The following is a 144,179-nucleotide window of genomic DNA, read 5'->3' on the forward strand; positions in this document are numbered from 1 at the left end:
GGTTGAGCGAGCTTTCTGGACTGATCCATCATTAGGACACAATCCCTTATCACCTAGGATATGTGGAGCTGCAGGTAATAAATAAGCTCTTTGATACTAGGGCAAAGCAGGACCACTGTGATGCCAACAGCTGTTCAAACAAAGACTGGAGATTTCTGCCTTCCACTCACTTGTACTCACTCACTCACTCACATGGGGAGGCACAGTAAGGAGGTGGCTTCTCAGTCACGACTCTGAGTCCATGCTGTCAGTAGCAGCACCGACAACAGCACCATCTGCCCTCTGAACCTTCAAGCAGCATGCATGCCTGCAAGGACCACAGACTCTGGAGGGTGTAGATGGGGAAGGGAGACCAGGCCTTTGGTACATCTGGGTGGTTTGGCCTGTATATGCTTCTGCAGAAGCTTATTCTTACAAAACAGGCTGCAGACACCATGACCAGCCACAGGGGATCAGTTAAGCCTTCACAGTTCCACAGGCCTGTGTCCAGGTAGCTGAGGGCCTGTGTGAGTGCCAGCTGACAAGTCAAACCGAAACCTGGAGAGGGCATGAGGATGAAGAAAAGATAGACATATAGAAGATGGGATTGGGAGGGCCAACAGTCCAATGACTGAGAGCACCAGTTTATTTTCTCACTGTCCTTTTATCACACACACAGCAAGAAGCTTAATTATGCTGGCTCTGCAAAAGGTTTCTCAAAACATAATCCAGGTGCATAAGCAAAGTACAGTTTCTCAAAACATAAGCAAGATAGAGTTGGGGCAAAAGATCCTGTAGTTAGACAATTATAATTTTACCAGGGAGTCTGCAAAGTGTTTATCTTACTTTCAGTTCCCTTTGATCTATACCTTCAATTCTTTTGATCCAATTAGGAGAGAATGTGAGGAGCTTTGCAGAAAGGCTGCTCTGCAGGCCTTTTGCTCATAAGCCCAGGGGCCTTGCCTTACAAGGGACTTGCAGCTCCCGACAGGCCTATACATAGTAAAGGGTGCACTCTGTTGGGTGAGCTATGTCCTTACCTCCTACACATATTTTTCTTTAATTTTTAAACCTTTATTTATTTATTGGATAGAGACAGCCAGAAATCCGGGGAGGGGGGAGGGAGAGAGGGAGAGGGAGACCTGCAGCCCTGCTTCACCATTCACAAAACTTTTTCCTTACAGGTGGGGACCAGGGGCACAAACCTGGGTCCTTGTGCATTGTAACTCCTGAGTAGTGACCCACTGGATATGCTACAATCCATTTGTCCATTTAGTTCTTGACATATATTTGGGTGGTTTTCAATCTGGGGTTATTATAGTAAAGCTGATATGAACATCCACGTAAAGTCTTTGAACATGAGTTCTCTGTGTTCACTGTGTGTATCTGATGCTAGGACATCTGGTGTGATTTTGGAGAGATGGTGCCTTTTTTTTTTTTTTTTTTGGACTCAAGTGTTATCACTGGGGCTCCATGCCTACACTACAAATCCATGGCTTCTGTAGCCATCTGTTCAAATTTGTTGTTGTTGTTTGATAGGACAGAGAGAAATCAAGAGGGGAGGAGAAGATAGAGAGGGAAAGAGACAGAGAGACACTTGCAGACCTGCTTCACTGCTTGTGAAGTGAGATCATCCAGTATTCATTCTTCTCTTTTTGGCTCATCTCACTTAACATGATTCTACCAAGTCTCACCCGAGATGAGGCAAAGGGGTCGACTTCACCATTTTTTTTAACAACTGAGTAGTATTCCACTGTCTATATGTACCACAACTTTCTTTGACACTCGTCTGTCTTTGGGGGTCTGGGTTACTTCCAAGTTTGAATTACTACAAATTGTCCTACTAAGAACAGAGGTGTACCTGTTGCAGGTTTGAGACTCAGAGCCATCCGAATGGAGTCCACAAGGAGGAACTTTAACATTAATGGGCCACAGAAAGAGCTCTTACTCTTAAAGTATTCTGGCTCCCAAACAAAGGGCAGTCCGGTTCATCTAGGGGCTGCAGGCTGAGAGCAGAAAGTTCATCACAGAAGCAGAAGTTGCAGGGTTAAGGGGGTTGGACTTGGGCCCATTGCTCAGGGTCTGGTTGCCACAGTTACTGTTGTCTTTTCCTGCAGAGCTGTGTCTGGGGAGAGGTTCAGGACTTAGAAGTTTTATGACCTGTCAGGACAGGATATACCTCGGTGGGTTGGGGGATGTGTGTGTGTTGGGGGGTGGTGGGTGGCTTTTCTTAAGGTTTTCTGTTATCTAGGGCTTCTCTCCTTCCTACATTTTGGTTAGTGAACTCTTTCTTTGCCTAGACATTCTCTGTTTTTCTTTTCTACATCATACCATTCTCTTCCTTCTTAACTCCCTCCCTCCTTTCCATTCTTTCTTTTCCTGTGTCTTTCATACAGTCCTCTCTGACTGTAAAGCTCCATGAATAACACAGGGCAAAAGGATAGATAACATAATGGTTATGCAAAGAGACTCTCATGCCTGAGGCTTCAAAGTCCCAGGTTCAATTCCCCCACACCACCATAAACCAGAACTGAGCAGTGCTCTGGTTAAAATAATAATAATAATAATAATAACAACAACAACAATATAGGGAAAACCCCAGAGGTGGTGCAGCGGAAAAGGGACTTAAGCATGAGGTCCCAAGTTCAGTCCTCAGCAGTCAGGATGTCAAAGTGATGCTCTGGTTCATGTCCTCTCTGTCTCTTTCACATCAGGAAATGAATATGTCTTTTAAAAATAAATAAAACTAGTATTGAGTTTATTGAACATATCTTTTTTATTACTATTTATTTACTGTTGTGCCCAGGAGTTCGAGTCCCGATCTCATGCAAAGAAGACCAGAATCACATGTAATAGCAAGAACCTTTATTGTCAAGCTTAAGCTTGGGCTGCCGACACCCTTCCAAGAAAAGGGAGAGTCTGTGACCCCGATCACTTCTCGTCCCACCTTTTTATAGTTATCACAGGGTGGGCACAGGTGGAAATATCCACATGAAACAAGGAACAATTGGCCTCGAGCCAACAGTTGCTCTCAATATTTGGCCCCCCCTCCAACCCCATATTCTCCCCTTGTCTTTTTGTAACTTTTAGGGCCCAATCTTGGGCCAATCTCTGTTTCTGACTACTGTACTGTCCCTCTATCAATGGGGTATGAGGAGTAGTAGTAGCAGGAACGAAGATTAGAGTCACCAGGAGAGAAAGAATCACAGAGTCACGAGCAGACCAACCGGAGCTTGAGTGGATGTTTGGGAACAGACTTGAGTTGCCATCTGGTCTTGAACTCTTCTGTCTCTGCTGCACAGACATGGGAGTGGTGGATCCACAAGCTGATACCATCCACCTTCAGGGCCGTGGGGGTGGCTAAGATGACAGTATATGGTCCTTTCCACCGGGGCTTGAGTGTCTCTTTTTGGTGGCATCTTACCAGGACTATTTTGGTGGCATCTTATCAGGCTGGAAGGGATGAGGGTTTGGAGGGGGTGCAGCTTCATATATTGCTCTCAGTCTTGGCCACACACACTTTTGGACTTGAGCTATTATCTGTAAGGATGTAATCAGGTTCTGATCATTAATATTAGTGAGTAAGTCTGATCTCAAGGTTGGGATTATGGGAGGGGGACGACCAAACATGATCTCAAACGGGGTCAGCTTTGCAGTATAGGGGGTATTTCTTATTTTATAAAGGGCAAAGGGAAGGAGAGTTACCCAGTCTATGCCAGTCTCCATAGTTAATTTTGTTAAGGTCTCTTTTAGAGTTCTATTCATCCTTTCTAGCTGTCCTGAGTTTTGGGGCCTATAGGTGCAATGTAATTTCCATTTTGCCCCAAAGACTCCCATTAAGTTCTGGTTTATCTGGGAAGCGAGGGCTGGACAATCATCTGAACTTAATTGAAGGGGCATACCAAACCTGGGAAAAATCTCTTCAAGTTTCTTCACCACTGTCTGGGCCGTCTCCCTCTTAGTCAGGAATGCCTCAGTCCATCCTGAAAATGTGTCTACAAACACTAACATATATTTATACCCATATTTTCCAGGTTTTACCTCAGTGAAGTCTATCTCCCAGTAGGTACCTGGTCTGGTTTCTTTCTCATGCACCCCAGGAGTTCTAGACTGGTTGCTAGTGTTTACAAGTTTGCAGGCTTTGCATTCTACAACTATTTCCTTAATCATTTGGTTCTTGTTGTAAATTCTCAGGTTGGCTTTTTGTAAAAGTTCAGTCATTTTTCTTCGTCCCAGGTGGGTAGTTCTGTGTATATGCTGTAGTAGGTGTTTGGCACAGGTGCCGCCATGCGAGCTGCTTGACACGGTACCAGCTTTGCAGGAAGTTCAGCATGGCTGGACTCTCCAGGCCAAACTGAAACCATCTCGCCTTTTGCCATGACTAAGCTCTGTGTGGTCTTAATAATATTTACCTATGGCCAGGCTCAGAGCCTGACCAAATGACAAAAATAATGACAAAACCTGCACTGCACTCTGTAAGACTGAACATAATGGAACAAGCAATATCAGTAATGCAGAATTTTTCAGGAGGCCCCAATAGGCAAAAATGTTTCCTCCTTTATCTACACCACTTCTTTTAGTATTCCCACTAAAATATAGAAAAAGATTGGTGGTTCCCACAGTGGAGGGGCCACCTTATATAAATAATTAATGGAAAGTTATGGTACCTGCCTTGATACAATGGGCCTTTTAATTTACCATCCACCACTATGCTCCTACCTCCTTATGCAGGAATAGTACACAAGAACCTAGGTCACATAGTGAGCATACACAGAGGATGGATTCTAGCTAGAGAGTTTAACTTGGAACAAAATAAAACAAAACTCCTTGATCAAACAATGGAACAGATCTTGTGAAAAATGGGCTACTCAATTTGTTTAAGGCCCCTAGAAACATAACAAGCTTGAACTTTCTATAAACCATTGTCTTCTGATGCATACGGCCAAGAGAATGGCATAAAAGGTAGAATTTAATCTTAATCAATAGGACATTTGCCTAGCACACAGGTACAGGAAAAACAAAAGACATAGAAACGGTGATGTGATCATTAGGGCAGAAAGTGCCCCTGGAATGTAAATGTTTCACAAGGCAGGAGGTGTTCCCTACCTGTGCTGTTCTTACTTGGTGATTTTTGTTTCAATAATCAAAGCCTTGGTGATTTTTGTTTTAATAATCAATACCTTGGTGATTTTTGTTTGAATGATCTAAGCCTTATGAGACTATAAAAATAAAGTTCTGCTTAAGTAAGATAGAGATGTCTGCTTGAGCTTGATTCAGCATCAACTCACTCGTCTCTCATCTTTCATCCTTCACTGATGCCCCTCCTCCTTCAGGCTGACCCTAATAACCTGCTGGGGCTGGCCCCCGGCAGGTGTTTAACCACAGCTTGGGGCAAGATGAGTTTACCATCAGCTGTTACCCACCAATTACCGCACTTGTCAGCGAAAGGTAACTTTTTTATCTGGAGCTCTTCATCTGATGTATATTCTGGCTCATTAGGCAGGATGGGTTCTCCAGGGTTTGGCAGACAAAGGGCTAATTATTCAGTTCTTTCCAATGCAACTTCTCTGGCTGTGGCATCTGCTAGGCAGTTGCCCGTCACAGGATTTTCTCCCTTTTGTGTCCAGGGCAGTGTACTATAGCCACCTTATCTGGCATCCAGATAGCCTCTAATAAGTCCAGTATTGTTGGTTTTTGATAGCTTTACCTTCAGCTGTGAGTAGTCCCCTTTCTCGATATATAGCCCCGTGGATGTGTGTTGTAGAGCCAGATGTTGTAGTGTGCGGGCCGCAGAGAAGAGAGAGAGAGGGTCCAGAGCGAAGAGGAAACACAAATCTTTATTCGCACTGGCACCTCAGAGTTGGGTGTTAGAGAAGCAGGTTGGGCCACGTGGAGGTAGAGAAAATGGCTGCCTCACGCAGTAACCTTTCCTGTGTCTGAACACCAGAGTGGAGCGCCAGCAAGAGAGTGAGGTGCGGAAAAACGAAGGGTTTTTATAGGAGTAGCTTTCACGAGAATGGGCAGGGGGAGGAGTAACCTTAGCACTCCAGGATAGGATGATAACTCTCGTGAGAATGGGAGGGGGGAGGAGTAATCAGAGGACTCCAGATATCGTGGGGATATAGACAATGTCCTGAGGGCACAACATGGCTGAACAGGCACTCCGAGAATGTCCCAACTCTCGGGGAACTAGCAGTAGCCTGAGGGGACAACATGGCAGATGTGACTGCATTGGCACAATTTCCCAGCATCTCCCCCTTTCCTTTTATCTAATGCCCAGGGCAACAGTGTGTAAAGTCTATGAACTACTCAGGGTCAGTCTATGAAAAACCAGCAACGTGAAGGGAAGGAAGCTGCTGTAAAATTGTCTAAAGTGTCCAAAGGGTATACCAGCAAGTCCGATAGAAGTCTCAGTCCAAAGTAGGCGACTAGGGGGAGAAATGGCAGGGGATGAAATGCTGCATGAGGAAGGTCAGCCTCTGGAATTCTGCTTTTCTGTAGATTGTGAGCTGGAACCGCCAAAACGTGACAGGTCAAAGCAAAGGCAGGAAAGGCAGACAGGCAGTAAAAAGGTTCTGTCCTTGGAGTCTGAGAATCAGATTCTTCAGATCGCGTCAGGTGACATCTAGGGTTTCGGGGGGTGTGCCACTGTAGTCGTGCCATCTAGTGGGTGATGTCAGGGGGTGCAGGGGTCCAGATGTTTTTTTTTTCTGGAATTCCTGTGGAAGAAACATAAACAATCTGCTTCTCGTGGTTAGCAGGGCATCTGATTTGAATGCTTTATAGAAAAAGAGGTTTGGTGCCTTGACCAACTGAGTATTGGGGGATGTATCTTTCCTATTCATTTATTATTATATTTTATATTATTTGTCATGGTAGTCAGCCGTTTATCTGGAAGGTCCTGGGTGATTCATGGGGAAAAAGACCTTATCTTTTAACAAAGACTCTAAGGTGTAGGGAAGCGGGAACTATCTTATCCCTTTTTTTTTTTTTTTTGGTATCTTGCCTTTTGTTGCCCTAGTTCTTGTTGTAATTATATTGTTGTTATTGCTGATATTGTGGTTGTTGGATAGAACAGAGAGAAATGGAGAGAGGACTTGGAAATTGCTTTCCGGCTCCGAGAGTTCCAGAGTGTATCTCCTGCGAAGTTAGTGCGGCACAAGTTCCTGATCCCTCTCCCATGCAGCAGCTTAGATTGGCTCCAGTTGAGTTCTCTCCAACCCAGAGAGCACTAGCTCGGGAAGAAATACCCTCAGGCTATCCCGGCAGTGTGGGAATAATTTTAATAATGCAGTGATGTGACAAGGAGGGGGCGGAGCAGGCGAGAATCCTATCACTGAACCACCAATGCCCTGGAGGGAGTGCTTTCTGTAAATGTAAAAGTGATTTATGTAAATAGACCAAAGCTTTGAATGGGATCAATAAATCCCTATATAGGCATATGGTTAAGCAGAAGCCAGGGGGAGGTGGCATACTACCCAACAGTAAAGTGCAAATTTATTTATTTATTTTTAAAGATTTTATTTATTCATGAAGACAGAAAGAGAAAGAACCAGACATCACTCTGGTACATGTGCTGTCAGGGATTGTACTCAGGACCTCATGCTTGAGAATCCAACACTTAATCCACTGCACCACCTCCCAGACCACTAAAGTGGAATTTAAATAGTATCTATCTCATAGTATTTCTTTCATGGTTAAATGTATTAAGCCAAGTAATACTTAGCAAATATCTCGTATATTTTGAGTTTTCAATAGATGCTGGCTGTACATGCCATCATCACATCACCACCACCACCATCACACTTTACACAAACAAAACCTTATGAATTAAATTCCATCTAACAGATGTTACTTTTGGATAAACACCCTATTGAAAAAAATATAAAAAAAAAGAAATGGAGAGAGGAGGGAAAGACAGAGGGAGAGAAAGATACCTGTAGACCTGCTTCACCACCTGTGAAGTGATTTCCCTGCAGGCGAGGAGCCGGGGGCTCACACTGGGATCCTCAAGCCAGTTCTTGCACTTAGTGCCACCTGCGCTAAACCCACTGCACCACCGCCCGATTCCCAGGAACTATCTTTTAACATAAACTCTATTGCCATGCCAATAGCAACCTTGAGGGCACATGTGGCTCCCCACATGTCCCCCTGTCTTATATCATGTTTTGATGTTTGGCGAACTTTGTTTTGTGGCAGGGTGGACTGTGCCTGTCTTAGGATGGGGATCAGCTTTCCGTCTTACCCGTCATTGGAACACCTGGTCATTTTTGCCCAGTAGTACCAGATGCCCTGTCTTAGGTTGATTGGATAGCACTAGTTTCCTCTTACCTGTCATTGGCTAGCCAGCCCTCTACATGGTGGACGTTCTGATGGAGGGGGGCAAATCCTTCACAGCAACTCAATATTCTGCCATGTCCAGCCTATGATAGTGAGTTTGTATAGGTTGCAACTTTATGGCATCAATCTGTTGCCGCAAAAGGCCATGAGCTTGTTTAAGAATTATAGGACTGTGGTCCAGGAGGTGGTACAGTGACTAAAGCCTTGGACTCTTAAGCATGAGGTCCTGAGTTCGATCCCTGGCAGCACATGTACCAGAGTGAGTCTGGTTCTTTCTCTCTTTCTCATTAATAAATAAATTTAAAATGTTGAAAAAAAAGAATTATAGGACCTATTGTGAGCAGAAGAAGTAAAACAAGCTAGGGTCCCACAACTAAGGGTATACATATAAGGAAGGGGGAATGTATCCATACATATGAAGAGGTAGGATCATGTCTCAAGTCTAAGGGAAGCAGTCAGTGGATGTGATGTCCAGGGGGACAGCCATTTGTCTTTGGGGGGGTAGTAAAGGATGTCCGTGGCATGGGTGATGTTATAAAGGGAAACATCTTTAAATTGTTGGCTGACAAAGGCAGGCCTATGGTGGCAAGACAAGATACACCAGTTAAGTTTACAAGAATATGTGAATGTTGCTAATTCACATAGGTTGGATATGGAGGAACTTCTTACAGTTTAATACCTTACCATATGAACAGATGATTCCTCATATGAAGGCTTGATAGCTGTAATCACTTACTTGTGAAAAACAATAAAACTTGTAACAAGTTAGAGGTTTACTATAATTGACTTTGGACTATAAGCAGACTCAGGTTACTTAGAGAGTTAATGCATGTTAGTAACAATGGTTTTAACATTTAGAGTACTTCTGAGCAGATGGGTCATACAAAAATTTTTGGTCATTCAGCACACTCACTCACAAAACACAACCGGCCATTCATAACGTAAGACATTCAGGGAAGGGGTAGGAGAGAGGGCTCTGTGAGCCAACTTTTGTAGGTTCTGCCATGTCATATTATGGATCCTGGGATGTATCCTGCATCTAGTCCTCTTGTGTTTCTTGTTCTTCAGGGATAACAGTGCCATCATGAGGGTATTGTCGGACATGGCAGGCAGGAACCCAGACAGGTTTAGAGTAATTATGAGGGAAAATACATTAAAAACCTCTTCCCAAGGTCAATAGAGGGTCAGGCCCTTTCCAAATTTTATCAAGTGGGTCTTTCCATTTGACCTTAATAGATGGGAGAGTAGATGGTGTTTGCCAGTGAAGAATAATAGGAGGTAAGTCCGAGTTATTGTAAATATTAAAGAGATTTAACGTAGTTAAGGCTTTTGCTAGCTTGATATTGGGGGGATACATTCCTCCTTTATCTTTATTCAATTGAGCCTTAAGAGTTTGATGGGCCCTCTCGACAATGCCTTGTCCCTGTGGATTATAGGGAATGCCTGTGGTATGAGAATGTTCCAGAGGGAACAAAAATCTTTAAATTGTTTGCTGGTAAACCCTGGTCCACGGTCGGTTTTCACTTGAAGAGGTAAGCCCATCACAGCAAAACAGGAGAACATGTGGCTTATAAGCTTTTTAGAGCTTTCTCCTGTCTGAGCTGTTGCCCACATAAATTTAGAAAAGGTATCAATTGAGACAAACACATATTTTTGTTTGCCAAAGTTTGGTATGTGGGTGACATCAATTTGCCAAATAGCATTAGATTTTAAGCCTCGGGGATTAACACCAAGAGTCTGAATATCAGGTGTTTTTATGAGACTTGCACAGGAAGAGCATGTAGCTAGGATATGTTTTAATTGTGGTAACGGAACATCAGGAAATCGAGCTCAAAGGCCTTTAAGATTAACATGGGTTAGAGAATGGAAATCAGCAGGATCAGAGACAGAGACTAGGAGAGCTCCTGTGGAGGCAAGGTGGTCAGCTGCAGCATTCCCTTCGGACAGGGAACCAGGAAGAGGGCTGTGGGAACGAAGGTGCTGAATATATAGTGGTTGGGTTCGAGAAGAGAGCATAGAGGCGATTTGAATCAAGAGAGGGGAAAGTGGGTTGTCATCAATTTTCACATAAGAACGAGCAAGCCATGGAAGTAAGTTAACAGTATACACACTGTCAGAAAAAAGGTTGAAGGATTCTGGTACAGCTTTTAATGCAAGGAAAACAGCATAAAGTTCTTTGTACTGAGGGGAATTCTCAGGAAGCTCAGTAAAGAGAGGTTTAGGAGATTGTTTGTCTGGGTAATATATAAGGGCAGCAGCTCCCTTTTTTCCACCATCAGTGAAGACTGTAGGAGCAGAGGGAATGGGATCTCGAGAGAAAAGTTTAGGTGCTAGTAGAGGCAGAAGAGGTAAAGAAGCTATCAATTTATTGGAAGGAAAAATGATTATCTATTTGTCCTGGAAACCCCAGGAAGCTTATGGCAAAGTGGGAATGATGGCGTATAAGCCACTCTGTATCTGTGAGAGAAAAGGGCAGAATGATTAAATCTGGTTCTTTCCCTAAGACCTGCACAGACCTATTTCTCCCTTGGCGAACCATGAATGCTAACGCGTCTATCTCAGTGAGGAGTCTTGGAGTTCCTCCTACTGGCGTGTGAAGCCACTCAAGAACCCCATGGTCTTGCCACAATGCCCCTACTACTGTGGGGTTGGAGTTGAAGGTTAGAAGGTTTACCGGAGAGGAGGGAGAGAATCGAACAAGGTGCATGTCCTGGAGGGCCTCGTTAACCCTTTCCAGTGCCAAGGAGGCCTCGGGAGTTAACTTACATTTTGAGGAGGGCTGTTTGTTTCCTTTTAACAGGTGAAACAGTGGTTGGAGGCAGCTTGTAGGCAGATAGAGATACTGCCTAAGCCAATTTAAATTTCCTAGAAAACTTTGTAAAGAAGCAAGAGTAAGGTTAGAAGGGAAGGTAACATTAGGTTTTAAGGGACGAATTTGCGTTAGAGAAATCTCTGAACCTAGGAAGGATATTGGAGGGATTAGCTGTATCTTCTCAGGGGCTACATTAAGGCCGCTTTTCTTTAATGCAGGAATGAGAAAATCACGTAAGGCATAGAGATCTGTATCTGATTTTCCCCATATTAAAATATCATCTGTATAATGAAAAACATTAAGGCCCTTATGAATATATGGGACAAGGGCAGATTTAACAGCCTCCTGACAAATAGTAGGACTATTGGCCATACCCTGGGGCCGAACCACCCATTCGAATCTATCAGCAGGGCTGGCGTTATTAATAGACGGAACAGAGAAGGCAAAACGTTTACAATCTTGCGGATGCAAGGGGATAGAGAAAAAACAATCTTGTATATCAATAGCTATGATTGGAATTCCCATGGGAATTGCAGAAGCAAGAGGCAAACCCCTTTGGGGGGAGCCCCAGACCTGCATGGTTTTATTTACTGCACAGAGATCTTGAAGGAGGCGCCATTTTCCCGAGCGCTTTTTAATCACAAAGACAGGAGTATTCCATGGGCTTCGAGAATGGCGAATGTGTCCTAAGGACAACTGATCTCGGACGAGCTCTTTTAAAATTTCTAGTTTACCCCTAGGTAAAGGCCACTGTTCCACCCAGACAGGCTCATTAGAAAGCCAGCTTAGGGGAGTCGGGCTGTAGCGCAGCGGGTTAAGCGCAGGTGGCGCAAAGCACAAGGACCGGCATAATGATCCCGGTTCGAACCCCGGCTCCCCACCTGCAGGGGAGTCGCTTCACAGGTGGTGAAGCAGGTCTGCAGGTGTCTATCTTTCTCTCCTCCTCTCTGTCTTCCCCTCCTCTCTCCATTTCTCTCTGTCCTATCCAACAACGACAACAACAATAATAACTACAACAATAAAACAACAAGGGCAACAAAAGGGAATAAATAAATAAATATTAAAAAAAAAAGAAAGCCAGCTTAAGCGGGGTATTTGGCTATGAACAGTGGCATTTAGTATTGGGGCTGCTGATTAGACCTGGTATCGCGGGAATGAGTTTTATGCTCTGCAGAGGTATCTGTGGATATCCTAACATCAAGACATTCCTGAAGATCCCTTCCCAATAGGTTGGTGCTAATATTAGCTACCAAAGGGCGGAAGTGTCCGGTAGAACCGTCCGGGTCTTCCCACATGAGTGAGTCTCATGTGCGAAATGATTGGGTCACCCCTCCTACATCATGTATACTGGGTCCAGGGATGAGTTCCCAATCTTGGGGAACCTCTTCTTGCCTTAAAATCGTCTTTGCTGCCCCCATGTCAATCAAAAATTTAAAAGGAATATTGCCAATCTTTACTGTCATAGAAGGGTTACCTTGTTCTAGAACAGGAGTGGTCCACAAAATCTCAGGCCCCGAATTTGTACCATTCAGGGGCGAACCATCTTTATGAAATTGGGACCAACAATCTCTCTTCCAATGAAACCCCTTACGACATCTTGGACAAATAGTACGTGGCCTCTGGCTCCCTGACTGAAAGCGGGGTTGCTCTGACTGGAGGCGTGGTCGCTCTAACTGGAGGCGGGGTTTCCCTGACTCGAGGCGTGGTTGCAGCTTATCAGGACATTGGTTACGCCAATGTCCTTGGCGACCGCACTGAAAGCAGGCCCCATTGTGATTACGTGGGGTAACTGCATAAACCTGTGTCATAGCGGATGCCCATAATTGCCTGATGTAAGTTCCTGTGTCGCTAAAATCCAATTATCTGGGTGTAGGTGTTTAAGATTAAGGCATGCCTGACGGAATTGTGGTATCATGCCTTCCCAGACAATAGAGCGCAGGAGTAGTGAGCGGATGTCAGGATTATAAACCTTTCTCTCTAAGCTTGTCTTCACTCTTGAGATGAAGCTCGCTAATGATTCATCAGTGCCTTGGTGAATAGAGTTAATGGGAACTGACGAATCTACATTGGGTGGGGTCACCCTTTCCCATGCTTGTGTTGCACAGATGCGTACCTGTTCAAAATAACCGGTTGGAAACCTGGCTTCTGCCTGCTGAGCTCCAGATTCATAACCTCCTTCTCCAAACAAGGCATCAGAATCCCATTCTACCTGTTTGTTACTATTTTCCTGCGACTGTCTAGAGCACTCATTGCGGAAGTATGCCTTCCACTGTAGGTAGAGGGGGTCTGGGAGTGCAGCACAAGCCAGATCTTTCCGATCTTGGGGCGTGTTAAGATGGTGGTAAAAACTCCTTAAAACGGACTTGGTTCATGGAGCGTGCATTCCGTCATCCCTGACTGCTTTTCTGAGTGTTTCGAATTCTTTAGTGGAGTATGGCTGCCACGGCTGAGGGTTTTGTTTAGACGGGGCCACGTTTACCGGGAAGGTGTGGATTTGGTTCGATGACACTGGGGAGAGATCTACGGAAGTGGAAGGTGCTGTGGAAACTACTGTAGTGACCGCAGGGGAAACTGAACATGTATCTACGGGGATGGAGCTCTTGGGGTGGACTGCAAATGGTTTAAGGTCCTTAAATGCTAAAACTCTCGTATCTCAGCCACAAGGTCTCTTAATGATGACGTATCAGCAGGGGGTGGGGTCAGAGAAGCAGAAGCCTCAGGGGAAGCCAAAACCAGGGCGGTAGGAGGAGGGGCTAGAGAACCGGAAGCCTCAGGGGAAGCAGGGGGCGGGGCCAGAGAAGCAGAAGGAACTGAACACGTGTCTGCCACAGAAGGGACCGAACACATGTCTGCAGAAGGAGTGAACACGTGTCTGTGGGGACAGCTGGGGGAGGGGTCAAAGGAGCAGCCGAACACGTGTCTTCGGGGGCAGTGGGGGGAGGGGTCGTGGAAGTGGAAGCTGCCGCAGGAAAAACCGAACACATGTCTCCGGAGGCAGTGGTTTTGGGGCTGACTGCAGATTGCTTAGGGTGTTTAAGTCTTAAGCAAATATCCTTTAACTCCTGTATCTCAGCCTCAAGGTCACTTAACCTTTTGGCAGGAGGCCTTGTACATATCCTGAAAATAGTAAATATAGCCATGAGAACCCACGGTGTAGCAAAAATTAAAGCGTCTCTGAGATCGAAAGCCTGTCCCAGGAGAGAAGGATAGAATGTCTGGGACACCTCCTCATAAAATGGAAAAAATCCCATGGTGGAGGGAAACGCAGGGCCACAGAGGCGGGCGGATGCCACTTACCTGTGTCTGGGCGGCTTTTCTGGACCTCAGGCTGGGCGTGAGTGCGGGACACGTTGAGCGCCAGATGTTGTAGAGCCAGATGTTGTAGTGTGCGGGCTGCAGAGAAGAGAGAGAGAGGGTCCGGAGCGAAGAGGAAACACAAATCTTTATTCGCACTGGCACCTCAGAGTTGGGTGTTAGAGAAGCAGGTTGAGCCACGTGGAGGTAGAGAAAATGGCTGCCTCATGCAGTAACCTTTCCTGCGTCTGAACACCAGAGTGGAGCGCCAGCAAGAGAGTGAGGTGTGGAAAAATGAAGGGTTTTTATAGGAGTAGCTTTCACGAGAATGGGAAGGGGGAGGAGTAACCATAGCACTCCAGGATAGGATGATAACTCTCGTGAGAATGGGAGGGGGGAGGAGTAACCAGAGCACTCCAGATATCGTGGGGATATAGACAATGTCCTGAGGGCACAACATGGCTGAACAGGCACTCCGAGAATGTCCCAACTCTCGCGGGAACTAGCAGTAGCCTGAGGGGACAACATGGCAGATGTGACTGCATTGGCACAATTTCCCAGCAGATGTGGGCTGTGCCAAAGGCATAGTGGCTATTGGTGTAGATGTTAAGTCTTTTCCCTTTTTCTAGGTTAAGGGCTTTTGTGAGGGCAATTAATTCAGCTTTTTGAGCTAAAGTCCCTGCAGGCAGGGCAGCTGCCCACACAGTCTCTTGTTCAATAGTTACCGTGGCCCCAGCATACCTTACCCCATCCCTGATGAAGCTGCTCCCATCCGTATACCAGTTCACTTCAGTTCCTTTTAAAGGCTGGTCTTTCAGTTCTTCCTGGAGGCTGGATGTACAGCTCAGAATCTCAGAGCAGTCATGTAAGGGAGCGTCTAATTTGGGGTCAGGGATCAAGGTAGCTGGGTTCAAGGATGATCTGGATGAGAACTGAATGACAGGTGGATTTAGTAACAAGCTTTGATAATGAGTTAACTGGGCATTGCTGATCCACCTGTCAGGAGGTTGTCGGAGAATTCCATCTACAGCATGAGGAGTAGTCATGGTCAATTTCTGACCGAGAGTCAACTTCTGAGCATCCTTTGTCAACATAGCCATAGCAGCTATGATGCGGAGGCACGGTGGCCATCCGGCTGCCACTGAGTCTAGTTATTTTGAGAAATAAGCTACCGGCCACATTCAGGGACCTACTGTTTGTGTTAGGACCCCTTTTGCTATCCCTTGCTTTTCATCTATGAAAAGGTGAAAGGGTTTAGTCACATCAGGCAGTCCCAAGGCCGGAGCTGACAACAGGGCATGCTTTAGTTGTTTAAAGGTGCTCTCATGAGCCTCAGTCCATTTAAAAGGCTGCCCTTCTCGGGTCGCCTCATAAAGGGGTTTTGCTATTTCAGCAAAACTGGGGATCCACAGCCGGCAAAATCTCACTGACCCCACGAATTCTCTTACCGCCCATCGGGTTGTGGGAGTAGGTACCTTAAGTATAGTCTCTTTTCTTGGTTCAGACAACCATCTTTGCCCATTGCTGAGGACATATCCCAGGTAGGTCACTTTCTCCTGGCACAGCTGAGCCTTCTTTTCAGAGGCTCGGTATCCTAGATCTCCCAACACTTGAAGGAGATCTTCAGTACTGTTACGACACTCTTCTATTGTTCTGGCTGCCACCAGGAGACCGTCAACATACTGTAAAAGGGAGATCGTGGGATGTGCCTGTTGGTACTTACTCAGGTCCTGGCACAGCACCTCAAAGATGGTGGGAGAGTTTTTGAATCCCTGTGGTAGCCGGGTCCAAGTCAGCTGTTTGCTGAATCCTGCTTCACGGTCTTGCCACTCAAAGGCAAATACTGGATGGGCCTTTGGTGCTAAGGGGAGGCTAAAGAAGGCATCTTTTAGGTCTAGGACTGAGTACCATACTCGGTCAGGATCTAAGGAACTAAAAAGTGTGTGGGGGTTGAGTACTGTAGGATGTATGTTTACAACCCTCTTATTTACTTCTCATAGGTCTTGGATGGGTCTGTAGTCCCCTGTGCCTGTTTTTTTATCGGTAAAAGTGGGGTGTTCCAGGGTTATTGGCATGATACCAGAATACCCAACTCCTATAATCTCCTGATATGGGGGGCAATGCTCTTACGGGATCCTAGAGGGAGAGGATATTGTCAAACCTGGATCAGCTCTACTCCAGGTTTGAGTTCTATCCAGATGGGGGTCTGGTGTTCTGCCAGACCCATTCCTCCTGTTTCGGCCCATGCAAGTGGAAATTTACTCATCCAGACTATCATCTGGGGAGGAGGCTCTGAAGGGATGGGTTTCTGGTAAAGTCAGTATTCATCGGCCAAATTTAAAGTGAGGATAGGAACTGGCATGGAGTCGGTGGTCATAACTACTGGTCCTTGGGGTTGGAAAATAATAGTTGCTCCCATCTTGGAAAGCAGGTCTCTGCCAAGAAGGGAGTAAGGACATTCAGGAGTAAGCATAAAAGAATGAGATATTTGTCCCTTCCCCAAGTCCACAGTCCTCTGAGTAGTCCAGGAATATTGTTTCATGCCAGTTGCTCCTTGTACCCAGGTCTTTTGTCTGAATAGTTTTCCCATGGACTGGGTTAATGCTGAGTGTTGAGCCCCTGTATCTATTAGGAAGCTAACAGGTTTCCCCTCTATTTTTAAAGTTACCCTGGGTTCGGGGAGGGGACCTAAACCCTGTCATCCCTAGTCACCCAGTTCTAGGATTTTTGTCTCAGTGTCTTTTTGTCTCCCCTTTCTTCTTGGACACTCTCTGGCCCAGTGACCCATTTCCCTGCAATATGCACACTGATCTTCAAGGAGCTTCCTCTTTTTCTCCCCGTATAGACCTCTGCTTTTTTCAAACCTTTGGGGAAGATGGGCCTTTCGGCCTCTCCACCATGGGCATTCTGTGGTAGCTGCCAACAATACCTTAGTGAAGTTGCAAGTCTGTTGCTCATTAGCTGTTATTATTGTCCGTAATTGGCATTCTTCAGGTGTTTCTTGGTTGTTAAAGACTTTCTCTGCTAGTGCCAATAATTCCTGTAAACACTTATCTGCTAATTTATCTATTTTCTGAAGTTTTTTCTGGATATCAGGGGCAGCTTGATTTATAAAAGCCATAATTATTGCTGACTTATTTTCTGGAGCTTCTGGATCTAGGGGAGTGAACATTTGATATGCCTCCATAATTCTTTCTAAAAAAGCAGCTGGGGTTTCTGTCTTTTCTTGTTGCACACTACCAACCCTTGCTAGATTAGTGGGTTGGCATGCCGCCACCCGAAGACCACCTATCAGAGTCTGGTGATAGACCTGTAACTTCTCCTTACCTTCAGGTGAGTTAAAATCCCAGGTGGGTCTTATCACAGGGAAACCGGCATCTATCAAGGCTGAGTTTAAGGTAGGGTTCCCATCTGCCCCAGGCACAAGTTTTTGGGCTTCCAAGAGGATCCTTTCTCTTTCATCTGTGATAAAAATGATGTGTAGAAGCTGCTGGCAGTCATCCCAGGTCGGCTGATGGGTAAAAACAACAGAATCTAATAAATCAATGAGTGCTGCTGGTTTTTCTGAAAACCTAGGGTTCTGCATTTTCCAATTATAAAGATCACTAGTGGAAAATGGTCAATATTGCATTAATTGTTGACCATTCTCATTCGGGGGTCCTAGGGCCCGAAGGAGCAGGGCCACCGAATCAGGGATTCTCTGGGCTGTGCGGGCTCTTGTACAAGGAGGGCTTCATTCCTGGTCTACTGCTGGGGGTTTCTGTGGGACTGGGGGAAGTTGAAGTTGGTAGGGAGGAGGGTACTCTAGGAGGTCTTCCTCAAGACCACCTTGGAGAATAGGGTAGGAGGGAGAAGTGAGAGGGGGTGCGGAAGGGACAGTAGGCTGACGACAAGAATCCTTTAAAGCAAGAACTGTGGGTCTCGAACCTTGTGGAGGAAGAAAGGGTTTTAGCCAAGAGGGGGGGTTCTCTACCAGATCCTGCCAAGTAAGGATATGAGAAATCTGGTCCGGGTGTCCTGGGTGTCCGAAGATGATGTCTCTGGTAGCATAGATAGTAGGCAGGTTCCATGTTCCTTCTGGGGGCCAACCAGTAGAGAAGGTTGGCCACTTATCTTGACAATAACTGATCATCCAGTCCTGTTTTACTTCTAGACTTAAATTGTGAGCTCTCTTTGAATTCTTTGAAATGATTCAGGACCATAGTCAAAGGAGTCGAAGTAGCCTGACTCCTGACTTTAGACTTAAGAAAGACAAAACTGATAATGAATACAAAGACAACACACACAAGGAAAATACAGAGACAACAACATATTTAAAGAAAACTCTAGAGGCCCAGCCGCCAAGACTCTGAACCAACAGATGGGGGAGGACAGCTCACGCTGCTTCCCTACAGATGGGAGGACAGCTCACGCTGCTTCCCTACAGATTGGAGGATAGCCTCTCACTGTCCCTTCCCTACAGATGGGAGAACGGCCTCTTACGCAGCTTCCCTACAGATGGGAGGACAGCCTTTTGCTGCTTCGTGGGAGTAACCCACTCTCCCCTTCCAAATTTGCAAGGGGGATCCAATCCTCTACAGCAGGGCCTGAGACGTCTCTCAGGACCCTGGGCCCAGAGCTGCCCAGAGCGTCCACCTTCAACTCCAAGGGTCTCTCACTACAGACTGGTCCTGAAGGCTCAGTGAAGCTGGCATTCTTCTAGTGAGATGGGGATCCCTGATGAGGCCCCATATGTTGTGCCCAGAAGTTCGAGTCCCAATCTCATGCAAAGAAGACCAGAATCACATGCAATAGAAAGAGCCTTTATTACCAAGCTTAAGCTTGGGCCGCCGACACCCTTCCAAGCAAAGGGAGAGTCTGCAACCCCGATCACTTCTTGTCCCACCTTTTTATAGTTACCACAGGGTGGACACAGGTGGAAATATCCACATGAAACAAGGAACAATTGGCCTCGAGCCAACAGCTGCTCTCAATATTTGCTCCCCCCCAACCCCACATTTACCTCCAGGGTTATCTCAGGGCTCCGTACTGGCACTATGAATCCTGCTCCTGGAGGCTTTTTTTTTTTTTTTTTTTGTATAGGACTGGGAGAAATTGAGAGAGGAGAGGGAGGGAGAGAGGAAAAGAGACAGAGAGACACCTGCATCCCTGCTTTCCAACATGTGAAGCTTCCCCTTTGCAGGTGGGGATCCAGGAGCTTGAACCAGGATCCTTGCGCAGGTCCTTGTCCTTAGTACTATGTGCGCTTACCCCAGTGCAGCACCGCCTGGCCCCCTTGGGTATGTCTTTTCTTAGAGAGGTTGTCACTGCAGCCAGGGGAGAAGGCACCCGTGAAAAGCAAATGTTGGGGGTGAAGTGCAGGCTGCAGGTGAGTGTGGGGTTGCGGCCAGCAGGTCTCAGCCATGTCCTGCTTACACTGTCCCCAGGGAGAGACTGGGCTCCCGTCACCTCACTGTGTGTGTCAGAGTGACCTCCTGCTTCTCATATTATCTCACACCAAGGCTTTGATTATTATTAAAACAGAGATCACCAAGTAAGAAAAGCATAGGTAGGGAACACCTCCTGCTTTGTGGAACATTCACATTCCAGGGGCACTTTTCTCCCTAGAGATCACATCACAGTTTCTATGTCTTCTGTTATTCCTGTATCTGTGTGCTAGGCAGATGTCCTATTGATTAAGATTAATATTCTACCTATATGTTCTTGCCCCCATGCATCAGAAGCCGTGGTTCATAGAAAGTTCAAGCTTGTTACATTTCTAGGGGCCTTAAACAAATTGAGCAGCCCAATTTTTATAAAATCTGTTTCATTGTTTGATCAAGGAGTTTTGTTTTGTTCCTTACTGAGAAGGCACCAAGGTGGTGCTGACCTGGCCAGCCTCTCCATAAAGTTAAGCTCTCTAATTGGAATCTATCTTTCTTATATGCTCACTATGTGACCTAGGTTCTCGTCTACTATTCCTGCATAAGGAAGTGGAAGCATAGTGGTGGGTGGTAGATTAAAAAGCCCATTGTATCTAGGCAGGTGCTGACTTTCCATTTATTAATTATGCTATGTAAGGGGGCCCCTTCACTGTGGGAACCACCAATCTTTCTCTGTATTTTAGGGGGAATACTAAAGGAAGTGGTGTAGATAAAGGGGAAAACAATTCTTCCTCTTGGAATTTAGGAGGAAGAATCTTCCTCCTAAAAAAATCTGCACTACTTACATTGCTCATTCCATTATGATCAATCTGACAGAATGCAGTACAGGTTTTGTTATTATTTTTGTTATTGGTCAGTCTCTGAGCCTGGCCACAGGTACAGATTATCAAGACCACACAGAGCTTAATCCCAAACCCTATACATGGCAGAAGGCAGGGTGGTTTCAGTTTGGCCTGGAGAGTCCAGCCGTGCTAAACTCCCTAGGAAGCTGGTAATGTGTCAAGCAGCTCACATGGCGGCACCTGTGCCAAAAAAGAAGGAGGAAGAGGAGGAGGAAATAACCAAAATGCCCTTTGACAAATAACTGGGTAGAAAAAGTTATAAAGATGATGAAGAAGGAGGAGGAGGAGGAAACAACCAAAATCCCTTTGACAGATGATTGGATAGAAAAGTTTTAAAGATGAAGAAGGAAGAGGAGGAGAAGAAGAAAAAGGATAATGCATCTGTTCTTCTGCAACTATGGAGACCTTCCACAACAAAGGGAGAGATTAAACTTAGATGATATCAGTCATGGAGAATAGTGTACTCTGTGGGGTGATTGTAAAAGCATGGTAAGAGCATAGGGGAACTCCCATCATAAAGATGGAGGTCTGAAAATACACCCCACCTGTCAGCCTCTCCCTCTAGCATGGAGGGAAAAGCTTTCCTGACTCAGTTTTCTCTTGTCAGTCTCCCAAGCATACCCCTTAACACTTAACTCATCCCTGTCGTATGCTTTACATTGGCTTGTTCTAGCCCTCCCCCTCCAAGAGAATTGGATGAGTCCTGTTAATTTCGCGGGCCTGCTTGGCCCCGCCCCAAGGGACCCTGGGAGAGGGTTCCGGAGTCCGAGAGTTCCTGAGTTCCCCAGTGACAGAGTTCCTGAGTTCCGGAGTTCGAGAGTGCGAGAGTGCGAGAGTTTCTGAGTTCCAGAGTAAGGGAGAGGGTTCCTGAGTTCCAGAGTAAGAGAGAGTGCTTGCGCCGCTGCAAAGAGACAGCAGAGTTCTGTTTGGTGATTAGTTTGTCTTAGTTTGTGAATCGTTGTTCCTGAATAAAGAAATACAGCTGCCCTGCCCAGCCGTTGTCTCCGCGTCTCTGTTACCCGCCGTGAAGCAAGCCCGGCCAGAGCCTCTGAAAATTTTAACAACAAATGGCGCCCAACGTGGGGCTGACCTGCGCATCTCTCAGATAAGTAAAGACAATTTGGCTACCTATGCACGATGGCCTTCTCTTCTGCTTGTGAAGAGATCTCCAAAGGCCTCTGCTCTTTCTTCACGAGACTGTTTTGCTGTTTCTGGAACATTTATCTCTGGACCACTCTGTGGTTTCCACTCGCTCGGGCGAACTCAGAACAGCCAGCGGGAAGAGCCAGCGGGCGGGAGGCAAGGCGCGGAGCTGCTGTTTCCACCTGGTCAAACAGCCAGCCAGCCGGCTGCGCCCAGACAACCCCGCGCACCGCGCCAGCAACCCCGCAGCCCCGCAGCCCGCAGGAGGCCTACGCCACCATGCAAGAGCCCGATGCCAGCACGCTAGAGCCCGATGCCAACATGCTGGAGCCCGATGCCAACATGCTGGAGCCTGAGGCCAACATGCTGGAGCCCGATGCCAACATGCTGGAGCCTGAGGCCAGCCCACAGGAGCCGGCTCTCCACCGCGTGGTGCAGGGCACTGGACGCGTGATCCCTCCACGCTGCTCGGCCACTGCGAACAGGGCAGCAGACATGGCAGGGCCATGGGGCAGGGCCGCGGCGTTCTATCATGGCCGCCACCCCTGGGCACCTAGGCTCACGCCTTCTACAAAGATGGCCTGCCTGCCCTCTTTCTATGAATTCTGGAACCATCCCGGGCCTCCTGGACCCCCGGGCTCCCTGCCAAAACTGGGCACACGAGATCTCCAGCCGCCGGTCCGGTCTGAAGACAGACAAGCTGGAGTACGCAGAGATTTGTGCAGAGATCGCAACCTGCAATTCCTAGAAGTGGAGCTGCGCGGGAAGCCACCTCCGGATGGTGAACCCCCCCCAACAACTAAGACAATATAGATTTAAATTCGTGTTTAAAATGACATGTCTTCGTAACAAAGGTTTCTCTCCTCGTGTATTAATGACTATGTTTATGTGTATGTTTAAAGTTTGGTAAACAGTAGCTTTAAGGCTAAATTCTTACTAGTCAAAGATAAATGAAAAAGGTTTTCAACGTAATTCTCATAAAGATAAAAATTAACTTACATTTAAAGTCTGAGGTAAAAATTAGTTAACAATCAATATATTTCAACTAAGTTGGTCTAAACAAAAGGTTAAATAGACTTGTTGATATGTAAAACACTACCTTCTCTATTAGAAATGGTAGATCGCACAATGGCTATGCTAATTATTCTCATGCCTGAGGTTTCCTCTCCGGCCCACACCTAGGGTGTGTCTCCATCTTGAATGGGTGTAACAAAAGGTTAAAAGACGTTGTTGATATGTAAAAGTCTCAAATTCCTTCTCTATTAGAAATGTTAGATCGTGCAGTAGATATGCTAATAACAAGTTTTGTTTCATAGTAAGTAAGTTGCAGCCAGCTGCCTTTGGGACCCTAGGCCGTTCCCCGCCCCCATGCAAATGCCCATCGAGGCAAGTAGCCCCCCAGAGGCAAGAAATGTTTTTTTTTTCAGATATGGCCCCCTCAGGCCTTCCCTTGGCAACATGCTGGTTTTGGTTATATATGTTTCTGTTCACCCCACACCCTTGATACTATAGTCATTTAGTTAAAAAGAAAAGGGGGAATTGTCGTATGCTTTACATTGGCTTGTTCTAGCCCTCCCCCTCCAAGAGAATTGGATGAGTCCTGTTAATTTCGCGGGCCTGCTTGGCCCCGCCCCAAGGGACCCTGGGAGAGGGTTCCGGAGTCCGAGAGTTCCTGAGTTCCCCAGTGACAGAGTTCCTGAGTTCCGGAGTTCGAGAGTGCGAGAGTGCGAGAGTTTCTGAGTTCCAGAGTAAGGGAGAGGGTTCCTGAGTTCCAGAGTAAGAGAGAGTGCTTGCGCCGCTGCAAAGAGACAGCAGAGTTCTGTTTGGTGATTAGTTTGTCTTAGTTTGTGAATCGTTGTTCCTGAATAAAGAAATACAGCTGCCCTGCCCAGCCGTTGTCTCCGCGTCTCTGTTACCCGCCGTGAAGCAAGCCCGGCCAGAGCCTCTGAAAATTTTAACAACAATCCCCTTGTTACAAACCAAATGGTTGCCTTGTTAAAGTTCACTGTAAGTTGACCATCTTTGATCACATACAAACTATACTCCATCATCCTACCCTGTTAGTAGAATAATAGTAAGGCCCACTCTCCATTTACTCATTCCTTGATCACATATACTCCATATATCAATATTCTGCCTTGACTAATTTTCTCTATCTGCCTCTCCGTTGCTGGTATAATTAACATGTTTTTCTAAATACCTTCAGTTAATTGACTCTCTTACCCAATAGCCACTAATCATTCCTGAACTCTCCTCTACCGCTATCAATTCTCTTCATTCCTTAGACCCTTCACCATGAGGGTTCTGACCTTTAAAAACCCATCATTATTGTCACTTGTGAAAAAATCCTTTGTTCCCTTCTGCTATTTAAGCCCTGCCTTCTGTACAATAGATGGATTGTTTGCAACTAAATTCTCCTGGTCTTTTCCTGTTTTAGCCACTGGAGTTAACATGAGAGGCCAGTACCAAGGCTTAACTCTGTTGTGAGACCACCCAAGCGAGTGCCAGCAGTCCTCAGTACTCCCAAGTGCACCATCCCTGACAGGAAGGGGCCAGCGGCCTTCCCTGACAGTGCTGGGATGTGGGGAGCCAGGTGGGGCTGTGTGGTTACTTTGATGGAGGAGGTAACATGCAGAGCCAGCACCTCACCCAGTACGGCCTCCACCTTGGACAACCAGACCATGGAGGGTGTAGCTGGTGGGGCAGGTGTGTGTGTGCAGCATAGGCTCTTCTCGTGCAGTTGATTATAAAGGCAGAAACCACAATTGCAGCAAGCAAGCTGGTTACAGAAGCTAATAAAGGCAATTATTTTTGGAACCACCTTTGGGGAACCACCAGGCATTTTGCGGAATTCAGAGAAACCTACACCCTCCACACCCTCTTTCTTAAGGGTACTTCAGGAATACGCTGCTTTAGTTGAGTGAGAATTTTCCTGGGACTTGTAGGGTCACTGGGGATGCCAAGATGGCGTTACCAAAGTCAAGTTGTCACAGTTATTATAGTATAGTAGAACAGCAACTTGATATACTCAACCTTTTTCTGTTCATTCTTCTTCTTCTAGCGTTTGCCCTTCTTCCGTAGCCAGTCAACAGGTCAGGTTGAAACCTGTCAGGAGCTGCTTGTTGCTGGCTTTGAAAGTGACTGGGATCCATGTGGATTCAGTCAGCTAGGAAGGATCGTCAGTTTCCCCAATAAATGGGTACTCACGGGATGCACCACGAGAAGGTCGATCCAATGCATCCCATTTCTGTTCATGATACAGACAGATGTTCTAGCGTTGAATTTTATCTACAGATGCAGCTGTTGTAACTTTATAGATGTAGAGTACTAGCCTTGATCATATGTTAAAAAAAAAAAACCTAGGGGGCACGGGTAGATAGCATGGTTAAGCAAAGAGAGTCTCAAGACTGAGGCTCCAAAGCCCCAGGTGCAACCCCTGCACCACTGTATTGCCAGTAAGTCAGAGCTGAGCAGTGCTCTGCTATTAAGTAAAAAAAAAAAAAAAAAAAAAAGCAAGCCTAGGGGACAAGCAGTGGTGCATCTGGCTAAGTGCTTACATTACAGACATTACAGTGCACAAGGATCCAGCCCCAAACCTCTGATACCCCCCCCCACCTGCAGGGGGAAAGCTTCTGGAGTGGTGAAGCAGGGCTGCAGGTGTCTCTCTGTCTCTTTCCCTCTATCTCCCACACCCCTCTCAATTTCTAACTGTCTCGATCCAATAAATAAAGATAATAGAAACTTATTTAAAAAAAAAAAAAAAAAAGAAAGAAGTCTCAGGGCTGGTGAACAATGCCCTTTTGCCTGTGTTTGTGCTCTGCTGAGTTACTGAGCAAGCCACAGGTCTTGTGATCAGGAGGCTTTTGTTCTCTTTGAAGAAAATGGCAGGCCCTTGATGTTCTGCTTGGTTAGGTATACATCACAACACCGCACAGGAGAGCCAGGGAGAGCAGAATGTGCTGGGAAATGTATGGTGACGGTAAAAGCAGGACATGAAACATGAAGGCAGGGCATGCAGGAAGATGGATGGCAGCTTCAGGGTGCACAGATGCCTTCTTTGAAGCTAACTCTTGGCATAAGTGATGCTCTTTTCTCCTTCTTTCCTTTCCCACCCTCCCTCTCTCTCCCTTCTCTCTTTCTTTACTTCTTTCGTTCTCCTTCCTACCTTTCTTTTTTTCTTTTGCCTTTTGGGTTATCACTAGGGCTCAGTGCCTGCACTATGAATCTGTTGCTCCTGGAGGCTATTTTTTAATTTTATTGGACAGGAGGGAGAGAAATTGAGAGGGGATGGGGAGCTAGAGAGGGAGAGAGAGGGTGAGATAGTGAGGGAGAAAGCGAACTGTCATCATAGCATAATGGTTATATAAAGAGACTTTCATGCCTGAGGCTCCAAAATCCTAGGTTCAGTCTCCTGTATTACCATAAGCCAGAGCTGAAAGTAGTGCCCTGGTTTAAAAAAAAAAAAGTGTATGTATATGTATTGTTAAAAAGTAAAATTAGAGAAAATGGGCCCCTGGAGGGCCCCCCCCCCCAAGCCATTAAGCCGTTTGTTTGACAAGAATCAGTTGAAGAAACATTTCCTGCTGACCAGGCAGAAGGGGAGATAACCAAAAGGTCACAACCCCTACCCCACTTCCTCCTGCTGTTGTTTGGGACATGCCGCTTGTCACTTAGAACCCTTGTCATGAGCCCTATTTAAGCCCAGTAGAAATTGTAATCAGGCTTGAGCACCCAATACAGCTGTGGGTTCTTGGCCCTAGCCCTATCCTGGGCTAGTAAATAAAGCTCTTTGTCTTTACATCACCCTGGTCTCTTGGTGAATTTCTTGGATTACCGAACCTAACATTTGGGGACTCGTCCGAGATCCTTGGAATTCATCAATAAGACTAGGGTACTGAGCTTTTAATATTAGGAACTCTGGAGGACTAGGGTACCCATGGGGCATTGGATGCCCAGGGCGCTGGGACACTGGTATAGGCCTAAGTTTTGGGGGTCGGCAAAAGCCTAGGGGGACGCCCTGCATATGGCAGCCGACAGGAAGGTGAAGAAGACGTTCTCACCTTCCCACTGGCACCCTCAGTGCATTGTAGCTAATAGTCTGACGAGGAATCCAGATAAGCTAAACGGAGGGCCAAAAGGAGCCCGTGAAATCAGTGCAACCCTGGTTGTGGAATCCTGGGAGAGGTAATGTCTACACATTTTTGGCGAGCCAGCCAGGAGAATTTGTTTGTCTACGCGCGCTTGTCTGTTCATTAGCCCGTCTGTGTTTCTGTGTTTTTTGTGTCCCTGTGTCTTTTTGGTCAATATTAGAAAATTATCTCAGAGCGACGGGACCAGATTTGGTTCCAGCCTGAATTTACCAGCTGAATTTTGCCTTGTCTTTGTCTCTCTATTAAGCCTGAGTAGCCAAAGCATGTCCTCAGGCTGGCCCAGGCAGGACCCTGAGGGTGCCACCCCACCCACACAGGAGTCCGGTAGGCTGGTTGCAGATGGGGTCGGGAGCCAGGTCAGGCCACAGCTCTAGCGCAGGGGTAACACTCCATCTGGCCTCGGTGCAGCTGTCACCTGGGACGGGCCTGTGGGTGTGGACGGGTGCTAGTGCTAGCGTGCGTGTGGCTTTACCCACTCCAGTGAAGGTGTGTAGAAGGGGGGTGGCTGCCCAGTTGAACCAGGCCCCAGCAGCCTTCTGGCCATCTGTCTGTCAGTCTATCCAGTTCTCTCCCCACCCGCTGTTTGGGTCGCAGCCACAGGGGCACAACCGGCCGGCTCGCGAGCTCCCCAACATTTAAAGCTTTCTGACCACTCATAGCAGCTGAGTTTCCCTGTTGTCTGTTATCCTAATCATTGTTGTCCTAGATATTCTCGTTGCTCTCCTCTTCCATTAGGGTTTGGTTTCTGATACTCCCCAGCTGGGAGAACAGGCTCCTGTAATTTTAGCTTTTCTCTTTGGAGTACCTAATTCCTGGCCTTTTGCTGTTTTGGTGGACCTGGCCTGATCCTCAGCACTGATGGACAAGTTATGTTTTGTGGGTGAGTGTTTCAAATGACTGAATTCTTTGGTGTGTGACCCATTTTGGAGGGATCTTGTTCAGGGTAACTCTTAAGATGGGCACAGCAAGAGTTTTTGTAAAGATGAGCTGACTGGAGATGTTCGGAAACAGTCCTTGGGCCTCCTGGGCTTCTCGTGGAGAGAAGCAGAAGGAATTTGTTTCTTCCTCCTTGTTTTTTCTAGGGCTAGTTAAAGTTGTCCTAGGAGCTGTAGGTCAAAAGAAAAATCTTGGTGTATAAATGTGAGATGTTTCATCTTGAAAACTGTGTGAGTGCAGATCTGAATTTGTGTTCGACCAGATATGTTGCTAAGATGTGTCTGTGCTGGTTAAAAGCTGTTATTCTCCCCTAAGCAATCAGCCCCAGGTATCTAAATGATAAAAAGGCGACTATGATATGTCTTGATAATAAAAGTTTTCTCCTCTTGTGTGTTATAGACTTGTTGTTGCGGCGGTCTGGTGTCGGGCTGCACCGCGGAGAAGAGAGCGGACGTCCAGAGCAAAGGGGTACACAAATCTTTATTATAGGATAGGGGGGAGGTTTGGTTCAGACCACGTGGAGCCAGCCAGCAATGGCCGACCACGGGGGGAGAGCAGGGAGCAAGACCTCAGAGAGGGAGAGCCAAGAGCCCAGAGAGAGAGAGGGGAGGGGTGAGAGGGCTTTTTATTGGGCGACAACCAGGGGTGACGTGTAGGGCCAGGATTGGTTGAAAGGGGGCACTCTAGGATTTAGCGGGGCATAGAAAAACCTGGGGGTGGAGCCTGCATCAGAATAAGTCCTCAGCAACATCTCCTCCTATCCCTTTATATCTAAATGGACACAGTAAAGAAAAATGGAGCAGGCTTAAATGTTTTAGAGGAATGCCATGCTCAGGTGGGAAGATGTAGGACTTTTTGTGGAGGAGGGAAGGCTTAAATGGCTGCAACCTTGTGAGATTTATGCGTCCTCCTGTGCTCAACCCCTCTTTAGAGAGAGAGACTTACCTGGAGAGACTCATCTCATAGGTTTAAGTGCAGCCTGCTCAACCATCTCTTCACAATATCTCTACATCTTTTCTATCTTTCTATCTAGTAATTGCATAAGATGTACAAAGTCTATAAAAGACTATCATGGGGCAGAAACCTTTTGGGCATAAGCCTAAATGATTATAACAAAATAGGAAGGGACAAGTAGGGGAGAAGTAAAAGCCAGTGTGGTGTGAAGGGAAGGATTGGTGTGTAAAGGAACATTCCCTGTTTGGGTGGGGAAAGGGGCAAGGGTACATAATGAGGGGGAGGCGGGAGGCATGACCCACCAAACAGAGGGGCTATTTGGCATTGTATAGTCCTCAAGGCAACAGTCTGTAAAGTCTATGAATTACTCAGGATCAGTCTATGAAAAACCAGCAGCGTGAAGGGAAATAAGCTGCTTCAAAATTGTGTAAAATGTATATAGGGTATGTCAGAAAGTCCGATACAAGTCTCAGTCCGAAGTAGATGGCTAGGGGAAGAATTGGCAGGGGATGCAACGCTGCATGAGGGAGGTCAGCCGCTGGAATGTTGCTCTTTTGTAGATAGCTAGCTGGAACTGCCAACACGTAACAAGCAGGTCAGAAGCAGGAACGGTAACCAGGCATGAAGAAAGTTCTGTCCTTGGAGTTTGTGTATCAGGTTCTTCAGATCGCGTTGAGTGACATCTAGGGCTTCGGGGGGTGTGCCACAGTAGTCGTGCCATCTAGTGAGTGACATCAGGGTGTGCAGGGGTTCAGATGTTTTTTTCCGGGATTCCTGTGAAAGAAACACAAACAATCTGCTTCTCGTGGTTAATTTGAACTTGTAACAAGTTATAGGTTTATTATAGTTGAAACCTCGATGATTATAATTGGTTTAGAATCTCTTTATGATTTTATTTAAAGGTCATCTAATGTGACCTCCTGTAGCAGCCTCTACCGCAGGATCTTGAGATCAATTTTAGCTAAAATATGTATTTTAAACAGACTCAAATTGCTTAGAGAGTTAACGCATATTCGTGACAATGATTTTAACGTTTACAGTGCCAGATTGATGCCAGATCTGTTGTGGATTAATTTCCACAAGATAGTTTACAGGGCACCTTTGGGGGCCCTTCAAAGGTGTCCTGTATATAAAATTTATATAGTTTGGTTTTGGGAATGAATAGTCATGTTGAACATTTAGACTTTTACCTAAATAGTAAGTTACCTTAACAATTAATTTTTACCTTGTCTGGTAAAAGTGTAGCTGTAGGGTTACACTTCTGACCGTTAAGTTAGTGTTACCAAACTTGAGACATACCCATAAACATTTAGTTATAACAAACTGGAGGAAAAAGAACTTTTGTTATAAAAACACATTATTTAAAAACAAATTTAAATCTGTCATTAGTCACACAGTTTAAGACTAAACACTTACATATATACCAAAACTATATATAAAATTCAAAAGAGGGAGAAAGAAAAAAATTTTTGGAATGTTTCTGGACGTCTCCAGAAACTTTGGCTGCGTCCAGCATATTTATATAAAGCCAATTACCTTTTAGAGTACTCCAAGCAGATGGGTCATGCAAAAAAAAAATTTTTTTTGTCATTTAACACACTCACTCACAAAAACAACTGGCCAGTTATAACATAAGAAATACAGGGAAAGGGTAGGAGAGAGGTCTCTGTGAGCCAGATTTTGCAGGTTCTGCCATGTTGTATTACGGGTCCTGGGATGTATCCTGCATCTGGTCCTCTTGTAGTATTTCTTGTTCTTCAGGAATAACAGCGCCATCCTGCGGGTATTGTCGGACATGGCGGGCAGGAACCCAGACAGGTTTAGAGAAATTTTGAGGGAAAATGCATGCGAAACCCCTTCCCATGGTCAATAATGGGTCAGGCCCTTTCCAAACTTTATCGAGTGGGTCTCTCCATTTGACCTTAATAGATGGGAGGGTAGATGGTGTTTGCCAGTGAAGAATAATAGGGGGTAAGGCCGAGTTATTGTAAATATTAAAGAGATTTAACGTAGTTAAGGCTTTTGCTAGCTGGATATTGGGGGGATATGTTCCTCCTTTATCTTTATTTAGTTGAGCCTTCAGAGTTTGATGGGCCCTCTCGACAATGCCTTGTCCCTGTGGATTGTAGGGAATGCCCATGGTATGAGTAATATTCCAGAGGGAACAAAAATCTTTAAATTGTTTGCTTGTAAACATAGGTGCATTGTCTGTTTTCAAAAATAATGGGACCCCCATAACGGCAAAACAAGAGAGCATATGGCTTACAAGCTTTTTCGCACTTTCTCCTGTCTGAGCTGTAGCCCACATAAATTTAGAAAAGGTATCAATTGAGACAAACACATATTTTTGTTTGTCAAAGTTTGGTATGTGGGTGACATCAATTTGCCAAATAGCATTAGCTTTTAAACCTCGGGGGTTAACCCCAAGGGTCTGGATAGCAGGTGTCTTTATGAGACTTGCACAAGAAGAGCATGTAGCAAGGATATGTTTTAACTGTGGTACAGGAACATCAGGGAATCGAGCTTGAAGGCCTTTAAGATTAACATGGGTTAGAGAGTGAAAATTAGCAGGATCAGAGACAGAGACTGGGAAAGTTCCTGTGGAGGCAAGGCGGTCAACTGAGGCATTCCCTTCAGACAGGGAACCAGGAAGAGGGCTGTGGGAACGAAGGTGTTGAATATACAGTGGTTGGGTTCGAGAACAGAGCATAGAGGCGATTTGAATCAAGAGAGGGGAAAGTGGGTTGTCATTAATTTTCACATAAGAACGAGCAAGCCATGGAAGTAAGTTAACAGTATACACACTGTCAGAAAAAAGGTTGAAGGATTCTGGTACAGCTTTTAGTGCAAGAAAAACAGCATAAAGTTCTTTGTACTGAGGGGAATTCTCAGGAAGCTCAGTAAAGAGAGGTTTAGGAGATTGTTTGTCTGGGTAATATATAAGGGCAGCAGCTCCCCTTTTTCCGCCATCAGTAAAGATTGTAGGAGCAAAGGGAATGGGATCCCGAGAGAAAAGTTTAGGTGCTAGTAGAGGCAGAAGAGGTAAAGAAGCTATCAATTTATTAGAAGGAAAATGGTTATCTATTTGTCCTGGAAACCCCACGAAGCTTATGGCAAAGCGGGAATGATGGCGCATAAGCCACTCTGTATCTGTGAGAGAAAAGGGCAGAATGATTAAATCCGGTTCTTTCCCTAAGACCTGCACAGACCTATTTCTCCCTTGGCGAACCATGAATGCTAACGCATCTATCATGGTCACCACCCCTGTGCACCTCGGCCCGCGACTTTTACAATGCTGGCCTGCCCGCCCTCTTGCTATGAATTCTGGAATGATCCCAGACCTCCTGGACCCCTGGGCTCCCTGCCGAAACTGGGCACACGAGATCTCCAGCCACCGGTCTGGTCTGAAGGCAGACAAGCTAGAGTACGCAGAGATTTGTGCAGAGATCACAACCTGCAATTCCTAGAAGTGGAGCTGCGCGGGAAGCCACCTCCGGATGGTGAACCCCCCCCAACAACTAAGACAGTACATATCTAAATTCGTGTTTGAAATGACATGTCTTCGTAACAAAGGTTTCTCCCCTAGTGTATTAATGACCATGTTTATGTATATGTTTAAAGTTTGGTAAACAGTAACTTTAAGGCTAAATTCTTACTAGACAAAGTTAAATGAAAAAGGTTTTCAACGTAATTCTCATAAAGATAAAATTAACTTACATTTAAAGTCTGAGGTAAAAATTAGTTAACAATCAATATATTTTAACTAAGTCGGTCTAAACAAAAGGTTAAATAGACTTGTTGATATGTAAAACTCTTAATTACCTTCTCTATTAGAAATGGTAGATTGCACAATGGCTATGCTAATTATTCTCATGCCTGAGGTTTCCTTTCCTGAGTACAACATGACTCCATCTTGAATGGGTGTAACAAAATGTTAAAAGACGTTGTTGATATGTAAAAGTCTCAAATTCCTTCTCTATTAGAAATATGCTAATAACAAGTTTTGTTTCATAGTAAGTAAATTGCAGCCAGTTGCCTTTGGGACTCTAGGCCGTTCCCCGCCCCCATGCAAATGCCTGTCGAGGCAAGTAGCCCCCCAGAGGCAAGAAATTTTTTTTAAGCTGATAAAGTTTAGCCCACAGAGGCAGAAATGGCCCCCTCAGGCCTTCCCTTGGCAACACACTGGTTCTTGTTACTTGCTTACATGTTTCTCCATGTTTGTGCCAGTTTCTTTTTTAAAAATGCCTGTATGATATATGTTTCTGTTCACCCCACACCCTTGATACTGTAGTCATTTAGTTAAAAAAAAAGGGGGGGATTGTTGTATTCTTTACATTGGGTTGTTCTAGATCTCCCCCGCCAAGAGAATTGGATCAGTCCAGTTAGTTTTCGTGGGCCCGCTTGGCCCCACCCCTAGGAACGCTGCCAGAGTTCCAGGGTTCCTGAGTGCCAGAGTTCCAGAGTTGGAGAGTTTCGGAGTTGGAGAGTGTGCTTGCGCCGCCGCAAAGAGACAGCAGAGTTCTGTTTGGTGATTAGTTTGTCTTAGTTTATGAATCGTTGTTCCTGAATAAAGAAATACAGCTTCCCTGCCCAGTCGTTGTCTCTGTGTCTCTGTTACCCGCCCGTGAAGCTAGCCCGGCCCGCTGGAGCCTCCGAATTTGAACAACAGATCTTCTCCCATTCTGTGAGGGGTCTCTTGGTTTGGGTAGTGGTTTCTTTTGCTGTGAAGAAGCTTTTTAATTTGATGTACTCCCACAGGTTTATACTTGCCTTAGTCTTCTTCGTAATTGGATTTGTTTCATTGAAAATGTCTTTAAAATTTATGCAGAAAAAAGTTCTGCCAATATTTTCCTCTAAGTATTTGATAGTTTGTGGTCTAACATCCAAGTCCTTGATCCACTTGGAATTTACTTTTGTATTCGGTGAAATACAGTGATTCAGTTTCATTCTTCTGCATGTTTCAACCCATTGTTTCCAACACCATTTGTTGAAGAGACTCTGCTTTCCCCATGTAATAGTCTGGGCCCCTTTGTCAAAGATTAGATGTCCATACATGTGGGACCTCATTTCTGGGCTCTCAATTCTACTCCACTGGTCAGTGTGTCTATTCATGTTCCAGTACCAAGCAGTTTTGATGACAATGGCCCTATAATACAGTTTGAGATCTGGGAGTGTGATGCCTCCAGTTCTGTTTTTTTTTTTCTCAAGATTGTTTTGTCAATTCTAGATCTTTTCTGGTTCCAGATAAACATTTGTAGCATTTTTTCTATTCTCCTAAAAAATGTGCTTGGGATCTTGATGGGGATAGCATTAAATTTGTAGATGGCTCTGGGTAATATATTCATTTTGATGATGTTAATTCTTCCAACCCATGAACATGGAATATCTTTCCACTTCTTTGTGTCTTTTTCAATTTCTTTGAGTAGTTACTCATAATTTTCAGTATACAAGTCTTTCACTTCTTTAGTTAGGTTTACTCCTAGATATTTTATTGTTTTTGTTGCTATAGTAAAAGGAATTCATTCCTGGATTTCAATTTCTTCTAACTTAGTGGTTGCATAGAGGAATGTCATTGACTTTTGAATGTTAATTTTGTAGCCTGACACCTTACTGTATTGCCTGATGATTTCCAAAAGCTTCTTGCTGGATTCCTTAGGTTTTTCCATGTATACTATCATGTCATCTGCAAATAAGGAGAGTTTGACTTCTTCTCTTCTAATCTGTATGCCTTTAATTCCTTGCTCCTGCCTGATTGCTATGGCAAGAATTTCCAACACTATGTTGAATAGTAATGGTGATAGTGGGAAGCCTGGTCTAACCTGATCTGAGGGGAAATGCTTCCAGTTTTTCACCATTGATTATGATGTTGGCTGTAGGTTTGCTATATATAGACTCCACTACTTTCAGGAATTTTCCATCTATTCCCCTTTTTTGTAGTGTTTTGATCATAAAGGGATGTTGTATTTTGTCAAAGGCTTTCTCTGCATCTATTGATATGACCATGTGGTTTTTGGTCTTGCTTTTGTTGATGTGGTGGATCACATTGATTGATTTACTGTTCTTAAAATTCCGGCTGCTCTAGCTGGCCAGGCTAGCTTCAAGGGCGGGTAACAGAGATGCGGAGACATACGGCTGGGCAGGGAAGCTGTATTTCTTTATTCAGGAACAATGATTCATAAACTAAACCAAACTAATCACCAAACAGAACTCTGCTGTTTCTTTGCGGCGGCGCAAGCACTCTCTCTAACTCTGTAACTCTCCAACTCTGGAACTAGGAACCCTTCCTCGGGGTTCCTTGGGGCGGGGCCAAGCGGGCCCGCGAAATTAGCAGGACTGATCCAATTCTCTTGGCAGGGGAGAACTAGAACCCAATGTAAAGCATACAACAATTCCCCCTTTTCTTTAAACTAAATGGCTACAGTATCAAGGGTGTGGGGTGAACAGAAACCTATATCGTACAGGCATTTTTATAAAAAGAAACTGGCACAAACATGGAGAAACATACAAGCAAGTAACAAGAACCAGTGTGCTGCTAAGGGAAAGCCTGAGGGGGCCATATCAGCCTCTGTGGGCTAAACTTTTTCAGCTTAAAAAAAAACATTTCTTGTCTCTGGGGGGCTACTTGCCTCGACGGGCATTTGCATGGGGGGGGGAATGGCCTAGAGTCCCAAAGGCAGCTGGCTGCAATTTACTTACTATGAAACAAAACTTGTTATTAGCATATTTCTAATAGAGAAGGAATTTGAGACTTTTACATAGCAACAACGTCTTTTTAACCTTTTGTTACACCCATTCAAGATGGAGTCAGGAAAGGAAACCTCAGGCATGAGAATAATTAGCATAGCCATTGTGCGATCTACCATTTCTAATAGAGAAGGTAATGGAGAGTTTTACACATCAACAAGTCTATTTAACCTTTTGTTTAGACCTACTTAGTTAAAATATATTGATTGTTAACTAATTTTTACCTCAGACTTTAAATGTAAGTTAATTTTATCTTTATGAGAATTACGTTGAAAACCTTTTTCATTTAACTTTGTCTAGTAAGAATTTAGCCTTAAAGTTACTGTTTACCAAACTTTAAACATACACATAAACATGGTCATTAGTACACAAGGAGAGAAACCTTTGTTACGAAGACATGTCATCTTAAACACGAATTTAAATCTGTACTGTCTTAGTTGTTGGAGGGGTTTCACCATCTGGAGGTGGCTTCCCGCGCAGCTTCACTTCTAGGAATTGCAGGTTGTGATCTCTGCACAAATCTCTGCATACTCCAGCTTGTCTGCCTTCTGACCGGACCGGCAGCTGGAGATCTCGTGTGCCCAGTTTCGGCAGGGAGCCTGGGGGTCTGGGAGGTCCGGGATCGTTCCAGAATTCATAGCAAGAGGGCAGGCGGGCCAGTTTTGTAGAAGGCGTGGGCCTAGGTGCCCAGGGGTGGTGGCCATGATAGGCCGCCGCGGCCCTGCCCCATGGCCCTGCCATGTCTGCTGCCCTGCTCGCAGTGGCCGAGCAGCGTGGAGGGATCATGCGTCCGGTGCCCTGCGCCACGCAGTGGAGAGCCGGCTCATGTGGGCTGGCCTGTGTGCTGGCATCGGGCTCCTGCGTGGTGGCATCGGGCTACAGCGTGTTGGCATCAGGCTCCAGCGCGCTGGTATCGGGCTCCTGTGTGTTGGCGTCAGCCTCCTGCGTGCTGGCGTCGGGCTCTTGGGGCTCTTGTGTGCTGGCATCGGCCTCCTGCGGGCTGCGGGGCTGTGGGGCTGCGGGCGCGGTGCGCGGGGTTGTCTGGGCGCAGCTGGCTGGCTGGCTGTTTAACCAAGTGGAAACAGCAGCTCTGCACCTCGCCTCCCTCCCACTGGTTATTCCCGCTGGCTGTTCTGAGTTCGCCCAAGTGAGTGGAAACCACAGAGTGGTCCAGAGATAAATGTTCCAGAAACAGCGAAACAGTCTCGTGAAGAAAGAGCAGAGGCCTTTGGAGATCTCTTCACAAGCAGAAGAGAAGGCCATAGTGCATAGGTAGCCAAAATGTCTTTACTTATCTGAGAGATGCGCAGGACAGGTCCACGTGGGCGCCATTTGTTGTTAAAATTTTGGAGGCTCTAGCTGGCCTGGCTGGCTTCATGGGCGGGTAACAGAGACGCGGAGACATACGGCTGGGCAGGGAAGCTGTATTTCTTTATTCAGGAACAACGATTCATAAACTAAACCAAACTAATCACCAAACAGAACTCTGCTGTCTCTTTGCGGCGGCGCAAGCACTCTCTCTAACTCTGTAACTCTCCAACTCTGGAACTCAGGAACCCTCTCTCGGGGTTCCTTGGGGCGGGGCCAAGCAGGCCCGCGAAATTAGCAGGACTGATCCAATTCTCTTGGTGGGGGAGAAATGGAACCCAATGTAAAGCATACAACAATTTACGTATATTAAACCAACCTTGCATGCCTGGGATAAACCCCATTGGTCATGATGAACAATCTTTTTGATATACTGCTGTATCCAGTTGGCTAGAATTTTGTTCAATATTTTCGCATCTATGTTCATCAGAGATATTGGTCTGTAGTTTTCTTTTTTGGTTGTGTCCCTGTCTGCTTTTGGTATCAGGGTGATGTTGGCTTCATAGAAGCTGGCAGGGAGTATTCCAGTGTCTTCAATCTTCTGGAAGACTTTTAAAAGTAGAGGTATTAGTTCTTCTTTGAAGGTTTTTAAGAATTCATTTGTAAAACCATCTGGTCCAGGACTTTTATTTTTGGGGAGATTTTTGATAACTGTTTCAATTTCATTAGCTGTGATGGGCCTGTTTATGTTATCCACTTCCTCTTTACTTAGTTTTGGAAGTTTGTAGGTATCTAGGAAATTGTCCATTTCTTCCAGGTTCTCTAGCTTGGTGGCATATAGTTGTTCATAGAAACCTCGCAAGATATGTTGAATTTCTGTGGTGTCTGTTGTGATATCTCCTCTTTCATTTACTATCCGATTTATTTGGGTCTTCTCCCTTTTTTGTTTTGTGAGTCTGGCTAAAGGTTTGTAGATTTTGTTTACTCTTTCGAAGAACCAACATTTACTTTCGTTGATCTTTTGTGTTGTTTTCCTATTCTCAATGTTATTTATTTCTGCCCTAACTTTAGTGATTTCTGTCCTTCTGGTTGCTTTAGGGTTCCTTTGTTGTTCTTCTTCTAGGTCTTTAAGATGTGCAATCAGACTGTTTATTTGTGCTTTTTCTTGTTTCCTAATGTGTGCTTGTATAGCTATGAACTTCCCTCTTAGGACTGCTTTAGCTGTGTCCCAAATATTTTGATAGCTTGTGTCTTCATTTTCATTGAACTCTCAAAACATTTTGATTTCTTCCCTGATTTCCTCTTTGACCCAGAAGTTGTTAAGAAGTGTACTGTTGAGCTTCCACATTTTGAGACTGTTACTAATCTTTTGTTGATTGTTAAGTGTTAGTTTAATTCCACTGTGGTCTGAGAAGATGCTTGGGATGATTTCAATGCTCTTGAATTGGCTGATGCTGTCTTTGTGGCCTAATATTTGGTCTGTCCTTGAGAATGACCCATGTGGATTTGAGTCAAATGTGTATTCCAGTTTCTTGGAATGAATGACTCTGAAAATGTCCAATAGTTCTAGTTTATCTATCTCTTCATTTAGCTCCCTTATGTCTTTATTGATTTTCTGCCTGGATGATCTGTCAAGTTGAGATAGTGGGGTGTTGAAGTCCCCTACTATGATTGTGTTACTGTTAATATATTGCTGTAGCTCTTTCAGTAGAAGTTTGATGTATTTAGATGGCTTCTCATTGGGTGCATAGATGTTAATAATTTTTAAGTCCTCTTGATTGACTGATCCTCTGAGCATTAAGTAGTGTCCATTCCTATCATTTTTAATATTATCTATTTTAAAGTCTATCATGTCAGATATGAGAATAGCTGTTCCTGACCTTTTTTGTGGGCCATTGGCTTGTATGAATGATAGTTTTCCATCCTTTCACTTTAAGTCTGTGTTTGTCTTGTTGTGTTAGGTGGGTTTACTGTAGATAGCATATTGTTGGGTTGTGTTTTCTGATCCATCTTCCTACTCTGTGTCTTTTAATAGGTGAATTCAGGCCATTGACATTTATAGATATCAAAGATTGAAGATATTTTAACGCCATTCTTGTAGAGTTTTAGAGTGTTTTGATATATGTCCTATTTGTGGTGGTCTGGTTGTTTATAGGAGACCTTTCAGAACTTCTTTCAGGGCAGGCTTGGTGATTGCTGATTCCTTCAACTGTTGCTTGTCTGAGAAGGTTTTGATGCCTCCATCTAGTCTGAATGACAGTCTAGCAGGATATAGTATTCTTGGCTGAAAGCCTTTCTCATTCAGCACTCGATAGATAACTTGCCATTCTCTTCTGGCCTCTAGTGTTTGTATGGAGAAGTCTGCTGCTAATTTTATGGGTTTTCCTTTATAGGTGACTCTTTGTTTTTCTCTTGCAGCCTTGAGGATCCTTTCTTTATCCTTATTCCTTTCCATTCTAAATATGATATGTCTTGGTGTCTTTAGGTCTGGGTTAATTCTGTTTGGGACCCTCTGGGCTTCTTGAATTTTTATGTCTGTGATGTTGTCTAGACTAGAGAAGTTTTCAGCTACTATGGCCTGGAAAATGCTTTCTTCCTCTCCTTCTCTTTATTCCCCTGGTATGCCAATAATGCCTATATTGTTTCTTTTGAAGTCATCCCATAGGACTCTGTTGTTGTCTTCAGCATCTCTTAATCTCTTTTTGAGATCTCTTACTTCTTTTTTAGTTGTCTCTAATTCATCCTCAATCTTGCTAATTCTGTCTTCAACCTCATTGATTCTATTCTCTCTGCCCTCTACTGCTTTCTGGAGTTCATCTATTTTGTTGCCCTGCTCTGATACTGTTTTAGCTTGTTCAGCTAGTTGCATTCTTAGTTCAGCGATTTCAGCTTTCAGCTCTCTAATAACCATGAGATAATTAGTATTTTCTTCCATATTCTCATTTGTTGTTCATGCATTTCTGATTACAATTTTTTCAAATTCTTTACTCACTCCTGTTATTATTTCCTTAATTAATGTTTGGATGTTGAACTCGTTGTTTTGTGCTTCACTCTCTGGAGGACTTTTAGCTGGACTGTTGTCCTGGTTCGGTTCTCCAATATTTTTTCTTGTTGTTTTAACCATTTTATATATTATGTTATGAGTTCCCTTTATCAGTACTTTTCAAATTATTGATCACTATTGCCTGGATTGATTTGTGTCTAAGTAAGTTAATTAAAGGGTTCACAGTGATGGAAGTTAACAGTTATTTCAATCCCTGAGTTGGAGCTCAGTGGTTTAAAAGCCTCTTTCTTTCTTTTTTTTTTTTTCTTCCCTGTTGGCTATGGGAGCCTGAGGGCTTTTAAACTGTCAATAGGCTTCTTAGCTTAATCACTGACTCCTGACCAAGAGATAAAGCAGGTTGTGGCAGAGATAATCCAGTGGTTATGCAAAGAGACTTTCACAGCCCCTCAGCTATGCCACCAAGGTATAGGTCTTCTTCTGAGTTTCCTGGTTAGATCTCTGTCCCCTGGTGTCCCTCCCTGTTGCTGTTCCAGATTCTGAGGGTAGTAGCAATGGAGACTCAGAGTTGCACTTGGTGAGTCTCTGGGGAGTCCTCTCCTCCCTTAAGCTGTCCCCTTGTTGGTGGAGCAGACTGGAGGTGGTGTCTCAACTGATAAACTGCTGAACTGTTAGCAGTCACTTAATCTCTCATTAGGCCCCTCTCTCCTCTCTGTCACCAGCCAACCGTGTTTGTACTCACGGGTGATTTACTGGGTTTCTTGGTCATTCTAGTCCTGTCTTGTTTCGGTCCCGGGTGGTCTCCTTTGGTATTCCTAGTTGATCCAGGAGAGGAGAGGAGAGGACAGGAGAGGAGAGGAGAGGAGAGGAGGGAAAGCGATCTGCTGCTCGTAGCTCTGCCTCCGGAAGTCCAGTCCCACAGAGCCTCTTTAAATTAGGTGTCACACACCGAAGGTATGTCTTCTGTGTGGAAAATGGCAGAAAGGCTATTGATATGTAAAAGTTTTCAAATACCTTCTCAACTAAAGAGGCGAAACTGGCCTGAGTGAGTAAAAGATAACACAATGGTTATGTTTTGCCTGATGATGTTGCTCTGATAAATGAGGTTTAATATAAATGAGATGTGTAAAAATTATTTAATAAAACTTATCAAATATATATGGAGCTGTCTAGCTGTAGAGCTATATAGCTAACCTTTTATTACATTTTATTCAAAAAGTATGCCCCTGGTTTCCCTGAGGGAAAAAAAACTCTAGATATTGAAATATGAGAGAGACTAGGTAAAAAGTTAAGCGAGTTTTACGTCTGATATAGTCAAAAATGTTCTAGTTGAAACTTTTTACTTTGTAACTTGTTTAGAGATTTTTTATCTTATTCATGAGTTAGTTAATGTTGCTTTCACAGTGACTTGCTCCTTCTGATAAAGTTGTTACTGAGATATCTCCCCTATTTAGAAAGACTACAAAAATTATCAAATAATTGGCTTTTGAGAGTATAGATTCTACTTGTCAAACTTTAATTAGTTCTTTTAGAGAGTAAAAAAATTATCTGGTTTATTTCAGGACATGACACTGTCAGAGATTTACTCTTGATAAATTAAGTTGATACATGGTGTTTCTGGTCTGATAGAAGATTTGTTTTGGCAAATCCTGATTTAACAAAATTATTATTTTGAATATTTAAGCTATGAGGTTTATTTTAGCCTTTTAAGTTGCCATATTAGAGTTCTAAGGGGCAAAATCTATTAAGAGTTTTATATCTACACTTACTCATGATAACTTTGAGATGAGTAAAGATCTTAGAAAACTAAGTTATAATAGTGTACTTAAACTGTCTAAGCAGTTTAAAATAATGCTAAAAATGGTAATCATTTTATCATGTCAACATATTGGGTATTGACTTATTGACTTTATATACTATACTGGTATATCTGTTTGTTAAAAGGGCCTTCTAAAATTATATAGAGATGTATAGGCCAATTCTGGTCATTAGATTGTCAATTTTGGTAAACTCCTAATTTGGTTTTGTGTATGTCTTACTGGTTACAAATGTACGACTACAGCATTGATACCCCTTCAATCATACCGCCAGGTTCTCTTAGGGGGTCTCCAAGGGGCAGTAAAATGGCCCACAGATCTCTCTAAGGTAAATAGAATGGCACTAAATTTGGCCTTTTGTTGCTCAAATCTGCCCCAGATAGTAGAAGAAAGTTACAGAAGACAGAAAGATTTAAAGGAAAGCTGAGAGATTGCTCAGAGGGTTTTTAAGAAGTTGGTAAATGTTTTGACATTAGACTTTGAAAAAAAAAAGAAAGAGAAAGTTGGGGCAGTGCCCAGAGGGAAAAGAAAAGTCAGAAAGATGGGGCTAAGGGTAGAGAAAGATCAGTGATGTTACTGCAAAGAGAAAGGACACTGGGAGAAAGGCTGTTTTATCAAAAAGCCATTTAGACTGCTTGTGGATGAACTTAAAGGCATAAGCCAGGAAATGTTGACCCAAAAAATTTGGGCCATGGCACAGACCCGTTGCCTATTTGTCAAATATGGGACCCAGTGGCTGCTGGATGGACAAAAATGCCTGAGGACAATAGCACCTGTGGCACAGCTGGTAAGGAAAGCAGACAAGCTATCACTGGGGCAAGTCCAATGCCCATCTAACCTGCCACCAAGCTCTGTTCCTAGACCAGCCATGAGTGAAATTCAGTGCTGCCACCAGCCTGAACCCTACCACCCTGATGTTGGAGATGGATCCTGAGGCCCCCCCTAAAAAAAGCTGCAAAGAGGTATGCCTTTGCTACATGGCGTGTGCATGGAGCATGTGGGGAGGGAAGATTCCTGACTCCCACCAGGAAGATGATCTAGCACAAGGAACCTACTGGAGGCTGCATGGACCCTGCAAGAAGCAGCCGTGATCCATTGTCCCGGACATCAGAAAAGAGACCGGAGGGAGGGCAGATGAAGCCACTTGTGCAACTACACAGCAAGCAGGGCCAACTTTGGCAGTGAAAGACCCTTGCTACAGTAAAGAGAAAGATAAGATGGGTGAGAGATTAAGACTAAGAAAAGAAAAGGTAGAAAGACATTGAAAAGTAGATTTTATAGAGGTGAAACCAGAGACTTTTGGGTATAAGTACTTGCTGATATTTATAGACACATTTTCAGGTTGGGTAGAGGTTTACCCAATAAAGTCTGAGGGGGCATAGATGGTGAGCAGTTAAAATTTTAGATTAAATAGTGCCCAGGGGGAGAGTTCCCTCTCACCATTGGTTCTGGTAAGCAGACATTCACTGCTTTTGTGTCTGTTAGTGGCCCGAGAAATGGGAACAAATTGGAAATTTCATTGTGCTAATGAGCCCTATATCTCTGGGCAGGTAGAGAGGTAAATTAGACCCTAAAGGAGACTTGAACTAAATTAACCCTTGAAACTGACGGGGGATGGGTACCACTGCTGCCCCTGGCCCTTCTGAGAGTGTGCTGCTTCCCATTTGTAAACAAACTGTCTTCCTTTGAAATTGCTTTTGGCAGACTGCTCTTGCTCTTGTCACTTATCCCACCAAAGTTAACAAGTTCTTACAAAATCCCCATCCTATATATTGCAGGACAATTGAAATGCTGTGCAACAAGCCTGGGGGAGGACCAGTCACAAGCTCTCAACAGATGCCACCAGTGGTTCCCCTTAAGGAGTAAAAATGGTTTTCTTACAAAATCAGAGGGGGCTTGGCCTGTTATCCCTGAGACAAAAAAAATAAGGTTGCTTCTACATGTGACTACAGGGGCAAAGCTGGTTCGAGCTATGGTTTAACTGGTATTACCCTTTGGGCCTTGTGTTCTAAATAAGTTCATAGTTATTGTTAAAAATCAACTGGATATGATACAGCTGTTGGTTTTAAGACAAAACCAGCTCTGTCATTATCAGCTGTTAAGCCAAAAGACAAGAGATATTTAGCTAAGATTAGCTAAAGGAGGCACAGAGAAAGGGGGGATGTTAAAATGTAAAAATTAGAGAAAATGGGCCCCTGGAGCCCCCCCCCCCCCCAGTAAGCCGTTTGTTTGACAAGAATCAGTTGAAGAAACATTTCCTGCTGACCAGGCAGAAGGGGAGATAACCAAAAGGTCACAACCCCTACCCCACTTCCTCCTGCTGTTGTTTGGGACATGCTGCTTGTCACATAGAACCCTTGTCCTGAGCCCTATTTAAGCCCAGTAGAAATTGTAATCAGGGTTGAGCACCCAATACAGCTGTGGGTTCTCGGCCCTAGCCCTATCCCGGGCTAGTTAATAAAGCTCTTTGTCTTTACATCACCCTGGTCTCTTGGTGAATTTCTTGGATTACCGAACCTAACAGTATATGTATGTGTATGTGTATGTGTATGTGTATGTGTATGTGTATGTGTATGTGTATATGTGAGAGAGAGAGAAGATAGACACCTGCAGACGTGCAGACCTACAGACCTGCAGACCTGCTTCACTGCTTAGGAAGCAACATCCCTGCTGGTGGGGAGTCAGGGGCTCGAACTGGGATCTTTGTGTGGGTCCTTGTGCTTTGTACTATGTACACTTAATCTGATGTGCTCTCACCTGGGCACCCCTCCCTCACTTCTCCCCCTCCCTCCCTCCCTTCCTTCCTTCTCCAGAGGCAGAGAATGAAAGAGACTACATCTGTTCCCTGAGGAGAGGCTGGTCTTTAGTCTGGGTGGCATGCATGGCAAAGCAGCAGCCCAGATGAGTTATTTTGCCAGCTGTTTTCTCTGATCTTGGGGGAGGTGACTCTTAGACCATACCTGCCTCTGGATTCCAGGAAGAGTTTTGAGAAAACTAGCCCCAAGTCCCCTGGTGTACATATCACACTGAAGATGCTTAACTCTGTAGGGTGCAGCCAAGTGAATCAGTGGGAAATTATGCCTCGGTGGTTAACCGTTAACTGTTGAGAGAGGTGTGCGTTCCAATTGAAACAGATCTGGAAAAACCAGTGTGATCATTTTATGGCTGGAGGCCTGGAGATTTAAAAAGTTAGAGAGAGGGCTGGGGAGACAGAACAATGGTTTTGCGAAAGACTCTCCTGCCTGAGGCACTAAGGTCACAGCAGGGCTCTGGTCTCTCTGTATCTTTCTTCCTTGTCTCTCTCATTGAAATAAAATAAATAAAATATTTTTTTAAAAAAGTATAATAGAGCTTGGCTGCTATCAAAGCCAAGCTGCTGGCCTCAGAAGCTGGGCCCTTCACTGCACTGGGGACATGAGGTGAGGGAGAGAGAGACATAGTAATAGCTACTACTGTTTATTGGGCACAGAGTACATTCTGTCCTTGAGCAACTACTACCAGAACCCAGTGGTGGTGCATTTGGTTGAGCTCACACATTACTTTGTGCAAGGACCCTGGTTCAAATCCCCCATCTGTACCTGGAGGAGGGAAGCTTCACAATTGGTGAAACAGTACCACATGTGCCTCTTTTTCTCTCTCCTCCATTTCCGCCTTCCCCCTCAATTTCCATCTGCAGTGCTAGCTTCGCGGGTGGGAGAAAGATGACCAGGGACTCATGGCTGAGTGGGACACAGTTCAATCTTTATTGATGAGAAACGCAGTGCAATCTAACTATTCTCTAATCACAATCCTGTCTTATAGATCTCCTGAGGCGGAAGTGTCAGGTCAGAAGAGGATGTACGTAGGATAGGGGGTGGGGAGAAGGAAAAATCTCTAGAACCAGTGGGGATTAAACAGTGGAAAACATGATGTGACTAGGAGAGGGGGCAGAGTGGATAAAGAGCGTGAATCAGTGGGGATTAAACCAGATCGGGTCTCAAAACAATGATTATGTAAATAGACCACAGCATCAAGCAATGCAACAGAAGGAGTCTTAGAAGCAGAATTAAGAAGCAGACCAACACCCTCAGTCCTAGCAGATAGAAAAATAAAATTAATTAAATAAATCTTTAAAAACTACTGCTGCCCTCACTTGAGAGGAAAGCATGGAGGCTGGGAGAGGTGCGTCAACATCAAAGACTCCCAAGGGTCCTGAGGACTATGCAGGCTCATCAAGTTGTGTGACTCATCCAGTCTGCCTGCAGTGCCTCCTCCTCCTCATCGTCTTGTTTTGCCACCAGAGCTTTGCACCCAGCAGACTCTCTTTTCCAGATAGAGGAAGAGAGAGACACCCTACAACACATCTCCACTGCTCCTGAAGCTCCCCCTCTGTAAGGCACTCCCATGTAGTGGTGCTGGGGCTCCAGCATGAGTCCTCCAGCATCAGTGTGAGCTCCACCAGGTGGCCTGTCTTCTTGCTCCTCCTCCTCTTCCTTCTTATGGAGGGTCTCTGCCCCTGACTATTAGTGAGTCCTCTTGGCCCAAACAGCAGCTACAAGTCCACAGCAGTCCCTTCTCCTCTGCCACAATCTTTCCTGATCCATAGTGCCCCGAACTTGCAGCATTTTGGCTACAGAATCCTGTGAGGTTCCTGCCCCTCCTGCCTTCCCTTCCCCAAGATGGACTGTTGCTCAGCAACCTGAGATGCTTCAGAGGCTCCACATTTTCTGGGGAGTCTGTGCAGGGTGCTGGAATGTTTCCACCTTAGTTTGTGCAAAGCCGCACAGCTAGGCAGGAGGATGAGGAGGACTCAGACCCTACTCAGGTAACTAACTACACACTACAGTGGTCAGGATGTTATGCCTGAATTTTAGGTCCCGTTCCTGAAGAGAGGAGGCCAGAGTCACATGCAAGAACAAGAACCTTTACTGAAACAAGCTTAAGCCTGGGCTACAAGCACTTTCCCAATAGTGGCTTGTGAGCCCCAAAGAGACACAGACAGATTCCTTTTATACACAACAGGAGGGGGAACTTGAGGGGTCACTTAAAGTTCAGACCTGTTTGTCAGGGAATTTTGACCACAATCCCTGACCACAGTCCGGCAGTTTTTGTCAGTTAAGCAAATTTTGGGTTTCGGGGCTATCATGACCTCCGTCTACACAACTGCCAATAAGTAAAACGTTGAGACTGGTTTTTCAAGGGTAAAATGCAGATGCACTACAGCTGTTGGATTATGAGGTTTTTCTTGGAAACCCAGAATTAAGGTCAGGATGGCTGCCTTAGACAATATGGAGTAGTAGTGGCCCTCACAAGGGAGGTGGCACAGTGGATAAAGCATTGGACTCTCAAGCATGAGGTCCTGAGTTCAATCCCCAGCAGCACATGTACCAGAGTGATGTCTGGTTCTTTCTCCTATCTTTCTCATGAATAAATAAATTCTTTTTTCAAAAAAAAAAGCTCTATTTTATTTTTGCCAAGATCAGAGGCTTTTTAACATTTATTTATTTATTCCCTTTTGTTGCCCTTGTTGTTTTATTGTTGTAGTTGTTGATGTCATCATTGTTGGATAGGACAGAAAGAAATGGAGAGAGGAGGGGAAGACAGAGAGGGGGAGAGAAAGATAGACACCTGACACCTACAGACCTGCTTCACTGCTTGTGAAGCGACTCCCCTGCAGGTGGGGAGCCAGGGTTTGAAATGAGATCCTTGTGCTGGTCCTTGCACTTAGTGCTACCTGCGCTTAGCGCCACCTACGCTTAACCCGCTGTGCTACTGCCTAACTCTCAATAAATAAATTCTTTAAAAATATATATATACACACTGCACTGGCCAGCCGAAGTCAGTGATTGGTTGGGGGCCGGGGGACAGCTCCGTGAGTCAAGCTCATGCCTTTGGGCGTGTGAGGTCCTGAGTTCCGTCCCTGTCAACACCATAAGGGAACAGCATTGACTGCACCACAGGAACTCCACAGATAGTGGAGCTGTGCTTTGGCTCCTCTCTCTCCCTCTCCTTCACCTTCTCCCTCTTCCTCTCTTTCACTCTTAAGAGAGTAGTATGAAAAGTGGGCCAGCAGGTGGCTCAGCAGTACTGTCCAAGCTTAAAGCAAAGATTTGCACATCAGTTTTCTTCCTTTTCCAGTGAAAAGCTAAGGTCATCAGGTGTTTCCCTTTAGAAAGGGATGGAGTCTTCTTCTCTACTCCACCCCTGCACACATACACCCCCAACTTACAAGGAAGTTTCTCTGTAAGTTCTTTCCACAAAAGATGAGCTCTAGCCTGCCTTCAGAACTCCTCCTTTTACCAAAGATAGATTTGGAGTGGAGATTTACTCCCTAACACAGGTTTGAGCCCCTAGCCCTCACCTGCAAGGGGTAAACCTCACAAGGAGTGGAGCAGGGATACAGGTCTCCCACTTTCACTCTCCCTGTCCATCTCTGTCTCCGTTTCCATCTACACCCCAACACACACACAACTTCTGTCTATATCTGTTGCAGAAATTATCCCCCAACATGAGACCAGAGCCAGATGAGGTGAAAAGAGAGGTGTTTAGCAAACAGACTCTCATGCCTGAGGCTCCAACATCCCAGGTTCAATCCTCTGCACCACCATAAACCAGAGCTTATGGTAAAAAAAAAAATTAAATTAAATAGAGAGAGAGAGAGAGAGAGAGGAGTTTAATATACTGGTGAGTGAGAGATCTGGATAGTCTAGGAAGTTCTTTTCTCCAATCAAAGGAACAGCACAGGCTTATATAGGATTTTACATTTCGGTTACAAGGAGAATGCAGACGTTGGTACACTGCAGGCACGTGATCCTTGGCCCTGATGCTAGTTAGATACAGGGGTCTTATCTCTTCCAGCTAGGCAGCTGGATTCCTCCCTAGCTATCCTGCTTAGGAATGCAGAGGGAGGAGATACAGCAGCTGCGGTCATTGATTACTCTAAGGCACATCAGACACAAGGGAAGCATAAGCTTATATTCATCTATTTTCTGCTTCAAATCCAATAAATAAATGGACACTGGGAACAGTGTCCCAGTGATGACCCTGGAGGAAACAGACTCATTGATGAGGATGCAGTTGGTGTGAGGTCAAAAGAGACCAGCTGGGCAGGGGCAGGGGGGCTCGGGTTTATGGGGGGAGCCCAGAGCTTGGTGAAGGAACTTTTCATTCCCCAGCCTCCTGGCCTGTTGTATCTGTCTTCTGCTAACCTGGGCAGCTCTCAGGCTGGAGACCTACTCTTTACTGTTCTTTAAAGATAGTTTGTTTGGGGGGGTCGGGTGGTAGTGCAGCAGATTAAGTGCAAAGCACAAGGATCGGCTAAGGATCCTGGTTCGATCCCCTGGCTCCCCACCTGCAGGGGAGTCTCTTCACAAGCGGTGAAGCAGGTCTGCAAGTGTCTATCTTTCTCTTCTCTGTCTTCCCCTCCTCTCTCCATTTCTCTCTGTCCTATCTAACAACAATGACATCAAAACAACAACAATAATAACTACAACAACAATGTAAAACAACAAGGGCAACAAAAGGGAAAATAAATAAATATAAAATAAAAAAGAGTTAACTAACCAAACTGTAAGAAAGAGAGAAGTCCCAGATAATGGGAGGCCTTGAAAAAAGTTCCCTCCCTTCCCCAGTAGTATATCTCAAGCTGAGGCTAAACTTCCCACAGACACAGCTCTGCAGGAAAGATAACAGTAACTCAGGCAACCAGACCCTGAGTAATGGGTCCAAGTCCCTCCCTTTAACCTCGCAGCCTCTGCTTCTTGAAGGATGCTTTCTGCTCTCAGCCTGGCAGACCCTACATAAGCTTGTGCCATCCCTTTGTTCAGGGTGCAGAATTCTTTCAAGCACGAGCTCTTTCTGTGGCACGTTAATGCTAATAAAGTTCTTCCTTATAGACTCCATCAGCTGGTTCTCAGTCTTGAACCCACAACAAGTGCATGCAGGGCAGTTAGAGTGATATGTGAATCTCACATGGCCAGGGAGAGGAGGGTTTGTTCTCTTCCTGCAGGAACCTGGGGGAGGTGCTGGACATCTGAAATCCTTTGAGATCTGGAAAAGACAGTGACTTTAAACATGGGCATTGAAGGTCTATCCATACTCCCAGCCTGTCTCTCTCTTTCCCTAGTGGGGCAGGGCTCTGGGGAAGCAGGGCTCCAGGACACATTGGTGTCTGTCCAGGGAAGTCCGGTTGGCATCATGGTAGCATCTGGAACCTGGTGGCTGAAAAAAAAGTTAAGATATAGAGCAGAACCAATTGTTGACTAATCAGGAACCTAAAGGCTGGAATATTGCAGATGAGGATTTGAGGTCTCTGTTTTGGAAAAAGCTGGTAGGTCTATTTTAGGTATATTCCAAGGGGCCCATGACTTTACTTGTTTTTGCCTGAGCCTGAAATATAACATGAAGGTGACCTAAGTTATTGTCTGGGGAGATGGTGTAGACTAGAAAGGACTAGAAAGCTGGATCAGGGAAGAGAGCAACTCCCAAATATGGGGAAGGGATATAAATATTGTTAACTATAAATCCCAGCTGTTTGATCTGGGGCCCATATTCAGCACAGGAGCCTCTGTAACCTCTGCATCCCTGTAGGTCTGAGCTCACATTCTGTGGTCATGGCTAGGAACATTCCAGGCTGCACTAATTTCAGGACCCATCTTCTTCAGGTGGTATGGAGAGTATGTTGTCCAACCTCCCTTCAGGGAATGGAACATTTCCTACCCTTATTTATCCACATTGAGGACAAGGTACTATAGGGGCCCACAAAGGGATCCATTATGTTGTTCCTGATGGAGATGGCCAGTGATGCTGGGGGCCAGCCCCAGCAGGTTTCAGGGGTCCCTGAAAGAGGAGGGGTGTCAGCACGGATAAAGAAGAATGAGAGATATGTCAACTGCTTCAGGAGCAGGAGAGAGACATCTGTGCCATACTCAGGCAGAACTTTATTTTATAGTATCATAAGGCTTAGATCATTAATACAAAACTCACCAAGGTATGGATTATTAAAACAAAAATCACCAAGGCTTTGGTCACAAATACAAAAATCACCAAGGCTTTGATTATTAAAACAGAAATCACCAAGTAAGAACAGCACAGGTAGGGAACACCTCCTGCTTTGTGGAACATTCACATTCTAGGGGCACTTTTCTCCCTAGAGATCACATCAGTTTCTATGTCTTTTGTTGCTCCTGTATCTGTGTGCTAGGCGGATGTCCTAATGATTAAGATTACTATTCTACCTCTATCTTTATGCCATCCTCTTGCCCCTAGAAAGTTCAAGCTTGTTCATAGAAAGTTCAAGCTTGTTGTTTCTAGGGGCCTTAAACAAATTCAACAGCCCATTTTTCATAAAATCTGTTCCATTGGAAGTCAGGTGGTAGCGCAGCAAATTAAGTGTGGTGGCACAAAGCACAAGGACCAGCATAAGGATCCTGGTTCGATCCCCTGGTTCCCCACCTGCAGGGGAGTTGCTTCACAAGTGGTGAAGCAGGTCTGCAGGTGTCTATCTTTCTCTCCCCCTCTCTGTCTTTCCTTCCTCTCTCCACTTCTCTCTGTCCTATCCAACAATGATGACATCAATGACAACAACAATAATTACAACAACAATAAAACAAGGGCAACAAAAGGGAATAAATATATAAATAAATAAATATTTTAAAAAAAACTATTAAAAAATCTGTTCCATTGTTTGATCAAGGAGTTTTGTTTTGTTCCTTACTGAGAAGGCACCAAGGTGGTGCTGACCTGGCCAGCCTCTCCATAAAGTTAAGCTCTCTAGCTGGAATCCATCTTTCTTGTTTGCTCACTATGTGACCTAGGTTCTCGAGTACTATTCCTGTATAAGCATAGTGGTGGGTGGTAGATTAAAAGGCCCATTGTATCTAGGCAGGTGCCATAACTTTCCATTTATTAATTATGCTATGTAAGGTGGCCCCTTCACTGTGGGAACCACCAATCTTTCTCTGTATTTTAGGGGGAATACTAAAGGAAGTGGTGTAGATAAAGGGGAAAACAATTCTTCCTCTTGGAGTCTCCTAAAAAATTCTGCATTACTGACATCACTTGTTCCATTATGATCAATCTGACAGAATGCAGTGCAGGTTTTGTTATTATTTTTGTTATTGGTCAGGCTCTGAGCCTGGCCATAAGTAAGGATTTTTAAGATCACATAGAGCTTAATCCCAAACCCTATACATAACAAAAGGCAAGAAGGTTTTAGTTTGGCCTGTAGAGTCCAGCCTTGCTAAACTTCCTGAGAAGCTGGTGCCATGTCAAGCAGCTCTCATGGCAGCACCTGTGCCACAGTGACAGTGGTGAGAGGGATCTGTTAGAGGTCTAGACCCATCATGTCTGTGTGGGAGTCCCAGGGCTCCCTGACTAAGACCCCAGGTGATAGGGTGGCCTGGTACTGACTTAAGAGTCATTGTTAAAGTATGCTAGTCGCTTGCCCTTATTCAGCTTTTGGCAAATGCTAGAAGAAGAAGATCCAGCTTTTGTAGTCCTTACTTCGTTTGACAAAGTTAGCTTTGGAGTGATTGAGGAACATGTAATAGGAGGTAGGTGAGGAGGGTTTTGTTTTTGTTTTTGTTTTGTTTTTTTAATTAATTGCGATGGACAGCTACAGTGGAAGAGCAGCAGGAAGGATCAGGGAACTCCGAAGGTAACTACCTGGTGGGTCAGGAATCAGCGCAGGGGAGAACAGAGTACACCATACTCTGTTGGAGGGTGAATCTGAACTCCATTTTTATTCAGCCAGTCAGAGTTTATATATCTTTCAGTCTTACATGAACAATATCTGGAACAGAAAGTAAAGCTCATTTCTTGATTAGATGGCCTCGCGGTTTTACACAGAAATGTCATACTTCATGGGGTGATGTAGTTCTGAGTAATAGGCTTAGCAGATAGTATTTTGTGTAGAGTTTTAACATATTTCATAAGAGGAGGTGAGTAAGTATTACTAAGAATTTTTCCTAAAACTTTATGTATTTGATGACCCATAAATCCACCTCATTTCCTGTTCATCTGTATCTAATCTGGGAACAGGGACTGTTCATCCCTGATTACACAGCATCATTACCATGTACATAATGAAAACAATAATCAGAGTTTCCAATTTAGATCTGCTCAGGATGCCAAGACCCACTCCCAGATTTCTTCTTCCTTGAAGAGAGTTTTCCGGGGTGCTGACCCTGTCAGACCCATTGTTCTAGAGTTGAGTGGGGCGTGGCAATTAATGTTTTACGTTCGACAGTAAATACAATAGTTTGCACATGCATAACATTTCTCAGTTTTCCAAGCCTAAGTATGTATTTCCTCTGTGCCTGCTGGGTCTTACAGCCACCTTCATAAGCAGGACAGCTAGGGAGGAATCCAGCCTAGATGGAAGAGATAAGGACACCCCCACCCCTGTATCCATAAATTGATGCTACAACATTTTTTTTGGTTTTGTTTGTTTTTTATCTTAGCACCGATCAGCTCTGGCTTATGGTGGCATATGGCATTGAAGGTGGGTCCTTGGAGCTTCAGGCATGAGTCTCTTTGCATAACCATTATGCTATCTACCCCCTGTACCTCTACCTCAATACAACAGCGTTTATTGGAAATTTTCTTTTCTCTTTTTTTTCTTCTTTTTTTTTTTTTCGCCTCCAGGGTTATCACTGGAGCTCGATACCTGCACTACAAATCCACTGATCCTGGAGGCCATTTTTGCCATTTTGTTGTCCTTGTTGTTGTTGTTATTGTTGCCATTGCTCTTGTTGTATAGGACAAAGAGAAATCAAGAGAGGAGGAGAAGACAGAGGGGAGGAGAAAGAGACACCTGCAGACCTGCTCCACTGATTGTGAAGTGACCCACCTTGCAGGTGGTGAGCTGGGGCTTGAACTGGGATCCTTACACTGGTCCCTGTGCTTAACACCATGTGCGCTTAACCCACTGCACTACTGACTGGCCCATATTGGAAAATTTCATCAGTATCTGTGCTTTGGGTCACTTGCTGTTTTTTTTTTTTTTTAATCTGCCATTGTATGTAACTTTTTTTTTAATTTCTATATTGGGGAATTAATGTTTTATAAATCGACAGTAAATACAATAGTTTGTACATGCATAACATTTCCCAGTTTTCCATATAACAATACAAACCCCACTAGGTCCTCTGTCCTCATTTTTGGACCTGTATTCTTCCCCCCACCCCTACCCCAGAGTCTTTTACATTCATGCAATATGCCACTTTCATTTCAGGTTCTACTTGGGTTTTCTTTTTTCTTTTTCTTTTTTAATTTCTTTATTGGGGAATTAATGTTTTACATTCAACAGTAAATATAATAGTTTGTACATGCATAACATTTCTCAGTTTTCCATATAACAATACAATCCCCATTAGGTCCTCTGTCATCCTTCTTGGATCTGTATTCTCCCCATCCACCCACCCTATAGTCTTTTACTCTGGTGCAATATGCCAATTCCATTTCAGGTTCTACTTCTGTTTTTTTTTCTGATCTTGTTTTTCAACTTCTGCCTGAGAGTGAGATCATTCCAGATTCATCCTTCTGTTTCTGACTAATTTCACTTAACGTGAATTTTTCAAGGTCCATCCAAGATCGGCTGAAAGCAATGAAGTCACTGTTTTTAATAGCTGAGTAGTATTCCATTGTGTATATATACCACAACTTGCTCAGCCACTCATCTGTTGTTGGACATCTGGGTTGCTTCCAGGTTTAGGCTATTACAAATTGTGCTGCTAAGAACATATGTGTACACAGATCTTTTTGGGTGGGTGTGTTGGGTTCCTTAGGATATATCCCCAGGAGAGGAATTGCAGGATCATAGGATAGGTGCATTTCTAGACTTCTGAGAATTTTACAGACTTTTCTCCACAGAGGTTGGACCAATTTACATTCCCACCAGTAGTGCAGGGGTGTCCCTTAGACCCCACAACTTCTCCAGCATTTGCTGCTGTCACCTTTTCTGATGTATGACATTCTCACAGGAGTGAAGTGATATATCATTGTTGTCTTTATTTGCATTTCTCTGACAATCAGAGACTTGGAGTATTTTTTCATGTGTTTCTCACCCTTTTGGATCTCTTCTGTGGTGAATATTCTGTCCATGTCCTCTCCCCATTTTTGGATGGGGTTATTTGTTTTCTTGTGGTTGAATTTGGAAAGCTCTTTATATATGTTGGTTATTGAACTCTTGTCTGATGTATGGCATGTAAAGATCTTCTCCCATTCTGTGAGGGATCTCTTGGATTGGGTAGTGGTTTCTTTTGTTGTGCAGAAGATTTTTAATTTGATGTAGTCCCATAGGTTTATGCTTGTCTTAGTCTTCTTTGTAATTGGATTTGTTTCACTGAAGATGTCTTTAAAATTTATGTGGAAAAGAGTTCTGCCAATATTTTCCTCTAACTACTTGATAGTTTCTGGTCTAACATCCAAGTCCTTGATCCACTTGGAATTTACAGTTGTATTTGGTGAAATACAGTGGTTCAGTTTCATTCTTCTGCATGTTTCAACCCATTGTTTCCAACACCATTTGTTGAAGAGACTCTGATTTCCCCATTTAATAGTCTGGGCACCTTTGTGAAAGCTTAGATGTCCATAGGTGTGGGGGCTTACTTCTAGGTTCTCAATTCTATTCCACTAGTCAGTGTGTCTATTCATGTTTCAGTACCAAGCAGTTTTGATGAAACAGCCCTATAATATAATTTGAGATCTGGGAATATGATACCTCCGGTTCTGTTCTTTCCTCTCAAGATTGTTTTGGCAATTCTAGGTCTTTTCTGGTTCCAGATAAACATTTGTAGCATTTGTTCTATTCTCCTAAGAAATGTGGTTGTGATCTTAATGGGGATAGCATTAAATTTGTAGATGGCTCTGTGTAGTATATTCATTTTGATGATGTTAATTCTTCCAAACCATGAACATGGAATATCTTTCCACTTTTTTAAAAATTTTATTTAAGAAAGAAGACATTAACAAAGCCATAGGATAAGAGGGGTACAGCTCCACACAATTCACACAACCCAATCTCCATATCCTATCCCCTCCCCTGATAGCTTTCCCATTCTCTATCTCTCTGGGAATATGGTCCAAGGGTCTTTGTGGGTTGCAGAAGGTGGAAGGTCTGGCTTCTGTAATTGCTTCCCTGCTGAACATGGGCGTTGACTGGTCAATCCATGCTCCCAGCCTGCCTCTCTCTTTCCCTAGTAGGTTGGGGCTCTGGGGAAGAGGAGCTCGAGGACACATTGGTGGGGTTGTCAGTCCAGGGAAGTCTGGTCAGCATCATGCTGGCTTACAGAACCTGGTGGCTGAAAAGAGAGTTAACATACAAAGCCAAACAAGTTGTTGAACAATCATGGACCTAAAGGCTGGAATAGTGAAAATGAAGTGTTGGGGGTACTCCCTGCAGACTCTTGTGTACTTCTGCTTTCAAGTATATATTTTTCCCTGGTTTATGGGCATGTATGAACATATGCTCTATCTCAGGGGACCTGGACTATATCTAGGTTTGGGGACTTTATTGGGGAGTGGACCACCTGGAATGGAATTAGAGAATACTATAAAAGGAAAGGTCTCACCTGAGTGATGAACCTGAAGGGTTGTCATTCAACACCTGAAGTCTCTGGACACAGTCTGAAGTAAAGCATGTTGGGGTGGCACTCATTGCGTTGATTAGGTTGTGATCCGCAGATGAAATATTATTTGATTTGAATTGAGAGAAGCATGCAGGAAAGTGGGCCCCACCCTAAGGTTCCAGGACTGGGGGAAATATAGGCTCTATCGTGGAAATGTGAAGTTTCTGCTGTCTTAGGGTTCAATAAGACAATGGTTAGTTATTGTTATCATCTTATTATTTGGTAATTGGTTTAACTTTGAAAAGTCCCTTTGTTAGGGTTTGCTGTATAATACCCAGCATCTTGTATATAGTTGTGCTACCGGTTGCTTCCGTTCTCCTTGGTCTAGGCTTTTGAGAGAGTCAACATATCAAAGACTCAGCCTATGTATTAAAAAGACTCAGTCTGTGTTTTAAAAAGTTTGAGACATATGATCAATTTTTCCCCTCTCATATTAATTAAATAGTGGTTTAATAGGAGTGTACATAAACACCATTCCCATCACCAAAAGACTGTGTCCCATCCCACCACCACCACCACCACCCCCCACTTCCCTGAGAAGCCTAATGTCTACCCTCCCCCTCACCACAGGGTTTTTACTTTGGTGCCCTACACTCAATTTAATCAGATCCTGCTTTTAGTTTCCCTTTCTGTTCTTCTTTCTCAACTTCTGTTGATGAGTGGGATCATTCCATACTCATCTTTATCTTTCTGACTTAGCTCACTTAACATAATTCCTTCTAAATCTGTCCAAGATGGGTCAGATAAGGTGGGTTCATTGTTCTTTATAGCTGCATAGATATCTTTCCACTTCTTTGTGTCTTTTTCAATTTCCTTGAGTAGTGACTCACAATTTTCAGTATGCAAGTCTTTCACTTCTTTGGTTAGGTTTATTCCTAGATATTTTATTGTGTTTGTTGCTACAGTGAAAAGTATTGATTTCTGGATTTCAGTTTCTTCTAACATAGTGTTTGCATAGAGGAATGCCACTGACTTTAAAATGTTAATTTTGTAGACTGACACCTTACTGTATTTCCTGATGATTTCCAAAAGCTTCTTACTGGATTCCTTAGGTTTTTCTATGTATACTATCATATCATATGAAAATAGGGAGAGTTTGACTTCTCTTCCAATCTGTATCCCTTTAATTCCTTGCTCCTGCCTGATTGCTATGGCAAGAATTTCCAACACTATTTTGAATAGTAATGGTGATAGTGGGCAGCCCTGTCTAGTACCTGATCTGAGCAGAAATGCTTCCAGTTTTTCACCATTGAGTATGATGTTGGCTGTAGGTTTGCTATATATAGACTCCACTACTTTCAGGAATTTTCCATCTATTCCCATTTTTTGTAGTGTTTTGATCATAAAGGGATGTTGTATTTTGTCAAAGGCTTTCGCTGCATCTATTGATATGACCATATCGTTTTTGGTCTTGCTTTTGTTGATGTGGTAGATCACATTGATTGATTTATGTATATTAAACCAACCTTGCATCCCTGGGAAAACCCCTCTTGGTCATGATGAACAATCTTCTTAATATGCTGCTGTATCCAGTTGGTTAGAATTTTGTTTAATATTTTCGCATCTATGTTCATCAGAGATATTGGTCTGTAGTTTTCTTTTTTGGTTGTGTCCCTGTCTGCTTTTGGTATCAGAGTGATGTTGGCTTCATAGAAGCTGGCAGGGAGTATTCCAGTGTCTTCAATCATCTGGAATACTTTTAAAAGTAGAGGTATTAGTTCTTCTTTGAAGGTTTTGTAGAATTCATTTGTAAAACCATCTGGTCCAAGACTTTTATTCTTGGGGAGATTTTTGATAACTGTCTCAATTTCATTAGCTGTGATGGGTCTGTTCATGTAATCTAGTTCCTCTTTACTTAATTTTGGAAGTTTGTAAACTCATCCATTTCTTCCAGGTTCTCTAGCTTGGTAGCATATAGTGTTAAAATACGTATTGAAATGGTTATTCAAACCCAGGATTTCTTTCTTTTTTAAATTTTTTTAGATTCATGAGAGAGAGAGAGAGAGAGAGAGAGAGAGAGAGAGATCCAGAGAAACACTACTGACACATGCAAAAAAAAATACGTATTGCATGATATACTGAATTTCAGTGGTGTCTGTTGTGATATCTTCTCTTTAATTTATGATCCAATTTATGTGGGTTTTCTCCCTTTTTTGTTTTGTAAGTCTGGCTAAAGGCTTGTTGATTTTGTTTACTCTTTTGAAGAAACAACATATACTTTCGTTGATCTTTTGTATGGTTTTCTTATTTTCAATGCTGTTTATTTGTGCCCTAACTTTAGTGATTTCGTTCTTCTTCTTCTTCTAGGTCTTTAACATGTGCAATCAGGTTGTTTATTTGTGCTTTTTCTTATTTCCTAATGTGTGCTTGTATGGCTATGAACTTCCCTCTCAGTACTGCCTTAGCTGTGTCCCAAATATTTTGATAGCTTGTGTCTTCATTTTCATTGAACTCTCGAAACATTTTGATTTCTTCCTTGATTTCCTCTTTGACCCAGAGGTTATTAAGAAGTGTACTGTTGAGCTTCCACATTTTGGGACTATTACTAATCTTTTGTTGATTGTTAAGTGTTAGTTTAATTCCACTGTGGTCTGAGAAGATGCTTGGGATGATTTCAATGTTCTTGAATTTGCTGATGCTGTCTTTGTGGCCTAACATATGATCTATCCTTGAGAATGACCCATGTGGATTTGAGTCAAATGTATATTCCATTTTCTTGGGATGAATGACTCTGAAAATGTCCAATAGTTCTAGTTTATCTATCTCCTCATTTAGCTTGCTCATGTCTTTATTGACTTTCTGCCTGGATGATCTGTCAGGTTGAGAGAGTGTGGTGTTGAAGTCCCCTAGTATTACTGTGTTGCTGTTAATATATTTCTGTAGTTCTTTCAGTAGATGTTTGATGTATTTAGATGGCTTCTTGTTGGGTGCATAGATGTTAATAATTGTTAAGTCCTCTTGATTGACTGATCCACTGGGCATTAAGTAGTATCCATCCCTATCTTTATTAATTTTATTTATTTTAAAGTCTATTGTGTCAGATATGAGAATAGCTGTTCTAATGACTTGTATGATCATTTTCCATCCTTTCACTTTGAGTGTCTGTTTGTTTTGTTGAGTTAGGTGGGTTTCCTGTAGAGAGAATATTGTTGGGTTGTGTTCTTATCGATCTTCCTACTCTGTGCCTTTTAATAGGTGAATTCAGGCCATTGACATTTATTGATATCAAAGATTGAAGATAACGTCAGCTTGTAGAGTTTTAGAGTGTTCTGATAGATGGCCTATTTTTGGTGGTCTGACTGTTTATAGGAGAACTTTCAGAACTTCTTTCAGGGCAGGCTTGGTTATAGTTTATTCTTTCAACTGTTGCTTGTCTGAGAAACTTTTTATGCCTCCATCTAATCTGAATGACAGTCTAGAAGGATACAGTAATCTGGGTTGAAAGCCTTTCTCTTTGAGCACTCGATAGATAACTTGCCATTCTCTTCTGGCCTGTAGTTTTTGTGTGGAAAAGTGTACTGCTAATCTTATGGGTTTTCCTCTGTAGGTGAGTCTTTGTTTTTCTCTTGCAGCCTTCAGGATCCTTATTCCTTTCCATTCTAAATGTGATGTGTCTTGGTGTCTTTAAGTCTGGGTTAATTCTGTTTGGGACCCTCTGAGATTCTTGAATCTTTATGTCTTTGATGTTGTCTAGACTAGAGAAGTTTTTGGCTATTATGGCCTGAAGACTACTTTCTTCCTCTCCCTCTCTTTCTTCCTCTGGTAAGCCGCTAATGCGTATATTGTTTCTTTTGAAGTCATCCCATTGGTCTCTGTTGTTGTTTTCAGAATCTCTTAAATCTCTTTTTGAGACCTCTTACTTCTTTTTTAGTTGTCTCTAATTTGTCCTCAATCTTGGTAATTCTGTCTTCAGCCTCATTGATTCTATTCTCTCTGCCCTCTACTGTTTTCTGGAGTTCATCTATTTTGTTTCCCTGTTCTGATACTGTTTTAGCTTGTTCAGCTAGTTGTGTTCTTAGCTCAGCTATTTCAGCTTTCATCTGTCTAATAACCTTGGGATAATTAGTGTTTTCTTCCAGAGTCTCATTTGTTGTGCATTTCTGATGACAATTCTTTCAAACTCTTTACTCACTCCTGTGATTATTTCCTTAACTAGTGTTTGGATGTTGACCTCATCATTTTGTGCTTAAATCTTTGGGGAGCTATTAGCTGGATTCTTTTCCTGGTTCGTTTCTCCAATATTTCTTCTTGTTGGTTTAACCATTCTATATAGTATTTTAGGAGGTCCCTCTCTCAGCACTTTTCAAATAACTGATCACTCTTGCCTGGATGGACTTGTGTCTGAGTAAGGTAATTAAAGGGTTCACAGTTGTGGAAATGGACAGTTCTTTCAATATTATTTTAATCCCTGAGTTGGAGCACAGTGGTTTAAAAGCCTCTTTTGTTCTTTTCCTTCCCTGTAGGCTATGCGACTTCTTAGCTTAATCACTGACTCCTGACCAAAAGATAAGCAGTAGCACATCGGGTTAAGCGCATGTGGCACAAAACACAAGGACCAGCATAAGGATCCTGGTTCAATTCCCTGGTTCAAGCCCCTGGCTCCCCACCTGCAGGGGAGTCACTTCACAAGTGGTGAAGCAGGTCTGCAGGTGTCTATGTTTCTCTCCCCCTCTTTTTATTCCCCTCCTCTCTTCATTTCTCTGTCCTATCCAATAACAATGACATCAATAACAACAATAGTAACTATAACAATAAAACAACAAGGGCAACAAAAAAGGGAATAAATAAGTAAATAAATGTTAAAAAAATTTAAAGCAGGGTGTGGCAGAGATATTCTAGTGGTTATGCAAAGAGACTCTCACAGCCCCACTGCTAGGTGACTGAGGGATAGATCTTCTCCTGAGTTTCCTGTTTATTTCTCTGTCCTCTGGTGTTAGCACAGGGCCTCCCCCACACTGCTCCAGATTCTGAGGGCAGTAGCAATAGAGACTCACAGTTCCAATTTTGAGTCTTAGGGGAGTCCTCTCCTCCCTCAGCCATCTTTTTGTTTGTGAAAGAAACTGGAGGTGGTGTCTCAACTGGTAAACTACCAGACTGTTACCAGCCACTTAATCTCTCCCTAGGCTCCTCTCTGTCCATGAGACACATATGTTTGCACTCACCGGTGATTTGGTGGGTTCCCGAAGTTGTTCTAGTCCTGTCTTGTTGCAGTCCCAGGTGGTCTCCTTTGGTATTCCTCGTGGTTTTTTTTTTTTTCTGCCTGCAGTCATCACCGGGGCTTGGTGCCTGCACTAGAAATTCACACTCCTGGAGGCCATTTTTTCCCTTTTGTTTCCCTTTTTTTTTTTTATCGTTGTTGTTGTTATTATGACTGTTGTCATTGTTGTTAGATAGGTCAGAGAGAAATTGAGAGATGAAGGGAATAAAGAAAAGGGGAGAGAAAGATAATACACGTGCAGACCTGCTTCACCACTTGTGAAGCAACCCTTCTGCATGTGGGGAGACAGGAGCTCCAATTGGGATCCTTATGCTGGTCCTTGTGCTTTGTGCCATGTGCTGAGCTTAACCTGCTGCGCTAAAGCCCAGCCCCCTGCTGTGGGTTTTGCAATGGATGAATGACTAACCAGTTCTGAGTTTCTGTATTTCATTGTGTTGTCACTGGGACTTCACTGTTTCAGGCTGACTTTTTCAGTGAGAGAGGGAGTGGGGTGGGGGGAGAGAGAGAAAGAAACAAAGAGTTAGTTGTAGGTTCTAGACTTCGAGCAAACCAACGAGTCAACAAGGAAGAGCTTTTTTAACGCTGACAGACTGGGGCCAGATAACGTAAGGACCCAGCCACAGAATTTTATTTAGTGTCCCAGGTTCTTATAGGAATTTGGCAGAGTGCAAGCAAGCAAACAGGAAGCAGGTTACAAAAGCAAATTTCTGGCAGTGGTAGGGAGGTAGGCAAATTGCCATTTCCTTATAAGGCTGCTGGTTTTTACTTATCTATTGCCTAATCAGCTAAAGTTCCTCTTCCCTTTTTTTTTTTTTTCTCCAGGGTTATTGCTGGGACTTGTTGGCACTATAAATTCTCTGTTCCTGGCTGCCATTGTTCCCATTTTTTAATAGGATGGGACAGAGAGAAATGGAGAGGAGGGGAAGATAGAGGGAGAGAAAGACACCTCATGGTCCGGGAGGTGGCACAGTGGATAAAGTGTTGGACTCTCAAGTATGAATGAGGTCCTGAGTTCTATCCCCAACAGCACATGCACCAGAGCAATATCTGGTTCTTTCTCACTCGCTTCCTCTCCCTCTCATTAGTAAATAAACAAATAAATATTGAGAGAAAGAAAGGAAAAAGAAAGAAAGGAAAAGAGAGAAAAGAAAGACACCTGCAGACCTGCTTCACCACTTGTGAATTGACCCCTCCTGTGTGTGGGGACCTGGGGGCTCGAACCAGGATGTGCATTTAACCCACTGTGCTACTGCCTGGCCCTACTCCCCTATCTTTTGTCCTCACAGTCTTCCTTTATTCCCCAGTGAGGGAGGGGAGGGAGAGGGAGAGGAAGAGAGAGACTATAGCTCTGAGATTTCCCCCAGTATTGTAGTGTTCAGCCCCTGGTTGTGCACCTAACATGCTTCTTCTGTCCCCTTTCAGGTGAACTTCCTCTTTGCCCAGAAAAGGGATCTTAACTAGAGCTCATGGTCATTTCAGACAGAAGCAGGGCTGTTAGGAATGACTAGACAGGTTAGGATGGAGACGGTTGGCTGAGGATGCTAGCTGCAGAAGCTCAGACTAAATCCATACTCCTGGGGATATATCTGCAGTTACCTTCCTGGGACCCAGATTCCTGGAGACCCTGCTTCTATGTCTATCCTACCACACCCCCATCCCTCTCCCCAACACGTGGTGAGACAATGCAATACATATTTTTGATCAGAGAGCCATGGCTTTTTAAAGGACAGACCTGGAAGTGGCAAATTGGAAATGGAAATGGCTAGGAAAGGGGTGGAGAAAGGCTGGAAAGGTAGGAACTTCCTTAGCAACTGTTGCGAGCATTTTAACTGGTGGGTTAATACTACCCTGGAGGCAGGGAGGGTAGAAAGAAGATAGATCAAAGAAATGGAATGGGTGGGGGTCTTTTAGGCAAAACAATGACTATGTAGATAGGCCATAGTATCAGGAATGCAGGGTGGTGCAGGGGGAGCTGGCTTAATGTTTTGTAAGGCTCCTCACAATTTCCCAACAGTGGGTCAAGAGAGAGAGAGAAGGAGGGCTGGGTGGTGGTGCACCTGGTTGAGCACATGTTACAATGTGCAAGGACCTGAGTTTGAGCCCCTGATCCCCACCTACAGGAGGAACACTTCATGAGTCATAAAGCAGGGCTGCAGGTATCTCTCTGTCTCTGTCTTTCCTCTCAATTTCTTGCTGTCTCCATCCATTAAAGATAATTTTTAAAAAATTAACAAAGAGAGAGAGAAGGAGCGAGAGAGACATTTACTCAGATGTTGACAGGCCCTCCTCGGCAGAGAGTCACCATGCCCATAACACAAGTTTGTATAAACCCCAAGCCCTGCCTTCATCTCCTTTCTAAGCCACACCTACCGCTGTTACCACTCATATTTCTAGTGCAACAATTTCTTCTCCCCCACCCCCCAACTCCCTATAGCTTGGGGAACATGTGTTCTGGCTTGGTGCAGCAGTGTCTGTGTTTCTTCCTGTTAATTTTCTGACCTCAATAATGACAATACAATAATAATGATAATGATAAATACTTTCAAAGAACACATTCTTGGTCTGGTGAAATATTAGGTTGTCAGAACAGTCATGAAATATCTTTCTATGTTTCTCTTGTGAGAGAGTGAATTACATTAACTGTTCCATTTCAGAAGTTGCCCATTTTGAGAGCCTGGTTGCCATAAGAAAAACAGACAGTTGAAAAAAATTAGTTAACCTCCCCCTTCTTTCAGGAATGCTTGGGCCAACTGGGCAGTTCAGATAACCTAGTCAAGCTTGCAAGAGTGATGTTGCTAAATATGTAGTCATGTTTAAATTTGAAAGTTTGAAATTAACCTGCTCTATTTGCTTCTGTAATACCTTCTCTGCTTAGATATAGATTGGCGCTTTAAGATAGAGTTTGGAGATGAGGGTGTGGAATGTACCTTTGGCTTGCACAAAAACACTCTCTGCCCTCTGCTTCCATAGATAAGAGTGATCACCTCCATCCCGGAGTGCTATAAAAACCTCTGGTTTGGAGAGCTCGACGTCCCAAGTGACAGTGGCTACTCTGGCATTTCGGCTTGTGGACCTCTCAGCTGAGACCCCTGTGTGTCCCTGTGTCTGTGTGAGTTTGTTGTATTGGCTATTTATGTGCTGGTATGATTAAATATTTTAGCTTCATCAATTTTCTATGTCTGCCTCAGCTTGTAATAGGGTTCAGTCGACTCCAACATAACACTCTATGCAAAAATGCATCTTGGCTTCACCCATTTGCTCACCTGTACAGTGAGTGATTGGCTTGTACATGTGCCCCACTCAGGTTCATCCAGCCTGCTGGGGGCCAGTCCCAGCAGGTCTCAGGGATCCCAAAGGAGGAGGGGCATTGGCGAAGAATGAGAGAGAGTAGGTGCTCAATCAACCTCAAGCAGACATCTCTGTCAATGACATCAATAACAACAACAGTAATAACTACAACAATAAAACAAGGGAAACAAAAGGGGAAAAATAAATAAATAAATATTTTTTAAAAAAGAAAGTTCAAACTTGTTATGTTTCTGGGGGGTCTTAAACAAATTGAACAGCCTCATTTATAAAATCTGTTCCAGTGTTTGATTAAGGAGTTTTCCTTTGTTCCTTTGTTCCTTAGTGAGAAGGCACCAAGGTGGTGCTGACCTGGCCAGGCTCTCCGTAAAGTTAAAATCTCTAACTAAAATCCATCTTTTTTGTGTGTTTACTATGTGACCTAGATTCTCATGTACTATTCCTGTAAAAGGAAGTGGAGGCATAGTGGTGGGTGGTAGATTAAAAGGCCCATTGTGGGAGCCAGGTGGTAACACAGTGGAAGCACAAGGAAGGCATAGGGAGCCCAGTTTGAGCCCCTGGCTCCCCACCTGCAGGGGAGTCGCTTCACAGGTAGTGAAGCAGATCTGCTGGTGTCTATTTCTCTCCCCCTCTCTATCTTCCCCTCCTCTCTCTATTTCTCTCTGTCCTATCCAACAATGATGACATCAATAACAACAACAATAATAACTACAGCAATAAAACAACAAGGGCAATAAAAGGGAATAAATAAATAAATATTTCTTTTTTTAAAAAAGGCCCATTGTATCTAGGCAGGTACGATAACTTTCCATTTATTAATTATGCTATGTAAGGTGGCCCCTCCACTGTGGGAACCACCAATCTTTCTCTATATTTTACGGGGAATATAAAGGAAGTGGTGTAGATAAAGGGGAAAACAATTCTTTCTCTTGGAGTCTCCTGAAAATTCTGCATTACTGATATTCCTTGTCCCATTATGATCAATCTTACAGAGTGCAGTGCATGTTTTGTCATTACTTTTGTTACTGGGAAGGCTCTGATACTGGCCACAGGTAAATATTATTAAGGTCACACAGAGCTTAATCCCAAACCCTATACATGGCAAAAGGCAAGATAGTTTCAGTTTGACCTGGAGAGTCTAGCCATGCCTGTGAAAGTGGTGCTACCAGCCTTACTACCCTGAAGGAAACTTTGGTGCTGTGGTTGCTTTGTTTCTCTCTTCTTAATTTTTTAAGTTTTTTTAACTACTATTTTTATTTATTTATTAGATAGAGACAGCCAGAAATCGAGAATGAACGGGGAGATAGAGAGGGAGAGAGAGTGACCTGGGAGGCGGCACAGTGGATAGGGCAGTGGACGCTCAAGCATGAGGTCCTGAGTTCAACCCCCAGTGGCACATGTATAAGACTGATGTCTGGGGAGTCAGGCTGTAGCGCAGTGGGTTAAGATCAGGTGGCACAAAGCACAAGGGCTGGCGTAAAGATCCTGATTTAAGCCCTGGCTCCCCACCTGAAGGGGAGTTGCTTCAAAGCAGTGAAGCAGGTCTGCAGGTGTCTATCTTTCTCTCCCCCTCTCTGTCTTCCCCTCCTTTCTCCATTTCTCTCTGTCCTATCAAACAACAATGACAACAATAATAATAACTACAACAATAAAACAAGGGCAACAAAAGGGAATAAATAAATAAATATAATAAATAAATAAAAATAAATTTTAAAAGACTGATGTCTGGTTCTCTCTTTTCCTCTCTTTCTCATTAATAAATAAAATCTTAACAGAGAGATACCTGCAACCCTGCTTCACCACTCACAAGGCTCCCCCCCTTAGGCAGGGACTGGGGGCTTGAACCCCTTTCCTTGTACATTGTATGTAACATGTGTGCTCAACCAGGTGTGCTCACTGCCCCTTTTTTTAAAGAACTTATTAATTTATTTATTCATGAAAAGGAAAGGAGAAGAGAGAAAGAACAAGACATTACTCTGACACGTGTGCTGCTGGGGATAGAACTCGGGACCTCATGGTTAAGAGTCCAATGCTTGTGGTCCAGGAGATGGTGCAGTTGATAAAGCATTAGACTGAGTTCAATCCCTGGCAGCACATGTACCAGAGTGATGTCTGGTTCTTTCTCTCTTCTCTTATCTTTCATTCTTGTTAGTGAGCAAAATCAAACCACCATCCACTGCAAGGAAGCAAAAGATGTTTATTCACGAATTCGAATCTGGGTCAAGAGGTGACTGACAGCAGTCCACCAGGCTCGACCCCGAACAAGGCTCAAACCACACAATTTATAGGATTTCAGAATACACTCAGGGAGGGGGAATGCATCACCTTATCAATCTATATCCAATAACATGCTATAGAAAACGCAGAATCCAATCATTTCAAACCTAGCAAAAAGTGGGATCCACTCAAAGCAAAGCGCGGGCTAATTTTAAACATTGCAAAACCACACAACCAATAAAACCTAGCCAGAGTAGGGTCACCACATCCTCCCGCCATCAGCTGCAACCTTCTGGTAAACAGTTTCTTTGTGCAAAGGTCCTGATAAGCCTTGCCTGTATGCGGGGTCTTGGTAAACAACTAGTGGCTTACTGATTAGGTCCTGTTTTTCAAGGGGAAAGGGTAAGGAATTTTCCATCTTACAATTCTTTCTTTCTTTTGTAAGAAACTGCCCAGTTGGTTGTAGCCTTTTCATTGATGTCTATCAATGAAGTCTGACTACAGACCCCTGACTTTTATATGTCTACATGACTATAACCATACCTTGTTTTTCTTTAAAATTAGCTTAGACTTCCCAGCCCCCTCCTCACTCTTCCTTTCCCATTATAGCCACATTGTAAACTCAGACTTCCTGGCCAAAAGCCCACTCCTCACTCTTCCTTTCCCACTATAGCCACATTGTCCTGGCCAAAATCCACTTCCTCACACTTCCTTTCCCATTATAGTAGACCCCCTTTTCCTGAACATGGTTAGATTGTGAGCCAGTTCCCTCTCACTAGAGGGGAAGAGGACAGGTTGTTCCCATGTCCAGTAATATATAAAAAGGCTCTGAAGTTTGCTAAGGTGTAGACAGAATACGTTTTGCATTGTTTCCCTCTTTTTTTCTTTCTCTCTTTCTTTCTCCTCTACTTTCTTTCTTCCTTCCTTCCTTCCTTTCTTTTTTTTACCAGAGCACTGTTCAGCTCTGGTTTATGGTGAAGGGTGGATTGAACTTGGGACTTGGAAACCTCAGGCATGAGTGTCTGTTTGCATAGCCATTATGCTCTCAACCCTCCAGCATCTCCTATCTTTCTCATGAATAAACAAAATCTTTTTTAAAAAGAGAGAGAGTGAGAGAATCCAGTGCTTTATCTACTATGCCACTTCCCAAATCACCTATGGTTGCCCTCCCCCTCTCTTTCTCTCCCTCCCTCTTTCTCCTTCTGCCTCTGTATTTAAAGGAGGTGGGGAGGAGGGAATTCTAAGAATTCACTCTTGTGCAAATGCAATAGCAACATAAAGACTGGCCACACCCTTCCCAGCAGGTCTATTCTGTGTTAATAAGGGTTTTTATCTAGCCATTATCTTCAAAGAAGAGTAGACCTTGGTCATAAAAGAGCTGGCCTGCAGGATAATCCTGAGGGGACAAACTGAGGTGAAATGACAAGAAACTCTTACAGAACAGCTCTGGTTTCCCTCTATGAGCCACAGCCTGTGCCCTGGGAGCAGTGAGTTGCTCTCCCCCTGGCTGCTCTCTGCTCAGTGTGTTCAAACAAACCTTCCTTGGCTGTTTTCCTGCTTTATCTTGGTAGAGTCTTACACTCTGTGCCACTGGTCATTCTCTCTCTCTCTCCCTCTCTCTCAAGTTTTTATTTATTAATCAGAAAGATAGGAGGAAAGATAAAGAACTAGGCATCACTCTGGTCCATGTGCTACCGGGGATTGAACATGGGACCTCATGCTTGAGAGTCAGTGCTTTATCCATTGTGCCACCTCTCAGACTATGCCACTTGTCATTCAAAATGTGGCTCACACAGCACATTTGATCACTAAGTGAAAATTCCCATCTTCTTCATTGACTATAGAATGGTAACTATGAAACCAGGGTTGCGGTCCGAGCCAGATGGTGGTGCACGTGATAGAGTGCACATGTCACTATGCTCAAGGGCCTGAGTTCAAGCCCCTGCTAGGTAAAGCAAGGCTGCTGGTGTTGTTTTTGGGGAAAGGGAGCTGATGCTTGTTTCCCAACAAAGAAGTGAGGAGAGAGCATGATTTTCCAGAATTTTACATTTTATTTGGGGAAATGGAGTGTGGAAATTGAGCTAGAATTAATAAATGTAAATTGGTAATTAAAACATAGGAAGGCCTGGACTCCTGGCAACCTGAAGGCTACGAAAACAATTAGAGAAAGCAATTCTTAGAATGCAAGGCGAACTGCAGATGCAGACTCCTGAGGAGAGGTGAGGGTTCATAACAAAAAAAGACATCTCTGGCCAGAGGCACAGTGGGAGATCATAACAAAGGAAGACCAAAGACCTCCAAAGACCAAAGTCCAGAGGCAGGAAAAGAGATAGTCATAGAGTTGTTCTTCTTCTAGCGTTTGCCCTTCTTCCGTAGCCAGTCAACAGCGTCAGGTTGAGCCTGATGTAAAGTTTCGAGACCTCCTTTGAATCTGGAGAGGTGGCAGTCGTTGACTATGTGGGTCATTGTCTGTAGCCGCAGGGGCAGTTCGGGTCGTCTCTGGCTCCCCAGTGATGGAACATAGCGGCGCACCGGCCACGGCCTGTCCGATAGCGATTGAGGAGGGCCCAATCATAACGTGCTAGGTCAAAGCCAGGTTGACGCTTGCAGGGGTCTGTGATGAGGTGTTTGTTCTTTACCTCAGCTGACTGCCAACTCTTGTTTCCAAGAGACTGGAACAGAGAAGTTCAGTGTAGAGTTGTAAAAACCCTTAACACACCCTTCACATAAGTAGTGAATAACTTCAAATGTAAGACTGTAAAACAATCACTGTGTAAGATGAGTTGTGTCACGTATGCCATATATACCTTAGTAGAACCTAGGTGGGGGGTCGAAGACTAGTTGCAGCTGCGACCGCAACTTGGTGTTCGGCCCCAGCCTGGCTGGAATATTAAAGCTCTTTGTTGTTACATCACCCTGGTCTCTTGGTGTTTTTCTTCAATAACTATATCCCAACATTTGGGGCTTGCCGGGATATTTATATTCAAGGAAATCCACCAACAAGACTAGAGTGCTGAGCCTTTAATATTAGGAACTCCGGAGGACTAGGGTACCCATGGAGCATTGGATGCCCAGGACATTGGACGCCGGTAGAGGCCTAAGTTTTGGGGGTCGGCAAAAGCCTAGGGGGACGCCCTGCATATGGCAGCCAACAGGAAGGTAAAGAAGATGTTCTCACCTTCCCACTGGCACCCTCAGTGTGTTGTAGCCAATAGTCTGACGTGGAATCCAGATAAGCTAAACTGAGGGTCAAAAGGAGCCCGTGGAATCCAGGCAACTCGGGACGTGGAATCCTGGGAGAGGTAATGTCTAGACATTTTTGGTGAGCCAGCCAGGAGAATTTGTTTGTCTAAGCACACTTGTCTGTTCGTTAGTGTTAACGGGCATAAATCAAGACCACCATCCTCTGCAAGGAAGCAAAAGATCTTTATTCACAAACTTGAGTCCGGGCCAAGTGGCAGCTAGTAACAGCCTACCAGCTCGACCCCGAACCGGGCTCAAACCACACAATTTATAGGAATTCAAAATACACTCAGGGAGGGGGAACACACCATTTTAACAATCTATATCCAATTACATCATATGGAAAGCGCGGAATCCAATTATTTGAAATCAAGCAAAAAGCGGGATCCATTCAAAGCAAAGTGTGGGCAAATTTTAAACATTGCAAAACCACGCAACCAATGGGACTTAACCAGAGTTTAGGTCCCCACGTCCCCCTACCATCTGGAGACCAGTATACCTCTAAAGTTGTGCAAAGGTCCTGATAAGGCTAGCCCTCATGCAGAACTCTGCAAAAACACCCGATGGCCTCCACTGATTAGTCCTGTTTTTCAAAGGGAAAAGGGCAAGGGACTTTTCACTCCACTCAGCAAACAACTTAACTTCTAAGAGAAAAGTGGAACTTAAACCTAAGACTAAAATGGGAACTTAAAATCTACTTAGATGCATCTCAGAGAGGGGGTTTTTAATGTAACAGCTTGTTACCGCCTGTCACAGTTAGCCTGTCTGTGTTCTGTGTTTTTTTGTGTTCCTGTGTCTTTTTGGTAGACATTAGAAAATTATCTCAGAGCAACGGGACCAAATTTGGTTCTGGCCTGAAATTACCAGTTGGTTTTTGTCTTGTCTTTGTCTCTCTATTAAGCCTGAGTAGCAGAAGCATGTCCTCAGGCCAGCCCAGACAGGACCCTGAGGGCACCAGCCCACCCGCACAGGAGTCCAGTGGGCTGTTCGCAGACTTGGCCGGTGGCCGGGCCAGGCAGTGGCTCTAGTGCAGGGGCAACCCTCTGCCCTGCCATGGCGTGCCTGTCACCTGAGACGGGCCCGTGGGTACAGACGGACGCTAGTGCTAGCGTGCGTGTGGCTTTACCCGCTCCAGTAAAGGTGTGTGGAAAGGGGTTGGCCGCCCAGTCGAACCAGGCCCCGGCAGCCTTCAGGCCATCTGTCTGTCAGTCTGTCTGGTTCCTTCCCTGCCTGCCATTCAGGTCCCAGCCGCATGGACATGCCTGGCCATCTCATGCACTCCCCAACATTTAAAGCTTTCTGACCACTCATAGCAGCTGAGTTTCCCTGTTGTCTGTTATCCTAATCATTGTTGTCCTAGATATTCTCGTTGCTCTCCTCTTCCATTAGGGTTTGGTTTCTGATACTCCCCAGCTGGGAGAACAGGCTCCTGGTAATTTTAGCTTTTCTCTTTGGAGTACCTAATTCCTGGCTTTTTGCTGTTTTGGTCTGGACCTGGCCTGATCCTCAGCACTGATGGACAAGTTATGTTTTGTGGGTGAGTGTTTCAAATGACTGAATTCTTTGGTGTGTGACCCATTTTGGAGGGATCTTGTTCAGAGTAACTCTTAATCTGGGCACAGTAAGAGTTCCCGCTAAGGTGGGCTGACTGGAGATGTCCAGAAACAGTCCTTGGGCCTCTTGGGCTTCTTGTGGAGAGAAGCAGAAGGAATTTGTTTCTTCCTCCTTTTTTTCCCTAGGGCTAGTTAAGGTTGTCCTAGGAGCTGTAGATAAAAAAAAAAAAAAAAAAAAAAAACTTGGTGTATAAATGTGGGATGTTTTGTCTTGAAAACTGTGAGATATATTGCTGTTTATATGTGTTTTAAGTTTGAGTTTATGGCCTGAGAAACGATAACTTTAAGGTTAAAAGTGTAAGTAAGTCTTCCAGAGGCAGGCTACAAGAGGCAGCAGATCTGTTTCTCTCCTCTCCTCTCCTCTCCTCTCCTGGATCAACTAGGAATACCAAAGGAGACCACCTGGGACCACAACAAGACAGGACTAGAATGACTACAGGAACCCACCAAATCACTGGTGAGTGCAAACACGTGTGGCTGGTGACAGAGAGGAGCCTAGGAAGAGACTAAGTGGCTGGTAACAGTCCGGCAGTTTATCAGTTGAGAAACCACCTCCAGTCTGTTCCAACAAGGGAACAGCTGAAGGGAGGAGAGGACTCCCCGGAGACTCACCAAGCACAACTCTAAGTCTCCATTGCTACTGCCCTCACAATCTGAAGTAGCAGGAGGGAGGGACACCAGGGGACAGAGATCTAACCAGGAAACTCAGGAGAAGACCTATACCTCAGTGGCATAGCTGTGGGGCTGTGAATGTCTCTTTGCATAACCACTGGACTATCTCTGCCACACCCTGCCTCATCTCTTGGTCAGGAGTCAGTGATTAAGATAAGAAGCCTACATATAGTTTAGAAACCCTCAGGCTCCCATAGCCTACAGAGAAGAAAAAAAAAAAAAGAGGCTTTTAAATCACTGAGCCCCAACTCAGGGATTAAAATACTATTGAAACAAATGTTAACTTCCACCACTGTGAACCCTTTAATTAACTTACTTAGACACAAGTTGATCCAGGAAATAGTAATCAGTAATTTGAAAAGTACTAAGAGAGGGAACTCATAACATAATATATAAAATGGGTAAACCAACAAGAAGAAATATTGGAGAAACGAACCAGGAAAAGAATCCAGCTAAAAGTCCCCCAAAGGGTGAAGCACAAAATAATGAGTTCAACATCCAAACATTAGCTAAGGAAATAATCACAGGAATGAGTAAAGAGTTTGAAAGAATTGTAATCAGAAATACAGGAACAACAAATGAGACTCTGGAAGAAAACACTAATTATCCCAAGGTTATTAGACAGATGAAAGCTGAAATAGCTGAGCTAAGAACACAACTAGCTGAACAAGCTAAAACAGTATCAGAACAGGGAAACAAAATAGATGAACTCCAGAAAACAGTAGAGGGCAGAGAGAATAGAATCAATGAGGCTGAAGACAGAATTACCAAGATTGAGGATGAATTAGAGACAACTAAATAAGAAGTAAGAGATCTCAAAAAGAGATTAAGAGATGCTGAAAACAACAACAGAGTCCTATGGGATGACTTCAAAAGAAACAATATACACATTAGTGGCTTACCAGAGGAAGAAAGAGAAGGAGAGTAAGAAAGCATTCTCCAGGCCATAATAGCTGAAAACTTCTCTAGTCTAAACAACATCAAAGACATAAAGATTCAACAATCCCAGAGGGTCCCAAACAGAATTAACCTAGACTTCAAGACACCAAGACACATCACATTTAGAATGGAAAGGAATAAGGATAAAGAAAGGATCCTGAAGGCTGCAAGAGAAAAACAAAGACTCACTTACAGAGGAAAACCCATAAGATTAGCAGTACACTTTTCCACACAAAAACTATAGGCCAGAAGAGATGGCAAGTTATCTATTGAGTGCTCAGTGAGAAAGGGTTTCAACCAAGACTACTGTATCCTGCTAGACTGTCATTCAGACTAGATGGAGGCATCAAAACCTTCTCAGACAAGCAACAGTTGAAGGAATCAACTATCACCAAGCCTACCCTAAAAGAAGTTCTGAGAGGTCTTCTATAAACAGGCAAACCATCATAAATAGGACATATTTCAGAACACTCTAAAACTCTACAAGAATGGCGTTAAAATATCTTCAATCTTTGATATCAATAAATGTCAATGGCTGAATTCACCTATTAAAAGACATGGAGTAGGAAGATGGAACAGAAAATACAACCCAACAAAATTCTGTCTACAGGAAACCCACCTAACTCAACAAGACAAACACAGACTTAAAGTGAAAGGATGGAAAACTATCATTCATACAAGCCAATGGCCCACAAAATAGGGCAGGAACAGCTCTTCTCATATCTGACACGATAGACTTTAAAATAGATAAGATTGAAAAAGATAGGAATGGACACTACTTAATGCTCAGTGGATCAGTCAGTCAAGAGGACTTAACAATTATTAATATCTATGCACCCAACAAGAAGCCATCTAAATACATCAAACATCTACTGAAAGAGCTACAGCAATATATTAATAGCAACACAGTAATACTAGGGGACTTCAACACCACACTCTCTTAACTTGACAGATCATCCAGGCAGAAAGTCAATAAAGACATGAGCAAGCTAAATGAGGAGATAGATAAACTAGAACTATTGGACATTTTCAGAGTCATTCATCCCAAGAAAATGGAATATACATTTGACTCAAATCCACATGGGTCATTCTCAAGGATAGATCATATGTTAGGCCACAAAGACAGCATCAGCAAATTCAAGAACATTGAAAACATCCCAAGCATCTTCTCAGACCACAGTGGAATTAAACTAACACTTAACAATCAACAAAAGATTAGTAATAGTCCCAAAATGTGGAAGCTCAACAGTACACTTCTTAATAACCTCTGGGTCAAAGAGGAAATAAAGGAAGAAATCAAAATGTTTCGAGAGTTCAATGAAAATGAAGACACAAGCTATCAAAAAATTTTGGGACACAGCTAAGGCAGTACTGAGAAGGAAGTTCATAGCTATACAAGCAAACATTAGGAAACAACAAAAAGCACAAATAAACAGCCTGATTGCACATGTTAAAGACCTAGAAGAAGAAGAACAAAGGAACCCTAAAGCAACCAGAAGGACAGAAATCACTAAAGTTAGGGCAGAAATAAATAGCATTGAGAATAAGAAAACCATACAAAAGATCAACAAAAGTAAATCTTGGTTCTTCGAAAGTGTGAACAAAATAGACAAACCTTTAGCCAGACTTACAAAACAAAAAAGGGAGAAGACACAAATAAATCAGATACTAAATGAAAGAGGAGATATCACAACAGACACTGCAGAAATTCAATATGTCATGCGAGGTTTCTATGAACAACTATATGCCACCAAGCTAGAGAACCTGGAAGAATGGACGATTTCCTAGATACCTACCAACTTCCAAAACTAAGTAAAGAGGAAGTAGATAACATGAACAGGCCCATCACAGCTAATGAAATTGAAACAGTTATCAAAACTCTCCCCCAAAATAAAAGTCCGGGACCAGATGGTTTTACAAATGAATTCTACAAAACCTTCAAAGAAGAATTAATACCTCTACTTTAAAAAGTCTTCAGAAGATTGAAGACATTGGAATACTCCCTGCCAGCTTCTATGAAACCAACATCACTTTGCTACCAAAAGCAGACTGGGACACAACCAAAAAAGAAAACTACAGACACCTGTGAACATCTAATCTTTGACAAAGGGGCCCAGACTATTAAATGGGGAAAGCAGAGTCTCTTCAACAAATGGTGTTGGAAACACTGGGTTGAAACATGCAGAAGAATGAAGCTGAACCACTGTATTTCACTAAATACAAAAGTAAATTCCAAGTGGATTGAGGACTTGGATGTTAGACCACAAACTATCAGATACTTAGAAGAAAATATTGGCAGAACTCTTTTCCACATAAATTTCAAAGACATCTTCAATGAAACGAATCCAATTACAAAGAAGACTAAGGCAAGTATAAACCTATGGGACTATATCAAATTAAAAATCTTCTTCATAGTGAAATAAACCACTACCCAAACCAAGAGACCCCTCACAGAATGGGAGAAGATCTTTACATGCCATACATCAGACAGGAGTTCAATAACCAACATATATAAAGAGCTTGCCAGACTCAACAACAAGATAACAAATAACCCCATCCAAAAATGGGGAGAGGACATGGACAGAATATTCACCACAGAAGAGATCCAAAAGGCCGAGAAACACATGAAAAAATGCTCCAAGTCTCTGATTGTCAGAGAAATGCAAATCAAGACAACAATGAGATACCACTTCACTCCTGTGAGAATGTCATACATCAGAAAAGGTAACAGCAGCAAATGCTGGAGAGGGTGTGGGGTCAAAGGAACCCTCCTACACTGCTGGTGGGAATGTCAATTGGTCCAACCTCTGTGGAGAACAGTCTGGAGAACTCTCAGAAGGCTAGAAATGGACCTACCCTATGATCCTGCAATTCCTCTCCTGGGGATATATCCTAAGGAACCCAACATATCCATCCAAAAAGATCTGTGTACACATATGTTCTTGGCAGTACAATTTGTAATAGCCAAAACCTGGAAGCAATGCAGGTGTCCAACAACAGATGAGTGGCTGAGCAAGTTGTGGTATATATACACAATGGAATACTACTCAGCTGTAAAAAATGGTGACTTCACCATTTTCAGCTGATCTTGGATGGACCTTGAAAAATTCATGTTAAGTGAAATAAGTCAGAAACAGAAGGATGAATCTGGGATGATCTCACTCTCAGGCAGAAGTTGAAAAACAAGGTCAGAAAATAAAACAGAAGTAGAACCTCAAATGGAATTGGTGTTTGCACCAAAGTAAAAGACTCTGGGGTGGGTGGGTGGGGAGAATACAGATCCAAAAAGGATTCAGAGGACCTAGTGGGGGTTGTATTGTTATATGGGAAACTGGGGAATGTTATGCATGTACAAACTATTGTACTTACTGTTGATTGTAAAACATTAATTCCCTAATAAAAAAAATCAGAGTCAAAATAAAAAAAATATAATTAAAAAAAAAAGAAAATCTTCCAGTGGAGGGGATGGGATATGGAACTGTGGTGGTGGGAGTTGTTTAAGATTGTACCCCTCTTATCCAAGGGACTTATCATCAGAATTTAATCAATAAAATAATAATAATAATAACTTTGTAGGTAAAGAAATGGTAATCATTTTATCATATCAACACATTGGGTATTGACTATATACTATACTGGCATACCTGTTTGTTAAAAAGGCCTTCTAAAATTATATAAAGATATATAATCCAATTCTAGTCATTGGATTATCAATTTTAGTAAACTCCTAGTTTAGTTTTGTGTATGTCTTACTGGTTACAAATGTACGACTACAGCAGTGATACCCCTTCAGTCATACCGCCAGGTTCTCTTAGAGGATCTTCAAGAGGTGGTAAAATGCCCCATCTCTCTAAGGTAAATAAAATGGCACTAAATTTGTCCTTTTGCCGCTCAAATCCACCCCAGATATTAGAAGAAAATTACAGAAGACAGAAAGATTTAAAGGAAAGCTGAGAGATTGCTCATAGGATTTTTTAAAAGTTGGCAAATGTTTGACATTAGATTTTGGGAAGAAAAAAAGAGAAAGTTGAGGCAGTGCCCAGAGGGAAAAGAAAAGTCAGAAAGATGGGGCTAAGGGTAGAGAAAGATCAGTGATTTCACTGCAAAGAGAAAGGACACTGGGAGAAAGACTGTTTTATCAATGAGCCATCTAGACTGCTTGTGGATGAACTTAAAGGCATAAGCTGGAGAGTGTTGACCCAAAAACTTGGGCCATGACACAGACCCATCACCTGTTTGTCAAATATTGGACCCAGTGGCTGCTGGATGGATAAAAATGCCTGAAAACAATAGCACCTGTGGCACAGCTGGTAAGGAAAGCGGACAAGCTATCACTGGGGCAAGTCCAATGCCCATCTAACCTGCCACCAAGCTCTGTTCCTAGACCAGCCATGAGTGAAATTCAGTGCTGCCACCAGCCTGAACCCTCCCACCCTGATGTCGGAGACGGATCCTGAGGCTCCCCCCACCCCAAAAGCATGACTGCCAAGAAGTATGCCTTTGCTACATGGCATGTGCATGGAGCATGTGGGAAGAGAAGTTTCCTGACCTCCACCGGGAAAAAGATCCAGCACAAGGACCAGATACTGAACCTACTGGAGGCCGCATGGACCCTGCAAGGAAGCAGCCGTGATCCATTGTCCCGGACATCAGAAAAGAGACCGGAGGGCAGATGAAGCCACTTGTGCAGCTACATAGCAAGCAGGGCCAGCTTTGGCAGTGAAAGACCCTTGCTACAGTAAAGAGAAAGATAAGATGGGTGAGAGATTAAGACTAGGAGAAGATAAGGTTAAAAGACATTGAGAAGTAGATTTTCTAGAGATAAAACCAGAGACTTTGGGTATAAGTACTTGCTGGTATTTGTAGACACATTTCCAGGTTGGGTAGAGGTTTATCCAATAAAGTCTGAGGGGGCATAGATGGTGAGCAGGAAAAATTTTAGATAAACTAGTGCCCAGGTGGAGAGTAAACTAGTGCCCAGGTGGAGAGTTCCCTCTCACCATTGGTTCTGGTAAGCAGACATTCACTGCTTTTATGTCTCAGTTAGTGGCCCGAGAAATGGGAACAAATTGGAAATTTCATTGTGCTAATGAGCCCTATATCTCTGGGCAGGTAGAGAGGTAAATTAGACCCTAAAGGAGACTTGAACTAAATTAACCGTTGAAACTGGTGGGGGGTGGGTATTGCTCCTGGCTCAGGCCCTTCTGAGAGTGTACTGCTTCCTATTTGTAAACAAACTGTCTCCCTTTGAAATGGCTTTTGGCAGACTGCTGCTGTCATGATCTCTGATGCTCTTGTCTCTGATCCATCCCACCACTGTTACCAAGTTCTTACAGATCTCCAGCCTATATTGAGGACAAATTAGAATGCTGTGCTAGGAGCCTTTGGGAAGGACTAGTCACTAGCTCAACAGAAGCCACCTGTGGTAGGCATTGGGAGTTGGCAACCTCTATCTATCGGGAAGTGGACACATCAACCCCTCAACCTGACATGGCCATCCGGACACCAGAGACATGGTTGCATCTCAGACGGGACTCCACCCAGTTGGAACCTGGTATCCAGACTTAAACTTCAACCTCTGCAATCTGGTAAAGATTGTGGAAGACCAGAAGTCATGGACACCTCCAGTTAAAAATGACTATATTGCAGTTAAATGTGTGGGGGACTTCAGATCACTAGGATCTAGATTTATGCCCAATGGACAACAAAAAGGACCCTGTCACTTGCTGCCCACTCCACAAGGCACACCTGGGGGTAGATGTAACCAGATACAGCTCTGGTTTACCGAGAAAGAAAAAAAAGAGCAACTGGTTGAGAGGTAGAGATGATGTGGGGCCTATGGCTGTATGCGACTGAGAAAGACTCAGGAGTGCTATTTACTATCCGCCTCCAGGTACGAAATTGGCAACCCCCCGAACCAGTCCGGCCTAAACCCTGTGTTGAGGGCCCCAAGCCTACCGAAACCCTTAAGTCAAGAGACAGGATTAGCTACAGAGAACACAGAGAAGGAGAGAATGTGGAAATTGAGCTAGAATTAATAAATGTAAATTGGTAATTAAAACATAGGAAGGCCTGGACTCCCGGCAACCTGAAGGCTACAAAAACAATTAGAGAAATAAATTAGAGAAAGCAATTCTTGGAATGCAAGGAGAACTGCAGATGCAGACTCCTGAGGAGAGGTGAGGGTTCATAACAAAAGAAGACATCTCTGGCCAGAGGCACGGTGGGAGATCATAACAAAGGAAGACACCTCCAAAGACCAAAGTCCAGAGGCAGGAAAAGAGATAGCCATAGAGTTGTAAAACCCCTTAACACACCCCTCACATAAGTAGTGAATAACTTCAAATGTAAGACTGTAAAACAATCACTGTGTAAGATGAGTTGTGTCACGTATGCCATATATACCTTAGTAGAACCTAGGTGGGGGGTCGAAGACTAGTTGTGGCTGCGACCGCAACTTGGTGTTCGGCCCCAGCCTGGCTGGAATATTAAAGCTCTTTGTTGTTACATCACCCTGGTCTCTTGGTGTTTTTCTTCAATAACTATATCCCAACATGGACAACATTCACATGTTAGAACATGAGAGACGAGGAGAAAAGCAAGTTAATACTCACATGATGATCTAGACAGAGCCACACCCACAGACCTAGCAATTGACACCCAAGCCCCGCCTCCACCTTTCCAAGCCACACCTGTCACCACACCCATTTCTGGGTGGTACCTCGAGTACTTCCTGTCCTTCAGCAATGTATCTCAGTCTCCCCTTTTACTCTTGATTTCTGCCTGTCTCTATCCAATAAACAAAGATAATTTTTTTAGTGATTTTTTTATTAATTTATTTCTTTATTGGGGAATTAATGTTTTACATTCAACAGTAAATACAATAGTTTGTACATGCATAACATTCCCCAGTTTCTCATTTAACAATACAACCCCCACTATGTCATTTATCATCCTTCATGGACCTGTATTCTCCCCACCCACCCACTCCAGAGTCTTTTACTTTGGTGCAATACGCCAATTCCATTTCAGGTTCTACTTGTGTTTTCTTTTCTGATCTTGTTTTTCAACTTCTGCCTGAGAGTGAGATCATCCCATATTCATCCTTCTGTTTCTGACTTATTTCACTCAACATGATTTTTTCAAGGTCCATCCAAGATCGGCTGAAAACGGTGAAGTCACCATTTTTTACAGCTGAGTAGTATTCCATTGTGTATATATACCACAACTTGCTCAGCCACTCAACAAAGATAATTTTTTTAATTTTATTAATTTATTTCATTTGAGATAGTTTCATGAGAGAGAAAGCTAGAACTTCCCTCCAGTCCATACATCTCTAGGGATTGAACCAGGAACCTCTGCCATTGAGCACCAGGCTCTACGCCAGCTGAAGGCCCCACTCTCCCCAAGCCAGCAAATGAAAGAAAGGCTCTTCTTTTTGAAAGGACACTTCTGATCTGACCTCCACGATCAACACAGACACAGAGGACTATGAGTAAGAAGCTTTATCGAATAGATATATTTAAGTTCAAGCTATTAGCAAATTTAGGCCAGTAAGACAGACTTACAACTCAGAGACAACATCAAAAGACAAAGACGAATCTTAGCTGAGAGATCCCAGGCCGGTGTACCAAATTTGGTCCCATCGTCCTGAGACCCCAGGGCTTGAAAATGGTCCTCTTTTAATGGGAAAATGAGTGGGGGTCTACATGGGATACGTGACTTACATGTCCTTGCTATTCCTGGGGGTAAAGTTTCAAGTAAAACATTCCATTATTATCTTCCAGCACGAGGATGCAAGCAGTGTTTACAGAAGCCAAACAAGCAAGTTAACAAATAACTGAGAGACACAGGGGTTGCAGGGTAAGCAGTTTCAAGGCAAACATTCTTTCTTTATTTATTTATTTATTTAAAAAAGGAGACACTAACAAGACTGTAGGATAAGAGGGGTACAAATCCACACAATTCCCACCACCAGATCTAGGTATCCCATCCCCTCCCCTGTAGCTTTCCTATTCTTTACCCCTCTAGGAGTATGGACCCAAGGTCATTGTGGGATGCAGAAGGTGGAAGGTCTGGCTTCTGTTATTGCTTCCCTGCTGGTCGATCCATACTCCCAGCCTGCCTCTCTCTTTCCCTAGTAGGTTGGGGCTCTGGAGAAGCAGAGCTCCAGGACACATTAGTGGGGTCATCTGTCCAGGGAAATCTGGTCAGCATCATGCTAGCATCTGGAACCTGGTGGCTGGAAAGAGAGTTAATGTACAAAGCCAAACAAATTGTTGACCAATCATGGACCTAAAGGTTGGAATAGTGCAGATGAAGTGTTGGGGGGTATTCACTGCAGACTCTTGTGTACTTTTGCTTTCAGGTACATATTTGCCCTAGTTTATGGATACATGTGAACATATGCTCTGTCTCCTGGAACCTGGTCTATATCTAGGTTTTAGGACTTTGTTAGGAAGTGAACCGCCTGGAATGGAATTAGAGAATACTATGAAAGGAAAGGAATAACCCAAGTAATGAAGCTGAAGGGTTGTTATTCCACACCTGAAGTCTCTGGACACAGTCTGAAGTGAAGCTTGCTGAAGTGGCATTCGTTGCATTGACTAGTTTGGGATCGGCAGATGCAATATTATTTGGTATGAACTGAGAGAAGCATGAAGGAAAGTGGGCCCCACCCTAAGGTTCCAGGACTGGGGGAAATATATGCTCTATAGTGGAAATGTGAGGTTCATGCTGTCTTAGGGTTCAAGAAGACAATAGATAGTTATTGTTATAATCACATTATTTGGTAATTGGGTTAACTTTGAAAAATCCCTTTGTTAGGATTTGCTGTATAGTACCCAACATCACCATAATTTATGTCCTTTGACATTATTTGTATATAGCTGTGCCACCGGTTGCTTCTGTTCTTCCTGGTCTAGGCTTTTGAAAGAGTCAACATATCAAAGACTCAGTCTATGTATTAAAAAGACTCAGTCTGTGCTTTAAAAAGTTTGAGAAATACAATCAATTTTTCCCCTCTCATATTAACTAGTGATTTATATTACTACAAATTAATAGGAGTATACATAACACCATTCCCACCACCAAAAGACTGTCCTATCCCACCCACTCACCCCACCCCCCACCCCTACCCCCATTCCGCCACCCCAGGAAGCCGAATATCCACCCTCACCCTCACCCCAGAGTTTTTACTTTAGTGCCCTACTCTAGATTTAGTCAAACCCTGCTTTTAGTTTCCCTTTCTGTTCTTCTTTCTCAACTTCTGTTGATGAGTGAGATCATCCCATACTCATCTTTATCTTTCTGACTTAGCTCACTTAACATAATTCCTTCTAGCTCCATCCAAGATGGGTCAGAGAAGCTGGGTTCATTGTTCTTAATAACTGTGTAGTATTCCATTGTCTATATTTACCACAGCTTTCTCAGCCACTCATCTGTTGTTGGGCACCTGGGTTGCTTACAGGTTTTAGGTATTACAAATTGTTCTGCTATGAACATAGGTGTACAAGTATCTTTTTGGTTGGGTGTTATGGAGTCTTTGGGGCATATCCCCAGGAGAGGAATTACTGGGTCATATGGAAGGTCTATGTCTAGCCTTGTGAGAGTTCTCCAGACTGTTTTCCACAGGGCTGTACAAATTTACACTCCCACCAGCAGTGCAGAAGGATTCCTCTGTCCCCATAGCCTCTCCAGCATTTGTTGCTGGTGTTCTTTTTGATGTATGCCATTCTCACAGGAGTGAGGTGGTATCTCAATGTTGTCTTTATTTGCATTACTCTGACAATTAGTGACCTGCAGCAATTTTTCATATGTTTGTTAGCCTTTTGGATCTCCTCTGTAGTGAATGTTTTGTTCCTCTGCCCATTTTTGAATGGGGTCATTTGCTTTTTTGTTGCTAAGTTTGCTGAGCTCTTTGTATATTTTGGTGATTAGTCTCTTGTCTGATGTTTGGCTATGAAGCTCTTCTCCCACTCTGTGAGGGGTCTCTTTGTGAGACAGTTTCTTTGGTTGTGCAGAAGCTTTTCAATTTGATGTAGTCTCATTGACTTGTTTCTGCTTTAGTCTTCCTTGCAATTGGGTTTGTATCATCAAAGATGTCCTTGAAGTTTAGGTGGGAAAGTGTTCCACCAATGTTTTCCTCTAAGTATTTGATAGTTTCTGGTCTAACATCCAGGTCCTTGATCCATTTGGAGTTGATTTTTGTTTCTGTTGAGATAAGGTGGTTCAGTTGCATTCTTCTACATATTTCGACCCAGTTTTCTCAGCACCACTTATTGAAGAGAGCCTCCTTCCTCCATTTAATACTATGGGCCCCCTTATAAAAGATTAGATGTCCATAGATGTGGGAATTTAGTTCTGGGATTTCAATTCTGTTCCACTAGTCTGTGTGCCTATTTTTGTTCCAGTACCAGGCTGTTTTGATGATGATGGCCTTATAATATAGTTTGAGATCTGGGAGTGTGATGCCTCCATTTCTGTTTCTTTTCCTCAAGGCAAACATTCTTATCCATCAGGTGCAGAGCTGAAACAATTAGTGCATTAGTGTATTTCTATCTTATCTAGTTTCTAAGAGATCTTCTCTGTCTACCTTAATGAATTAGTCCATTTGGGGACTTCCATCCTCTTACAGATTTCCCAAATGTTCTTGTGTTGCCAGTGCTTCACAGCCACCATGGAGCACTTTCTTTTCTTTCTTTTTTTCTTTTTTTTATATTTATTTATTTTCTCTTTTGTTGCCCTTGTTTTTTATTGTTGTTGTAATTATTATTGTTGTTACTGGTATTGTAGTTGTTAGACAAGACAGAAAGAAATGGAAAGAGGAGGGGAGACAGAGAGGGGGAGAGAAAGACAGACACCTTCAGACCTGCTTCACCGCCTGTGAAGCAATCCCCCTGCAGGTGGGGAGCCGGGGGCTTGAACCAAGATCCTTATGCCGGTCCTTGTGCTTCATGCCATGTGCACTTAACCCACTGCTCTACAGTTGTATGCTTTACATTGGGTTCTAGTTCTCCCCCACGGAGAGAATTAGATCAGTCCAGTTAATTTCGTGGGCCCGCTTGGCCCCGCCCCAAGGAACCCCGCCAGAGTTCCAGAGTTCCAGAGTTGCAGAGTTCGAGAGTAAGAGAGGGTTCCAGAGTTCCAGAGTAAGGGAGAGTGCTTGCGCCGCCGCAAAGAGACAGCAGAGTTCTGTTTGGTGATTAGTTTGTCTTAGTTTATGAATCGTGGTTCCTGAATAAAGAAATACAGCTGTCCTGCCCAGCCGTTGTCTCCGCGTCTCTGTTACCCGCCCGTGAAGCTAGCCCGCCTGGCCAGAGCCTTCCGAATTTCAACAACACTCTACCACCTGACTCATGGAGCCCTTTCTACCTTGTCCCTGGGCTGAGGTAGGAGCACACATCCTTGCCCTTCTGGCTCTTTGGAGAAAAGAGAAGCAGAAGAGCAAAAGATGGCAGACTGACCTGGCAGAGAAGGAAGTGAAAACTGAGGAGAGGGGAAGGACCTCAGCACAAATGATGGTGGGACCTGGTGGGCCCTTTTCCTTCCTCTTTCTCTTCCTCTTGGCTAGCTACAAATACACAGTCAGACTCCCTTGTCTGGACATTTCCCTAACATGTAGCAGCCCCTGCACTTGAGTGTGTGGGGAGGGACAAAGGTGGATTTATAGCTTTGGGGTAGGCCTGAGTGTTTGGTTTTGGGCATCTTGACCCCTGAGTAAAGGCGATGGAATGGATAATGTGTGCTTGAAACCTCTGCTGCCTAACCCAAGGTCAGTCACCTTACAGATGGCGTTAAACTACCCGTTGGACCACCTAGGACCAGGGGAAAGAAAGCCAAAGAAACTGCTGGAAACTTCTGCTCCAGTCTTCAACAGTCAAGAGGCCTGGGCTCATCTTGAGGGTTTTGTCTAGTGGGGAATCTCTAGCCCATCCTGACTGAATCTAGTATTTTTAAAAAAATATTTTTATTTGTTTATTATTGGATAGAGACAGAGAGAAATGGAAGGGGAGAGAGACAGAGAGACACCTGCAGCCCTGCTTCACCACTTGTGAAGATTTCCCCTGCAGGTGGGGACCAGGGGCTTGAGCCGGACTCCTCATGCACTGTAATGTCTGCACTCAACCAGGTGTGCCACCACCTGACCTTGAATCTGGTATTCACCGTTGATTTAAACTAATAAGTTTGGGGAAAACTTTTCTTATCTACCCTTGTTGGGGTCTTTTCATTCTCCCTTGGGTATTGAATTCCTTTAGAGTCCTTTAATAAGCCTTTCCCTGTCTCATCTAACTCAGTTACTAGATGTGAGGACAAGTGGTTTTCTGTAATAGCTTATCCAGTTACAGAGTCTTTTCCCTGTTTGATCTAAGCCTGCCAGTCACTGAGTCTGGCACAGAGGCATCAAGGGCTCTGCGGGCTGTGGCTGCTGCCTGTGGTGATCTCTGGACCACCTTCTCCTTTGACACTCTGCTGGCAGTTAGGAGTCTGTTCTGTCTTTGTCCTGGGGAGGTCAGCATCCAGAGGCTGAGATTCTCCTGGCTCAGTGGCTGCTGCTGCTGCTTCTTTTACTTCTTCTTCCTCCTCCTCCTTTTCCTCCTTCTCCTCCTCTTCCTCTTTCCCCTCCTCCCTTCTCTTCCTTCTCCTCCTCTTCCTTTTTCCCTCCTTCCATTCTCCCTCCCTCCCCCTCCTCTTTTCTCCTTTGATAGAACAGAGAGAAATTGAGAGGGGAGAAGGAAACAGAGAGAGAGAGACAGAGCAGTTGCAGCCCTGCTTCACCACTTGTGAAGCTTCCCCCCTGCAGGTAGGGAGCAGGGGTCTTGAACCTAGGTCCTTGTGCTTGGTAATGTGTGCACTCAACCAGGTGCTCAACCACCTGGCCTAGTGAGTGCTACTGATGAAGTTTCCAAGCTTTCCCACAACAAATTTGAAAAGATATACCCAGTGACCTGGGAGGTGGCACAGTGGATAAAGTGCTGGACTCCCAAGCATGAGGTCCTGAGTTTGATCCCTGGCCTCACATGTGTTAGCGAGCATAAATCAAACCACCATCCACTGTAAGGAAGCAAAGATGTTTATTGACGAATTGCAATCTGGGCCGAGATGGTGACTGGTGTTAGTCTACCAAGCTCGACCCCGAACAGGGCTCAAACCATACAATTTATAGGAATTCAGACTACACTCAGGGAGGGGGAGCACATCACCTTATCAACCTACATCCAATAACAGGCTATAGCAAACACAAGATCCAATCATTTCAAACTTAGCAAAAGCATGATCCATTCAAAGCAAAGCGCGGGCTAGTTTCAAATATAGTAAGATCACAGAACCAATAGAATTCAACCAGGCACATCCTCCTGCCATCGGCTATGACCACCCATCCGGTAGACAGCACACCACAAAGTCTGTTCAAAGGTCCTGATAAGGCTTGTCCCCATGTAGGGTCCTTCGAACAATGGGTGGCCTTCACTGATGAGGTCCTGATAAGGCTTGTCCCCAGGCAGGGTCCTTCGAACAATGGGTGGCCTTCACTGATTAGATCCTGCTTATTCAAGGGGGAAGGGGCAAGGAATTTTCCACCTCATACTACAAGCAACTCATACTAAAAGCACTTAACAGACAACTGCATAAAAAGGGAATTTCAAGGCTACTGCCTTTTACAACATGTAGTACAGACTGATGCTTTAGTTCTCTTTCTTTCTCTGTCCTCCTATCTCTCTCACAAACAAACAAATGTGAGGGTTAAAAATGGGTACAGGAGGGAGTCGGGTGGTAGTTCAGTGGGTTAAGCGCACATGGCACAAAGCACAAGGACTGGTGGAGGGAAGAATCCCAGTTTGAGCCCCTGACATCATTACACAGGCAGTGAAGCAGGTCTGCAGGTGTCTCTCTTTCTCTCCCCCTCTCTGTCTTCCCCTCCTCTCTCCATTACTCTCTGTCCTACCCAACAACAATATCATCATCAACAACAATAATAATAACTACAACAACAATGAAAAAAACAACACAGGCAACAAAAGAGAAAATAAGTAAATAAATATAAAAAAAATGAGTACAGGTATAATCAAGAAATTGCTAGCATAGTTCAGAGACCAACCCAGGTGGTAATCACGCACCAGAACAATAGAACGGTTAAAAATTTACCAGTAGCTAGACTTTCCGCTTCTGTAAACATGGCTGCTGAGCTGGACCCTCAGCTAAGCAGGCTTAAATAAAATGGTGTGGAGTATTGTGATTTCAGTATGGAGAATCCTATCCCATTACACAAACAGATAAATAAAATCTTTTTGAAAAGCACATACCCAGACCCTGGTGTGATGTTGCTGTTTCTGTGTCTCTCTATGCAGAGATGTCTCCTGCCCCCAGCAGGGGCTGAAGGCCAGGTAGAAGTTGAGCCCCAGAGGCAGCATGAGGGGCCACATGCTGCAGGTGAGTGAACCATCCTGTCTGGGGGTGAGCATCCCTGCACAAGTGAGCAGCTGAAATCAAGAGGGATTGTTGGGTATGACGTACATGTGTGTGGGGAGTGGGCCCTGCAGACTTCACTGTGGGGAAGGTGCGCTCATCTCCAGGGGTTTCCTAGATTTAGGGGGTGAGGGTACTTGGTCAACACTTAACTCTTGGGTCTTCTCAGTTATCTCCTATTCAGAATCTCCAGACAGACGAACCACGGGCACATCCTGGAGACCTCAGGCCTTGATCCCAGCAAGGGAGAGGTGGTGCTATGGCCAGAGACCTGAGCAGTGATATCTGGTGGGAGCTGGGGCCACAGAGGGGAGCACAATACTCCTGCCTGTTGGCAGCTGGGTCACAGGGGAGACACCTAACCCCAGCAGGGGGTAGGAAGCAGTGGGGGAAGACATGTTCTGTTCTTTATCCCTCCTCCTCCTGCCAGCACTCCCCCCCATGGATTGAATTTCCCCAAAAGCTGGTGGACAAAGGACCCCCGGCCTGGGTGGACAGCTGCCAGTACTCACATGGGGGACCTCTCAGCAGGGACAAGTTGATATTGGCCTTTCATGCTAACTCTATGGCTAACAGCAGGAAAAGACCAGGAGACCACTTGGTTGCAAATGATCTATTTATTGTACAGAAGGCAAGGTTTAAATAGCAGAAGGGAACAAAGGATATGTTTCACATGTAACAATAATGATGGGTTTTGAAGGTCAGAACCCTCATGGTAAAAGATCTACGGAATGAAAAGAACTGATGGTGGTAGAGGAGAGTTCCAGAATGATTAGTAGCAATTGGGTAAGAAAGTCAATTAGCTGGAGTTATTTAGAAAAACATGTTAATTATCCCAGTAAGGGAGAAGCAGACAGAGAGGAGCCTTGAAAGCAGAGAGATAAGATTCAAGAGGAGTTAGGATCAAAGTGGAGGAGGGGGTTAAGGAAATAGAAAGGAGAGCCTTTTGGTCAAGGCAGAATGTTGATACATGGAGTATATGCGATCAAAGCAGGTACACTTATAGTAAACTTTTTTTTATTTCTTTATTGGGGAATTAATGTTTTACATTCAACAGTAAATATAATAGTTTGTACATGCACAACATTTCCCAGTTTTCCATATAACAATACAACCCCCACTAGGTCCTCTGTCATCCTTTTTGGATCTGTATTCTCCCCACTCACCCACCCCAGAGTCTTTTACTTTGGTGCAATATGCCAATTCCAGTTCAGGTTCTACTTGTGTTTTCCTTTCTGATCTTGTTTTTCAACCTCTGCCTGAGAATGAGATCATCCCAGATTCATCCTTCTGTTTCTGACGTATTTCACTTAATATGAATTTTTCAAGATCCATCCAAGATCGGCTGAAAATAGTGAAGTCACCATTTTTAAAAGCTGAGTACTATTCCATTGTATATATATATACCACAACTTGCTCAGCCACTCATCTGTTGTTGGACACCTGGGTTGCTTCCAGGTTTTGGCTATTACAGATTGTGCTGCTAAGAACATATGTGTACACAGATCTTTTTGGATGAGTGTGTTCGATTCCTTAGGCTATATCCCCAGGAGAGAAATTGGGATCATAGGGTAGGTCCATTTCTAGCCTTCTGAGAGTTCTCCAGACTGTTCTCCACAGAGGTTGGACCAATTGACATTCCCACCAGCAGTGCAAGAGGGTTCCTTTGACCCCACACCCTCTCCAGCATTTGCTGCTGCTACCTTTTCTGATGTATGACATTCTCACAGGAGTGAAGTGGTATCTCATTGTTGTCTTTATTTGCATTTCTCTGACAATCAGAGACTTGGAGCATTTTTTCATGTGTTTCTCAGCCTTTTGGATCTCTTCTGTGGTAAATATACTGTCCATGTCCTCCCCCATTTTTGGATGGGGTTATTTGTTGTCTTGTTGTTGAGATTTGCAAGTTCTTTATATATTCTGGTTATTAGCCTCTTGTCTGATGTATGGCATGTAAAGATCTTCTCCCATTCTGTGAGGGGTCTCTTGGTTTGGGTAGTAGTTTCTTTAGCTGTGCAGAAGCTTTTTAATTTTATGTAGTACCATAGATATCCCCATAGACAGCAGCTGGTCCCCATAGCATAGACCACACAGCAGGCTGGGAGAAGGGTCAGACAGAAAGCAGGAAGGCTGAGGCCAAGGGAGCTCTGTGTTCACTTCTGTTGTATGTGTGCCATTCAAGCGATGAAAAAACTGTCCACTCTCTCTGTTTCCTTCTCCCCTCTCAATTTCTCTCTGTCCTATCAAAGGAGAAAAGGGGGGGGGGAGGAAAAAGCGAAGGAGGGAGAAAGGAAGAAGAGGAGAAGGAAGAGAAGGGGGAGGGGAAAGAGGAAGAGGAGGAAAAGGAGTAGGAGGAAGAAGAAGTAAAAGAAGCAGCAGCAGCAGCCACTGAGCCAGGAGAATCTCAGCCTCTGGATGCTGACCTCCCCAGGACAAAGACAGAACAGACTCCTAACTGCCAGCAGGGTGTCAAGGGAGAAGGTGGTTCAGTGATCACCACAGGCAGCAGCCACAGCCTGCAGAGCCCTTGATGCCTCTGTGCCAGACTCAGTGACTGGCAGGTTTAGATCAAACAGGGAAAATACTCTGTAACTGGATAAGCTATTAAAGAAAACCACTTGTCCTCACATCTAGTAACTGGCTTGGTGCCTACACTATGAATCCACTGCTCCTGGAGGCCACCTTTTCCCTTTTGTTGCCCTTGTTGTTTATCACTATTGCTGTCATTGTTGTTGTTGCTGTCATTGTTTTTGGATAGGATAGAGAGAAACCAAGAGAGGAAGGGAAGACAGAAGGGACAAGAAAGACACCTGCAGACCTTCTTCACCACTTGTGAAGCAAACCCCCTGCAGGTAGGGAGCTGGAGGCTCGAACTGGAATCCTTATGCTGGTCCTTGCGCTTTGCACCATGTGCACTTAACCCACTGCACTACCACCCAGCTCCCCAAAAGGACACTTTTTTATAGCACAGGCTATAAAATAGAAAAAGTATTATTATGTGGAAATGTTATGCATGTAAAAACTACTGTATTTCACTATTGACTGTAAACCACTAATACCCCAATAAAGAAATAAAAAGAAGAAGAAGGAGAAGGAGAAGGAGAAGGAGAAGGAGAAGGAGAAGAAGAAGAAGAAGGAGGAGAAGGAGAAGGAGAAGGAGAAGGAGAAGGAGAAGGAGAAGGAGAAGAAGAAGAAGAAGAAGAAGAAGAAGAAGAAGAAGAAGAAGATGTCTAGGTTTAACTACACAAAAATTAAAAAGCACCTGGTTACGCACACACAGTACAGTGTGCAAGGACCCAGGTTCCCACAAGCTGGTGTTCCCCACTTGCAAGGAGGAAGCTTCGCAAGTGGTTTAAGCAGGGCTGTAAGTGTCTCTTTGTCTCTTTCTCTGTCTATCTCCCCCTCTCCTCTCAATTTCTCTGTCTCAGAGTGGGGCCAGGCAGTGGCACACCTGGTTGAGCACACATGTTACAATGCGAAAGGATCCAGGTTTGAGCCCCTGGTCCCCACCTGCAGGGGGGAAAGCTTCACAAAGGGTGAAGCAGAGCTACAGGTGTCTCTCTCCCTCTCTATATCCTTCTTCCCTCTCAATTTCTGGCTGTCTCTACCCAATAAGTAAATAAAGATAATACAAAAAAATTTTTTAATTATCTCTGCCTCCTGGGAGTATAGATTGACCAGTCAATCTAACTTAACACCCATGTTAAGCAGGGAAGCAATTACAGAAGCCAGACCTTCCATCTTCTGCAACCCACAATGACCTTGGGTTCATAGAGGGATAAAGAATGGGAAAACTATCAGGGGAGGAGATGGGATATGGAGTTCTGGTGGTGGGAATTGTGTGGATTTGTACCCCTCCTATACTACGGTTTTGTTAATGTCTCCTTTTTAAAATAAATAAATAATAAAAAATTTTTTCTCTGCCTCTATCCAATAATAAATAGATATTTAAGAAACAGAAAACCTGGCTGGGCAGTGGTGCACCCAGTTGAGTGTACATGTTGTTACAGCAAATAACAGTAACATGTGGAAAGAGAAGTTAACATGGTGGGCCAGAGAAAGTACTCCGCCCCCAACCTTTGGTTAAACTGCCTTTTTTTTTTTTGCCCCCAGGGTTATCGTTGGGCTTAGTGTCTGCACTAGGAATCCACCGCTCAGGGAGGCCATTTTTTTCCCATTTTTATTGCCCTTGTTGCCTTTTGTAAGGTCTGATCAGTGGAGAATGAGACCTGAAAGAGGCAGTGAGGCCTGAGGCCGCAAGTATTTTCAAGCAGGGCTTTATTCCAGCGAGCCCTAGAGAGAGGGGGGGGGGCTGAAGTCGTGCCCAGGGTCAGGGGAGAGGGCTCTTTGCAATGCGGCAGAGATGAGGAAGTATAACGGAATTTTCAATGACGGTTAGTCTGGTGGGGCTGTGGTTTTTCGAAACTGCTGACCCCCAGAGCACATTCCAGGAAGTGACTACTACACCTGCATCTGGGTTCCGCATTTTTTAAAGATTTTTTTTATATACATTTATTCATTTTCCCTTTTGTTGCCCTTGTTTTTTTATTGTTGTTGTGGTTATTGTTGTTGTTGTCGTTGTTAGATAGAACAGAGAGAAATGGAGAGAGGAAAAGACAAGAGAGGGAGAGAGAAAGACGCCTGAAGACCTGCTTCATCGTCTGTGAAGCGACTCCCCTGCAGGTGGAGAGCCAGAGACTCGAACCAGGATCCTTAGGCGGGTCCTTGTGCTTCCCGCCATGTGCGCTTAACGTGCTGCACTACCCCCTAACTCCCAGGTTCCACATTCTTGTGGCTGAGTGTTTTAGCTACAGGCGCAGGCGTCCTATCTTCAACAGTCAGGCTCACCCAGACCTAACATCTTTGTTGTTGTTGTTTTTGTTATTGCTGCTATTGTTGTTGGATAGGACAGAAAGAAATGGAGAGAGGAGGGGAGAGAGAGAAATGGAGAAAGGAGGGGAAGACAGAGAGGGGTAGAGAAAGACACCTGCAGACCTGCTTCACCGCGTATGAAGCGACCCCCCCCCCCCCAGGTGGGGAGCCGGGGACTCCGACTGGGATCCTTATGCAGGTCCTTGCATTTCGCACCTCGTGTGCCCGACCCCCAAACTGCCTTTTCAGTCTATTCCAAGTCTATAAGGACAAGCAAGCAAACAAGCCAGGAAGTACAGAAACAAAATTCCAAATAGCGCTTGCAGTTACAACTACATGGGATTTTGCAACCCACCACCATCAATAAAAAGGACATTGTCGGGGGTCGGGCGGTGGTGCAGTGGGTTAAGCACATGTGGCGCAAAGCGCAGGGACCGGCGTAAGGATCCTGGTTCGAGCCCCCAGCTCCCCACCTGCAGGGGAGTCGCTTCACGGGCGGTGGAGCAGGTCTGCAGGTGTCTATCTTTCTCCCCCCCTCTCTCTCTGTCTTCCCCTCCTCTCTCCATTTCTCTCTGTCCTATCCAACAACAAAGCAACGTCAACAATGGCAATAATAACCGCAACAAGGCTGCAACAACTAGGGCAACAAAAAAAAAAGGGGGCAAAATGGCCTTCAGGAGCGGTGGATTCATGGTGCAGGCACCAAGCCCAGCAATAACCCTGGAGGGAAAAAAAAAAAAAAAGGACATTGTCATGGTCCAGGACAAAGCTCAGTGGATACAGCACTGGACTCTCAAGCATGAGATTCTGAGTTCAATCCCCAGCAGCACATGTACCAGAGTGATGTCTGGTTCTTTCTTTCTCTCTCTCTCTCCTCCTACCTTTCTCATTAATAAATATTTAAAAAATAAATAATTTTTTTTAAAAAAAGGACATTGTTGGTTAGTAGATACATTGCTCAGTGAATGGAATATTTCTTTTTTTTTTAATTTCTTTATTGGGGAATTAATGTTTTACATTTGACAGTAAATACAATAGTTTTTTTAAATTTTTTATTGGGGAATTAATGTTTTACATTCAACAGTAAATGCAGTAGTTTGTATATGCATAACATCCCCCAGTTTCCCATATAACGATACAATAGTTTTTTTTAGTGTTTTTTATTTTTATTTTATTTTTCCCCTTTTGTTGCCCTTGTTGTTTATCATCATTGTTATAATTATTATTGCTATTGCTGTCATTGTTGTTGGGTAGGACAGAGAGAAATGGAGAAAGGAGGGGAAGACAGAGAGGGGTAGAGAAAGATAGACACCTGCAAACCTGCTTCACCACCTGTGAGGCGACTCCCCTGCACAAGGGGAGCCGGGGGCTTGAACCAGGATCTTTACGCCAGCCCTTGCACTTTGTGCCATCTGTGCTTAACCCGCTGTGCCACTGCCCTACTCCCAATACAATAGTTTGTACATGCATAACATTTCCCAGTTTTCAGTGAATGGAATATTTCATTCTGTATATGACAGCGTACTCTAACCTAGTTCTGACCTAACCTGCTGTTAAACATTCCAATTCTCTTTGTTTTATACTCAACTATTTTTCTTAATCTGTTTTCTAATCTGCTTCCTTATCTATTTTTGGTTACCTCTTCACTATATGTCAACCATGCACAAGGACCCAGGTTTGAGCCCCCATCCCCACTGGTAGGAGAGACAGTTCACACACTGTGATTCAGCCAGGTCTAGAGGTGAATATCTTTTTCTCTCCCACTCTGTCTCAATCTCCTCTCTCAATCTCTCTCTGTCCTATCCAATAAAAATAGAAAGGGAGGGGCCAGGTGGTGGCACGCTTGGTTGAGTGCATACATTACCATGTGTAAAGACCTGGGTTCAAGCCCTTGGTCCCCACCTGCAGGGAGAAATCTTCACAAGTATTTAAGCAGGGCTGCAGGTGTCTCTCTCCCTCTTTATCTCCCCCTCCCCTCCATTTCTCTCTGTCTGTATCCAATAATAAATAAATAAAAGGATTTTTAAAAATGCAAAAGAGGGGAGTCAGGTGGTAGTGCAGTGGGTTAAGCACACTTGGTGGGAAGCACAAGGACCGGTGTAAAGATCTTGGTTCCAGCCCCCGGCTCCCCACCTGCAGGGGAGTTGCTTCACAGGTGGTGAAGCAGGTCTGCAGGTGTCTACCTTTCTCTCCCCCCATGTCTTCCCTTCCTCTCTCCATTTCTCTCTGTCCTATCTAACAAAGATGACATCAATAACGACAACAATAATAACTACAACAATAAAACAACAAGGGCAACAAAAAGGGAATATATATATATAAAAGGGAAAAATGGCAGCCAGGAGCAGTGGATTCATAGTGCTAGAACCAAGTCCTAGTGGTAACTCTGGTGGACATAAACAATTAAATCAAACAAAAGGCTTAGGGAGACAGCATAAAGGTTATGCAAAAAGACTTCTGATGACCTAGGTTCAGTCCCCACCACTACCTTAAGCCTGAGCTGAGCAGTACTCCGGTCAAATAATAATAAATTATTAAAAACACGAGGTCTAGCAGGTGATGCAGTGGATATGTTACAGAAATGATCCCCAAAGCACAAGACTTGAGCTGGTTCTTGGTGAAAGAGAGGAGTTTTATTATACCGGTGTAGAGGAGACTCTGGATCACTTGGGAAGTTCTCCCCAAACCCTGGAAAAAAACAGTTTTATTGCCATCCCCCTCCCCAAAGGGGCGGAGGGAGCAGGTTTATTTCACTATTACAAAGTAGGCAGAAACAGATAAAGGCACTCTTTCACGTAATTATTGTATATGCTTCTTATATGTGGCATTGGTGTGGGCAGAGAAGGGGAGGCCTAGAGCCTGGTATTTATCAATTGGGAGACAACTGGATTCCTCTCTAGTCATCTTTACCTTTTAGCACCTACTAGCTTAGGAATATGGAAGGGATGAGGGATAGCAACTATAGCTACTGTTTTAATAGCCAAGAGAGCAAGCTCAAAGGAAATACAGTCTTAGGCTATGTCCCTATAACAAAGAGGAAATACAAATCTCTACCAGGCACATAGATTAAAATATCAACGTAGGGTGAATCAGGAGAGTGTGCACTCTGTATTCGTCTGTTTTCCATAACAGATAAAAAAACTTGAGCGTGAGGTCCCAAGTTTGATCCTGGCATTGTTGCTTGATCAGAAATCAGAGCTGACTGGTGGAATCAAAGTAAGGAGGAAATTTATTAACGCTAACGTACACAGAGAGAGCTCATGCTCTTAAAGAATTCTGGCCCCTAAACAAAGGGACAGTATAAGCTTATATAGGGGGTGCAGGCTGAGACCAGAAAGCTCATCACAGAAGTAGAGACTGCAAGGTTAAGGGGTCTGTTGCCTTAGTTACTATTACTTCCACAGTGCTAGAGTATAAAAACTGGAACTAAGCCTTTGTTCCGGGTGTGAGTTTTCAGAGTGATCTGGACTCTTGGTCCACACAAATAAACTGTCTCTTTTGACTCACCTAAGCTCTAGTCTTTTGATATCCAGCAGAATCCCCTGACAAAACAAGGCCACAGGTGTTTCTCTCTCTCTCTCTCTTTATTTTTTATATTCATTAATTTTTTTTTGGATAAAGACAGCCAGAAATTGAGAGGGAAGGGGAGATAAAGAGAGAGAGAGATCTGTAGCCCTGCTTCACCACTTGAAAAGCTTCCCACCCTGCAGATGGAGATCAGGGGCTTGAATTCAGATCCTTGTGCAAAGAGACAGACAATTAAGGCAACAAAGTACAGAAAAGGTTTTAAGTTTATCGTCCTGGTAGATAAGCAGAGGCAGAACTGTTTCTCCTGGGGTAAATTCCTGTCCTGTTCAGTAATTGTTTTGTCTTTTATCTGGGGTGAGAACCAGGTAGTCAGAGTAACTAGCAGCTAGCAATCAAGCCTTTCCCTTGCTAATGCTTGAAACTGCTTAAAGGGTGAGGGCTTTCCAGTTTTTATACCCTAGCTCTGAGAGGCAGGCTCAGATTACAGATGCAAGCATGGCAAGCAGCTGTCCCAGACTCCTCAGAAAGAAACACAAAAGCAAAACTGGGCAGTTAGCCTTAGTTTTTGCTACTCTAGATGTATCAGGCACATTTTATTCTCCATACAGGGCATTTGACTTTTCTGGTCTTGTGTTCTACTTATCTGCTGCTTACTCAGTGAAGTTCAGCCAGACCTTCCTCATCTCAATTCTTTGTTTTCACTTACTTGACCTTCTGCACAATCTCAAGCTCCTGCCTCTGCAACTTTTTAGCCCTTCTATACATTTTCAGTTTGTTTTTTTCTATTCTGTGTCACTATGATTTAGTAATATGCATATATGCATTTGGTTCCCCTCTAAGTTCCAGTCCCCCCCCCCCCCACTTACCCCAGAGTCTTTGACTTTGGAGCAATACACCAACTCCAGTCCAAGTTCTGCTTAGTGCTTTTTCTTCTAATCTTGCTTTTCAACTTCTATGAGTGGGAACACCTCACCCCATATTCATCCCTCTCTGATTTGTCTCACTTCACATGATTCCAGATTTCTAATAAGCACCCTCTGGTGAGCCTTCTTACAAACACAGCATAATCATATCATAAGCACATACTAAAAGCATATTCAGGGGCTTAATTTTGGAGATTCCCTCTCAGTTTCACCACTTGTGAGCCCCCCCCACACACACACATACAGGTGAGGACCAGGGTCAGAACCTGGGTCCTTAAACATTGTAATGTGTGCGCTCAACCAGGTGTACACAGCATGGCCCTTCCAATCAGTTTAATAAGCAGGAAGTGATTACAAAATTATTTTAATGTTGAAATATTTAAATGGAATTTTAAGTTTAACATCATCTTTCTCTCTCTTTTGTATTCGTTTGATTACAAATGGACATAAAACTGTTACAAGGAACTCAGACAAGGCTGGCAAGTTAGCTCCCCTTGATAGAGAGCTTGTTTTGTCCTGTAAATGACACAAGCTTAAGCCCAGTCCCCACTGCACTGAAGGAAGTTCCAGTGCTGTGATATCTTTCCCTGGTCATATTCCATCATGTCAAATAGATGAATATGCTCACAAGTGAATTGGGCCTATTATGAGAAAAGTTTGACTTGATTTCTAACTCTAGTTATTACTTTATTGGGGAACTATCAATTTACCGGATTTTTGTTGCCACAAGGCTACATTTCGAAGTTTCTTTAAGATGGGCATCAGTCCATTTCATCCTCTCTCCCTCTGACTCTGTTTTACAATCTGATCTTGTCTTATTTTAGGATATTGGAAAACACTCCTACTATTATGCGTTTATCCTTATTCATTGCCTAAAAATGGTATTTTTTAAAATTTTGATTGAGTTTCCTTTTTAAAAATATTTTTAATTTATCTTCCCTTTGTTGCCCTTGTTGTTTTATTGTTGTTGATGTCATTACTGTTGGATAGGACAGAGAGAAATGGAGAGAGGAAGGGAAGATAAAGTGGGGGAGAGAAAGATAGATACCCGAAGACCTGCTTCAAAGCCTGTGAAGCGACCCCCCTGCAGGTGGGTAGCCAGGGGCTTGAACTGGGATCCTTCCCCTGGTCCTTGCGCTTCACACCATGTGCACTTAACCTACTGCACTACACCCCTACCGCTGACTTTTCTTTCTTTCTTTCTTTCGTTTTTTTTTTTTAAGCTTTCATTTATAAAATGGAAACACTGACAAGACCATAGGATAAGAGGGGTACAATTCCACACGATTCCCACAACCAGAACTCACTATCCCATCCCCTCCCCTCATAGCTTTCCTTTACTTTAACCCTCTGAGAGCATTGACCCAGGATCATTATGGGGTGCAGAAGGTGGAAGGTCTGGCTTCTGTAATTGCTTCCCCGCTGAACATGGGTGTTGACAGGTCAATCCATACTCCCAGGCTGCCTCTCTCTTTCCCTAGTGGGTCAGGTGCTCTGGGGAAGTGGAGCTCCAGAACAGGGAAAAAAAAAAATTTATATTTATTTATTTTTCCTTTTGTTGCCCTTGTTGTTTTTCATTGTTGTAGTTATTATTGTTGTTGTTACTGATGTCATCATTGTTAGATAGGACAGAGAGAAATGAAGAGAGGAAGGGAAGACAGAGAGAAGGAGAGAAAGATAGACACCTGCAGACCTGCTTCACCACTTGTGAAGCGACTTCCTTTCAAGAGGGGAGTTGGGGGCTTGAACCAGGATCCTTATGTGGTCCTTGCACTTTGCTTAACCTGCTGCCTACTGCCCGACTCCCAGGAAGTGATTTAAAAACATGAAAACATTCCAGTGTGTTCCCTGTAGGATTTGCTACCATGATTATCCCCAGAGGACAGTGAACACACCCAGCACACTGTTCCTGAAAGACTGGCTATTGGGACTGGGAGGCAGCTTACCAGGTACGGTGTCAAGGCAAGCCCTGCTTAAGGCCTTGGGTTTGAGTCCTGGAACCAGATGAGAGGACTTTGCACAGCACCAAAGGGGTGCTGTGATTAGTGGAGTTAGTACCATGGCAGCTCTCTTCTCTCTCTAAAAATAAAAACAGCATAAAAATACTAATCCAGGAAGGCTGCTCAGTTTACATACTGGCCACCTGGAACTGCATTCCTAGTTAGCTGCACAGGCTGGGGGGGCTTGCCTGGTGGTGTACACATGATGCCCTGCGTAAGGACCCGGGTTCGAGCCCCCACCCACCACATAGGAGAACATACACAAGCTTCACAAATGCTGAGATGTCTCTCCTCCCTCTCTGTCTCTCATGCTCCCTCTCCATCTCTTTATTTCTCTCTGTACTGCACCCTATTTCTTTAATTTTTTTAATTTCCTTATAGGTGACTAATGATTTACAGTCAACGGAAAATACAGTCGTTTGTACATGCATAATGTTTCTCAGTTTTCCACATAACAGTTTAATCCCAACTAGGTCCTCCTCTGCCATCATGTTCCAGGACCTGAACCCACCCCCCAACCCCCCCCACCTGACCCCAGAGTCTTTTACTTTTGTGTAACACACCAAACCTAGTCCAAGTTCTGCTTTTTGTTTTCTTATTTTTCAACTTCTTTTTTAAATCAGTAATTTAATAATGATTGACAAGATTATGATATAAGAGGGGTACAATTCCACACAATTCCCAGCACCAGAGTTCTGTATCCCATCCTCTTCATTGGAAGGTACCCTATTCTTTATCCCTTTGGGAGTATGGACCCAGGATCATTATCCTGGGAAGGTAGGAGATCTAGCTTTTGTAATTGCTTTTCCACTGGACATGGACATTGGCAAGTGGATCCATACCCTCAGCCTGTTTCTCTCTTTCTCTAGTGGAGCAGGGCTCTGGGAAGGTGAGGTTATTTATTTATTCCCTTTTGTTACTCTTGTTGTTTTATTGTTGTAGTTATTCTTCTTGTTGTTGTTTATGTCATCATTGTTGGATAGGACAGAGAAAATGGAGAGAGGAGGGGAATACAGAGGGGGGAGAGAAAGATACCTGCAGACCTGCTTCACCGCTTGTGAAGCAACTCCCATACAGGTGAGGAGCTGGGGGCTCAAACTTGGATCCTTAAGCTGGTCCTTGCATTTTGCACCACCTGTGCTTAACCTGCTGTACTACTGCCCAACTCCCAGGAGTTGAGGTTCTAGGACATATTGTTGAGGTCATCTGCCCCAGGAAGGCAGGTTGGTGTCATGGTCGTATTCCCCCCTCCATAGTATTTTTCAACTTCTGTCTATGAATAAGATCATCCCACATTCATTCTTCTCTTTCTGACTTATTGAAGGATGCAGACTGCAGTGACTCCATGACAGGCTCCAAAAACTGCAGAAATGAGATAGGCCCCAGTTTCTAGAAGAACAGTTCCCTGGAATTCAGAGCAGTTAATGACTGTGTGTCAACAGGAACCTAGTGAAAGGCATCTCCGGAGAGATAGAGACCGTTAAACATTTCCAAGGCATCTCCAGAGAAATAGGGACCGTTAAACATTTCCAAGGCATCTCCAGAGAAATAGGGACCGTTAAACATTTCCCCCATATGTACACACGCAATAACCTCAAGGCCAGGTCTGTCATGGAGTTTTCCCATATGTATGTAAAATATAACCACAAGGCTAAGCTTGTCACGTATGCTATGTAACCCATACCATATATATCCTTGTGTGCTGGGGTTCGAGGTCGAGCACCTGGAGCAGCTGTGTCTGTGTCCACACGGTCTTGGCCCTAGCCTGGCTAGCAATAAAGATTCTGTGCTTTTGCATTACTCTTGTCTCTTGGTGTCTTCCTTAGATAACTAAACCCAACATTATCTCAATTATTATGATTCCTTCAAGCTCCATCCAAGATGGAATGAAGAAGGTGAAGTCACCATTTTTAATAGCTGAGCAGTATTCCATTGTGTATATAGACCACAACTTTCTGAGCCACTCATCTATTGTTGGACACCTGGGTCTTTAATTTACTATGTTGGTCTGCTTCTAATTCTGTTTCTAAGACCCCTTCTGTTGCATTGCTTAACACTGTGGTTTATTTATATAATCACTGCTTTACCTGAGACCTGCCCTGCCTACAGGGCATTGGTTTAATCCCCACTGGTTAGATGCAAGCTTGATACTCATGCTTTTTCCTTCTCCCCACCCCCTATCCGACATATTTCCTCTTCTGATCTGACACTTCTACCTCAGGAGATATAAAGGACAGGATTTCCTAATGAAGAGAGATTCTATTGACTGCACTGCATTCTCGCTCATCAATAAAGACTGAACTGTGTCCAGCTCAGCCATGAGTCCTTGGTCTTCTGTCTCCTGCCCGCGAAGCTAGCCCAGCATTACTAATTTACTAGAGACAGAGAGAAACTGAGAAGGGAAAAGGAGCTAGAGAGGGAAAGAGACAGAGAGACACCTGAAGCCCTGTTTCATCAGTTGTGAAGCTTTCTCCAGCAGGTGGGAACCAGGGGCTTGAATCCAGGTCTTTGTGCACTAGAATGTGTGCACTCAACTAGGTGTGCCACCACAAGGCCCTTCTCTTTCTCTTTCTAAGAAAAGGGCATGGAATCCATAAGGAGTAAAAGAATCATGCAATCGTGGAGCCCCAGTAATAACTCTGGGTGGCAAAACAAATAAATAAATATCCTTTTTCATAAGATATTTAGTCACTGGTCCTAAAACTTTTTTTTCTTTTCTTTGCTTTTATTTTTATTTTATAGATTTATTTATTTATTTTATTTTGCCCCCCAAGGTTATCACTGGGGATAGATGCCAGCACTATGAATCCACTGCTTCTGGAGGCTATTTTTCCTATTTTGTTGCTTTTGTTGTGGTTTTGGTTTGGTTGCTATTATTATTGTTGTTATAGCTGTTGTTGTTGTATAGGACAGAGAGAAATGGAGAGAGGAGGGGAAGACAGAGAGGGGGAGAGAAAGATAAAAACCTGCAGAACTGCTTTACCACTTTCAAAGCATCCCTCTGCAGGTGGGGAGCTGGGGGCTTGAACCAGGATCCTTAAGCTGGTCCTTGCGCTTTGCACCATGTACACTTAACCAACTTGCTACCACCCAGCTCCCATTTATTTTTAAGATTTTGTTTATTTGTTTATGAGAAAGATAGGAGGATAGGGGCTGGGTGGTGGAGCACCTAGTTGAGTGGACATGTTACAATGCACAAAGACCCAGGTTCAAATCCCCAGTCCCCACCTGCAGGGGAAAAGCTTCACAGGTGGTGAAGCAGTGCTGCAGGTGGCTCTCTTCCTCTCTATCCCACCCTTCCTTCTCTATTTCTGGCTGTCTCTATCCAATAAGTAAATAGAGATAATAATAAAAAAATAAAAGGAAAAAATAAAAGAAAGATAGGAGGAGAAAGAAAGAACTAGACACCACTCTAGTACATGTGCTGCCAGGGATTGAACTCAGGACCTCATGCTTGAGAGTCTAATGTTTTATCCACTGACCCACCTCCCAGACCACCTCTTTTTTTTCTGAATATCCGGAATATAAATATTCAAAGACATCTTTGAGATAGCACTAGTGCGCATGACTGTATGTTCTAGGGACAGAGTGCCCCAATTGTGTCACCACACCTACCACCTCACCGGCTTGAATCTGGGTCACACATGTGGCAAAGTGGTGAGCTGTGTTGTCTATGTGATCGATTTTTCTTAGTCCCTCAAAACATTTCAAAAACATGTATGTCATGTTGTCTGGGAGGTGGTGCAATGATAAAGTGCTGAACTCTCAAGCATGAGGTCCCAAGTTCAGTCTTTGGCCACACATGTGCCAGAGTGATATCTGGTTCTTTCTCTCTCTTCCCCAACCCACTCATTAATAAATAAGTAACATGCTAAAATATATATATATGTGGTGGTCGAGGAGGTGGCACAGTGAATAAAGCATCAGACTCTCAAGCATTAGGTCCCAAGTTAAATTCCCAGCAGCACATGTACCATTGTCTGATTTTTTCTCTCTTTGCCTGTGTTTCACATTAATAAATAAATAAATAAAATCTTAGTGTGTGTGTGTGTGTGTGTGTGTGTGTGTGTCATTAGTTGTGGAGAGTGATTAGCTCTCATGAGGAAAAAGAAAAAAATATTGGAAAGAAGTTTGTCCTTTCTTGGAAAGGATTATCTTGAGCAATTTAGAACCTTGAGGATCTCCTGAGTTCTGAGAGCCCTCAGAAAAGGCACTGAGGCTTTTCCCCCGATTCGACTTCCAGAGGCAGAGCTACGAGCAGCAGATCGCTTCCTCTCTTCTCCTCTCCTCTCCTCTCCTCTCCTCTCCTCTCCTCTCCTCTCCTCTTCTCTCCCTGATCAACTAGGAATACCAAAGGAGACCACCCGGACCGAAACAAGACAGGATTAGAATGACCACAGGAACCCAGTAAATCACCCGTGAGTACAAACACGCGTGGCTGGTGACAGAGAGGAGAGAGGGGCCTAAGGAGAGATTAAGTGACTGCTAACAGTTCAACAGTTTATCAGTGGAGACACCACTCCAGTCTGCTCCACCAACAAGGGGACAGCTGAAGGGAGGAAAGGAATCCCCAGAGACTCACCAAGTGCAACTCTGAGTCTCCATTGCTACTACCCTCAGAATCTGGAGCAGCAACAGGGTGGGACACCAGGGGACAGAGATCTAACCAGGAAACTCAGGAGAAGACCTATACCTCAGTGGCATAGCTGAGGGGCTGTGAAAGTCTCTTTGCATAACCACTGGATTATCTCTGCCACACCCTGCTTTATCTCTTGGTCAGGAGTCAGTTATTAAACTAAGAAGCCTACTGATAGTTTAAAAGCCCTCAGGCTCCCATAGCCTACAGGGAAGGAAAAAAAGAGGCTTTTACACCACTGAGCTCCAACTCAGGGATTGAAAAAACTGTTAACTTCCACCACGGTAAAACCTTTAATTAACTTATTTAGACACAAGTCAATCCAGGCAATAGTGATCAATAATTTGAAAAGTACTGATAAAGGGAACTCATAATATATAAAACGGTTAAAACAACAAGAAAAAATATTGGAGACTCAAACCAGGACAAGAGTCCAGCTAAAAGTCCTCCAGAGGGTGAAGCACAAAACAATGAGTTCAACATCCAAACATTAGCTAAGGAAATAATAACAGGAGTGAGTAAAGAATTTGAAAAAATTGTAATCAGAAATGCAGGAACAACATGAGAATATGGAAGAAAATTCTAATAATATCATGGTTATTAGAGAGCTGAAAGCTGAAATCGCTGAGCTAAGAAGGCAACTAGCTGAACAAGCAAAAACAGTATCAGAACAGGGAAACAAAATAGATGAACTCCAGAAAGCAGTAGAGGGCAGAGAGAATAGAATCTATGAGGCTGAAGACAGAATTAGCAAGACTGAGGATGAATTAGAGACAACTAAAAAAGAAGTAAGAGATCTCAAAAAGAGATTAAGAGATGCTGAAAACAACAAGAGAGTCCTATGGGATGACTTCAAAAGAAACAATATACGCATTAGTGGCTTACCAGAGGAAGAAAGAGAAGGAGAGTAAGAAAGCATTCTCCAGGCCATAATAGCTGAAAACTTCTCTAGTCTAAACAACATCAAAGACATAAAGATTCAACAATCCCAGAGGGTCCCAAACAGAATTAACCTAGACTTCAAGACACCAAGACACATCACATTTAGAATGGAAAGGAATAAGGATAAAGAAAGGATCCTCAAGGCTGCAAGAGAAAAACAAAGAGTCACCTACAAAGGAACACCCATAAGATTAGCAGCAGACTTCTCCATACAAACACTACAGGCCAGAAGAGAATGGCAAGATATCTATCGAGTGCTCAATGAGAAAGCCTTTCAGCCAAGAATACTATATCCTGCTAGACTGTCATTCAGACTAGATGGAGGCATCAAAACCTTCTCAGACAAGCAACAGTTGAAGGAATCAACCATCACCAAGCCTGCCCTGAAAGAAGTTCTGAAAGGTCTCCTATAAACAACGAGACCACCACAAATAGGACATATATCAAAACACTCTAAAACTCTACAAGAATGGCGTCAAAATATCTTCAATCTTTGATATCAATAAATGTCAATGGCCTGAATTCACCTATTAAAAGACACAGAGTAGGAAGATAGATCAAAAAACACAACCCAACAATATGTTGTCTACAGGAAACTCACCTAAGTCAACAAGACAAACAGAGACTTAAAGTGAAAGGATGGAAACTATCATACAAGCCAATGGCCCACAAAAAAGGGCAGGAACAGCTATTCTCATATCTGACATGATAGACTTTAAAATAGATAAGATTAAAAAAGATAGGAATGGACACTACTTAATGCTCAGAGGATCAGTCAATCAAGAGGACTTAACAATTATTAATATCTATGCACCCAATGAGAAGCCATCTAAATACATCAAACTTCTACTGAAAGAGCTACAGCAATATATTAACAGTAACACAATCGTAGTAGGGGACTTCAACACCCCACTCTCTCAACTTGACAGATCATCCAGGAAGAAAATCAGTAAAGACATAAGGGAGCTAAATGAAGAGATAGATAAACTAGAACTATTGGACATTTTCAGAGTCATTCATCCCAAGAAACTGGAATACACATTTAACTCAAATCCACATGGATCATTCTCAAGGATAGACCATATGTTAGGCCACAAAGACAGCATCAGCCAATTCAAGAGCACTGAAATCATCCCAAGCATCTTCTCAGACCACAGTGGAATTAAACTAACACTTAACAATCAACAAAAGATTAGTAACAGTCCCAAAATGTGGAAGCTCAACAGTACACTTCTTAACAACTTCTGGGTCAAAGAGGAAATCAAGGCAGAAATCAAAATGTTTCGAGAGTTCAAAGAAAATGAAGACACAAGCTATCAAAATATTTGGGACACAGCTGAAGCAGTCCTAAGAGGGAAGTTCATAGCTATACAAGCACACATTAGGAAACAAGAAAAGGCACAAATAAACAGCCTGATTGCACATCTTAAAGACCTAGAAGAAGAACAACAAAGGAATCCTAAAGCAACGAAAAGGACAGAAATCACTAAAGTTAGGGCAGAAATAAATAACATTGAGAATAGGAAAACCATACAAAAGATCAATGAAAGTAAATGTTGGTTCTTCGAAAGAGTAAACAAAATCGACAAGCCATTAGCCAGACTCACAAAACAAAAAAGGGAGAAGACACAAATAAATCGGATAGTAAATGAAAGAGGAGAAATCACAACAGACACTGCAGAAATTCAACATATCATGCGAGGCTTCTGTGAACAACTATATGCCACCAAGCTAGAGAACCTGGAAGAAATGAATGATTTCCTAGATACCTACCAACTTCCAAAACTAAGTCAAGAGGAAGTGGATAACATGAACAGGCCCATCACAGCTAATGAAATTGAAATAGTTATCAAAAATCTTCCCAAAAATAAAAGTCCTGGACTAGATGGTTTTACAAATGAATTCTACAAAACTTTCAAAGAAGAACTAATACCTCTACTTTTAAAAGTCTTCCAGAAGATTGAAGACACTGGAATACTCCCTGCCAGCTTCTATGAAGCCAACATCACCCTGATACCAAAAGCAGACTGGGACACAACCAAAAAAGAAAACTACAGACCAATATCTCTGATGAACATAGATGCAAAAATATTGAACAAAATGCTAACCAACCGGATACAGCAGTATATCAAAAAGATTGCTCATCATGACCAAGTGGGGTTTATCCCAGGCATGCAAGGTTGGCTTAATATATGTAAATCAATCAATGTGATCCACCACATCAACAAAAGCAAGACCAAAAACCACATGGTCATATCAATAGATGCAGAGAAAGCTTTGACAAAATACAACATCCCTTTATGATCAAAACACTACAAAAAAGGGGAATAGATGGAAAATTCCTGAAAGTAGTGGAGTCTATATATAGCAAACCTACAGCCAACATCATACTCAATGGTGAAAAACTGGAAGCATTTCCCCTCAGATCAGGTACTAGACAGGGATGCCCACTATCACCATTACTATTCAACATAGTGTTGGAAGTTCTTGCCATAGCAATCAGGCAGGAGCAAGGCATTAAAGGGATACAGATTGGAAGAGAAGAAGTCAAACTCTCCTTATTTGCAGATGACATGATAGTATACATGTAAAAACCTAAGGAATCCAGCAAGAAGCTTTTGGAAATCATCAGGCAATACAGTAAGGTGTCAGGCTATAAAATTAACATTCAAAAGTCAGTGGCATTCCTCTATGCAAACACTAAGTTAGAAGAAATTGAAATCCAGAAATCAGTTCCTTTTTCTATAGCAACAAAAACAATAAAATATCTAGGAGTAAACCTAACCAAAGAAGTGAAAGACTTGTATACTGAAAATTATGAGTCACTACTCAAAGAAATTGAAAAAGACACAAAGAAGTGGAAAGATATTCCATGTTCATGGGTTGGAAGAATTAACATCATCAAAATGAATATATTACCCAGAGCCATCTACAAATTTAATGCTATCCCCAAATACAAACAAGATCCCAAACACATTTTTTAGGAGAATAGAAAAAACGCTACAAATGTTTATCTGGAACCAGAAAAGACCTAGAATTGCCAAAACAATCTTGAGAAAAAAGAACAGAACCGGAGGCATCACACTCCCAGATCTCAAACTGTATTATAGGGCCATTGTCATCAAAACTGCTTGGTACTGGAACATGAACAGACACACTGACCAGTGGAGTAGAATTGAGAGCCCAGAAATGAGGCCCCACATGTATGGACATCTAATCTTTGACAAAGGGGCCCAGACTATTACATGGGGAAAGCAGAGTCTCTTCAACAAATGGTGTTGGAAACAATGGGTTGAAACATGCAGAAGAATGAAACTGAATCACTGTATTTCACCAAATACAAAAGTAAATTCCAAGTGGATCAAGGACTTGGATGTTAGACCAGAAACTATCAAATACTTAGAGGAAAATATTGGCAGAACTTTTTTCTGCATAAATTTTAAAGTCATTTTCAATGAAACGAATCCAATTACAAGGAAGACTAAGGCAAGTATAAACCTATGGGACTACATCAAATTAAAAAGCTTCTTCACAGCAAAAGAAACAATTATAGAAACCAAGAGACCCCTCACAGAATGGGAGAAGATCTTTACATGCCATACATCAGATAAGAGTTTAATAACCAACATATATAAAGAGCTTGCCAGACTCAACAACAGGACAACAAATAACCCCATCCTAAAATGGGGGGAGGACTTAGACAGAATATTCACCACAGAAGAGATCCAAAAGGCCGAGAAACACATGAAAAAATGCTCCAAGTCTCTGATTGTCAGAGAAATGCAAATCAAGACAACAATGAGATATCACTTCACTCCTGTGAGAATGTCATACATCAGAAAAGGTAACAGCAGCAAATGCTGGAGAGGGTGTGGGCTCAAAGGAACCCTCCTGCACTGCTGGTGGGAATGTAAATTGGTCCAACCTCTGTGGAAAACAGTCTGGAGAACTCTCAGAAGGCTAGAAATGGACCTACCCTATGACCCTGCAATTCCCCTCCTGGGGATATATCCTAAGGAACCCAACACATCCATCCAAAAAGATCTGTGTACACATATGTTCTTGGCAGCACAATTTGTAATAGCCAAAACCTGGAAGCAACCCAGGTGTCCAACAACAGAGGAGTGGCTGAGCAAGTTGTGGTCTATATACACAATGGAATACTACTACTCAGCTATAAAAAATGGTGACTTCACCGTTTTCAGCCGATCTTGGATGGACCTTGAAAAAATCATGTTGAGTGAAATAAGTCAGAAACTGAAGGATGAATATGGGATGATCTCACTCTCAGGCTGAAGTTGAAAAACAAGATTAGAAAAGAAAACACAAGTCGAACCTGAAATGGAATTGGAGTATTACACCAAAGTAAAGGACTCTGGGGTGGGTGGATGGGTGGGGAGAATACAGGTCCATGAAAGATGATGAATGACATAGTGGGGGTTGTATTGTTAAATGGGAATCTGGGGAATGTTATGCATGTACAAACTATTGTATTTACTGTTGAATGTAAAACATTAATTCCCCAATAAAGAAATAAATTATTTTAAAAAAAAAAAGGCACTGAGGGGCAGAGGGAGGGGGGACGGGCAGTAGCACTGGTGTAAGGATCCTGGCTCAAGCCCCCAGTTCCCCACCTGCAGGTGAGTCAAGCAGTGAAGCACGTCTGCAGGTCTCTATCTTTCTCTCCCCTTGTTTGTCTTCCCCTCCTCTCTCCATTTCTCTCTGTCCTATCTAACAACAGCAACAGCAATAATAACAATAAACAACAAGAGCAAAAAAGGAAAAAAATCAGAATCGACCTGTAATCCGTTAAACATAAACATATAAATAAAACCGGAATCGGCCTGTAACCTGTTAAAATATAAATGTAAAATATATATGTAAACATATAAATGTAACTCCCTACCCTCCATGCGGCCTTGAGTCTCGTTCTTTGGTTACTTTTGAGTTATAGTACGGAATTTCTTATGACACCATCACAGAGGACCACTTCCTTTAGTTGTTTTTGTAGTCTAGTAGAACATTAAGCTGATGTACTTGACCTTTATCTGTTTATGATACATACAGATGTTCTAACCTTGATCTTTGTCTGTGTATACAGATGGTGTAACTTTGATCTTCCGTTCAAAGCAAGCCTAACTCAAAAATATGTCATACTGGTCTTAAGTACATATGACTTCTGTACATATCCTGTTGTGACTATAAAAGCCCTACTAAGTCTTCCAGTAAACTGATCATTCTCTAAATGGTTCTGTCTATGCCTTAAATGCACTCTGTCTATGCCTTAAAACAAGAACTGAGACACCGAGAGTCATGAGCAAAGCAAAAGATATATATGGGTATATGGGTATAAGCCAGCAAGCACACCAAGGACAATCTTCAGAGCCTTTTTAGACATTACTGGACATGGGAACAACCTGTCCTCTTGGCTCACAATCTAACCATGTTCAGGAAAAGGGGATAGAAGCCTATATTAGGGGGGAGCCAGGGGTCTACTATAATGGGAAAGGAAGTGCAAGTGTCATGCCCCACTCAAATCTAGAACGATGGGTCTGACAGGGTCAGCACCCAGGAAAACTCTCTTCAAGGAGGAAGAATTCTGGGAGTGGGTCTTAGCATTCTGAGCAGATCTAAATTGGAAACTCTGATTATTGTTTTCATTATGTACATGGTAATGATGTCGTGTAATTGGGGATGAACAGCCCCTGTTCCCAGATTAGATACAGATGAACAGGAAATGAGGTGGACGAAGTTATGGGTCATCAAATACATAAAGTTTTAGGAAAAATTCTTAATAATACTTACTCACCTCCTCTTATGAAATATGTTAAAACTCTACATAAAATACTATCTGCTAATCCTATTACTCAGAAATGCATTACCCCATAAAGTACGACATTACTGTGTAAAACTGCAAGGCCATCTAATTAAGAAATGAGCTTTACTTTCTGTTTCAGATATTGTTTATGTAAGGCTGAAAGATATATAATTTCTCACTGGCTGAATAAAAATTGAGTTCAGATTCACCCTCCAACAGAGTGTGGTGTATTCTGTTCTCCTGACCCGCCCGGTGGTCACCTTCAGAGTTCCCTGATCCTTCCTGCTGCTCTTCTGCTGTAGCGGTCCTGTCGCATGCAAGGAAGGGGATTTTGGCCAGGAAAATGTGGCTATAGTGGGAAAGAGAGATTTAGGAAGGGGCTGGGAATTCTAAGCTAATTTTGAAGAAAAACAAGGCATGGTTATAGTCACATAGACATGTAAAAGTCAGGTGTCTGTAGTCAGACTGGATTGATAGACATCAGTGAAAAGGCTACAACCAACTGGGCTATTTCTCACAGTTCCAAGGACCTATGGTGGTAGATTACTCCTCCTCCTCCTGCAGGTCTAGGAATCACCACAAATTAACTAGGGTCCTTGCATACTGTGCTCAGCCAGGTGAGGCACCACCTGGCCCCTATTATTTTTTTTAATATTTACTTTTTAATTAGAGAGCTAGGTGGGGAGATAGCATAATGGTTGTTCAGAGACTCTCATGACTGAGGCTCTAATATCTCATGTTCAGTCTCCCACACCACCATAAACTAGAGCTGAGCAATGCTCTGGAAAAAAATCTAATTCAAAGAGAGAGGGAGAGAAAAAGAGAGAGAACCAGAACTTGACTCTTGTCCATGTGATGCCAGGGACTAAAACTGAGACCTTGTGCTTCAGAAATTGCACTCCTAAAAGGAGGTGGTGCAGTGGACCAAGCACTAGGTCCTGAGTTTGATTCCTGTCCAGAGTAGTGCTGTGGTTCTTGCTCCCCTTTCATAAGTAAATAAAGGTCATGGGAGACAGTATAATGGTTCTGTGAAAGATTTGCTTGCCTGAGGTTCCAAGGTCCCAGGTTCAAACATAGGCACCATCATAAGCCAAAGATGAGCAGGGCTCTGGTGTCTGTCTCTCTCTCATTAAAATAAAAATTAATAAAACATTAATAAATAAAAATGTATAAGATAGGCTAGGAACCAGGTAGGCTCTCTCTTTCCATATATATATATATGTTTGTAGACCAAGGTCACCTCAAAAACAAAAACTTATTTTAAAAAAGGAAAAAGAAAAGGGTAAGGAATATCTCCAGGGGGGCCAGGTGGTGGCTTACCTGGTTAAGCATACACATTGCAGTGCACAATAACCCAGGTTCAAGCCCCTGGTCCCCACCTGCAGGGGAAAAGCTTCCCAAGTGGTGAAGCAGAGTTGCAGGTGTCTTTCTGTCTCTCTCCTTCTCTATCTACCCCTCCCCTCTCAATTTCTCTCTTTGTCTACCCAATAATAAATTAATTAAAAAATTAAAAAGGGACTATCTCCAGTACCCAAGAGACAAGTATTGGTGATGTGGGAAACAATGAAAAATGCACTCTGTCTATGCCTTAAAACAAGGACTGAGACACCAAGAGTCATGAGCAAAGCAAAAGTTTTACATATATATATGGCTGCAAGGGTATAAGCCAGCAAGCACACCAAGGATAATCTTCAAAGCCTTTTTATACATTACTGGACATGGGAACAACCTGTCCTGTCCTATTCCCCTTTGGTGAGAGGGAATTGGCTCACAATCTAACCATGTTTAGGAAAAGGGGATGGGAACAGATATTGTGAGAGGGATAGGGGTTTATTATAATGGGAAAGGAAGTGCGAGAAAGGGGATTTTGGCCAGGACAATGTGGCTATAATGGGAAAGGAAGAGTGAGGAGGGGCTGGGAAGTCTAAGCTAATTTTGAAAAAAAAAACAAAGCATGGTTGTAGTCCCATAGACATGTAAAAGCCAGGGGTCTGTAGTCAGACTTCATTGATAGACATCAATGAAAAGGCTACAACCAACTGGGCAGTTTCTTATAGTGAGAAGGAAATGAAATTTTTATTAAACTTTTTTTTTTTATGACATTTAATATCTCATGGTCAGTACTTTTTTTTTGTATCCACTAGGAATCCACTGATCCTGGAGGCTAAATTTCCCCCTTTGTTGCCCTCACTGTTTATTGTTTTTGTTATTATTATTGTTGTTATTTCTGTCATTGTTGCATAGGACAGAGAGAAATGGAGAGAGGAGGGGAAGACAGAGAGAGAAAGAGAGAAAGACAGACACCTGCAGACCTGCTTCACCATCTATGAAGCGACCCCCATGCAGGTGGGTAGCTGGGGGCTTGAATTGGGAACCTTATGCCGGTCCTTCAGCTTTGAGCCATGTGCACTTAACCTGCTGCACTACCACCCAGCCCCCTTAATAAAAGTTTTTTTTATATTTATTTTATTTATTCCCTTTTGTTGCCCTTGTTGTTTTATTGTTGTAGTTATTATTGTTGTTGTCGTTGTTGGATAGGACAGAGAGAAATGGAGAGAGGAGGGGAAGACAGAGAGGAGGAGAGAAAGATAGACACCTGCAGACCTGCTTCACCGCCTGTGAAGCGACTCCCCTGCAGGTGGGGAGCCGGGGTTCGAACTGGGATCCTTATGCCGGTCCTTGTGCTTTGCGCCACCTGCGCTTAACCCGCTGCGCTACAGCCCGACTCCCAATAAAAGTTTTTAAAAGAAGATTTATTAATTTATTTTAATGAGAGAGAGCAGAGTACTGCTTAGCTCTGGCTAATCTCACTGCTGGGAATTGAGCCTGTGACCCTAGAGCCTCAGGGAAAGTAGGATTCAATAAGGAAATGAGCAGTCCTGAATGGGTGGCAGACTGCTCTCCAGAACCCTTCTCCCTTTTCCCCTCTCCCCTCTTCCCTCTCAGGCAGGGTGCAGGGTCAGGAGATGACAGGAGGTTGTGTAGGGTCGCAGGGAGCAGAAGTTAAGTGCAGGTTGGAGCTGCTCCACTTGGCACCACAGGGCTTATTATCAGGGCAGCCTCTGGCTTCTTGGGAAGACTGTATATCCTTGAGATGAGGCCCTCAGACAGGGAAGCTGAGGCTGCCTCTACATATGTTCTGCTCTCTCTCTCTTTCCTCCCCACCCCCCATCTCTCATGAAATCTTTCATTTTCACTTTATTTATTTGATGTGATTGTTAACCAGAGCCCTGCTCAACTCTGGCTTTTGGTGGTGTTGGAGATTGAACCAGGGACTTCAGAGCCTCAGGTAAGAAGACCTAGTACAGCAACTACCATGTTATCTTGCTGGGAAACTCCAGTACAGGGTATCCTGGTATTCCAGGCATGAGCCTATTTTAGATTAGCACAGACTATGATTTCATCAATCACTCTGTGGGACTCAAAACTCTCATGACTTCCCAGGGGTCAGTGGGTTTTAGGAAGGGGCAAAGCAACCTGCACCCCCTGCCAGGGCCATCACCTGAGGCTATTGAGAAGCTGTGTGACCTGGTGGCTGGCCCCCAGGGCCATGTATCTGGCCAAATACCATATGGAGTTCATTAGCAGGACTGTGCAAATGTCAGACTCGCCATACAAGAATTGATATCCCTGCCATTAGATACCTGTCCTGTGTAATCAGTCCTGTAGATGATCAGCTCACATCTCTTTGCCAGATGTTTCTTTCTCTCTTTCACTACTTGTATTATGTGCCCTCTGTATTTCATTTGCCTTGTAACTGTGCCCCTATGTGGTTATAAATATTTTTTTAAATATTTTATTTATTTATTTTTGGATAGAGACAGAGAGAAATTAAGAGGAGAGGGGGGATAGAGAAGCAGGGGGACACCTGCAGCTCTGTCTCACCACTCATGAAACCTTCCTCCCGCAGGTGAGGACCAGCGGCTTGAACCTGGGTCCTTATGCACAGTAACGTGAGTGCTTTACCAGGTGTGCCACTGCCTGCCCCCACCCCCATCTAAGCCTTTTAGAAATGTCTTTGTTGCATCCCCCCAGTAAAAGCCACACTGTGGACAGTAAGTGTGTTTGCCACGCTGGCCTTGCTAAGAACAAACAAGTCTTCGTACACTGTTTAAATAAGCGTGGAGTTAGCCTGCGTGGAGGCTGAAGTCAAGGGACCAGGGGAACAACTACTCCAGTATCTCCTCAGGCCAATTTTTTTTTTCCTTTAAAGATGTGTTTATTAGCTAATGCACAAGGAAGGGAGAGACAGCCAGATCATCACTCTGACACATGCAATGCTGGGGATCAAACTTAGGACCTCATGCTTGCGAGTCCAATCCTTTGTCCACTGTGCCAACTCTGGGGGTGCCTGCATGGATTTTCAGAGATGGACGGCAGTTGAACTTCCTGTGTTGGAGAATGGGCCCATTGTCCGAGATCTGAGTGGGTTTGCCAGTACTCGTGTGGGGGACCTCTCAGAAGGGCCAAGTCGATACTGGCCTTTCATGCTAACTCTAGTGGCTAACAACAGGAAAGGAACAGAAGACCACTTGATTTCAAATGATCTATTTATTGTACAGAAGGCAAGGTTTAAATAGCAGAAGGGAACAAAGGGCATTTTTCACATGTGACAATAATGATGGGTTTTGAAGGTCAGAACCCTCATGGTGAAAGACCTAAGAAGTGAAGAGAATTGATAGTGGTAGAGGAGAGTTCCAGAATGATTAGTGGCTATTGGGTAAGAGAGTCAATTAGCTGAAGGTATTAGAAAAACATGTTAATTATACCAGCAAGAGAGAAGCAGATAGGGAGGAGCCTTGAAGGCAGAGAGATAAGGTGGAGTTATGATCAAGGAATGAGGAAATGGAGAGTGGGCCTTACTATTATTCTACTGACAGGGTAGAATGATGGAGTATAGTTTGTATGTGATCAAAGCAGGTGAACTTATAGTGAACTTTGAGCAAGCAAACCATTTGGTTTGCAACAAGGGAAAGTGTTAGGGGGTGTAGGTTCTTGGGAGACTGACAAAGGGAAACTGAGTCAGGAAAGCTTTTCTCCTCTATGCTTGATCCCTAAAAGGGAGAGACTGACAGGTGCGGTATCTTTTCAGACCTCCATCTTTATGATGGGAGTTTCCCCATGCTCTACCATGCTCTCACAATATCCCCCACATGGGTTGACCCCCAACTCTCCCTTCAGCTCGAGACAAGGGCTGGTTCCCCATCTCTGGAATTTATGTCTTTTTCTCCCAGTCTCTGTCTTCCCCTCCTTTCAACAGTTCTCTCTGTCCTATCTGGCAACAACAATAACAATAGTAATAACCACAACAATGATTTTAAAAAAAAGGGTAACAAAAAGGAAAATAAATAAATCAAATATTTTAAACAATAATAATAAAATAAACAAGATAAATATTTTACATATACATTTTGCCTTTTTGTTGCCCTTGTTTTTTATTGTTGTTATAGTTATTATTATTGTTGTTATTGATGTTGTTGTTGTTGGATAGGACAGAGAGAAATGGAGAGAGGTGGGGAAGACAGAGAGTTGAGAGAAAGATAGACACCTGCAGACCTGCTTCACCACTTGTGAAGCGACTTCCCTGAAGGTGGGGAGCCAGAGGCTGGAACTGGGGTCCTTACACTGGCCCTTGCGTTTGGCACCATGTGTGCTTAACCCACTGCACTACTGCCCAACCCCCGATAAAATTTTTTTGTAAAAAAAAAAGGAACTGGACAAGGGAGTCAGGCGAAGCACAAGGACCAGCATAAGGATCCCAGTTCAAACCTGGCTCCCCACATGCAGAGGAATCGTTTCACAAGCGGTGAAGCAGGTCTGTAGGTGTCTATCTTTCTCTCCCCCTCTCTGTCGTCCCCTCCTCTCTCCATTTCTCTCTGTCCTATGCAACAATAATGACATAAATAATAACAATAACTACAACAATAAAACAAGGACAACAAAAGGGAATAAATAAATATTTTTTTAAAATAAAAAAAAGGAACTGGACAAAACAAACTCTGTGTGTGTGTGTGTGTGTGTGTGTGTGTGTGTGTGTGTGTGTGTGTGTGTGTGTGTGTAACAAAACCTTTGGGAGAGGGACAGGCAAGTAGTGGTCCACCTGGTTGAACATCACCATGTGAAAGGACCTGGGTTCAAGCCCCCAATCCCCACCTGCAGCAGGAAAGATTCACGAGTGGTGAAGTAGGTCTGCAGGTGTTTCTGCCTCTCTCCCTCTCTATTTCCCTGTCTCCTCTCAATTTCTCCATCCTGTCAAATAACATAGAAAGAAAAAAAAAATTGGAGTGGTCTGGGAGGTGGTGCAGTGGATAGAGCACTGGACTCTCAAGCGTGAGGTCCTGAGTTCAATCCCTGGCAGCTCATGTACCAGAGTGATGTCTGGTTCTTTCTCTCTCTTCTCTTCTCTTTCTCATTAATAAATAAATAAAATCTTTTTTTTTTCTTTTGCATCAAAACACTGCTCAGCTCTGGTTTATGGTGGTGCTGGGGACTGAACTTAGGACTTTTGGTGCCTCAGGCATGAGAATTTTTGCATAACCATTATGCTATCTCCCCAGCCCAATAAAGAAAATCTTTAAAAAAAAAAAAAAACAGGGAGTCATGTGGTAGTGCAGTGGGTTAAGCGCACGTGGCACAAAGCACAGGGCCATCATATGGATCCCAGTTTGAGCAGACCTGTAGGGGAGTCACTTCACAAGTGATGAAGCAGGTCTGCAGGTGTCTATCTTTCTCCCTCTCTGTCTTCCCCTCCTTTCTCTATTTCTCTCTGTCCTATCCAACAATGACATCAGTAACAACAATAATAACTACAACAATGGGATGCATTGGATCGACCTTCTCGTGGTGCATCCCGTGAGTACCCATTTATTGGGGAAACTGACGATCCTTCCTAGCCGACTGAATCCACATGGATCCCAGTCACTTTCAAAGCCAGCAACAAGCAGCTCCTCACAGCTTTCAACCTGACGCTGTTGACTGGCTACGGAAGAAGGGCAAACGCTAGAAGAAGAAGACTACAACAATAAAACAAGGACAACAAAAGGGAATAAATAAATATTTATTTTTAAAAACTGGGGGGGGGGGTAATGGTGACCCAGTGGGTTAAACGCACATGGTGCAAAGCACAAAGACCAGAGTAAGGATCCCAGTTTGAGCCCCTGGCTTCCCACCTGCAGGGGGGTGGGTCACATCAGAAGCGGTGAAGCAGGTCTGCAGGTGTCTATCTTTCTCTCCCCCTCTCTGTCTTCCCCTCCTCTCTCCATTTCTCTCCTATCCAACTAAGACAGCAGTAAAAACAATAATAAACAACAAGGACAACAAAAGGGAAAAAATGACCTCCAGGAGCAGTGGATTCCTAGAGCAGGCACCGAGCCCCAGCAATAACCCTGGAGTAAAAAAAAGAAAGAAAGAAAGAAAAAAAAAATGGCCACCAGGAGCAGTGAATTTGTAGTGCCAGCATTAAGTCTCAGCGACAACCCTGGTGGCGATAAAATAAATAAGTAAATAATAAATAAAATAAACAAAATTGGTGGGTGTACTTAACCAGGAATGCTGGTCCTACCATAATTTGTGACTCTTTAAATAAAACGTTGATTTGCAGAATAACAATAATCCTGTTTGTATGGGCAATGCAGGAGCTGGCCTTGAGGAAGCTGACACTTTTCTTGTGGGGCAGGAAAACAGACCCTGCTGTTCTCAGGGCCAGAGTACCCATTGTGATTCTGAAACTCCCCCACAGGGGCGAGCTGCAGCCTGCATGACAAAGACCCCTGCTGTTCCTCCCAATTCAGCTGTTCCCTGTCCCATTAGACTTCCATCTAGAAAGTCTTTCCCCCTCCCACCTCACCCCACTACCCCCCTCAGGCTGGGTCTGGGGCTCATCCCTATACTGTTCCTGTTAGTTTGTGGGATAGAATTCTCCACACAGAAATCACAATAGTCCACACCAAGTCAGGTGGTTGAGTATGAAATTTATTTAAGCCTTCTCAGCTGAGGTCCAGCCCAGCGAAGACTCACACAGGAGCTACCCAAGGACTGAACACCTAGGCACAGTCACAAGCATCTTTATTTTATTTTATTTTATTTTATTTTATTTTATTTTATTTTATTTTATTTTATTTTATTTTATTGCTTTCTCCAGTTGCTTTGTCTAGTGGCCTTCAGATTGCCGAAGTCCAGGCCTACCTATCTTTCAATTATCAGTTTACATTTATTAATTTTAGCTCAGTTCCTACAAACCATTCTATTGTTGTGGTGCCTGTCTACCACCCAGGCTGGTCTCTGAACTTTGCTATCAATTTCTTGATTATACCTGTACCCATTTTTCCACTGATTATACCTGTACTCATTTTCCCTTGATTATACCTGTACTCATTTTTAACCCTCACATTTTTATTTATTTGTTTGTTTTCATTTTATTTGATAGAACAAAAAAATGGAGGGGGCCAGAGAGAGACCTGTGGGTAGGGACAAGGGGCTTGAACCCAGATCCTTGTGCATGGTAACATGGGCACTCTACTGGGTGTGCCGCCACCCGGCCCCTCAAATGACCTACTTAGGGCTCTGTGAATCTGTGTGTGTGTGTGTGTGTGTGTGTGTGTGTGTGTGTGTGTGTGTGTGTCTGTCTGTCTGTCTGTCTGTCTGTCTTTGGCTAGAGTCTGCACTTTTTTGCTCTCTTTTGTTTATTGTCTTAATTTTGCTTATTCAGATGTTCTTGTTAAAATTCCGTAGCCACAGTCATCCCCAGACTATCTTGTCCCCTAGTATAAACATTCAAAACTACAACATTCTCCCTGCAATCTGCTTTAGATGAGTCCCAGAACTCTTGGTGTTTGGTGTTTTCAAAATCAATCAATTGAAGATGCTCTATTTTCAATCATGATATCTGTTTGGTCAATGGGTTACTTAATGGTGCATTTTTGAGTGTGTGGGTGCCTCTTCCTGGGCATGTACTCTCACAATTTCCTGACAGGGTTTTCTTCTCACCTCCTCTCCCCACCCCCTACCCCCAAGTCTGACTGGATGGTATAGCTGAGTGGGTGCTCCTGGGTGTCAGTCTCTCACCAGCTGGGTTGGACCATGCTCAGGTGTGGAGTTTTTCTCTGTTGGGGCAAGGTGAAAGGCACAGAACCTCTCCACCTTTAGCTTCCAGGCTGTCTCAGTCTCAGTCCTGTGGCTGCTATTGTTCTGTTTTTTCAGTGTAAGGAAGGTTGAGGTGTGTTCCTGCCATTGTTCTGTTCCTTCAGGCTGAGGTGAGTCTGTGTGTGGCTGGCTTGGCAGGTCTGAGGAAGGATTCAGGACAGTCAGCTGCAAATGCATTGACCAGAGAGGGACAGTGTGCAGAAGGCAGAGAGATCTCTGTGCTCATGTAGGGGATCTCCAAAGTCTCAAGTTCAATCCTGCACATCACTACCATAAGCCAAAGCGGAGCAGTGCTCTGGTTAAAAAATAAAAATAAAAATAGGGTGGAGGAGATAGCATAATGGTTATGCAAACAAACTCTCATGCTTGAGGCTCCAAAGTCCCAGGTTCAATCCCCCACACCACCATAAACCAGAGCTGAACAATGCTCTGGTGTTCTCTCTGTGTCTCTCTCTGTCTGCATCTGTCTCAAAGATAAAATAAATAAAATATTTTAAAAAATAATAACAAAAATTAAAAGTAAAATAAAAGTGGTATCTAGTGGTCTGGGAGATGGCTCAGTGGTGAAGCTTTGGACTCTCAAGCATGAGGTCGAAAGTTCGATCCCCGGCAGCACATGTGCCAGAGTGATGTCTGGTTCTTTCTCTCTCTCCTCCTATCTTTCTCATAAATAAATAAAAAACATTTTTTTTAAAAAAGTGGTCTCTAAGAAAATGCTAAAATACAGTGTGGGGGATGCACAAAGACCACCAGAAACTGTGGAAGCACACAGACACAGATGTGGAAGACAGAGGCCTCTGGAAGCTGGAAAGCAGATGAGTGGCTGCAAACTAACTTAGGAACTGTGGGCTTGGAGGCAGCCATAGAGAAAGTGAAAGTGAAGCCTTCTGCCCTGGCAGAAGTGCCAGCACAAGGAGGGGCACTGGCATCCCCCATAAAGCAGAGAAGGTACACAAGCCAATAAGATGGCAGGCTCCTATCTCACTCTCAGGCTGAGTGTCAGGTCTTACAAAAGGCAGTGGGTTGTTGGGGGAGATGGGATCCAGTCACATGGCCATCTGTCTGTAGTAAAAGCTCCCTGCCTGAGGCTCCAAAGTCCCAGGGTCACACATGAGATGTGTGTGTGGGGAGGGGGGAATAGCATAATGGTAATGCAAAGAGACTGTCATGCCTGGAGCTCCAAATCTTTTGATCAGAAGGGGTTCTGTCCTGAAGAAGGAGTCCCTAGGAGCTTGCTTGTCCAGTCCTGTCCCTTGTAAAGTGTTGAGATAATGTGGCATAGGAGGGGCTGGCAAAATAGCTCACTGGGACTGTGTGCTTTCATGCCATGTATGTGGCCCAGGTCTGAGCCCTGCCCATGTCTAAGGAAGCTGCAGCGCTTGAGTCTTTTTTGAAGAAGTGTGTCATAGGTAAGGTTCTGCTAGGCTAGCTTCGCGGGCGGGAGAGAGACAACCAGGAACGCATGTGAGCAGGAACGCAATGCAATATGTTTATTCATCAGAAAAGAATCTGTCTTTATATCTTCCCAGGTGGAAGTGGCCAGCCAGAAAAGGAAGTGGGTAGGAGAGTGGGTGGAGAGAAGGAAAAGAGCGCAAATTCCTTCTAACCAGAGGGGATTAAACCAATGCCCTGCAGGCAGAGCAGGTCTCAGGCAAAACAGTGATTATGTAAAAAGACCACAACAATAAGCAATGCAGCAGACCTGGCATAATGACCAATAGGGTTAGCTTCTGGGGTCAAGTTTCACTCAAACAGAATTTCAAGAGGACACACATGACAGGTATGTAGCTTCTAAATATGTCCTTTTATTAGAGTTCAAGATGAGTTAAGAGAAAAAGTGAAGTAGACTTAAAGCTCAGGGGACAGGATCCCTGAGGGCCTCTGGAAGGAATCCAAAAGGCCTATTTTAAATTATTTTATAAATATATTTAACATATTTTTTAAATATTTATTCCCTTTTGTTGCCCTTGTTCTATTGTTGTAGTTATTATTGTTGTTATTGATGTTGTTGTTGTTGGATAGGACAGAGAGAAATGGAGAGAGGAGGGGGAGACAGAAAGGGGGAGAGAAAGATAGACATCATTGGGGAATGTTATGCATGTACAAACTATTGTATTTACTGTTGAATGTAAAACATTAATTCCCCAATAAAGAAATAAATTAAAAAAAAAAAAGAAAGACATCTGCAGACCTGCTTCACCACCTGTGAAGTGACCCCCCTGCAGGCGGGGAGCTTTGTGCCACGTACACTTAACCTTCTGTGCTACTGCCTGACTCCCAATCCAAAAGACCTTTCTGTATGAAAGCCCCTTTCTCTTATACCATTCTTTTCTTTTTTTTTTTTTTTTTTTGTCTCCAGGGTTACTGCTGGGGCTCAGTGCCAGCAGTCACTGCTTCTGTGGCCATTTTTTTTGTTCTTTAGATTTTTTGAGTAGGACAGAGAGAAATTGAAAGGGGAGGGGAAGATAGAGAAGGAGAGAGAGGGGCCGGGTGGTGGCACACTTGGTTGAGTGCACATGTTACAATGTGTAAGGACCCAGGTTCAAGTCCCCTGGTCCCCACCTGCAGGGGGAAAGCTTCATGACGCAGGGCTGTAGGTGTCTCTCTGTCTCTCTCCCTGTCACCCCCTTCCTCTCAATATCTGCCTGTCTCTATAAAATAAATAAATAATTTTTAAAAATGAAAGAGAAGGAGTTGGGCTATAGCACAGCGGGTTAAGCACACATACTGCAAAGCCCAAGGACCAGGATAAGGTTCCTGGCTCCAGCCCCTGGCTCCCCACCTGCAGGGAAGTTGTGTCACAAGTGGTGAAGCAGGTCTACAGGTGTCTATCTTTCTCTCTCCCTCTCTGTCTTCCTCTCCTCTCTCCATTTCCCTCTGTCCTATCCAACAATGACGACACCAATAACTACACCAGTAAAACAACAAGAGCAAACAAAGGGAATAAATAAAATACAGAGATGTATAGACACATGCAGACCTGCTTCACCGCTTGTAAAATGAGCCCCCTGCAGGTGGGGAGCCAGGGGCTGGAACTGGGATCCTTACACAGGTCCTTATGCTTTCTACTATGTACGCTTAACCTGGTGTGCCACCGCCCAGCCCCCCTCTTATACCCTTCTTTTTAAAAATTTGTTTTTATAAATATTTATTTATTCCCTTTTGTTGCCCTTATTGTTTTATTGTTGTAGTTATTATTATTGTTGTTATTGATATTGTCATTATTGGCTAGGACAGAGAGAAATGGAGAGAGGGGGAAAGAAAGATAGACACCTTCAGACCTGCTTCACCACCTATGAAGCAACTCCCCTGCAGGTTGGGACCTGGGGCTCGAACCGGGATCCTTACTGGGGTCCTTGTGGTTTGCGCCACGTGCAATTAACCCACTGCGCTACCCTCTTATACCCTTTTTTTGTCACCCCGGGGTCAACTTTCCCTTGGCCCCATGAAACAAACTCCTCCCACTTCATATAGTGTAGTGCAAAGAACCTTCACCCTTGTGCATACATCTCAATTCCATGTGTGCAAACCCAGTGAAGACAGTGTCTCCATGCTCCCCAAGACCCCCTGAGCCCTGCGTTATCGCTGAACACTTTCACTCTGTCTCTGCCTCTCTATCTCCATCAAAAGTGACCATGCAGACCAGGGGATAATGTTGCACTCAGAAGTGTGAGGTCAGGAGTCCAGCGGTAGCACAGCAGGTTAAGTGCAGTGGCGCAAAACGCAAGGACCAGCATAAGGAACCGGTTCGAGCCCCCGGCTACCCTCCAGCAGGGGGGTCACTTCACAAGCGGTGAAGCAGGTCTGAAAGTGTCTTTCTCTCCCCCTCTCTGTCTTCCCCTCCACTCTTCATTTCTCTCTGTCCTCGCCAAAAGCAACGACATCAATAACAGCAACAATAAAAAACAAGGGCAACAAAAGGGAATAAATAAATAAATATTTTGGGAGCCGGGCGGTAGCACAGCGGGTTAAGCGCAGGTGGCGCTAAGCGCAAGGACCGGCATGAGGATCCTGGTTCGAGGCCCCGGCTCCCCACCTGCAGGGGAGTCGCTTCACAGGCGGTGAAGCGGATCTGCAGGTGTCTGTCTTTCTCTCCTCCCCTCTGTCTTCCCCTCCTCTCTCCATTTCTCTCTGTCCTATCCAACAACGACAACATCAACTACAACAACAATAAAAAGACAACAAGGGCAACAAAAGGGAAGATAAATAAATAAAATTACAAAAAAAATTTTTTTTTTAAATAAATAAATAAATATTTTTTAAGAAAAGAAGTGTGAGCCCCTCAGTTTGACTCCCAGCATTCCATATGCCACCGTGATGCTCTGGTTCTCCTGGTGTGTCTTTCTTTTTCATCAATAGAGAAATGTTTGCATGTGGTGCCCCATCAAGAACGCCAGGGATCATGACAAGATCATCTCCTCTGGACTTGCATTCAGACTTCAAGGAAGCTGGGCAGGAAGGATGAGAATGGGATGACACATTCTCCCCCCTGTTATTGTTACAAATACTTATACTGTCACAATTGATTAATAGCGCTTTGGCAGTGCCTGGTGGGAATGGAGGGTCAGAAGCACCCCCTCTCCCTTACACAGGGGCATATTTGAAAGTTACATTATGAAAGTGGGGAAGGTGGGTCAACATAGATGGACAAAACAAGTCATGTAATGACTTGCCCCTCAAAGAAAGAATGCAGAGATTGAGGCCTCCCTGGTACAAGTTGACATATCGAAACAAAGAAAGATTAATAGTTAAACTTTACCAGATCTAGATGAGCAGTGGCCCACGACTAGGCAAAGATCCGTACACCCCCCCACAGAAGATTAATGATAGAAAGAGCCCTCAGCAAAAGCCAAAAACAATTCTAAGTATGACCTCCCCTGAGAACAGGGCGATATTAAGTATTGTACCATTCTTTACAGTAAAAAGGGGGAATAACATGTATCCAGCCAAGCTACAAGACTATGATGCTTATTGCTACTCCCTTATGAGCTAGATGTTTATGTAACCTGAATGTAACCTGAAAAAGTATAAAAGCTAATGCAGTTTCACTATTAAAATGAGTCCAGATTCACCCTCCATATGAGTGTGGTGTTTTCTGTTCTCCCTTGTGCTGACTCCTGACCCACCGGGGAGGTCACCTTCCGAGACCCCTGACTCTCCTGCTGCTCATCCGCTGTGGTGGTCCGCTGCATTTGCAAAAGTCTGTAAGCAACACCTTGTCCTGGGTAGTTCACTGGCAGCATGGTTTTCTGTTTTGTCTGGCTCTTCATGTCTGTGGGGAAGGAGGAGGAGGCGGAGGAGGACAGCCTTTGCACAGTCAGGCTTAGCTCCTTGCCCTCAAACCATGAGCAGAAACTCTTGGGCCAACGGAACAATAGAGAACATTTCTGTGGTGCAAGGTAAAGACCAAGTAAACAGAAAAAGGCCCTCAGAGAAAGTAAACAATGAGGGGCAGGGTGGCGGTACACCACATTAAATGCACAAGGACCCAGTTTCGAGCTCCTAGTTCCCACCTGCAGAGGAAAAGCTTTGTGAGTGGTGAAGCAGGGCTGCCTGTCTGTCTGTCTCTCTCCCCCCCAAATTTCTCTGAACCCAATAATAAATAAATAAAAATACTAAAGAGAAAGAGAGACAGTTGTCTGTCTGTGTGTCTCTCTCTCTCCCCTCTCAATTTCTCTGTACCCAATAATAAATAAATAATACTAAAGAGAAAGAGAGACAGGTATCTGCAGCCCTGCTTCACCACTTGTGAAGCTTCCCCCCTTGCAGGTGGGACCAGGGGTTTGAACCTAGGTCCTTGTGCACTATAATGTGAGTGCTTAACCAGGTGCACCACCACCTGGCCCCTCTATCTCTCTTTCTATCTCCCCCTTCTCTTTCAATTTCTGGCTGTCTCTATCCAATAAATAAATAAAGATAATACAAAAAAAAAAAAAGAAAGTAAAGGATGAAAGACAACTTGTTATTCATTCAAGACCCTTGAGAGAGCTCCCACAAAGCCTGATAGGATTGCAATACTAAACTTCAAGTTTGGTTCATTTGAAATACACTCTGGGGGGGCAGGACAAAGCGCTTGGACCCAGGTTTGAGCCCCGGGTCCCCACCTGCAGGGGGAAAGCTTTGCAAGTGGTAAAGTAGTGTTGCAGGTGTCTTTCTGTCTCTCTCCCTCTCTGTCTTCTCTTGCCCTCTCATTTTCTGGCTGTCTCTATCTGATAAATAAAGACAATTAAAAAACAAATCAAGGAAGTCAGGCAATAGCACAGTGGGTTAAGCACAGGTGGCACAAAGCTCAAGGACCAGCGTAAGGATTCCGGTTCGAGCCCACGGCTCCCTACCTTCAGGGAAGTCACTTCACAGGTGGTGAAGCAGGTCTGCAGGTGTCTCTCTGTCTCTTCCCCTCTCTATCTCCCCTCCCCTTTCAAATTCTCTCTGAGTCTATTCAATAATAAATAAATAAAAAGATTAAAGAGAGAGAGAAAAAAAACAAGAAGAGAGAGAGAGAGTTGCTGACTTAGCATGGAAGCTTCCTCCGTGTCCTGGTCCTGCCCTGTGGCATGCAGGGGCTGGAACCTTGACTCAGTGCATAGCTGAGGGCTCCTAGGTGAGCCATCTCTCTAGTCCCCCCAATCATCCCTTCTTCTTCTTCTTCTTCTTCTTCTTCTTCTTCTTCTTCTTCTTCTTCTTCTTCTTCTTCTTCTTCTTCTCCTTCTTCCTCCTCCTCTTCTTCTTCTTCTTCTTCTTCTTCTTCTTCTTCTTCTTCTTTTCTTCTTCTCCTTCTCCTTCTTCTTCTCCTCCTCCTTCTTCTCCTCCTTCTCCCAACTCCTCCTCATTCTCCTTCCTCCTCCCTCCTCTCTTCTCCTCCTTCCTCCTCCTTCTCCTTCTTCTACCAGGGATATTGCTGGAGCTCAGTGCCTGCATTCCCAGTGGCCATCTTAGTCTCCTTATTTTATTTTATGTTTTATTTGATAGGACAAAGAGAAATTGAGAGGAGAAGGGAGGAAGATTGAGAGAAAGACACCAGCAACCCTGCTACACTGCTTGCGAAACTCCTCCCCCCTCCTCACCAGTGGCAACCCAGGGCTTGATCCCCGGTCCTCGTGCATGATAATATGTGCACTTAATTAGACATGGCACCACCTGCCTCCTCCCTCCCCTCCCCCCCACACCCTTTCAAGATAAAGGAATTTAAGACAGCTTATATCAGCAAGAAAAGCAGAATAGTTTGATAAGGAGAAATCTGCACTGGGTGGTGCCACTGATAAGGGGAGTTAAAGCCAGAGACTCCTCTCTAATAGTCAAGGTGCTGAGTAGCACTGTTCACAGTCAGCACACTGGCTGCCCGCCCTTAGCCAAATTCCGTTCTTCTGCTCTATAAGCTATGGACATGCATGTCACCATGTGTGCTGCACACCCCAAAGTTAGCCTCCTGGGTCACCCCCACTGCATGGAGCAGATTCTGGGCTTTCCTGGCCTCTAGTGCTTTAGAGAGGGTGGGCTCAGCAGTGAGCTAGCTCCTGATGATGTAAGTTGTTCACTGCACCAGGCCTGTGCTCCATAGGCTGTGCTTGGTCGCAAGGAGGAGTGGCCTTTGTGGGAGGTCTCACTACACTTAGCTAAATAGTGAATGTGCAGGGGTGTGTGTTGGGGGGGGCACAGGTCAGGCGGTGTTGCACCTGATTAAGTGCACATAGTGCTAAGCACAGGGACTCTCGCGCATGGATCTTGGTTCGAGCCCCCATTCCCCAACTGTAGAAAAGTCGCTTCACAAGAGGTGAAGCAAGTCTGCAGGTGTCTGTTTTTCTCCCTTTCTTTTTTTTAAAATCAATCTTTTTAAATGTTTTATTTTATTTATTCTCTTTTTGTTGCTCTTGTTCTTTTATTGTTGTAGTTATTATTGTTGTTGTTGGATAGGACAGAGAGAAATGGAGAGAGGAGAGGAAGACAGAGAAGGGGAGAGAAAGATACACACCTGCAGCCCTGCTTCACCGCCTGTAAAGCGACTCCCCTGCAGGTGGGGGGCCAGGGATGCGACCGGGATCCTTATGCCGGTCCTTGCGCTTTGTGCCACACGCGCTTAACCTGCTGCGCTACCGCCAAACTCCCTCTTTCTTCCTTTATATCTCCTCTTCCCCTCTCAATTTCTCTCTGTCCTGTCCAATGAAGTGAAAAAAGATGGCCGCCAGGAACAGTGGATTCCTATGCGGACACCAAGCCCCAGTGATAACCTTGGAGGTAGTAATAATAATGAAATAGTGAATGTGCAGGGTAAGCCCCACCACCACCACCCCTGTCTCTGAGGTTCTCAGGCTAGACCAGCAAGCAAATAAGCATCATGGAAAATGGGAGGAGAACAAACTCACCTTTGCACTGGGAGATGTTAGAGGCAGTAACTCTAGAGTAGTTTTTTTTTTTTTTTTCCCTCCAGGGTTATTGCTGGGCTCGGTGCCTGCACCATGAATCCACCGCTCCTGGAGGCCATTTTCCCCCTTTTTGTTGCCCTAGTTGTTGCAGCCTCGTTGCGGTTATTATTGCCATTGTTGACGTTGCTTTGTTGTTGGATAGGACAGAGAGAAATGGAGAGAGGAGGGGAAGACAGAGAGAGAGGGGGAGAGAAAGATAGACACCTGCATAACTGCTTCACCACCCGTGAAGCGACTCCACTGCAGGTGGGGAGCCGGGGTCTCGAACCGGGATCCTTACACCGGTCCCTGTGCTTTGCGCCATAGAGTAGTTTTAAGTGTAGTTTTAAGTATAGTTGTTTTATGCCCTCCTGCCCAGTGAGGTGGAAAATTCCTTGCCCTTTTCCCCTTGACAAACAGGACCTAATCAGTGAAGGCCATCAGTTATTTTGCAAGTTGCTTGAAAGACCCTGCATCCGGAAAGCCTTATCAGGGCCTTTGCATAGGATTTGAGGAATGCTGTTACCGAATAGTTACAGCAGATGGTCGGATAAATTGCAAACAGATGGCCCGGTGGTCCCAGCAGATAGCGAAAGAATGTGGCGACCCCCACTTTGGCTGGGTCCTATTGGTCTGGTTCATGGTGTGATGTTTAGAACTAGCTCATGCTTTGCATTGAATGGATCATGCTTTTGCTAAGTTTGAAATGATTGGATTTTGCGTTTTCTATAGCATGTTATTGGATATAGGTTGATAAGGTGATGTGTTCCCCCTCCCTGAGTGTAGTCTGAATTCCTATAAATTGTGTGGTTTGAGCCTTGTTCAGGGTTGAGCTGGTAGACTGCTGTCAGTCACCACTCAGCCCGGATTCGAATTTGTGAATAAACATCTTTTGTTTCCTTGCAGTGGATGGTGGTTTGATTTTAGCTTGCTAACAGGAGACACAAGGGGATATGGCAGATGCATGGCTGAAAAGGCTGGAGACAGCAGTGCAGGCTGGAGCACTCCACCCCGAGCTGAACACAACCCAGGAGAGGAGGGAGGGTCTTTCCAGGTGAGGACAGGGTGACTCATCACAACACCAGATGCTCCAGATGCTTGTCTTGACTCCAGATTCCTTTTTCTGATAAGAGTCTTTCTGGAACTGACCAACTATATTCATTTTATTTTATTTTTTGCCTCCAAGGTTATTGCTGGAGCTTGGTGCCTGCTCCATGAATCCACTACTCCTGGAGGCCATTTTTCCACCTTTTTGTTACCCTGTTGTTTATCGTTGTTGGATAGGACAGAGAGAAATGGAGAGAGGAGGGGAAGACAGAGAGGGGGAGAGAAAGACAGACACCTGCAGACCTGCTTCATCACTTGTGAGGCAACCCCCCTGCAGGTGGGAGGCGGGTGCTCGAACCAGAATGCTTAGGCCGGTCTTTGTGCTCTGTACCATGTGCACTTAACCTGCTGCACCACTGCCCGGCTCCCTGCAGGTGTCTATCTTTCTCTCCCCCTCTCTGTCTTCTCCTCCGCTCTCAGTTTTTCTCTGTTCTATCCAACAATGACAGCAAAAACAACAATGATAAACAACAAGGGCAACCAAAGGGAAACAGTGGATTCATGGTGCAGGCACAGAGCCCCAGAAAAAAAGAAAGAAAAGAAAAGAAGGAAAGAAAAGAAAAGAAAAGAAAAGAAAAGAAAAGAAAAGAAAAGAAAAGAAAAGAAAAGAAAAGAAGAGAGGGTCATATCTGGGTTGAGCTGGATTTCTCCTGCTCAGATCTGTTACTGTTTGTTGTAGGACCCGAAGGAGATTGGTTTTATCCAGACCAGAGACCTCACTGAGGTGAACTTGCTTTAGATGGTGAGGGGACTGTAAGTCTCTGAAGCAGAAGTAGTGAGTGACTACTTGAAACTCTGACTTGGCTTAAAGAAGCCTGGAGCTGGAGGGTTCAGCAGTGAAGCCATGCCCATTGGGTCTCTCCACTGTTGCATTCCTTCAAGATAAAGGAATTTTAAGACATCTTATGTCAGAATAAAAAAAATTGATAAGGAGAAGTCTGCACTGGGCATTGCCACTGATAAGAGGAGATAAAGTCAGAGACTCATCACTATCAGCCAAGGTGCTGAGTAGCACTCTGAGGAATCTCAGCACTCTATCTATGGCAGCAATGCTATCAGCCTGGCTGTGGCCTAGTGCTTTGATCTCCAGAACTTTGGCTCCATTGACACTTACCCTTTTAAAGAATTACAGATCTCTGCTAGCCATGCGGAGTAATTAGGCCATGGGTTGTATGAGCTAAAACCAAAAAAAAGACATCAGTTTGGATCTGGTAAAAATGGCAGTTTTCTGAGGTTCCTGGAAGCTGTGATAGCGACTTGACATTTAGATCTTAGGGCCAATAAATAAAACTATGTTACATTGAGAACAGGTGAAAGAAGGGCCTGGGCAGTACCGCACCTGGTTAAGCACACATGGTACAAAGCTCAAGGACCCCCAAGGATCCAGATTTGAGCCCCTAGCTCCCCACCTGCAGGGGGAGGTCACTTCATAGGCTGAGAAGCTGGTCTGCAGGTGTCTATATTTCTCTCTCCCTCCCTCCCCACCCCTCCTCTCTCAATTTCTGTCTGTCTTATCCAATAAAAATGGAAAAATGGCCGCCAGGAGCAGTGGATTTGTAGTGCCAGCACCAAGCCCCAGTGATAACCCTGGAGGCACAAAGAGAGAGAAGGTGAAAGACAAAACAACTTAATGACATCCCTGCAGCATTAGTCATGCTCTGTCACAAGCCTTAATCTTCCATGCCTTCCAAACAAGAGCAACTTCCCAAGAGAATGGATTCTTTATTATTATTATTATTAATTTTATTTTATTATTTATTATTGGATAGAGATTAAAAGAAATTGAGAGGGGAGGGGGAAGAAGAGACAGAGAGACAGAGAGATACCTGCAACCCTGCTTCATCACTTGTAAAGCTTTTCTCCCTAAAGGTGGGACCAATGGTTTGGATCCATCCTTGTACACTGTAATTTGAGCACTTAACCAGGTGCCTCACTGCCTGGCTCCAGGAGCAGATTCTTTTTTTTTTTTAATTTCTTTATTGGGGAATTAATATTTTACATTCAACAGTAAATGCAATAGTTTGTATATGCATAACATTTTCCAGTTTTCCAAATAAAAGTGCAACCCCACTAGGCCCTCTGTCATCCTTCTTGGATCTGTATTCTCCCCACCCACCCACCCCAGAGTCTTTTACTTTGGTGCAATACATCAGTTCCAGTTCAGGTTCTACTTGTATTTTCTCTTCTGATCTTGTTTTTCAACTTCTGCCTGAGTGAGATCATCCCATACTCATCCTTCTGTTTCTGACTTATTATACTTAACATAAATTTTTCAAGGTCCATCCAAGTTGGGCTAAAAACAGTGAAGTCACCATTTTTATAGCTGAGTAGTATTCCATTGTGTATATATACCACAACTTGCTCAACCACTCACCTGTTGTTGGACACCTGGGTTGCTTCCAGTTTTTGGCTATTACAAATTGTACTGCCAAAAACATATGTGTACACAGATCTTTTGGGATGGATGTGTTGGGTTCCTTAGGATATATCCCCAGGAAAGGAATTGCAGGGTCATAGGGTAGATCCATTTCTAGCCTTGTAAGAGTTCTCCAGACTGTTCTCCACAGAGGTTGGACCAACTGACATTCCCACGAGCAGTGTAGAAGGGTTCCTTTGACACCACAACCTCTCCAGTATTTGCTGCTGTTACCTTTTCTGATGTATGACATTCTTACAGGAGTGAAATGGTATCTCATTGTTGTCTCTATTTGCACTGCTCTGACAATGAGAGGCTTGGAGCATTTTTTCATGTGTTTCTCAACCTTTTGGATCTCTTCTGTGGTGAATATTCTGTCCATGTTCTCCTCCCATTTTTGAATGGGGTTATTTGTTGTCTTGTTGAGATTTGCAAGTTCTTTATATATTCTGGTTATTAGCCTCTTGTCTGAGGTATAACATGTAAAGATCTTCTTCCATTCTGTGAGGGGTCTCTTGGTTTGGGTAGTAGTTTCTTTAGCTGTGCAGAAGATTTTTAATTTGATGTAGTCCCATAGGTTTATGCTTGTCTTAGTCTTCTTTGTAATTGGATTTGTTTCACTGAAGATTTCTTTAAAATTTATGTGGAAAAGAGTTCTGCCAATATTTTCCTCTAAGTACTTGATAGTTTCTGGTCTAACATCCAAGTCCTTGATCCACTTGGAATTTACTATTGTATTTGGTGAAATATAGTGGTTCAGTTTCATTCTTCTGCATGTTTCCACCCATTGTTTCCAACACCATTTGTTGAAGAGACTCTGCTTTCCCCATGTAATAGTCTGGGCACCTTTGTGAAAGCTTAAATGTCCATAGGTGTGGGGGCTTACTTTTGGGCTCTCAATTCTATTGCACTGGTCAGTGTGTCTATTCATGTTCCAGTACCAAGCAGTTTTGATGATAATGGCCCTATAGTACAATTTGAGATCTGGGAGCATGATAGTTCCAGTTCTGTTCTTTCTTCTCAAGATTGTTTTGGCAATTCTAGGTCTTTTCTGGTTCCAGATAAACATTTGTAGCATTTTTTCTATTCTCCTAAAAAATGTGCTTGGGATCTTGATGGGGATAGCATTAAATTTGTAGATGACTCTGTGTAGCATATTCATTTTGATGATATTAATTCTTCCAACCCATGAACATGGAATATCTTTCCACTTCTTTGTGTCTTTTTCAATTTCCTTGAGTAGTGACTCACAATTTTCAGTATACAAGTCTTTCACTTCTTTGGTTAGGTTTACTCCTAGATATTTTATTGTTTTAGTTGCTATAGTAAAAGGAATTGATTTCTGGACTTCAATTTCTTCTAGCTTAGTGTTTGCATAGAGGAATGCCACTGACTTTTGAATGTTAATTTTGTAGCCTGACACCTTACTGTATTGCCTGATGATTTCCAAAAGCTTCTTGCTGGATTCCTTAGGTTTTTCTATGTATACTATCATGTCATCTGCAATTAGGGAGAGTTTGACTTCTTCTCTTCCAATCTGTATCCCTTTAATTCTTGCTCCTGCCTGATTGCTATGGCAAGAATTTCCAACACTATGTTGAATAGTAATGGTGATAGTGGGCAGCCCTGTCTAGTACCTGATCTGAGGGGAAATGCTTCCAGTTTTTCACCATTGAGTATGATGTTGGCTGTAGGTTTGCTATATATAGACTCCACTATCTTCAGGAATTTTACATCTATTCCCATTTTTATAGTGTTTTGATCATAAAGGGATATTGTATTTTGTCAAGGGCTTTCTCTGCATCTATTGATATGACCATGTGGTTTTTGGTCTTGCTTTTGTTGATGTGGTGGATCACATTGATTGATTTACATATATTAAATCAACCTTGCATGCCTGGGATAAACCCCACTTGGTCATGATGAACAATCTTTTTAATATACTGCTGTATCCGGTTGGCTAGAATTTTGTTCAATATTTTCGCATCTATGTTCATCAGAGATTTTGGTCTGTAGTTTTCTATTTTGGTTGTGTCCCTGTCTGCTTTTGGTATCAGGGTGATGTTGGCTTCATAGAAGCTGGCAGGGAGTATTCCAGTGTCTTCAATCTTCTGAAAGACTTTTAAAAGTAGAAGTATTAGTTCTTTGAAGGTTTTGTAGAATTCATCTGTAAAACCATCTGGTCCAGAACTTTTATTTTTGGGAAGATTTTTTATAACTATTTCAATTTCATTAGCTGTGATGGGCCTGTTCATGTTATCTACTTCCTCTTTTTTAGTTTTAGAAGTTGGTAGGTGAGCAGATTCTTAAGAGCCCTCTGCTTTCACAAATTTTCTGAATTAGTGTGACAAACAACCCATTTGGTTGTAGTCTTCACTCTGTATTCAGCCCATCTATGGCTTCTTTGGCTTGAACAGGCAGAATGAATCACGTGCTCCCAACAATACAAGCCTGTGGCTAGTACAACTGTGGCATGCTGAGATGTCTTTTCTGGACTTGAGCCCATACTAAGTGAATTCTAGTACACACCAGGGGCCTCGTGCATGCTGAGTTTGTCAGGGAAGTCCACTGGGTTATCATATAGAGAGACTGGAGCTGGGAGGGGTGGAGGAGGATGCAATGCAGAAGCAGATGTGGCAAGTATGATTTGCATTTTGGCCCTTTTTGGCTCAGGCTGCCTGCCTGCCAGGTGTTGCCACCTTCGAGTTGCGGGGTAGAGATAAGCCTGGAGTCACCCCAGGCTGCAGTGGTCAGCTGCAGATGTCTTCAGCTGGGTAACAGTGGCGGTGGGCTTGACTCTGCAGAGCTGGTTAGTGGGAGTCTCTCACACTTGCTCTTTTTTTTATTTTAGAACTTTTATTTATTTATTTATTTATTTATTTTGCTTTGAGGGTTATTGCTGGGGCTCAGTGCCTACACTACAAATCCACTGCTCCTGGAGGCTATTTTATCCCCATTTTTGTTGCCCTTGTTGTTGGTGTTATTGTTATTGTTGCCATTGGTGTTGTTGTTGTTGTTGGACAGGACAGAGAGAAAGTGAAAGAGGAAGGGAAGATGGAGAGGGGAAGAGAAAGACATCTGCAGACCTGCTTCACCTCTTGTGAAGCAACCCCCCTGCAGGTGGGGAGCTGGAGGCTTGAACTGAGATATATATATTTTTTTATTTATAAAAAGGAAACACTGAGAGAATTGGGTGGTAGTGCAGCGGGTTAAGCACAGGTGGTGCAAAGCAGAAGGACCATTGTAAGGATTCTGGTTTGAGCCCCTGGCTCCCCATTTGCAGGGGAGTCACTTCACAGGCGATGAAGCAGGTCTACAGGTGTCTCTCTTTCTCTCTCCCTCTCTGCCTTCCCCTCCTCTCCCCATTTCTCTCTGTCCTATCCAAGAACAATGACATCAATAATAACAACAATGTAAACTACAACAATAAAACAACAAGGGCAACAAAAGGGAATAAATAATATTTTTTTAAAAAGGAAACACTGACAAAAACCAGAGGATAAGAGGGGTACAACTCCACACATTTCCCACCATCAGAACTCCCTATCCCACCTCCCCTGATACCTTTCCTATTCTTTTATTTTAAGATTTTTAAAAATACTTATTTATTCCCTTTTGTTGCCCTTGTTGTTTTATTATTGTAATTATTATTGTTGTTGTTATTGATGTTATTGTTCTTGGATAGCACAAAGAGAAATGGAGAGAGCAGGGGAAGACAGAGATGGAGAGAGAAAGATAGATACCTTGTGGTCCGGGAGGTGACGCAGTGGATAGGGCTTCGGATTCTCAAGCATGAGGTCCCGAGTTCAATTCCCAGCAGCACCTGTACCAGAGTAATGTCTGGTTCTTTCTCTCACTCTTATCATTCCTCATACATAAATAAATAAAATCTTTAAAAAAAAAAGAAAAAGAAAAGAAAGAAAGATAGATACCTGTAGACCTATTTCACCGTCTGTGAAACAACTCCCCTGCAGGTGGGGAGCTGGGGGATCAAACTGGAATCCTTAAGCCGGTCCTTTTTAAAGATTTTATTTATGTATTAATGAGAAAGATAGGAGAGAGAGAGAAAGAACCAGACATCACTCTGATACAAGTGCTGCTGTGGATTGAACTCAGGATCTCATGCTTGAGAGTCTAGTGCCTTAGCCACTGCGCCAACCTCTCAGACCACAGCTTTCCTATTCTTTATACCTCTGGGAGTATGGATCCAGGATCATTATGGACTACAGAAGGTGAAAGGTATGGCTTATGTAGTTGCTTCTCTGCTGAACATGGCCATTGATAGATTGATCAACACTCCTAGCCTGTCTCTCTTTTTTCCTAGTGGAACGGAGCTTTGGGGAAGCGGGGCTCCAGGACACATTGGTGGAGTCGTCTGCCCAGGGAGGTCCAGTTGGCATCATATTACCATCTGGAACCTGGTGGCTTAAAAAATAGTTAATGGTGGTATGGGAGGGGGTGCAGTGGTAAAGCTTTGGACTTTCAAGTATGAGGTCCCAAGTTCAATCCCCGGCAGCACATGTGCCTGAGTGATACCTGGTTCTTTCTTTCTCCTCCTATCTTCCTCATTAATAAAGAAAGAAAATCTGCAAATGAAGACAACAATGAGATACCACTTCACTCCTGTGAGAATGTCATACATCAGAAAAGGTAACAGCAGCAAATGCTGGAGAGGTTGTGGGGTCAAAGGAACCCTCCTACACTGTTGGTAGGAATGTAGATTGGTCCCACCTCTATGGAGAACAGTCTGGAGACTAGAAATGGACCACAAGGCTAGAATAGTCAGTCACAAGGCTAGAAATGGACCTACCCTATGACCCTGCAATTCCTCTCCTGGGGATATATCTTAAGGAACCCAACACACCCATACAAAAAGATCTGTGTACACATATGTTCTTGGCAGCACAATTTGTAATAGCCAAAAACTGGAAGCAACCCAGGTGTCCAACAACAGGTGAGTAGCTGAGCAAGTTGTGGTATATATACACAATGGAATACTTCTCAGCTATAAAAAATGGTGACTTCACTATTTTTAGCCGATCTTGGATGGACCTTGAAAAATACATGTTAAGTGAAATAAGTAAAAAACAGAGAAGGGTAAATATGGGATGATCTTACTCTCAGGCAGAAGTTGAAAAACAAGGTCAGAAGAGAAAACACAAGTAGAACCTGAACTGGAATTGGCGTAATGCACCAAAGTAAAAGACTCTGGGGTGGGTGGGTGGGGAGAATACAGATCCAATAATGATGACAAAGGACCTAGTAGGGGTTGTATTATTATATGGAAAACTGGGAAATGTTATGCCTGTACAAACTATTGTATTTACTGTTGAATGTAAAACATTAATTCCCCAATAAAGAAATTTTTTTTAAAAAATAAAGAAATAAAATCTAAAAAAAAAAAAAAAAAGTTAATGTATAAAGCCATACAAATTGTTGACTAATCATGAACCTAAAGGCTGGAATAGTTCAGATAAAGAGTTTGGGGGGGGGTCTCCATTTTGTAGATAGTTAGTAAGCCTATTGTAGTTATATTCCAAAGAGCCCAGAACTATACTAGCTTTTTTTTTTTTTTCTGAGCCTGACATCTGATATGCAGGTGGATTCAAGTTATTGTCTGGGGAGATGATGTCATGGCTGGAAAGAGGAACAGAATGATGGATCAGAGAAGAGAGTAGCTCCCAAATATGGGAAAGGTGTATAAATATTGTTGACTGTAAACCCCACTGATTTAATCTGATCCAGGGCCCATATTCAGCTTAGGAGCCTATGTGACCTCTGCATCTCTGTAGATATGAACTCACATTCTGTGTTCATCAGTAGGAATGTTCCAAGCTGCCCCAATTTCAGGACCCAACTTCCTCAGGTGTAACACAGAGTATGTTGTCCAGCCTCCCTTTGGAGGATGGAACATTCTCTACCATTGTTGATCCACACTGAGGGCAAGGTCCTATGGGGGCCCACAAAGGGGTCTATTATGTTGTTCCAGATAGAGATGACCAGTAATAATGGAGAGAGGGATTAATTCAAGGTCTAGGCCCATCATGTCTGTTTGGGAATCTCAGTACTCTGCGACTAGGGCCCCAGCTGTTGAGTCAACATTAAAGTATGCCAGTCTCAGGAGTTGGGCAGTAGCACAGTGGGTTAAGCGCACATGGTGCAAAGTGCAAGGACTAACATGAGGATCAGGGTTCGAGCCTGCAGCTCCCCATCTGCAGAGGGGTCGCTTCACAGGTGGTAAAGCAGGTCTGTAGGTGTCTATCTTTCTCTTTCCCTCTCTGTCTTCCCCTCCTCTCTCCATTTCTCTCTGTCCTGTCCAACAACAACATCAATAACAACAATGAAAACTACAACAATAAAGCAACAAAGGCAACAAAAAGGAAATAAATAAATAAATATTTAAAATCTTTTAAAGTATGCCAGTCTCCTGCCCTCATTCAGGTTTTGCAGTTCTTACTTTGATAAGGTTAGCTTTGGAGTGAGTGAGGGAATTATGGTAGGAAGTAGGTGAGGAGGGTATCTCTAAGTCTAAGTAGACACTATTTCATTAGTAACTTTATGGTGTCCTTTTAGGTCTTTTTACTTGCTTGCTGTATATATTGACTCACTGCAGACTATTATGCACTTGAACCAGGATCTTTCCACAGGTCCTTCCACTTCACATCATGTGCTCTTAACCCGCTGTGCTACCAACTGGCCCCCGATAAACACATTTTTATTAAACACTCTCGGGGCCTTTTATAAATTTCCTATAAACATCTAAGTATATTCACACTCTAAGCATGAATCTGGAGATTCCCTCTTAAGCTCACCACTCAGGGATGCTGCTTCACTCAGATCTATGGCATCAGTGGGTATTGCTCAAGCCTGGCTCTGATAATGCATACCCCCGACCCAGAGAGATATTTGTCCAGTTCTTGCTGTGCCTTCAGCATTTTATCTTCCTTCCTTCCTTCCTTCCATCCTCCATTTCTTCCTTCCTTCCTTCCTTTCTTTCTTTCTTTCTTTCTTTCTTTTTTTTCCCACCAGACCACTGAGCAACTCCACTTTACCACAGTGCTAGAGACTGAACCTGCAGCCTCAGAGTCTCAGACATGAAAATCTTTGTTTTTAAATTTTTTTATATTTATTTTATTTATTTTTTCCCTTTTGTTGCCCTTGTTGTTTTATTGTTGTAGTTATTATTGTTGTTGTCGTTGTTGGATAGGACAGAGAGAAATGGAGAGAGGGAGGGGAAGACAGAGAGGAGGAGAGAAAGACAGACACCTGCAGACCTGCTTCACCGCCTGTGAAGCGACTCCCCTGCAGGTGGGGAGCCAGGATTCGAACCGGGATCCTTATGCCGGTCCTTGTGCTTTGCACCACCTGCGCTTAGCCCGCTGCGCTACCGCCCAACTCCCATGAAAATCTTTTACACAGGGAACTGGATGGTAACACAGAGGGTTAAGCGCACATGGTGCAAAGTGCAAGGACTGGCATAAGGATCCTGGTTCGAGCCTCCAGCTTCCCACCTGCAGGAGGGTCGCTTCACAAACGGTGAAAAAGGTCTGCAGGTGTCTTTCTCTCCTCCTCTCTGTCTTCCCCTCCTCTCTCAATTTCTCTCTGTCCTATCCAACAGTAGCAACCACAACAATGGCAACAAAATGGGAAAAATAGTTTCCAGGAGCAGTGGATTCGTAGAGTTGGCACCAAGCTCCAGTGATAACCCTGGAGGCAAAAAAAAAAAAAAAAGAAAAAGAAAATCCTTTACACAATGCTGTCTTTGGAGTCCACACTCCCCTATCCTCTTACCTGGAAAGGAGTTGGTCGGAAGTAATATTTCCCCACCTACATAAAGTTCCTTAAAACGTGGGCTGGGGAGATAGCATCATAATTATGCAAAAGACTTTCATACCTGAGGCTCTGAGGTTCGAGGTCAAACCCCAGATCCACCATCAACCGAAGCTGTGTAATGCTTTGGTCTCTCTGTAGCTTTCTTTCTGTATCTCTATCACTAAAATGAAATAAAACAAAACATTAAAAATAAAATATCCGGGAGTCAGGCTGTAGTGCAGCGGGCTAAGCACAGGTGGCACAAAGCACAAAGACAGGCATAAGGATCCCGGTTCGAACCCCGGCTCCCCACCTGCAGGGAAGTCGCTTCACAGGCGGTGAAGCAGGTCTGCAGGTGTCTATCTTTCTCTCCTCCTCTCTGTCTTCCCCTCCCTCTCTCCATTTCTCTCTGTCCTATCCAACAACGACAACAACAATAATAACTACAACAATAAAACAACAAGGGCAACAAAAGGGAAAAAATAAATAAAATAAATATAAAAAAAGAAAAAAAAAAGAAAAAAAGAAAAAAATATCTAAAATGGTTTGTGGGGAAATTGTGAGGATATGGTTGAGCGTGGTGAGACCTCCCATTGGAAGATGGGTGCCTGAGGTGCACAGTCACCCTATTAGTCTCTCTGTACCAGAGATTGAACATGGAAGAAAACGGCCTTCAGGTTTCAGTTCACCTATCAGTCTCTTAGCCTCATAAGACCCGGCACCCCCTGACACACAGCTTGCTTCCTTGTTCCCAAATCAGATGGTTTGTTTACTCAGAGGTTAGTAGAAGCTCATCTTCTTTGATCACCATTTGATATATGACCCATATATCATTGTTCTGCTCTGTCAAACAGTAACTAGGAACATTCTCCTTACTCCTCCACCCCCTCCGGTCCTTTAATCTTACATGATCTATCTTCTCTCTGCCTTTGAGACCCCTCTCTGTCTGCTGGTTATTGATAACCCTATTTTCCTCATTCCTTTGATCAATTAAATCTCTTGCTCAACATTTACTAGGAATGCTCTGACCTTTTCCCAACCCCTTACCTCTTTTTGCCTCTGTTCTCCCAAACCATATATGGAATAGACAACTTATTTCCTCCTGTGACCCCTTATAATGTTGCTTTGCTGTTCAATAAACAGATTGTCCATCAGGTAAGTCTCTGGGTCATCTCTTGCCACGCCACTAGCTGCTGGCACTGAGAGAGTCCTGTATGGCTCTACCCTTGCTGTCTCGGAACATTCTCTTAGGCCCCTGCATCTGGTGTACAACAGGGCAGGTAAGCTAGGAGTCTGTGCCCAAGAAGAGGCCTCCCAACAAGAAGTACAGCAATGGTTATGCTTGACTGCTGGTGAAATATAGTTCACTCGAATAACACACTGCTTTGACATATGTGCAGCCTCAGTTCAATCCTAACCCCCATAGCACTGAAGGAAGCTTTGGTGTTGTTGTGAGTCTCTCTCTATATATATCTCTGTCTCCTTCTCTGCCTCTCTCTCTCTCTCTTTCTCTCCCTCTCTGCCTTTCTGCCTTTCTGTTTTTATATCAGGATAAATAGATAAAATGAAAATAAAGAAATTGATTTTGGAACCTGGTGGTGGTATACCTGGTTAAGTATACACATTAGAATGCACAAGGGCCCAGGTCCAAGCCCTTGGTCCCTATCTGCAGGGTGAAATCTTCATGAGTGGTGAAGCAGGGCTGTAGGTATCTCTCTGTTTCTCTGTCTCTCTCTCTATCTCTCTCTACCCTCTCAATTTCTCTTTGTCCCTATCCAATAATAAATAAAGGAAAGAATAAAGGAAGGGATGAAGAAAAGAAAGAAGGAAGGAAAGGAAGGAAGGAAGAAATAAAAGAAAAGAAATTGAGAGGGGAGAAGGAGATAGAGAGGGAGACAGAGAGACACCTGCAGACCTGCTTCGCCACTAGTGAGGCAACCCCCATGCAGGTGGGGAGCTAGGGGATTGAACCTGGGTACTTGTGCTTTGTACTATGTGTGCTTAACCCCATGTGCCACCACCCAACCCATTTATTTTCTTATTTCTGGGGCCTGGTGTTTCCTTGGAGGCAGACATATCAGAGTAGGTCAGAGGAGATCTTCTGGTTTGTGAGTCAATACATGCACCTAGAGTAGGGAAGGAGTTAATTCCTAGAACTTTTATTTTTTCCTTTTTAAAATTATCTTTATTTATTGGATTTAGACAGCCAGAAATAGACAGTAAGGGGAGATAGAGAGGGAGAGAGATAAAAGGCACCTGCATCCTGGTTCGAGCCCCCAGCTCCCCACCTGCAAGGGGGGTCGCTTCACACAAGTGGTGAAGCAGGTCTGCAGGTGTCTTTCTCTCCCCCCCGCCTCTCTTGCCCTCCTCTCTCCATTTCTCTTCTTCCTATCCAACAACAATGACAGCAATAATAACAACAACAATGATAAACAACAAGGGCAACAAAAAGGGGGGGGGGAATAGCCTCCAGGAGTAGTGGATACAGAGTGCAGGCACTAAGCCTCAGCGATACCCAGGGAGACAAAAAAAAAAAAAGAAAAGAAGAGAAAAAAGAAAAGAAAAAAGGGTACCTGCAGCCCTGCTGCAACACTCACAAAGCTTTCCCCCAGCAGGTGGGGACAGGGGCTTGAACCTGGGTCCTTATGTATTGTAACACGTGCACTCAACCAGGTGCACAGTCACCTAGCCTGACTTTTATTTTTCCTTACATGTCTTGGATATCTTAAAAAATTAATTCATGAAAAATGTAAGTCTGGCAGGGGTAGATAGCATAATGGTTATGCAAAGAGACTCTCATACCTGAGGCTCCAAAGTTCCAAGTTCAATCCCCTGCACCACCATAAGCCAGAACTGAGCAGTGCTCTGGTTTAAAAAAAAAAAATAGAAAAATAAATAAATAAATAAAATGTAAGTCTGTGTGAATGTTTTAAAATAATAATGAAAATAGAAAAAACCTTAATTAAGTTAATTTTCCTCAGAACCCTGCTCAGCTCTGGCTGATGGTGGTGCTGGAGATGGAACCTGGGACCTCAGAGCCTCAGGCAGGGGAGTCTGTTGCACTTCCAGTGGTGCTATCTCTCTGACCCAGGAACTTATTTATCAGTGGTTTTTCACTTCATAAGGTCATCTACCAAGAGATTGAGAAAACTGTGTAATGTGGTCCAGGAATTGGCACAGTGGATAAAGTATTGTACTCTCAGGCAGGAGGTCCTAAGTTCAGTCCCCAGTAGGACATGTACCAGAGTGATATCTGGTTCTTCCTTTCCTATCTTTCTCATTTTTTAAAAATTTTTATTATCCTTATTTATTGGATAGAGAGAGTCAAAATCGAGAGGGGTGGAAGAGATAGAGAGGGAGAGAGACAGAGAGACACCTTGCTTCACCACTTGTAAAGTTTTTCCCCTGCAGGTGAGCATTAGGGGTTTGAACCTGGGTCCTTGCGCATTGTAACATGTGCACTCAAGCAGGTATGCCACCACCTGGCTCCTCCTATCTTTCTCTTTAATAAATAAATAAATTTTTTTTAAAAACTCTGTAACCAGTTAATTTATATGCTTATAGGCTAATCACTATACAAATTATAGTGGTTTGGCTGACCTTGGCAGGCTGGGAGTGGCTTCATACAGATGTATGTGAGTCACTCCACAGGATTCCCAAAGGGCAAAGACAGGACTTGCATCCCCCATAGCAAGTGATGCTGCTTTGATGCTGTGTTGCCCAGCATCAAAGCTCAGCCAATGAGAAGCCAGTTCACTTTCAACTCCCAGTCTCCCCTCCATTGGATGCTTTGTTGACAATGATTCCGTCCCACTACATAGGAGGGGGTCTGGAATCATTGGTCTGGAAGGTGTGGCCTCCCTGTGATTTGTTGGGAGACCTCACCTTCCAAATTGCTTTGTGTTGTTATTTCCAGATTAATCCAGTTTGATGGCATAATAACTGACTGCTTATTTGTTGGAAGCCGACGCCAAGTGCCAGGTACACAGAAACAAGTCAATAGATGGGGGATTGACTATTGTGGGAAACAGTGCAAAAACGCACTCTGTCTACACCTTAAAACAAGGACCGAGATACCGAGAGTTATGAGCAAGGCAAAAATCCTACTTATATGTGTATAAGGGGCAGGGTTGTAAGCCAGCAAGCACGCCAAGGGCAATCTTCAGGGGCTTTTTATACACTACTAGGACATGGGAACAACCTGTCCTTTTCCCATTTGGCAAGAGGGAATCAGCCTACAATCTAACCATATTCCAGAAAAGGGGGTGGGAATGGATGTGAGAAGTGATTAAAGAGGAGGCCGGGAAGTCTAAGCTAATTTTGAAGAAAAAAACAGGGTATGATTGTAGTCACATAGATGTGCAAGGGTCAGGGGTGTGTAGTCAGACTGAATAGATAAACATCTGCAAACAGGGCACCAGGTGGTGGCGTAGCTGGATAAGCGCACATGGCACAAATCGCAAGGACTGGCCTAAGAATCCCAGTTTGAGCCCCTGGCTCCCCACTTGAAGGGGGGTCGCTTCACAAGTGGTGAAGCAAGTCTGCAGGTGTCCATCTTTCTC

Source organism: Erinaceus europaeus, chromosome 7 (assembly GCF_950295315.1).
Source record: "Erinaceus europaeus chromosome 7, mEriEur2.1, whole genome shotgun sequence".
NCBI classification, from domain to species: domain Eukaryota; kingdom Metazoa; phylum Chordata; class Mammalia; order Eulipotyphla; family Erinaceidae; genus Erinaceus; species Erinaceus europaeus.